Raw genomic sequence first — 144,179 nt, 5'->3', positions numbered from 1 at the left:
TGACTAGGGCTATAAATAATGTTCAGAATCTAGATGCGAGAGAAAGCCACATTCGTGAAAGTGACATCCCAGAAGAACATGTAAAAGGGTGTTTTTGACAAACAAGCCTTTTAAAAAATGAAGGGCCTCATTACAGGTCGGGTGGTCCGGAATTAACAGTGGCGGTAAACCCGCCGCCACTATTAATTCCAGACCGCCCGATCCCGACTCCTGTAGGAGGGAGGTGATGTTCCCGCCAGGTCTGACCTGGCGGGTTTAACACTGCCCGCCTGCAGGCGGACGTGGAAACACCAGCACCATCACAAGATGGTGCCTTTGTTTCCACTTCCCCATCCCCATTGAGTCCTATGGGATTCAATGGGAATGGGGATTTACCGAATTCTGCCTCCGGAATACCCGGGACACCAGGGTCGTAATGGAGGCAGAATGGTAATACGAGTCCAGCGTAACCAGGTGGTTTTACCGCCTCAGTTACCGCCGGACTCGTGATGAGGCCCGAAATGTTAATCTAAGGCCCTGTGCTTGCATAGAAATGTGATGGAGGCTTGCTTTAAACATATACATGATATTTATTTCTGAAAGACTTGCTTTTTGGTTAAGATAAGATAATTAATTAAATAAATAAATAACATTACTGTGAAGCTAGCAGAACAGGGTCACAGGCCCTGGCTTCAAAGGGCCCTGCCTTTCCTGGGAAAAGGATCATCTTTCCCCAAGTTTACCAGCCCCCTGGAAACTATGAATGGGCCAAGGGGAAGCATCTCTCACCCTCGTCAGACAAAGTGGCACAGCTCCAGCAGGAGACAATGGACTGCCAGGACATATAGGTGTGAATTCCTGGTGACAACTCCCCTCAACTCAAGCTGAAGGGCTTCAAAGGTGAATCCATGACAACACTGGGATAAACTGACCAGAGCCTGACATTTGGCTGTGGCCTGGAAAGGAATGCCCATATTTGGAACACAAAGCCAGCCCAGTTGATTTCAGAGACTATGCAGATTATGTCAATTATTTCAGTAACCAAAAGACATATTAATGTGAAATTATGACCATTTAAATGTCATGTTTGCGCCATTAAAATAAGACATACGTTTTTCTAGCACGTTGGAGACGCAAACACCAGAAAAATGTGAATTCTGGGGAAAACATACATTGTACAACTTTGAAAATTAATGAGAACATGGCCAGTGATAATATGTATACATATATAAAATTGTAGACTTTTAGGTGAACTATTTTCCATGGAAATGGTGAAAGATTACCAGAATGACTAAACAGCATCGCACCGTCTTGGGATTTGGATCAGCATGTGTCTTGTAAGATGTGTAGTCTGCTCATATAAGTTTCCCGATGATGACATTTGTAAATAAGAATGTTTTGTTCTATAGCTGATTTTGGCAAAAGTAACTTTGGTAGAACAAAGCACATTGTAAAAAACACCCACCATAAAACTGAGTCACCTCCTTCAGTCCAATCTGCTTCCAGGGAGGAGGTGACATATATAGGCTGACCTATTTGATGTTAAGAGTTGTGTTTAGGTTGACCCAGCCCAATAGTAAAATCCTGTGATGTCATGCTCCTTACATAAAGGGGAGGCATGGAGAGCTCTGGACTCTCTTCTGACTTTTTCAGCTCCTGCGCATCCAGAGATCCAGACATTCCAGATTCACCCCGCAAGATTCCAGATTCCACTGCCAGGCCAGAGCTAGCTGACCCTGTTCAGGCAGAACCACTGATCCAGAAAAACCCTACTAAAATCCCAATAATTTAGGGAGAAAGGGGGAAAAGCTGTGGTACCCTTTTGGGAGTATCCAGTGACCAGACCGGCTTTTGTCCCGCTGCCTGCTTGCCCAGCTGATCCACTTCACTGTCCAGTGACCAGACTATGCCCAGCCGTCCCCTTTTAGGAGAGCTGCCACTGTGTGCAGTGACCGGACCTTGCCTTGCTGTCCAGAAACCTGGTCCGCTGTCCAAGCTACCCAATTCAAGTGCTTGTTGTGAGTATTTCCCTCCCCCAGCAACCACAAACTGCATCCCTTGCTTTGTGACCTTGTATTAGGTCCAATCCCATAGAGATACTATAACTGCCCTAGCAAGAATCCTTAAAACAGTTGGAATCCTCTGTGTACCTTGTTTTTAAGAAAAACTGTAGTGATCTCCAAGTGTTAGCACAACTTTTTCCAACTCATTTCAGTCCTTGTGTAAGTCCTTAGTACTATTTTGAATACATTAATTAATTCCCACACAAAGAGGCACACGGCATGAGGGGGTTGAGGCTGCAGCTTAACCTTTTTACGGGCGGTGTTCCTCTTTTCTAGCCACTAAAATCTAGTCTCAGTAAAACTTGCCATTTCCTTCCCAAACCGATTTTCCCTGTGCAACTGCTTTCATTTTTAAACCGAGTTTCCTTTCCTGTTAAGAATCTCATCCTGTCATCCAATCAGAGTTACCCTTTCACTTTCATATTATACCTGTGATGTGCATTTGTCCCTTAGCATCAAAACCACATTCCAATTTTGGCTGTTCCACCAATTTTTCAAGCTGTTTTGTCATTTTAAACCTGTAAAAATAAGCAAATGCAATTTCTCCATGTGTGATTTGGCTGCAATGTGTTTTTCCTTCCAAAATCGATTTTCTGAATGTATGCCCATTGTTAGTACATTGCCTTGTAGTTTGCTCGTGTTCTTACATCTTTGATACTGCTATACTCATTTCTACCTCATTCATTCAACCGTACATGTAATATAAGTATTTAGCAATTCCAAACACTATTTTGCTTAATGTTCAAAGATTTTCAATCCGATTTTACCTCCCATTCAGAGGGGCAAGGTCGGATTTAAATTCTGTTTGTTGCCTAGCATCCCTGACTCCTTGCTACCCCTTTCTACCCACACAAATTTGGTTAACAGGGGTTTGAAGGAACGTTGCAGGGGGAAATACTAACTGTGGTGCAATCAGAAAACACCTCCCAATAGTAAGCTTGCCTGTATTCACTTGTGCATTATATATCTGATGTTAAAAGGTCAAACTAAGTGTGTTCTTGTCAGGACTTGATGGTCGTGTAGACGATGAAACCTTCGTCCCCAAGTACCGCACTAGCAATAGAATGAAACTGCTTGTGTCGTCCTTGAAGCCAGAGGTGATGAATGCCATCAACCAGAAGCCAGAACGCCAGATGGACCCCCTGACCGCTACAAAGCAAAAGGTTATGTGAATGCAAGGTCTAATGTGAACAGAGTGTAAAAGAGAATCAAGAAAAAGGCTTACCAAATGTGGATGACAGTGGACCCAAAAAGGAATGATGGGGAAATATGGCAACCGGCAAGGATGTAAACCTGGATGGCACTCTCAAGGGTGAAGTCACCTGTTGCTGAGGAAACAAAGTATAGAGATCAAGAGAGACCAGATACTAGAACAGTCCGAGGGCAAGCGGTAAGAAATCAGAATGGGAGGAATCCAATATCAATCCAATACACGATCCAAGGTCAGAAGGTAGCTGGCTGGTTAGTACAGGAGGACAATCCAAAGGCAGTACCAGGAGAGAGTAGCTGAGCTTGAGTCCGGTGAAACACAGAGTCCAAGCAAAGGTACCAAGGGGGAACCAAGTGGAATTCCAAAAACAGTCCGGGGTCAAAATAGCAATATCCAGAATAATCTGTAGAGAGCAGTACAGGACGTAACAAAGTCAGCTGTGAAGCGTTCGTTGCTGATCAGCGTGTTCCTTTTGACTGCAATAACAGGTCACATGATGCAGTCACGTGAATGCTGATCGCGTTCCATTGGTCATGTGCTTACCAGCGCGCGCTGCCGTGCGCGACGAGTCTCCTGTTTCTGGTCACATGGGAGACCGTGTGATGAGCACAATGGATATCGGGCTTTGCGGTGTCCGCGCTGCCCGAAACCAGCCGCAAGTCGCCACGGCAGTCGCCAGTGGGCGTAAAGGGAACGTCTCTGCAAACGTCCCGAATGCCAACCAGTGTCAACACCCCACCGGCAACCATATGAGGGCATAAGTGTTCGGGTCAGTTTGGTGTCTTGGGACTTTTGTTGCATGTACAAGGGGGACGGGATACGTGTGGGCGTGACAGAGCCCCCCCTTCAATGGCCCACAACCCCGTGGGCTGGACGGGTTATCCCTATGGAAGGAGGCCACCAATCGAGGAGGGTAGACTTCGGAGGAAAACACTCAGGATCGCTCCTCCGGACCATAACCTAGCCAATCCACAAGATACTGTAAGCGGCCTCTACGGATGCGGGAACCCAGAATAGCATTCACTTCATACTCGTCATGAGAGTCCACCGGGACAAGAGCAGTGGGGGAGACCATACAAGTCGGGACAGGGCATGGCTTTAGCAGGGAGGTATGAAAAACCGGGTGTAATTTCCAGGTAGCAGGGACACTGAGACGATAGGTCACAGGGTTCATGATGCTAGAAATGCGATAGGGACCTATAAAGCGGGGCAAGAGCTTTCAGCAACCAGGTATGCGTAAGTGACGTGTAGATAGCCAGACCCGGTCACCCACTTTATAACTAGGTGCGTCCGACCTCCTCTTGTCAGCAGCAGTCTTCATGGAGGCCTGGGCTTCCCTAAGATGGAGGAGGGTCTGGGAATGGACTGCGACGAGGTCTTGGGCACATTCATTAGCAGCAGGGTTACCAGTGAGGACAAAATCAGGAAAGGGTACAGTACGTGGATGCTGCCCGTAAAGAGACTAGAAAGGGGAAAACCCCGTGGAAGAGTGAAAGGTGTTGTTGTATGCGAATTCCGCAATGCGAAGTGACTTGAGCCAAGTGTATTGGTATTGAAGCGTCAGACAGTGCAAATATTGTCCCAATGCCTGATTCACTCTCTCTGTCTGGCCATCGCTCTCAGGGTGATAGGCCGAGGAAAAGCGGGCATCAATGCCCAGGAGTTTAGTGAGAGCCAACCAGAAACGAGATGTAAATTGCGAACCACGGTCTGACACAATGACATGGGGCAGTCCGAATAAGCAGAATACGGACTCAAAGAACATGCGGGCCAATGTTGGGGCAGTTGGTATTCCTTTACATGGTACGAACCGAGCCATTTTTGTGTATGAATCCACTATGACCCATATCGTGTTGTAACTTTGGATACATGGTAAATCTGTCACTAAATCCATGGAGACTGTATGCCAGGGTCTAGGAGGGATGGGCAATGGCTGTAATAACCCCAAAGTGCCCCTCTTCGTGCCCCTCTTGCATTGCGCACATATCGAACAGGTGTTCACAAAGGCTTCTACGTCTCGTCGCATTGATGGCCACGAGCACGAACACTTCAGTAAATGGAGAGTGCGTCGTTGACCTGTATGACCATTAATAAGGGCATTATGGGACCATTCTAGTGCTTGATTACGGATATTGCAGGTGGGCAGAAGCAGTTTTCCCTGGACAAAGGGTAACCCCTCCCGAAAAACTGGGTCCCATTCGTTTAGGGCTTGGGGATGGCGGGTCACCCATTGACGGATGGCTGTCAGCATGGGTCGTGACGGGGTACAAGCGCATACAATGTGTCCCTGCTATAGTAGAGTATCGGGGTAGGACGGGAGAGGAATCCCACCGGGTGAACGAGATAAGGCATCTGCCTTGCCGTGTACCTTCCATGGTCTATGTCTGACAATAAAGTCATAGGCTGAAAAAAAGAGGTGCCAGCGAACCTGTCTACTATTGATACATTTCAATGAAGCCAGATCCTGTAGATTTTTATGATCGGTATACACCGTGGTCTGGTGTTTAGCCCCCAGGAGATGATGCCGCCATACCTGAAAGGCATCCTTAATGGCAAGGAGTTCCTTCTCAGTGACCGTGTAATGTGTTTCGGTTTGTGTGAATTTCCTAGAATGATAAGCTACTGGATGCAGTAGGCCAGAGGTAGGGCAAGGCTGAGACAGAACTGCGCCCAAGGCGAACGAAGATGCATCCGCCTCTAAGACAAATGGCAGTTCTGGATCCAGATGTTGCAATACTGGGGCTGTGGTAAACAAAGTTTTCAGGGTCTCAAATAGAGATCAAGAGAGACCAGATACTAGAACAGTCCGAGGGCAAGCGGTAAGAAACTCCGAATGGGAGGAATCCAATATCAATCCAATACACGATCCAAGGTCAGAAGGTAGCTGGCTGGTTAGTACAGGAGGACAATCCAAAGGCAGTTCCAGGAGAGAGTAGCTGAGGTCGAGTCTGGTGAAACACAGAGTCCAAGCAAAGGTACCAAGGGGGATCCAAGTGGAATTAAAATAGCAATATCCAGAATAATCCGTAGAGTGCTGTACAGGACGTAACAAAGTCAGCTGTGAAGCGTTCGTTGCTGATCAGCGTGTTCCTTTTGACTGCAATAACAGGTCACATGATGCAGTCACGTGAACGCTGATCGCGTTCCATTGGTCATGTGCTTACCACAGCGCGCTGCCGTGCGCGACGAGTCTCCTGTTTCTGGTCACGTGGGAGACCGTGTGATGAGCACAATGGATATCGGGCTTTGCGGTGTCCACGGTGTCCGCGCTGCCCGAAACCAGCCGCAAGTCGCCACGGCAGTCGCCAGTGGGCGTAAAGGGAACGTCTCTGCAAACGTCCCGAATGCCAACCAGTGTCAACACCCCACCGGCAACCATATGAGGGCATAAGTGTTCGGGTCTTGGGACTTTTGCTGCATGTACAAGGGGGGCGGGATACGTGTGGGCGTGACAGTTCTATCATTTTACAGTGTAAATATCACCACACTGGTGATTGTTGCCCCATATTAAATTTGTGTAATTTTCATTGAAATTTAAAAAATAAATAAATATTGTATTATTACACACCAGCCTGGTTCATGGTCCATTTTGACCCGGGGTGTTTGTAAAAGTGGGTGTGAGACGGGTTGGGTGCCATCTCAAATTGAATTCATAATAAATAAAATAAAATTATTTTGATTGTGTGGTATCCCCATCCAGTAAAAAGGGTCCTGGTCTGGAGTGTACCGTGCCTTTGAAATCCTTAACAGATTGGGGGCTCATCCGGGATTTGAGATAGTGTTTCCACCTGTGATAGCTTAACACAGCAGGCTAACCTAGAAAAGGTAGTAATACTTTTTGTGGTTAGAAAACTGTGTTACACTGTAGAAGTGCCTTCCCAAAACACAGACCTAAGTATCAGGCCTGTGTGTAAAACTAAAGTAAAATCAACCCTGAACTAGACAAAAGGTAACAGTAGACAGGTTTACTCCTATACAAACAAATTAATAAAGAAAGAACACCCACCACAATGAACCACAGTAGAGGTAAACATGGCTAGTCAGCACCTTCTGCACAAATTATTTGTCAGAGGGGAATGGGCACGGAAAGATGAGGAGGTCTGGCTAGGAGAAATGATACAACAGGTCACCGCCATGAACAGGGATGTGTGGCAAGACGGTGGCCTATTACATCAAGCCTTGAGCGAGTTGTATATGACTCCAAACATTAAAGAGGAACAGATTAAAATGGTCCGATTCACAGCCTACCTATATCTCCAAAGGGGGATTATGGAGGAAAAATATGAAGAAGATAGAACCCTTGCACAAAATCAGTCAAAACGCTTAAACCAAACCCTGACGGAACTAAAACTAGTAGAAGAGAAATTGCAAAAGAGCCAGGATTCTAAGGTAGAATTTTAAAACAACATCAAACAGCTAAAAGATGACTTGGCTCTACAACAACAAAATAATTCAGACCAAGAGGCCCAATTTGATGCATTAAAAGTGGAGTGTCAGGAAAAGGTTGACTCTCTGGGGAGAGCCAACAGAAACTGAATCAACAACTAAAATATAATAAGGCCTGCCCCGAACAAATAGTCAAGTTACAAAATCAGATCAAAGAGTTGCAAGAAGAGAATAAGAAATAAATCAGTAAACACCTCCACCTCCAGACAGAATTTAACCAAGAACGCCAGACGTTAAATACAATCAAACAACAGCGGGATGACCTGGCTGAACAGAGGGGCACCCTGGATGGGGAAAATAGATACCCTACATCAGGAAGTGAGCAACCTAAAAACAGATTTACGCAAAAGAGAGTGAGATCTCCAGAAACTAAATGAACTACAAGTAGAATATGAAAAGTTATTGGTACACACCAGACGAGTGGAAGGTGCTCTAGAAAATAACACCTGAGCTAAAAATGCGCAAAATCGGGAGATGAATCTCCTGCAACAAAAATTGTCTCAGTATTCCCAGACCATAGAGGCAGCACAAAAAGACACCAGACGCTCTGTGAAGAGAACAGTGGACTCCAGAGTCAGGTAGCAGCTCAAGAAAAGGTCACAGAAGTAAGCCAATCCCTGATAGCAGAGCAAAATGATTTCCTTTGCCTAATGTCAGGAAATAGGGGCTGAAAAGGAGAAACTGGAGCTGTTAGAGAAAGAGTATGCTAGGCTGAATCCAAACTTGAGGGACCCCGAACAAGTAGAGAGGGGCAGGGCAACTCCTGATCACAGTGTGATGCCCTCTGTACTAAGGGCTTCTAACCCACTTACTAATTTGTATGCACAAGGCGCTGCTGACTTCATGTCCGCCGGTTCACAAGAACTGGGAGTCATGAGGCAGCCAGACTTAAATAGGACTAGCGTGATTGAGCAGGTAGGCCACCGCCCATCAGAGATTGATGGACGGGCATCCCTGCACAGATTCTGAAATGTTATGGCTAAAATATCTGATCAGGAAGACTCCAATGAGGAGAAACTCAGGGACCTAGACCTACAGAAGCATCACTTACAAAGGAACCATTTGGTTCACTTTGCTGAAAAACATCATGAAATGAGGCCCCGAAATAGCATTCTAAAAACCTCCATCCAAACAGGGCAGTGGGGGGGACCCTCCACTGACCCTGGAAGCAGAGAGGAGTCAGACGAACACTCTCCTGTTCGAAAGAGGGAGTACAAGGGGATTGACCCAGAGAGCCACAGGTACAACAGGGGAGAAGAAACTAGGCCCCACCATTCTGCGAGCAAATCACAAGCTCAAAGAATCAGGGAGCACCTAGAAGATAAAGAGGGGACCTCAAACAGTAGCAGCTCTTAGTCTGAGGGCGAGAGGCCAATAAACAAAAGAGAGCTCTGGTGAAAGACCCCATTAGGCAGATTAAGGCTATTAAGAATTTATAACTCTGTATCACAAAAATGCAAAATATTCTGTCTGGGATCATCTGGAACTTTATGAACAAATTATGGACCCTTTTTACATCAAAAATAGCCAGAACTGCATAGATTATGCCAAATGGATGTTCTCTCCGGAGTACTCCAGCTTCTTTTCGGGGCTGGAAGACCAGAACCATTCAAGGTGGTCCACCTATAAGGCGGCCATCTTGAAGCACCTTTTCGCCCACAGAAACCCCCAGGAGGCTCGCAACACGGCCTACAATCTGCAATGCGGAGAGGATCAAGCCCAAAGAGAATTTGTGCAGTAGCTAAAACATGCCTTTGCACAAACTACCAGGCGGGTGCGCACGTATAGTAGAGAATGCATAACTACCTATTTTCATGAGCTCCCAAAATATATAATGACCCAGTTGGTAAGGGATTTTCATGACAACAGGACCCTGGACTAGGTAGTGAGCAGGCTACCCGGATCTATGAGGTCCAAAAACCTGCAGCAAACAAAAACCAGACAAAACCCCCAAACCAACCCACACCCCGGCTCCTGCTAAGATGGCAGAGGTGAAGGTTGCCCCCATTTTGGATCTAGAAATGGGGGGGCCTAAAAACACATCTTCCCAAAACCAGCCAAATCAGAGGCAAAGAAGGCCTTCTGACCAATCAGCAGCAGGTTATAGGCAGGTAATCCCACCAATGGGACCTTGTCACGGTCCATACCCCCAAACATCAGGTACAGACCACCCTGCCCAAGGCGTTGGGTCCCATGGGGGCCTTGAAGGCCCCAAGGAATCTTGCAGGGGCTCCCTGGACCCGTTGGCGCCAGGCTCATACTGCCATCACCAACATGGCACGTTTCAGACCCAGAGAGGCACGTGCAAACCAATATGAGGCAGGGTGAAGGGATTATTTGCCGTGGGACTATTTGCTTGGGTGTGGTTGCCGGAACTACTTTACCCGAGAACTACTTTCAGAAGACTATATAAGCCACACCCTTCATACAGAACACGCTTCGTGTTATTCTGCACTCCTGCAGCGTAACGCTCACTGTGTCTGCAGCTCCAGGCCAGCCATCAGCCACGCCCGTCCAGTTGTCTCGAGTTACCTGCAAAGGAGGGTGAGAAAGAAGAGCAGAACAAGATACTTACCAGTCTCTTCATCGCGGCCGCTCGGGAGTCCACGCTTCTTCAGAACTGAAAAGGAAAGAACGTCAGATTAGCCTTGAAGACCACACGCTTTTCATTGCAGTTCAGCGCCGCACTAATACTTACCAGCGAACCATCGGAACGTCAACACTCGATCTCCGCTTCATCTTCCGATCGGCGCTCCGGGACTGCCGCATCTGTAAAACAGAAAGAAGACATCAGGTTAGCAGAGCAGTGGGAAGGCCTCATTCTGACTTATAATCCTGCACGAGGCATCTCTCACCTGAAGGCAGCAAACCTCACGGGCTAACAATTCTTCATCACGCAGCCTTTGTTCGGGAGATTCCGCACTTGCAGAATATAAAAACAGCAGGTTAGTTGTGCAGGAAAACAGTATCGGGTGGAAAGACATTTGCATAGCACTGGCGCAAATCTTACTTTGGGAAGCCAGCCACCAAGAACCTCGCTCCATCGTATGCACGAAGAGGGAATCTGTAAAGAAAGGTACAGAGTGAACGTTTGCAACTTGAACTCTTAGCTATCCATATCTTTGGAATAAGACTTACCATAGAGTCACAGTTGTCTGGAACTTTCAATAGGATCAGTAAACTAACTAGATCCTAGAACTATGACGCACCCCTGCGAACAGTGGCAGGACGGAGAGCCCTCTATTCGTAACTCAAAGGCAAGCCTGCTTTCCTATCGGAGGGGAGTACAAGACACCACTCACCACCAGATCATCCAGCTCCGTTCGGTGCCCCTGTGGAGATCAGGTGAGCGTAACAGACCCCTAACTCTCCTGATTACATCAGTCCCAGATATAAGGGCAACAGACCTATCTTGGGTTATGTATGGGCTCCCCCAACCCAAGGCGGGTCCAACCAGGTAGTACTGCCCCAGTAAACTTCCCTCCTAACTTCTCTCAGGAGGGCAGTAATCCCCCAAATCCTGGGTTAAGTTTATTTCCTGTTATCTATGAAACCCCAACCTGCAGGACAACCCTCCTATCTTTCCCTGCTTTCAGGAGTCCAGATCACCCAAACCGGGAGATGGGGAGGCCAAGGGTGGAGGATTACCAAGGGAATCCCCAATACCCAGGGTACTCCAGGAGAAGGGATAGCTATCCTTCCCGAGAACCACCTAGGTTTGAACAAAGACCCCCGTACCAGCTGGAGCGGTGTCCCAACTGGAGCACCAGGTCCAGAACATCACACAGGATCTGAGTCGCATGTTAGGTACTCAGCAGAACCCTCAGGTGAACATGGCAGCCCCGAACCCCTCAAATCCAGGGTCTGGCACCCCAGAACAATGACGAGGAGAGAACCCCGACAACCCACCGGTTCCAGAGGAGGAGGCACGGGAGGAAGGGCGGTACAAAGCCCTAGAGCATGGGTGCACAACAAACGCCTCGCGGGCGAGTTGCGGCCCGCCATGCTGTTTTGTCCGGCCCGCGAGGCACAAACACTTTCCTAATGGAGGACGGCCCGCAAGCAGCATCGGCCACCCTCCATTAGGAAAGTCTTTGTTGTCTTCTGGGCTGGAAAAAACACTGGCCATCACTGGCTCAGCACACACGCACCACGTCGCTCCTACGAGCCACGTAGTGCGTGTGTGCTGCACCAATGGAGGGCCAGCACTACGGCTGGCATGGCCAGTGAGGCTTGATGCCGGAAGGCATTTCAGCCTTGCTGGCCACGCCAGCCGTAGTACCACTCACCTCGCCAGCGTTCCAGCTTACCTGCCTTCCAGCACGTCCGGTAAGTGGTTTGTTTGTTTGTGTTTGTGTGTCGGGTCTGTTTTGCTGTATGTTTGTGTTGTATATGTTGAGATGGGGGGATGGCGGTTTGGGGGGGTTTCGGATGTGTATGAATGTTTGTTTTTGAGTGTTTGTGTTGTGTATGTTGAGACGGGGGGATGAGGGGTTGTCGGATGTGTATGAATGTTTGTTTTTGAGTGTGTTGTGTATGTTTAGATAGGGGTGTGGGGGGTGTCGGATGTGCATGAATGGTTGTTTTTAAATGTTTGTGTTGTGTATGTTGAGATGGGGAGTTTTGGGGGGGTGTTGGATGTGTATGAATGTTTGTTTTTGAGTGTTTGTGTTGTATATGTTGAGTTGGGGGGGTGGGGGCGTGGAGGGTGTCGGATGTGTATGAATGTTTGTTTTTGAGTGTTTGTGTTGTGTATGTTGAGTTGGGGGCGGGGGGTGTCGGATGTGTATGAATGTTTGTTTTTGAGTGTTTGTGTTGTGCATGTTGAGATGGGGGTTGGGGGGGCGTCGGATGTGCATGAATGTTTGTTTTTGAATGTTTGTGTTGTGTATGTTGAGATGGGGGTGGGGGGTATCGGATGTGTATGAATGTTTGTTGTTGAGTGTTTGTGTAGTGTATGTTTAGATGGGGGTGTGGGGGCGGTGTCGGATGTGTATGAATGTTTGTTTTTGAGTGTTTGTGTTGTGTATGTTGAGTTGGGGGTGGGGGGTGTCAGATGTGTATGAATGTTTGTTTTTGAGTGTTTGTGTTGTGTATGTTGAGTTGGGGGGCGGAGGGGTGTCGGATGTGTATGAATGTTTGTTTTTGAGTGTTTGTGTTGTGTATGTTGAGATCGGGGTGGGGGGTGTCGGATGTGTATGAATGTTTGTTTTTGAGTGTTTGTGTTGTGTATGTTGAGATGGGGGGGTGTCGGATGTGTATGAATGTTTGTTTTTGAGTGTTTGTGTTGTGTATGTTGAGATGGGGTGGGGGGTTGGGTCTGTATGGGTGCATGCTTGAGAATGTGTGTGCTGAGTTGGGGGATGTGGGGGTTCGGGTCTGTAAGGGTGCATGCTTGAGAGTGTGTGTGCTGAGTTGGGGGTGGGGGGTTTGGGTTTGTATGGGTGCATGCTTGAGAGTGTGTGTGCTGTGTTGGGGGCTGGGGGGTGTCGGATGTGTATGAATGTTTGTTTTTGAGTGTTTGTGGTGTGTATGTTGAGTTGGGGGTGGGGGTGTCGGATGTGTATGAATGTTTGTTTTTGAGTGTTTGTGTTGTGCATGTTGAGATGGGGGTGGGGGGCGTCGGATGTGCATGAATGTTTGTTTTTGAGTGTGTTGTGTATGTTTAGATGGGGGTGTGGGGGTGTCAGATGTGCATGAATGTTTGTTTTTGAATGTTTGTGTTGTGTATGTTGAGATGGGGGGTTGGAGGGGGTGTCGGATGTGTATGAATGTTTGTTTTTGAGTGTTTGTGTTGTGTATGTTGAGTTGGGGGGGTGGGGGGGTGTCGGATGTGTATGAATGTTTGTTTTTGAGTGTTTGTGTTGTGTATGTTGAGATGGGGGTGGGTGGGTGTCGGATGTGTATGAATGTTTATTTTTGAGTGTTTGTGTTGTGTATGTTGAGATGGGGGCGTGGGGGGGTGTCGGATGTGTATGAATGTTTGTTTTTGAGTGTATGTTGAGATGGGGCTGGGTGGGTGTCGGATGTGTATGAATGTTTATTTTTGAGTGTTCGTGTTGTGTATGTTGAGTTGGGGCGTGGGGAGGGTGTCGGATGTGTATGAATGTTTGTTTTTGAGTGTTTGTGTTGTGTATGTTGAGATGGGGGGGCGGGGGGTGTCGGATGTGTATAAATGTTTGTTTTTGAGTGTTTGTGTTGTGTATGTTGAGATGGGGGGTGTTGGATGTGTATGAATGTTTGGTTTTGAGTGTTTGTGTTGTGTATCTTGAGATGGGGGATGGGGGTGTCGGATGTGTATGAATGTTTGTTTTTGAGTGTTTGTGTTGTGTATGTTGAGATGGGGTGGGGGTTTGGGTCTCTATGGGTGCATGCTTGAGAATGTGTGTGCTGAGTTGGGGGGGTGGGGGGTTTGGGTCTGTATGGGTGCATGCTTGAGAGTGTGTGTACTGAGTTGGGAGGTGGGGGGGTTTGGGTCTGTATGGGTGCATGCTTGAGAATGTGTGTGCTGAGTTGGGGGTGTGGGGGGTTTGGGTCTGTATGGGTGCATGCTTGAGAGTGTGTGTGCTGAGTTGGGGTGGGGGGTTTGGGTCTGTATGGGTGCATGCTTGAGAGTGTGTTTGCTGAGTTGGGGGGTGGGGGGTTTGGGACTGTATGGGTGCATGCTTGAGAGTGTGTGTGCTGAGTTGGGGTGTGGGGTTTCGGGTCTGTTTGGGTGCATGCTTGAGAATGTGTGTGCTGAGTTGGGGGGTAGGGGGGTTCGGGTCTGTATGGGTGCATGCTTGAGAGTGTGTGTGCTGAAGTGGGGGGTGGGGGGTTCGGGTCTGCATGGGTGCATGCTTGAGAGTGTGTGTGCTGAGTTGGGGGGTGGTGGGGTTTGGGTCTGTGTGGGTGCATGCTTGAGAGTGTGATGCTGAGTTGGGGGGTGGGGGGTTCGGGTCTGTATGGGTGCATGCTTGAGAGTGTGTGTGCTGAGATGGGGGTGGGATTGTTCGGGTCTGTATGGATGCATGCTTGAGAGTGTGATTGGGGCATAGTGTTTGGTTGGGGGTGAGGGACATGGGGCATAATGTTTGGTTGGGGGTGAGGGGGCCATGGGGCATAGTGTTTGGTTGGGGGTGGGAGCCATGGTGCATAGTATTTGGTTGGGGGTGAGGGGGCCATGGGGCATAGTGTTTAGTTGGGGGTGGGAGCCATGGGGTATAGTGTTTGGTTGGGGGTGAGGGACATGGGGCATAGTGTTTGGCTGGGGGTGAGGGACATGGGGCATAGTGTTTGGTTGGGGGTGAGGGGGCCATGGGGCACAGTGTTTGGTTGGGGGTGGGGGACATGGGCATGGGGCATAGTGTTTGGTTGGGGTGAGGGGGCCATGGGGCATAGTGTTTGGTTGGGGGTGAGGAGGCCATGGGGCATAGTGTTTGGTTGGGGGTGAGGGGGCCATGGGGCATAGTGTTTGGTTGGGGGTGAGGGCCCCATGGGGCATAATGTTTGGTTGCGGATGAGGGGGCCATGGGGCAGAGTGTTTGGTTGGGGGTGAGGGGCCATGGGGAATAGTGTTTGGTTGGGGGTGGGAGCCATGGGGCATAGTGTTTGGTTGGGGGTGAGGGGGCCATGGGGCATAGTGTTTGGTTGGGGGTGAGGGGGCCATGGGGCATAGTGTTTGGTTGGGGGTGGGAGCCATGGGGCATAGTGTTTGGTTGGGGGTGAGGGACATAGGGCATAGTGTTTGGTTGGGGGTGAGGGGGCCATGGGGCACAGTGTTTGGTTGGGGGTGGGGGACATGGGCCTGGGGCATAGTGTTTGGTTGGGGTGAGGGGGCCATGGGGCATAGTGTTTGGTTGGGGGTGAGGAGGCCATGGGGCATAGTGTTTGGTTGGGGGTGGGAGCCATGGGGCATAGTGTTTGGTTGGGGGTGAGGGGGCCATGGGGCATAGTGTTGGTTGGGGGTGAGGGGGCCATGGGGCATAGTGTTTGGTTGAGGGTGAGGGGGCCATGGGGCATAGTGTTTGGTTGGGGTGGGAGCCATGGGCATAGTGTTTGGTTGGGCGTGGGGGACATGGGCATGGGGCATAGTGTTTGGTTGGGGGTGAGGGACATGGGGCATAGTGTTTGGTTGGGGGTGAGGGGGCCATGGGGCATAGTGTTTGGTTGGGGGTGGGAGCCATGGGGCATAGTGTTTGGTTGGGGTGAGGGGGCCATGGGGCATAGTGTTTGGTTGGGGGTGGGAGCCATGGGGCATAGTGTTGCACTCCAAGAATGAACCCAATAATAAAGCTAAAACAGGCACAGTTAGGAGATGTACATCCTTTGCTTTTTTGAGGAAACCTGACTCAATGAAGGCCATAATCCTCTTGGGCAACCCAAACAGCAAACTATAGCAGTCCAAAATAACAGAATGTCCAATCATAGGTCAATAAAATATATATAATTTAATTAAACAGACGATATACAATAACTAAATCGAAATTAATTATAACAATGGAAAATGTGTAGTACAAAATGTAAGTTTGAAATGCAATAAAAATCGTTACCCCTCAAAAACATATTCTTTTTCCATGTGTTTAATACAAATTGGGGGTTGAAAAAGCCTCCTGCCACGCCCCGCCTACCGCCCCGCCCACATTTACTTTTCGGCCCACTGTAGCCCTCATGTAAGGTACTTTCGGCCCTCTGTCAAAATTAGTTGTGCACCCCTGCCCTAAAGGAAGCTTCTTTCCTCACCTGTGAACAGCCCCTGGACACCCCAGAACCGGAACTAAAATCTCTTGCCCCTGAAAATCTGCAACCCAGGGAACAGAGGGTGGGTAGGAGAAACAAAGACATCAAAAAGATCCATTTTGGGGAGGAAGTCAGTGTTCTCTAGTTTGAAGGGGAAGAATCCTTGGAGGATTCTGGGAAGAAAATCTTTTCCTTCAGGGACAGGGGAATTCCTCCCAAAGAAAAATGGGTCCCAAGAGACCTGAATGAAGACTGGGTGGTGTGGGGACTGATTCAGAGTCACCTATCCCCGACCCCTAGAATTATCATCCTGAGAACAAAATATTAATGCAAGGATCCTCCCCACAAACTGGTTCTAGTGACTGCCACCAGGTAAAAGGCGACAGCATATGGCTAAGGGACAAAGAGGATTCAGAAATTCCACATATTTCAGGAAGCCAAATTTGTGTTACAGATTCCCAGACTCCGGCACAGAAAACTGCCCAAAATCCCACAGTGTTGGAGTCCAAAATAAAGAAATTGACCGTCCAGCTTGCCCAAAATGCCCATTACCTTTTCCCCTTGGAGGATAAAGAAGGTAGATCCTATGCCCCTGCAAGGGCAATATGCATTGTCGGCACTGGTGAACACCGGATTGCAAGCCACTCTTCTGTCAAAAAGGGCCTTTGAGCAGCTAAATTCTGGAAGGGGGAGGGACACCAGATCCCTCTCACCCCTCTTCCTGGACAACTCCAGAACTTCAACGGGAATTAAATTCCTGTCAAGGGGACTGCAGATCTGGAAATTAAAATTGGGCGACATAAGGTGACATACCCAGTCATTGGGTTGTCTCCCCTGATAGACTGTGTGAACAAGGTCCTCTGGACTCAGAATAACCGGCCAATAAAATTAAAGCAAAGTGTCAACCATGTTAGTTTAAATGGCACATGCCACATGGTTGAACAAATATATGATCAAATAGAGTATCATTTCCAGAATAATAAAATACCTGACATTACAGTAATTGCTGTAGGACAACAAACTGGTGAGGGGAACTCCTCTCCATTCCTGAAAATCAACCTTCCTTCCAGTTTCAAGTGGCATTCCACACTGGAAGGAAATACTTTGAAATGTTATACCAATTCCCAATCTGAAAATCCAAATCCTATAGTCAAAAGTGATGAAAAACCAGCTCAAAGTTTAGCTGGCATTCAGAAAATAAGAGAAGAGAACAGTTGTTCCTCCCTATTCAGTTAAATGAGGGGAAGGAGTCTGGTCTCGCCAGAGTGTGCCTGAACAACGGAAAGAGCTTCAACAGCGAAGCCATGTTCAGAAAGCTCCCAAAAGATCCAACCATTCCCACACTTAAATTGATTGGTAAGTGGGAAATGGGACTGGAAACTTCCAATTCCAAACATCTCCTGCCTAGCATGATTATGATCAAAATGTCTATAGGTGACAAAAGCATAGACCATAATTGTTGGGTCGTGCGAGATGTACCTGCTGCATTCTATTTAGGCAGTGACATTCTCAATCGGTTTGCAATTAATTTGGACCTAATAATTTATAAGGCCTGGTCCCAACTAGGGGGCAATCCTGTGGGCTTTGATGATTCTGAAAAAGCATTTCGGTGAGCCCAATTGCTGCCGTATGCAGTTGAAGTTCAAAGTGGAGAGGAGGGCGCCGTCCCAGGAAGGACCCCACAATTCCCACTGGACTTAAAAATTAAAAGAGGACAGAAACTGCAAAATCCTGACACCTTTGTACATCTCAATGCCCATCTCCAACAGCAGGGGTTGGGGTTAAACCGAACACCATTAGTCAATGTAGAACACAACACCATTCCAATATTGGTGGATAACAGCGACCTCAGGAGTATCACTCTAAGAGCAGGCACCATTATTGGAATGGCAGTTGTGGACGAGTATTTTCCCTGGATCTAGGAAATGAACTGATAGGACCAATCCCCCATGACTGCTATGATAATGACAGTGACAATGACATCCCGCCAGAAAGGATCTTCACCCGGCAAGGGAGGAATTTTCTGGTGTACTCTTCCTGCGCTTACACGGAGGAAGAGGTGACCTGTGACATCAGGCAGGATGAGGTGATATTCCAGGTTCACAATGACTGCCTCTCCTACCTGAAACGCTCTGTCCAGGTCAACACTTTAACCAGAGACCTCACCACCCAGCTGGAGGAGGCTACTGAGATTGCGAAACTCGAAGTCTTCCCGGGCTTCAGGCAAATGGTTGAAGAGTGGGTCAACCTCGCTGATGCCTGTGAGACTGAGGAATAAAAGCAAAAGTTGAAACAGGTGTTCTTAGATTTCCAAGATATCTTTGCTGTGGACTTGTACGACTGTGGTTGCACCGAGATACATACTACCACAATTCCCACAGACCCTGGGATGACTCCTGTGTTTTTGAAGCAATATCGAGTCCACAGCACCTTTAATAATTTGGTGCTGGGGATTTTAAAACAAAATGGCCAATGGAGACTTTGCGCAGACCTTAGGGAGCTGAACAAATGGCCTAGATCCAGGGGTCAAAGGTATACACTTCTATTGACCTGACAAATGGATACTGGACCGTGGCCATCAGTAGGGAGGACCAGTACAAGCTGGCCTTAATCTTCGGGGGGCAGCAGTACACATTGACCCAGACTCCCTTCGGATACATAAACTCTGGCAATGAATTCAACATCTTCCTACACAGGGCCATGCCCAAGTTGGGTGAAAGGGGTAACCTGGCCTATGTGGATGATGTTCTGGTTAAAAGCTCAACTGTGGAGGAACACATCGCAGAAATCTGCTATGGATTGACCCAGATGGGTGTTGACGACGCAAAACTGTCCTTCTAGAAGGCACAGTGGTGCAGGACCGTGTCAACTTCTTGGGACTTGAAATAGCCCCTCAGTGTCTCTGTCACCAGGTCGAAGAAAATGGAAGAAAGTGGAAGCACTACTAAAACTAAAAGACCCCACAACTCTGCGTGAGCTAAGAAGCCTCCTTGGACTGACTAATTACAGCAGTATGTTCATTGAGGATTACGCAGAGGTCACAAGACCCCAGGTCCATCTGTTGAACGGGGGGGTCAAGTGGGATTGGGGTCCAGTACAAGCCGAGGCAGTAAAACAACTCAAAAGAAGCCTTTCACAAGTGCCTTGTCTAGCTTACCCTGTCAAAAACAAGTTCTTCTTGGAGACGGGGTTCTTGAATACATGCTTGACAGCAGTATTATACCAAAAGCATGACAAGGTCAATAAAGTCATCTCCTATGCAAGTAAGACTTTATCCTCTGTGGAGGAGAAATTCAACGATTGTGAGAAGGCACTCCTGGCAACGGTGAGGGCATTGAAAGTTTACCGCCCGTTCATCCAGGGGAAGAACATCATAGTGGCGACTCCACACCAGCCTTTGCAATACCTCCAAAGTGACAGAATCCAAGCAGGAAATGTAAGTAATTCCAGAATTACCTCCTGGATTCTGTCCATGCAAGGCTTTCCTGTGGATGTCAGATATGGCCAAAAAAAGAAGAGTCCCTTCACGCAAGGTCTAACTGACTTGCATGATTGTGTCTCGAGGACAAAAGTCTCAAAACCCAGGAAAACATGAAGGCGTGCCTGAATTCCCCGTATAAAGCCTATGAAGAAGACAAGTGCGAGGGGATGCCCAGAGTTTATGTGGACAGGTGCTCCTACCATGTTGATAACATCAGGGAAAAGGAACTGGTGGGCGGCGTTGGGAATGCCTGTGTGAATGATGCCCACTGAAACCTCCGCTAGGTACAAAATCGGTCCCTGCAGTAGTCAGGTGGCAGAGTTAATGGCAGTTCATCAGGCCATCCTCACTGCCGTCCAACAACAACTCCATGAACTAGTCATAATCACCAATTCAGATTATGTCCGGAACAGGTTCGTGGAGCACCTTATCAATTGGAAAACCGTAGGCATGTGGTGTGCTAATAACAAACCACTTAAGCATGGCAAGCTAATACAAAATATTGATGATCTGGTCACCTCTAATAGGATGACTATATATTGGAAAAAGATAAAGGGTCATTCCAGAAGAGAGGGGCCAGACAAAACTGGAAACGACCTGGCTGATCAGTTGGCCAAAACCGGAGCCATCCAGGGGGATCTCCTCGAGATCGAGTCCTGTTGGGGGAAATCCAGGTCACTGATGTCACCAGGTCCCTGACAAATGCTCACAATGAACGCTCAACTGCCCAGTGGCGTAAGTGGACCCCAGATGCTGATTTAATTACGGCACAAAAAGGGGATCCGATTATTGGGAGATTCTATCAACACATTGAGGCCCTGAGAACTTTCCTCTGACGGAAACCGATTACACTGGGAAAGAGAATCTCGGGGTGTTGGTGAAGTGTCCAAAAATGTTCTGAATCCAAGATGGTTTGTTGGTAAGAAGATCCATCTCTGGTTGTGACCAGTGGGTGGTACCTACCTCATTCCGAAGGCTGATGCTAAGTCACGCCCATGACGCGGCCACAGCTGGTCATCAGGGGTTTCATACTACTCTAGAAATCTTGCGTGAGGTTGCATACTGGCCACACATGCGGCAGGACCTCGACCAATATTTGAAGGGGTGTTGTGTGTGCAAAATCTTGCCAAGTTCACTCACATACCAAGCTCCCCTACAGAAGAGGGGGATAACACTGCCATGGTCAGATTTACAAGTAGATTTCATCAGGTCCGTGATTCTCTCCTCTAGGGGAACAAGTACATGTTAACAGTAACATGCTTGTTTACCAAATGGGTGGAATGTCTCCCGGCCCCAAATTGCAAGGCAGAAACAGCAGCTGCCCTGATGATCAACCACATCTTCTCACATTTTGGCTTACCCCAAAGGATTGAGTCAGACAGAGGAAGTCACTTCACCAGCGAAGTGATGACAAAAATGTGGGAGATACTTGGGGTAAAAAGGAAACTTCATATTGCATACTGTCGTCCTCTAGTTGTGGAGTTGAGAGGTACAATAAAACAATTGTGAGCATTCTAAAAAAAGTTTGTGGCACATTCTGGGCCAAGTTGGGACATCCGATTACCGCTTGTCCTGATGGCCATCAGATCTACACCATATTCTGCGACCAAAATGTCTCCATTTGAGATAATGACTGGATGAAAAATTGTGCTACCTCAGCATCTGCTCAATAGAACACAAGAGCAGACACTAATAAACACCTCCACAACTCATGAATATGTTGATAATCTAAGAAAACACCTTCAGCATGCTTTTGCGTACTTTCAGGGCAATATGGAAAAATCAGCAGAGGGAATGAAAACTCAATATGATTTCAAAACAACCAAAAAGGAATACCAAGTAGGAGACAGGGTCTTCTAGTACAATTTTCAAAGGAACCAGACTAAGGAGAGAAAATGTCTCCCCCCCTGGTAGATACATTTTCACCTGTTGCCTACAGAATCTGCATCCCCAAAGGAGAGCTGTCAGAAGAGAAATGGGTCCACATTAATCAGTTAAAGAGTTGTCACACCAAGCACACTTTGCAGCTGATTGAGGAGCCCAAGGAAAGTCAAATAGAAGAGACTCCTGGAGAATAAGAAGCAAGAAAAAGAAAAAGCAGAAGGGCATAGGTAGGTCCATAGATATATCTATCTAACAGGGAGTACTTTTCTTCAGTGTTATTGAAAAATAAATATGCAATGTAAATGTGGTGTAAAAAGGTACTGTCTTTGTATTGTTAAGTAAATTGTTTGCTGATGTTGTTCAAGTACCCTGATGAATGTAAAATGTATGTTTAGTTTCACTCTTCAAACCTTCTGGGAAAACTGTCAGTGCAAGATTCTAAAACCTGTTTTTTATTTATCTCCTATTGGATTACTAATTTCATTCCCTCATAGACCTCATGAGGACCTCCCCAGGGACCCGGAAAGGGAACGAAGGAAAGGGAGTGTCGCTCCACACTCTCCAACAAAAGACGAAGGGAGGTTCGTGGCGTACCGCTCCTTAATGGAAGAAGAACCCCACTTTTCCCTACTTTCCCTCAACAAGATGTCTCAGGTAAGCAGAGGAGGATCTGTGGGGTACATTTATCAGCCCAGCAGAACTCCCCAACATCCCCAAACTGCGGTGTGCAGTCACCAAAATAATGGCTGTGCTGTCTTTACCAGGCACATATGGGGCGAGATGGAAAATGGAACACCCCGAGAATGGCTGCCAGTGTTTTCCTTATATGCACCAAAGCACAGAATTCAAAGGGAGCACTGCTGTGCTGCCAGCTCAAAACGTCCCACTGAAAAAGAAAATGTCCTGCATTTAAAATGACGGCGCACTGATACTCTTTTCATTTTTTCAACATTACCCAGTTTGGTTCCAGTAAGACACATTCATGTACACCCATATTCAGGGTGTACACCAGTAAATGGGGGCTTTCCTTACTGAAAGGCATGTTGTGTCAGGCAAAATCTGTGAAAGAGCAGAGAACTTCACTCCAAGCATACGGAAAACGAGCCCTCTCTCTCTTTGCTTATGACAGTTTCAATGAATCCTTGCCTTGCTCAGATTCCTGTTTAGTAGAAATTGACTAGGGCTATAAATAATGTCCAGAATCTAGAAGTGAGAGGAAGCCGCATTTGTGAAAGTGACATCCCAAAATAATTAACCCATGTGTAAAAGAGTGTTTTTGACAAAAAAGAAAATGCCTTTTAAAGGGTGAAATGTTAAACTAAGGCCCTGTGCTTGCATAGCAATGTGATGGGGGCTTGCTTTAAACACATACATAATATTAATTTCTGAAAGAGTTGCTTTTTGATTAAGGAAAGAAAAATAAATAAATAAATAAAATTACTGTGAAGCCAGCAGAACAGGTTCACAGGCCCTGGCTTCAAAGTGCCCTGCCTTTCCTGGGAACAGGATCATCTTCCCACAAGTGGACCAGCCCTGTGGAAACTATGAATGGGCCAAGGGGAAGCATCTCGCACTCTCGTCAGACGAAGCAGCACTGCTCCAGCAGTTGACAATGGACTGCCAGGACACATAGGTGTGAATTCCTGGTGATATCTCCCCTCAAATCAAGCTGAAGGGCTTCAAGGGTAAATCCATGACAACAATGGGCTAAACTGACTAGAGCCTGAAATTTGGCTGTGGCCTGGAAAGGAACGCCCATATTTGGAACACAAAGCCAGCCCAGTTGATTTCAGAAAACTATGCAGCTTATCTCAATTATTTCAGTAACCAAAAGACATATTAATGTGAAATTATGACCATTTAAATGTCATGTTTGCGCCATTAAAAAAAGACATTGTAGGTTTTTCTAACATGTTGGAGACCCAAACCCCAGGAAAATGTGAATTCTGGGGAAAACGTACATGGTACAACTTTGAAAATTAATGAGAACATGGCCAGTGATAATATGTATACATATATAAAATTGTAGAATTTTAGGTTAACTATTTTTCATAGAAATGGCGAAAGATTACCAGAATGACTAAACAGTATCGTACCGTCTTGGCATTTGGATCAGCATGTGTCTTGTAAGATGTGTAGTGTGCCCATATAAGTTTCCTGATGGTCACATTTGTAAATAAGAGTGCTTTGTTCCATAACTGATTTTGGCAAAAGTAACTTTGGTACAACAAAGCACATTGGAAAAAACACCTACCATAAAACTGAATTACATCCTTCACTCAAATCTGCTTCCAGGGAGGAGGCGACATACGTAGGCTGAACTATCCAATGCTAAAAGGTGTGTCTAACTTGAGCCAACCTGGTTGTAAAATCCTGTGATGTCATGCTCCTTATAAAAAGGGGAGGCATGGGGAGCTCTGGACTCTCCAGCTCCTGCACATTCAGAGATCCAGACATTCCAGATTCACCCTGTAAGATTCCAGATTCCACTGCCAGGCCAGAGCTAGCGGACCCTATTCAGGCAGAACCACTGATCCAGAAAAACCCTACTAAAATCCCAATAATTCAGGGAGGGAAAAGCTGTTGTACCCTTTTGGGAATATCCTGTGACTAGACCGGCTTTTGCCCCGCTACCTGTTTGCCCAGATGATCTACCTTGCTGTCCAGTAACCAGACTAAGCTCAGCCGTCCACTTCTAGGAGAGCCGCTGCTGTGTGCAGTGACCGGACCTTGCCTCGCTGTCCAAAACCCAGTCTGATGTCCAAGCTCCCCCATTCAAGTGCGTGTTGTGAGTATTTCCCTTCCCCAGCAACCACAAATTGCATCCCTTGCGTTGTTACCTTGTATTAGGTCCAATCCCATAGAGATATTTTAACTGTCCTGGCAAAAATCCTTAAAACTGTCAGAATCCACTGTCTACTGTGTTTTTAGGAAAATCTGTAGTAATCTCCAAGTGTCAGCTCCATTCTTTCCAACTCATTTCAGTCCTTGTGTAAGTACTTAGTATTATTTTGAATACATAAATTCATTCCCTCACAAAGAGGCACACTGCATGAGGGTGTTGAGACTGCAGCTTAACCTTTTTACGGGCGACGTTCCTCTTTTCCAGCCACTAAAATCTAGTCTCAGTAAAACTTGTCATTTCCTTTCCAAACCGATTTTCCCTGTGCAACTGCTTTCAATTTTAAACCGAGTTTCCTTTCCCGTTAAGAATCTCATCCTGTCATCCATTCAATTTCGCACCAGCTGCACACATACCAGATGCGCACTCGCACCTATTGGACCCTCTCTCCTCCCTCTACTGACTAGAACTTCGGTTCCCAAGGGCGTTCAACCTACCAGCGCCTTCAGACCATACCAATGGTATATAAGGCGCTATATAAGTGCAAAATAACATAACATAACATAACAAATGTACCCTTTTACTTTCATATTATACGTGTGATGTGCATTTGGCCCTTAGCATGAAAACCCCATTCCGATTTTGTCTGTTCCACCCATTTTTCAAGCTGTTTTGTCATTTTAAACCTGTGAAAATAAGCAAATGCAATTTCTCTAAATGTAATTTGGTTACACTGGGTTTTTCCTTCCAAAGTCGATTTTTTGAACTGTATGCCCATTGTTAGTACATTGCCTTGTAGTTTGCTAGTGTTCTTCAGCTTTGATATTGCTATACTCATTTCTACCTCATTCATTCAACCGCACATGTAAAATAAGTATTTAGCAATTCCGAGGGCTTTTTTTCTCAATTTTCAAAGATTTTCAATCCAATTTTGCAGCCCATTCAGAGGGGGAAGATCGGATTTGCATTCTGTTTGTTGCCTAGTATCCCTAACTCCTTGCTACTCCTTTCTAACCACACAAAATTCGGTTAACAGGGGTTTGAGGGAGCATTGCAGGGGGAAATACTATCTGTGGTGCTATCAGAAAACACCTCCCAAAAGTAAGCTTGCCTGTATTCACTTGTGCATTATATATCTGATGTTAAAAGGTCAAACTAAGTGTTTTCTATCATTTTACAGTGTAACTATCACCACACTGGTGATTGCTGCCCCATATTAAATGTGTGTGATTTTCATTGAAATTTAAAAATAAATATTGTATCATTACACACCAGCCTGGTTCATGGTCCATTGTGACCCAGGGTGTTTGTAAAGGTGGATGTGAGATGGTTTGGGTGCCTTCTCAAATTGAATTCATAATAAATAAAATAAAATTATTTTGATTGTGCGCTGCATCCCCGGCCAGTGGAAAGGGTCCTGGTCTCATGTGTACTGTGCCTTTGAAATCCTTAACACGTTCCTGTCTCCACATGTCCAGGTTTAGGACTTTGGTACCCAGCTCACGGACCAAGAGGTTGGCCATGGAAACTGCTCTCTCAGGCTTTCTACTCACGGTTGTTCCTGGTCCCCATACCTTCCAGGAAGTATCGCCTCATTATGGGTCTTGGGGCTCTGAACTGCTTCGTTCGGACGGAACACTTCAACATGGAGACTTTGCAGAAAGTTATCCCGATGTTTTACAGGGGGATTGGATGGCGTCTCTGGATCTCCAGGATGAATGCTACCACGTGGCTCTCCGACCCTGTCACATGAGGTTTTACCAGTGCGATTCCAGCATTTTAGGTTCTGAGTGCTCCCGTCGCTTTGCGATCAGCTCTCAGAGTGTTCTCCATACTGGTGGCTCCCCTGGTGGCGCATTTGCTCCTGAATGGCGTTCAAATTTTTTCTTACCTGAACGATTGGTTGAACAAGGCGTCCCTCTGGCACACAATCATGACTGATCTCCAATTGGTGTGCTAGGCCTTGCAGGACTGGGGGTTTTCTGGTGTACTAGCAGATATCTCAGCTGGCACCTTCTCAGGATTTGGTTTTCATCGGGACTCCGTTTTGCACCAAATTGGGGGTGTTCCTGTCCCAGGAAAGGGTCTATCGCTTGCTGACTGTTCTGGACAGGATTGTCTGGAGGCAGTATCTCTTGGCTCACCTTTTGCTCGAGTTGCAGGGGCACATGACGTTCTTGCGTGTTTCTGGTTCCTTGGGCCCGTCTTCATTTACGTCCTCTGGTGCCTTATCTTCTCTCCCAGTGGCTCCCGACATCTCAAGCTTACAGGACTTTGGTTCTGGTGTCCCCATTGCTGTGGGGCTCCCTGCTGTGGTGGTTGGGGGTGTTGAATCTCCGGGCAGGTGTGTCCCTGGTCCTTCCTCCTGTGACCACTCTTACTTTCAACTCCAGAAGGGGATGGGGGTGACATTGGGGGTCCTTTCTGCTCAGGGACTGTGGGATCTGGAGGCGAGCCATCGATCATCCTTTTGGAGGATGTTGTGTGCCGTTCTCCGGGATCTGGTATACTTCGAGGTGTTTCTGGAAGGCCGGGCGGTTTTGGTCCGGACGGAGAATACGACGACAGTGCAATATGTCAGCCGCCAGGGGGGTTCCAGCCACTCCTTGAATACCCTGGCTGCTCGGATTGATTCTTGGGGGGCCAAGGGGTGTTGGGGGGTGGACACCCTCTTGGTGAAGTGGCCTTGGGGTCTCCTTTGTGCTTTCTGACTTTTCCCCTTCGTCCCCGGGTGGTTCCACACATCAGAGTGTCCAGGGCGACTGTGTTGTTGGTAGCTCTGTTCTGGCCCTGCCAGAGTTGGTTCCCCTCTCTGTTGGAGCTTCAGTCCCGGGGCCCTTGGCTGGTACCGACGTGGCTGTGTCCCCTTCATGGGGGTTTGAGGTTGGGAGTCTGACGGATTCAATGGGCGGTATGCTGTTGCTCGGTCTAGGTTTATGTCTCAAGGGTTTTTCAGGTCCTGTGGTCGAGTTTATTGTGAATGTTCGTTGCCCTTCTACTCTGAAGGCATATGGCAGGCATTGGGTCCTTTTCCAGGACTGGTGTTGGCTGTCTGGGATTCCTCCCCTGAGTTCTGGTCTCCCTGACATCTCCAGTTCCTCCGAGAAGGTTTTGGCAAAGGCCTGGGGGTCTCCACGCTTCGTTCTCTATGGGCTTCCATTAAATTCCTTTTGGGGGGACTCCGATGGCTGCCTGGATGGGGAGGGTTTTGGTGGGGAAGTTGTTCTGGGGTTTCTCTTCTTCCCGTCCCTCCGCTTATAGAGGGCTTCCCCCTTGGGACTTCCCTCTTGTCGTAAGATTGATTGAAGGGCCTCCTTTGATCCCATTTCTGAGTTAAACATCAGACGTCTTACGCTGAAAACTGCTTTTCTTAGTGCTATCACTTCTGCCCAAAGGCTGGAGGAGATTGGGGCTCTATTGTGTCACCCCACCCTTTTCCTGAGGGTGCTGCCGTACTCGGTGACGTTGAGGTTCCTAATGTTGTGTCTCGGTTTTCACACCTCTCAGCATCTGGTTCTCCCTGCCTTTTTCAGGATCCGCAAATGTCAGAGGAGTTGGCTTGGCATGCCATTGATGTACGGTGGGCGGTTTTGGAGTATTTGGCGAGAACTGCCTTTTTGTGCTTCTCTGATAGTCTACTGGTTGTTTTTGGCCCTACTGGGGCAGGTTGCAAGGCCTCTGTGGCAGTGGTCGCAGTGTACCAAAAGAAGTAGTGGAACTATGTTCCCTGCTCGTCTGCCCCGCTCCCCACAAACCCCATTGCCACGTCCCCTCCCATTCACAATACAACCCCAAAACACATGTGCCTCCTATTTAAGGCAACGTTCAGTGCAGTGAACTGAAAGTGCAAGTTTCAACTGCTTCCTACACTTTTATTTTAAAACGAAACCATTCCGGAACGGTTTCTTTTTAAAATAAAAGTATAGGAACGGTAAAACTTAATTAAAAGAAGTAGAGGAGCACCGCTCCCACCCACTTCGACCACTGCTCGTGGTCTCTGTTGGCCGATGGATCCAGGTTGTTGTCTTCATGGCCTATGTGGCGGTGGGGCTGCATGTGCCTGTGCATATAAAGGAGAGTTCACCAGGGGTCTGTCGGATTCCTGGGCTGCTGCAAGGAGGGTTTTCTCTACAGGAGATGTATAGGGCTGTTCAAAGCATTTTTATCAACCACTATCAGTTGAATGTCTCCCACTCGGAGGATGGTTCCTTCAGAGTTGGGGTTTTTGTCTGTGGTGTTGTGTTCTTGGAGTTATTAATGGTGTGTGTTTTCTGCAGTTTATGGCTCTGTATCTCATTGGGACCTTTTCCGTGTAGCTGCTATGGTATGCTTCATGAGGTAAGTACCGGGACGAGGAAGAGTGGACGTGGAGGTAATACTCTGATGATTTACAGGCAATCTTCATTACTCCTAGTCATATTCTTCCTCGTCACAGTACGGACGACCCTCCTCTCCCTCTCTGCGGGGAAGGTCCCATGCTCCGGCTTGGTAATATGAAACTGAGTGATCTGGTGGTGGGGGGAGGAGTTATAGGGATTTAAAGAAATAAAAGAAGGTCCTGTGTCGGAGGCAGGGGGCCTCATGAGGTAAGTACTGTGACGAGGAAGAGTAGGACTAGGTGTAATGAAGATTGCTGGTAAGTAATCAGAGCATCAAGCAGCATTAAGCACCTTGGCTTTATGCTGGGTGATGACTTTGCTCAAAAACAAAAGGAGAGCTGGGCAGTCCAGCCCCCCTCCTGTTTCTGAGTACAGAGCCATCAGCAGCAGGCAACCTTACATTCAAAGAGCCTGTGGTTAAAGCTAAAGAAGTGCAGGCTCCTTGAATGAAAGGACTGCCTGCTGGGTGTGAGCTGGGGCTTTGATGTGCCCAGTCCCTTCTTTTGTTTAAAGGGAGGGGCTGGGCGCATCAAAGGCAAAGCTCTCAACTCACCCACATTTGGCAGGTGTCACCAGTCTTGTAAAGAGCTGACTCACCCACCAAGCCTCCTGCGCGCCCATTCATTTGAATGGGCTCTCACCCGCCAAAAACAAAATAAAGGTAATAATGTCAGAGACCCCAACACTACTCCGTTTACCAGCTCCCCCCTCTTAGGGCCACGCCCCCGAAGGACAGCCCCCCTCGATTTTTAATCCCACTTAAAGTACTGTAAACAACCACGTCACTTCACGCATGCTCAATGTGCGTGAGGTGACGTGGTTCTAGCACTAAAACGTGACCTTAGGACATGTGCACAAAAGTAATGCACCCGCTAAATGTTTATAATGTCATGCATTCACTCTGTCTATAAACTGCTGTGCTCGTTAAAGCTGTCAAATTCTGTATGTATTGTTAAGTAAATTGCACTTGTCCGGAGATTAAAAGTGTTTCACCTGTTGGGGTTATAAAGAACTCCATATATGTGGGTTGAGTAAATGGTAGCAAGCTGTAAACTTGTGTGCTTAACGTGTTGTGGGGTGTTTTGCGTACACCCGGGCATGTATAATGTTGTGCAGGCTGCGCACGTGCTCTGGCGGCATTGTTATCGTTAGGCATGTCTGACTAGGGACATTGCATTCTTGGAGGAGGGGCGGCGTTAGATCTGCGTCTATTGACATCCTGTGTGGGATCTGTGTTGCGCGGTGGCTGAAAGGAGGGGACAGTGGGTTTCCGGGCCGCCGTGTGGTTGGTTTAAACTGGTATGGGCCTGGTCTCTGAGCAGAGCAAGGAAAGAACGCGAGATTATGGAGCGGGTCGAGAGAACGAGCGCGTGCGCAGAAGCGTCCGGGTGGATTTCAGCTACACGCAGCCAGTGTCATCAGACGATTTGGTCAGGAGGCAGGGTTGGTGGCGCTGGGAGGAAGGACCGCGTTTTAGAGTGGGGAGGAGATTGGCGGATTCGAGGGTGGGATGGGGAGGTCCAGGCGCTGGCTATGAGTGAGGCTGCAGGGCAGCACTGGAACAGGGGGCTGGCCAGGAGGCGGGCTAAAGGAGGAGTCATGCTTTTGTATAAAAACCCACACACAAGCCTTGCGGAGCTGTGAAAGTAAGTCCTCATCCATGAGCTGAGTCCGGCTGTGACCATCCAGCAGAGTCTGCTGCAGAGCCCGTCACGGTGAGAGGAGGGATCGGGAGGCACGACCAGGTTGTGTGTGTGGTGTGCCAAGGGGGGAATTGTATTATTAGAGAGGACAGACTAGTCTTCTGCAAAGATCTGTCACTTTAAGATGGTCGGAAGTAAACCAGGTTAAGACAATGGAACAGAGCAAGAAGCAAGTGGTGCATGGGATGTCCTGGATTTGTTAACCTCTTTTCCCACGGGTAGTTATATTACGAGACTAGCGTTGCATCACCATCGCCACTGGCGTGGGGGAACCGCATGGGCTACGTGCGTCATTTGTTGTGCAGGACGTGTAAACCCACCGGCCGTATTTCTATAAAGAGACAGACAAAGGAGCTTGCATGCGGCCATCGGGATCGAGTCCGCAAGAATGCACGAAGCTGCACTTGAGGGCTGTGCTGGGCTAGTGCAAGAAACTGCAGGCGCACAGTGCACTGCCATGGCGGGTGACCGCGTCGCAGAACTGGGCTGCGTGCTAAATCATCTGCGTTACGTTACCTGTGTGGAACTCGAGCTATAGGACACCGTGCAAGAGTTGTTCAGAGAGGACTGGGATACGGGGTTATCTGCCTGGACCTGGAGCGATGGATGCCTGTATCGGCTCCTGTTAGTCTGTGTGACGGGGACTACCGCCCGATTCCGGGGTTGCCTCGGTCTACTGCAGACTGGAAAGTGCCATCTCACTGCAGGCCTGAACTTTCCAGAACGGCTCACGGAAGAGCTCTGCACAATGGAGACTCCTTGCGGATCATGTTAAATGAGCCACTATAGCAGTCACTTGGTGGAAGGCGATGTAAAGATAATACTGCGTAAAGGTGTTGGGTTAGAGTTGAGGCGGGGGGGGGGGGGGTGGTTTTGCTAAACTTTGTGTATAATTCGCTATGTTAGTGGAGGAATAAGTGTGCTTGTGCACCCTCTGTCGGTGCCCACCGTGGAATCCTTGCTCGTCTTTATGGTACGCCCAGCAGCCTCCATAATTGCGCTTTGTTTTGATTTTCTCCTGTGCGATCATTTTGCAGTGTTTCCTTTTGGTACTGATGCACGTGACTATGTAAGCTTGTTCAAGCTGCATTATTGTGATTTGTGTTGAGCCTTCTGAATTAAGTTATGGTGTGTGTTCCATATGCTGACCTTACAGTTGTGTCAACGTTAACTTAACAGCCCGAATGTTCGAACTTTGGCTTCAAGCAGTCAATCTCTAGGCTACTAGTTAATGGCGGTCAAGTATCATGTGCGATTATATTAAATTGGTCACTTGATAATTATGGATAAAAGTATCACACGATTTTTGTGTGAGGAAAGTATTCGAAGTTTGAAATGTTCGCATCCATACGTTACGTGTGCACTGTATTCTTTAGAATGTAAAACAAAAAAGAAACTACGATTTTTTTTTTCTTCCCATTTCCTATTTATAATGGACTGAAGCCCCGTAATTGCAATTTACAGACTAGCATTTGAAGGCAAAGGGATATAATAGCATTGTGTGAATGACATGGGCTCATTTACATTGAACAATATGTATGTTAAATAAGAATTCTAGAAATACAATTCACCCATATTCTTACTTTCGCCACAGGGTCTCTTTCCAGCCAGTTTGGACTAGCTCGCTCCACTTTTTCCACCATTTCCCACCACCCATCCTAATTTTTGGGGTTCCAGACTTCTTCTCCCACACTCACTTTTTGAGAAATCCAAAATACCCGTCACCATGGTGCAAAAAAAGACGACAGAACTCAAAGGATTCCACCGCTCCTTCAAGGTAGGACTAAAACGTCTGCTTTTTTTTTTTCTTTTCTTATTGGCATGAGTAAATCTCTAAATTGGGGGCGGAACTTTTTGTGCTTTTGGTTTTTTTAAACGGTGTACTGTCATTTGGACACGTTGTGCAATTCTTTTGTGCCGCCCTTGTGTTTGAAAAGTTCATGAATCAACTTATGTATCTGGACAAATTTATGTGAAGACAGCTAGTCTAGGTTTGAACGTTTTCATGTTGAAGGATATTTGTCAAAATGATTAGTTTTATAGACGGAAAGGAAAATGGCACACCCATAAGTTATGGTCCATACGCTGGGGGACATTATTCTAGGTCTTTGAGGATATTGCACATAGTGGTAAACGCAATGCATGTTTTGGAATTTTGCCGGTGAAATTCAAAGAGTAACTAAAGTCAATAGTGCACTGGATTGGGGGAAATGAAATGTGTATTTAAATAAGATTGTCTCCATAAACTAAGCATTTGAGTTTCACACTTGATTAAACTGGAAATTGTTTAACTCGTTTCTCTTAAAGAAAAAGAAAGTTGTTTGATTTGTTTTACTTTCTCTCTGGTGTGTTAAAGTTTAATATTGCAGTGAAATTAAGATCCATACAGAGAGGGAGTGTCTTATTCTATTTTGACCAGAAATTGCATTGTTTCCCGATTTGACCGTGTTAAGAATGCAGACGATGATCTGTGTGTCGATATCGGATATGAGAGACCACCAGTCTGAGGTTGCAGTGGTCGGTGTGTATGGAAAGAAGTGGTGGAACTATGTTCTTTACCAGCCTGCTCCCCCACCCCATCGCCACGCCCCCTCACACCCACAATCCTGCTGTTAAGGAAATATTCAGCGCACTAAAGTGCAAGTTTGAAATTTTTCCTACACTTTTATTTTAAAAGTAAACCATTCCGGAGCCGTTACTCTTGAAAATAAAAGTATTGGAAGTAAAACTTCAGAGGAGCACTGCTCCTGCCCACTTCGACCACTGTTTAGTCTATGGGGCTGGCAAGTGATGCTATTTTGTCCTATGAGCATGGCGGTGGCGCCCATTGGCGTCTATCTTCCCTGCTACATTTGTGTTTTGGGGCCGTAATGGAAGTCCGCCCACCCCACGTGCAGCATCAACCAATCTGCTCACAGCGCCAGGGATAGGTTATTTCCCAGGTGACCTCCACATGATAACACCCTGTTACTGGGTAGAAGGGGGAGGGCCCAGACAGGGTGATATGATTTTGAAATGTAAAGTAGGTCACAAGGCAGTCTCAAGCAAACTGTGGCTGGCATTGCAATGAGACGGCAGCCCAGATGCTGCCAGTGCTAGTCAAAAGGCATACTCCATCGGTCTTATTTAGTTGCAAGGTTCTATCTTGGGAGAATAATCGCATTTAATGTTGTCTCTTCTCTGACAGTAAAGTGTCACTCTGTTTGTGTCTTAATAAAACAAGTGTGGCTCATTTGGTTTATGTCACGCTGTGGAAATCCCTTAGGCTTTCTTTATGGAACGCGTCATCATGTGGGAAGGGGTGTGCATAGTTGGGCCCATCAAGGTGAGCGCGCACCTGGGGTCGCACAACCTCATTTATCTGTAAGGAGAGGACACTTTAGTTCCGTGGAGCATAGCTACCACCTTTAAGCCCGAGTGTCATACCCAGGAGCAGGTCCTCCCCATATAAATTGCGGGGAGATGCCAAACACAAGTCCACTTGTGTTCTGTTTTAGTAGTGTCCCATGGCTCTCATTAGTCACTGTGGTGTATCTGGGGAAACTCTGCCGAAATTGTGATGGTTTTTGGCAGGGTCGTGTACTTCATGATCATGATGGCAAGCACCGAGTGAGGGTTAAGAACCCCGACTTAACTTTCGCAAGCAGGCATTCCAATAAAGGAATCCCATACCTTTTTTGGGTGCTTAACTCCGTGCGAGTAAGCCTGAAACGGAACAAGGCTTGGTGTGCTTTTACAACTTTTGTCCCCTCTACTTCGTTTGCCCCACAGAGCTAATCAATAATGTAAGAGAATATTCGCCACTGCAAACGTGGGGGGCAGGAGGGTGGGGTGGGGGCAACTGTAGAGCCCACCATTCCTGCACAGCAGGCTTTTCTATAGAGCAGAGAACACGCCCCCCTCCACCACGCCAGTTACCCAGCATCAGCAGATCGTGGCAAACAGACTGCAACCGTAAGGCCTCTGCCAAGTTGTGGCGTTGGCATCTGCTCCCAACCATACTTCCTGGATCTAACAGTGTGGGAGCCGAACAAAGGTTGTTTCAATTGAGATCTAAACATTCGCACAAAAGGTGACTTAATGGTGCCAATCGCACACACGGTGCATAACCAATACATACTGCGAAAGATACGTCCAGCGCCTCAATCCTCGGCGATTCTTTGGGTGGGGGTGGGCGCCAAGGGGTTACAGCCGCCTGTTGTGAACGCACGTGATTCTAGTCTGCATAGAGCGTAGGCAAACAACTTTATCCTGGGGCCCGTTGGGCCCAGCCCTAGTTGGCTCTGTACGTGAGCCCCCAAAAAGGGGAGCCTACCTTCTACGTCCCCCCACATTTCTGCCGTCTGAATCCATAACCATTAGCTTCTCCAATAATGTACAAGATATTGTTGCTACTAATATGCCGTCCTGCACTGGAAAAAATTATGTCTGCCAGTCCCTTCCTGGTGACCAGGCAGAACCATTGGCTACAACCGAGGTACATTTGCCGCATTTCTACATCGGTGCTGGTTTATGATTCAATAGACATGCGTTCGTTTTTTTCTGATAACGTGAATTGTATTTATGCAATAATTACATTTAAACCATTATTTTTTTCAAATATTTGCTATGCTATGGAGGTATGGAGTACTATCATACATCAGACTCCAGGCAAATGCCATCCATGCTATGGTCCTATTTATGGTCCCCTTCCCCTCAGATTCTAGTAGCGTGCAACACATCTGTGGCTACCCACGCTGCAGCAAGCAAATGGCCTTCAAATACAACAATCTGACAGGAGGCCAGTAGTTGGGGTAGCAGATGTAGACCCATCAGAAGCAGTGTAGCTTAAAGTATTGGAACATTCTGGCACTTCTATAAGGCTCCCTTCCATCTGTTTGTTTAGCGGCATCACATGTGACATAACCCAAACGCACTTTGTCACTAGTTTGCTGTTGGGCTCACAGAGAAGCCAAGCTATGTATAAATGGGGTCTATTATTTCTTTTCTTATACCACCTCGCCGCCGTAGTTGTCCATAGTCTGCGGTCAGAGAGAACGAGACCCACCCCGATCCAACTATGTCAAATTTACAGCGTGTATTCGTTCAAGCACCTGTGACTTATTGACATTAAATGCATACCATGGACGGTTCATAGAAAAATGTGGGCTCTTCGTGGTGGAATGGAGCAAACACACACCTTGTTGTGCCCACGGCTAAACTGCCTTGGATGGCCAGTGGGTTATTTCCCCCAACACCCCAACCTTCATGGTGGCAAACAATGCAAGGTTTTAAAACACAATCAGTTAGTAGGCGGTTGTGAAAAAGGGGAAGTAGCGCAGAACCACGGGGAATTAAACTACATTACATCATTTTGCCATGCTCTGAAGGGATTGTGGACTCTCCAGTACCGATGTAAATCGGACCAAGATGTTTAAGGAATCCCAGAACACGTTTAAAGACTGGGGTGCCTGGGAAATGGGACACCACTTTCTCATTGTTGGGCTGTGCCTTGTGCCTCATTTCAAGGTTATGTAGCCGTTCTAGGTTCGCGTTGGATTTGTTTTGTTGTTCCTTGCAGTGGTTTCCAGTGTGAATGAGACAACTGTAAACGAGCCAAGGCCCTCATGGCCAGCTCATTAACAGTTGGTGGAACTGAGCAGCAGCACAACTTGCTCTTTGCATGTACACAAGCTCTTGTCATTAAGTGACCCTTGACCACAGTGCCACTGTTGAGATAACATTCACACAACTCTGCCATTACACACTTCACTTGATCCTCTCCAGTGGCCCAATGTAGTCAATCCCTCAACCTAGGCGTGGCTTTTTAGACAATAACACCAAGTCGGGTTCTTGTACATACTGCCGCTTTTTTCATCGTCTAATTATAGGCCTTAATGTCTTTGGATGCAACTGTTTGGCAGAAAAGCCTTGCCACGTAATATTGAGGGCCCTAGTTGGATGATGGACACAGCAAAGTCATTAATACCTATTTTTTGTGCCTGTTGGCATCTTAAGAAAAGATATATTCCCGTGAGCGCTGGAGACTCCTTAGAAAATGCCACTGGCACCAGTTCCTCCAGTTGCATTGGTTTACCCGATTTAAATATGCCCAACTACTCCAGAAATTTGGTCCAAGCTCTATTGAATAAGATTCAACAGGCAATCTTCATTACTCCTAGTCCTATTCTTCCTCGTCGCAGTACGGACTACCCAGTTGCTGCTGCAAAAAGATGGGCTAGCTAAAATCAACTGCCCCGAACAAAAGACTGACCCGTAAGGGGGGGCAGCCATTAGCATGGTCTAAGGCGGGGGGGGGGTGTTGGAGTGATGGAACTGGAGACTGCCATTTCAAGCAGGTTTGGGGCAGCAGGCTGTGCCAAAAGACATAGCTTCCCTGTGAAAATCATGGCCCCCAGCTTGGTTAGGGTGCAAAGCCTTATGCCAACCCTGGTACAGAGTAAATGTGTACAGGACAGGTAGTCTAGGTTTAATCCATTTTTGGCGTGGCATTAACTAATCTATTGTGCAGAGAATGTGTGAAGCCCAGAAAAGCGGTGCAACAGGAATTGGAGTCACATTCCCACTGCTTTGGGGGCCTTGCACCAAAGAAGCAAGTTAGGCCAATATTGCAATCACTCGGAAACGAGACATAAAATGAGAACGGCACTGCTTGCAGCTCACATCTTTGGCAGGTGGGGGGGGGGGGGGGTTGTTGACCGGTGTAGAAAATAGAGATTGCCTGAGGAGTAGGACCTGGTTTTATTGGTAGTTCATATCAAAATAAAGATTTATTGCTCGAATAAATTGTGGGGCTAGCTCTGGTGTCCCGTTTGACTTCTGCTGATAGATGGTGTTGACTATTTAGAAGGAACTAATACAGATGTAAATCTGTGCGCCCATTTTTTTTTCGCACTACAAGAAAGTCTAGGCCCCTTTCTTGCTGGGGGGCAATACTGTATGTATGGTTAGCTGTTTCTTTCCTGTTAGGCCGACTGCTATTTGGATCATGAGACAATTGGAATATCAAGCTTACGTTATCACAGACCTGCTCGAGTGAGGGCATGGTCTTGCATCACTTTTCTCCCCATTCTCAAAGTTTTTGTTCCCATAAGCCGTTCCCATTCCACAACCAAAATGGTTTAATGGGTTATGCCTCAATTTTTAAACACAGAATGCTGCAGGGCATGAGCACAGCTATTCTCTTATCTGGCCGCCGAGATACAACCCCTTAGTTTAGGGCCATTCCTGTTATGCTGGACACAATCTGGGAACAAAATAGCTGGGAGCTATCCGGCTCTTGTTATGATAGCCTTGAAGTTCCTGGCTAGCTTGATGCCATCTGCAACCCAGAGCTACTTGTTCCCTCCCAAGGCCAATCGGTGTTCTACAAATTTAACATGTGGGACTTCCAGCCAAAAGACCCGTGGCAGCGGATTTGGTCAGGCCAGTAATGGCCTGGTCGGCCAGTTTCTGGCCGATCCAGCCCGTCACTCTGGGTCTTATTGCTATTAGCTCCCCGGGGGTTGGCTAAACCCGTAGTGTTATCATCCTTTTAACAACAACAAAAAACACCACCCACAGCATGCGTGCCGATCGCAGCTGGTTATGCAAATGGGAGACCGAAGGCAGAGCCCAGGGAGTGCATATAACGGAGGCAGTTGCCGGTGAGGTGATTTAAAGCATAATGGGCATTATCTAATGGTTAGTTGTACAGTGCATACCTTATGGGAGTCAGATCTGCAGCACAGTATGTACTAGCTCCTGAATTCCTCCCCACTCCATGCCGCCTACCCAGAAGAATCGTGCATGTATTAGGTGAAGGCCGATACTACAAGTGGTTTCATTAAAAAATGTGTAGTACCAGCTCATCAAATCTTGTTCAATCCATATAAGCACAGATGTCTGCTTATGTCCAGAAACATTGTTTATGGTTTTTGAAGCACCACATGCTGCCTCTTGTTACTTGAGGAGGCCGGTGGGAGCACTATACAGCCAGGCACTATCCCGGTAACGTTCAGGACGGGAGTAAAGATGGAGATGGTAGTAGTCTTGCGCCAGCATAATCCCATGAAACCATGCTGCCCTTTGGCTGGCCTCATAACATCGCTACACAAAACGCAGAAATGCGGAAGGTGCTTGGTGAGAGTTTATACATTGGCTGTTTACTTCGAGCCCCGTATGGGGTCGGTCTTGAGTGACACATTTAAAAAAAAAAAAAAAAAAAATTTCATGCCCAGAACGTATGGGGCGACGGGCACAGCAGAGTTGGAAGAAAGACGTTGCAGGCGTCCCAGTTATTGTATGTGGAAGTGTGTGGTTTGCGTGCCTGTGGTGGGAGTTTGAGGGGGAAGGTTAAGGCGGTGAAACCTCTCCTGACCCATTTTTACAAATTTTGAAACTTTGCTTCCACCCCTCAGGAGCATTGAGCTCACGGGAGTACAAGTTGGGTCCGGAGCACGAGCACTGACAGATATTGCCACATACTGCACTTGGATAATTTGGATGCTTTGCTTCACTCTTTCACAACCAATGTTGCAGGCAAATCTGAACGCCAAACAACTTTGCTAGGAGGACCGCCAACTCTATGGGAAGTACTCTGCTTGCATACCTGTGTGGGGTTGACTACTGTGGTAGTTGTTCCTACAGACCGCACACACACACACTACCTGCCCATAGCACGCCATAAACTGGATATTGTGCCATTTGCTGCAATAATCTATTGAGCTGGAAATCCTAGCTGAGCAGACTTTGCATCAAAGTCTGGTAAACATTGCAGTGAGACAAACCAACCAATGATGTATAAATTCAGCAAGGCTGACTGGAGCTTGTAAATGGAACTGAGCACTATCATACCTCCTTTTGACCCATGAATACCAATGGAGGCATTGACAAGTCTGTCAACACTTCACGGCTGCAGCCCAACAAGCTATTGCATGCTGTGCTCGAAAGCAGACATTTAAACGCATCTCCCTTTACAGTACATGGAATGGGATCAAGCAGTCCTTTGAGGGAGGGCAGAAACAACTTCATGCAAGTGGCAGGTATTCTACATGTCCCCTCAGAGCTAAAGCATGCTCATTAGCCTTCTTCGACAGCAAATCGGGATGCACCGTGGGTGAAAAAAACGGGAGGCCACAGCAGCCAATCGGAAGGAGTTTGTGTGGAGAATGACTCCTCACATGATTGGGAGGAGGGAGCAAAACCCGTCCAGAGGGCCAGAACCACCTTGGATACAGAAGAGACGGCATAGGTGCTTGCAGACACACCCAGTCTTGGTTTACGCCAAGCCAGCAAACTGACCGAGCAGGTGGAGCAAGAGTTCACCGGCGATGTTACAGCACACCCACCATGTACATGGACGGAGTTGTTACGACTTGCAGCAAAACTGGTTAACTTCCAAAGCATCAGGGCATGACAAAAAACAAACCTGGCCATCAAGAGGCTCACACCTTCAGCAACGCAAAAATTCAACATCCTCTCTTAGCTAAATCATGAAGGGAATCCCAAATCATGTTTTCAAAGGTGAAAAAAACTGAGACTAAGCAAACTACCAACAATTAGCCTGCTCTCTGGATTCTCTAAACTCCAAGAAAAAGTACGATACTGGCCAGCAACATTGGCTCAGGCAGAAACCTTCTAAAAGGAAGAGCTTGTAATCTAGAAAGGAGCGCTCTACCATCAGCCGCAGACCTAACTGTGACCTACTCCTTGTTCTCCCCCCCCCCCCTCCCCATTTTAGTGGATGGGTCCCCACCATACCCCAGCCCCCCCTACCTTTTGCCACCCCCTAAATTCCTTACCACTTACCTATTTTACCACAGCAGGGTAATTTCAGCAGTCATTTACTGCAATGAAATGGTGTACGGCTGAGAGTGATTGACACTAGCCATGGATTCAACAACCACAACTCAACTGGAGTAGTCTGTTTGGACATGACCAAAGCCTTTGATGGCACAAAGGAGTGTTGCATCAACCTCATAGCAAGCTTCTTGCCAGCTCACATTAATCCATTCCAAATTCAACCTCTTAAAACCACAGACCGGGTTCAAAAGCAGGAGGTAAAAGCTGCTCTGGTGTCTTTGACCTAACCCAGTAAGTTACCTAGCAAGTTTCAACTTTACCTTGCAGTGCCAGTTGGCCTGGGCGGTCCAAAGAAGCTGCTGGTTGTCAAGTTAACTACCCTCTTCTATGCTAAAAGTAGGAGCAAAGTAGCTCCCAGCTGCTGGCAATTTCAAAACCTGAACGAATGTCCAGGAACTGATTTTGATATTCTAAGCAGGCGTTTGTCATCGGTCTTTAATTGGAAGGAACGTATATAATAACCTCCAAGCGTCACTTGTTAATCTTTCTTCATGGTACTGCAGCAGGCAAATGGCACAGACACCATGTTCACCAGAAAAAACTTAATGGGACAGTTGTAAACCAGCCTCACCGGACAGACCATCAAATGGGGGACACGCACCTCCTACCTTGGTGCAACCCTAGACCTTAAGCTCAGTTCGAGAAAGCACATTGAGGAGACCCAACAGAAGGCATCATCTATGCAAACATCACTACACACCCAAGGACATAACTATCCAGAGCAAAATACATGTTTTTAAAGCTGTCTTTGGACTAACTCTAACATGCCTTACCACCAGTGCTTTAAAATGGGCCCGTCCTACCCGGCCCTCAGTAGCTGCACTTCTTACTTTTGAGCGCCTGCACTTATCAACGCCTGAAAGAGAGTACCAGTACTCCATCTACTATGGGGCGAGGTGAAAAGGACATTTCCTTTCACTATATCGCATCTTAAAGGACTAAGCTTCTGCAGCCTTTGTTGGGGGGGGGGGAGCAGCGCCCTCTCCCTCTTGTCTCTCCACCACCCGCAGTGCCCATAATGTCTCCTTCAGGGTCCGTAGCTTGGTGGGTACCTGCCCCTTTTTTGGGGGGTGGGGGGGGTCCATCACTGCTTACCAGTGTGAGACAGCTTCCTGGCATGGAACATGAAGTCTCTTCAAAAACTGCGTAACAAGATGATAATGCTCCACACTCATCAGAATAGCAGACCTTCACAGGGAGGTGTGAATAGAGAAGCTGGATCCTAATGTAAATCCATTGCTTAGTGTTCACATCACTCCATGAGAGCGCTACCCAAGGCTCACCATTGAGCCTGTAAAAGCAACTCCACTGTGGCACCTGCTGGCCGCACTTACTGTTTTTCATTGTCTGATCCTATGTCGTGCACTTGCTCCTCACCCCCTTCCCTCTCCCTGCACTTGCATGGTTTTAATGTCACTGGGCCCAGTAAGATCGCTGTCTTGTTCCCCTCCCTAGCCGCGCCTTGAAACACGTGTATAGGCGCGATATAAATATCATCATCATCCGATCAAAGTAAAACGTCAAGAAGCTCACTAACATTTTACTACATATTCAACCAGAAATTTTGGAATGAGGCCATAGGCCCCGGTATCCAAAGTTACCACTAACTGGTTAAATCTTGTTAGCCAGAATTCTGCTGGTGGATCTTTATTGGCCTGCTCGCACTTGATAGACCAACTTGTAAAAGAGGTGAGATATAATTGCCCTTTTTGGTGTGTTTGTGGGCGTGGGTAGATCTTCATGTGTTGCAACCCCTTGGTAACTAAGCCTTCTACTAGGGTGCGTTGCTTACTTTCGGCTTAGTACACGTAGCATAGGCTACTGCTGGATCCCACTTCACTTGAGCAAGTATCACTCATTCATCACTCTACGCTAACAAGTATTTCGTTTTTTTATTAAATGGTAGTTCCCAATGTCACATTAAACCGCGCAAATTTCAGAAAAGTTGGATGCAAACCCATAGAATACTGGTTACCAATAATTCACAGGAGCATTTAGCAACACCTGCTGGTTCTGCTCAAAGGAAAGAAACGGGCCTGGTTAAACAACCCATGCGAGCATTGCCACTATAAAAGACATTGTCGTGATACTTGCGGTTCCGTTTTGGGGCCCAATATGCTCTTTGCCCCCAAAAATTCCATCTCGGACACCCCCACACACATGCATGCACAATTTTTCTTAAACTTATCTTTAATCTGCCAGTTCCTCTGTGTCCGACATGGAGCAAAAGGAAGAAAAGCAAGTAACCGTTTTCCGCCGCTTGTTGCTGCCTGTGGACCACCAGAATCGGAATTTTAAATTGACCCTTTGTGTCTTTTAATTACGTATTTTAATTCTGTATGTAATTGCTTTTAACATTTGAAACGTTAACTTTGTTGGGGAGACACCAGGCTAGAATTGACTTTGTTGTCCACGTGAAACCTGGTTGGTATCTTGGTAACACAAGACGCGAGTTAAAACAGAAAGGCATTTCCTCTCTGCACACGTCGTTATATGTAAAGAACTATAATCCCAAGAAGGATTGTAGTCCTAGGCATCCATTTCCCTCAAACCCGGCGCTGGCACGCACAGTGATCCAGTCTTTGCAAGGAGAGTCCCTTGCGTAAGCTTAAAGAATTCTTTATCTCGCATTAGTAATTCTGGAGAAGCCTGATGCGACGGATTATGCTACCCTGAATCCCATTTGCGCACCAAATGACCCCTATTTTAATCAAGACTTAAAGGGGAGGAAAACCCCAGCCAACTGGAAGTAAGATTAGTAGAAACCCCACGGTTGAAGTTCACAAACTCGTAGCTAGTAAACAAGATAGCAGAGGGAATCTGATCACGACAAACGGTAGCTCCAGACAGGTAAATGGGGAAGAAAACCCGACCACACTAGTAATACAGTAATGCTGAAAGTGGGTCTGTTAAATATGCGGTCTCTAAACAAACATGCATACAACACAACGTTCACGACCTTATTAAAGAGAGGGCTCTAGCCCTACCGTGCATTACTGAAACCTGGCTGAAAGATCCTATTGGTCCAGAGTGTGAAAATGCTGTACAAGAGGGGTACATAATGTACAATAAAAATAGAGAGTGGAGGAGTAGCTGTCATAGCCAGATAAGCTTTGACATTATTTAAGGGTAACTTATGTACAGGGTGTGAGACAATTCAACTAAAATTAACATATACTCCAAATGACTTGTCTCAACATTATCGTTATATACCACCTTCCCTAGTTTCTAACTTCGCTCATAAATTCGCCTCCCAAGTGATCAACCTCCTATCTACCAATACTTTCACCTTGTTAGTGGGAGATTTTAACAGATGGAGAGGGAATTCGGGAGACAGGCGCCATTTCTGGAAAATTCCATGAAGAATAAGGGATTTCCTGTAATCCATAATGAACCCACAAGGCAACCAGCTAGATTGGGTCTTCGCTAATAATATGAAATTCCAAAGTGTTCAGAGCCATGCATATGGCCAGATCACTATCTGGTTACCCTTGAGATGCAACTTAATACATTAATCAAACAGATCGAAAATCCCCATAGCAAGGTTTGGAGCAGAAATTTCAAACACTTAGGCCCTGAGATACTAAGACCATGCTTACAGAAGACCATGCTTACAGAAGATTTCAGAGGCTTTTCACGTCAAAGAGGACTGTGAGAGAGCATGTTGCAGAAGTATAATAAACATATGCAGGTCTTGGTGGATGAAATTGCTCTTTTGAAAATGAGATTGGTGAGAAAAAATAACAACCACCATAAGTGTTACAATGGAGATGTAAATAAACTTAAACAAGATAAAAGAGCCAAAGCAAGAAAATGGTGTCAGAACCCTACACAGGAAAATTAAAGATGGTCTCAGCTACAGGAAAGAAGCTGAAAAAAACTATTATAATAAAGAAATGGAGGCAGCCTAGGAATACTTCAGCAATATTTTCGAGATACTCGGGGGGGATCGAAAAACCCAAGACGCTCTTACCTCCATGTACCCACCAGGGAAAACTGTGATAAGGTTCAAGAAGGTTTTGCTGCTAAGATCCTGAAAGCTAGAAATAACATTATCACGGCTAGAGCAGGTGGAGATATATTGCTTCTCCCACGAGACACTCTTAAATCGGAAGAGAGTTTTAGTTTCACCTCTATCTTAGAGGAAGACTTATGCCAGGTTATGTCCAAAATGAAGCCAACGTCATGTGCAGAGAATATTCTACCCATAATCATTCTTGACCATACAGAACATTTCTCTCCAGTCCTGACTAGGATGGTTAACGCATCTTTTAGAGAGGGCGTTGTGCCAAAGGAGATTAAGAATGTAACAATAACACCGTTGGTTAAAAAAGCAGGTCTGGATCCTAAAGATCCCAGTAACCTACGTCCCATCACTAACTCAAATTTCATCCTGAAAATCCTCGACAGACCAACATGCTGGATTTGGTAGACAAAGGTAAAACTGGGAGTCTCATGCTGCTCGACTTCAGCGCTGCTTTTGACCTGGTGGATCATCAGCTTCTTCAAGCAGCACTAGACAAAATAGCAGGATGTTCTCCAAAGGCCCTGGCATGGCTTGCATCATTTCTGAAGGACCGGGGTGACAACTTTTCCGAGGCGGCTCCCATCATTTTTAGAGTTCCTCAGGGAGCAAGTTTGTCCCCTTGCGTTCAATCTCTACATGAGAAGCCTCTGTGAGCTCTTAGAGCATATCAGCGTATTCTTTACGAATTACGCCGATGATGCAAAGCTCATCTTCGAACTCGCAGGCGACCATACCATCAATAGTGCAAAAAATAGCACAGGTTTACCATATATTAGAAATCTGGATGCAACATCATTGGATGTGTTTAAATAATACAAAGACCAAACTGATGATTTTTGGTTCACGACGGGCCAGATCTAAGCTTGGGCGGAATATAAAGCTTTTACCATCAAAGAGGCTAATATCCCATGAATGCCCCAAGTTAAAACCCTTGGGATGATGGTTGAAGCATCAGTGGGCTCTGAAACGGAGGTTAACTACATGCATAAAAACAATGCCTACTATCTGCGCCTTCTGAGAACCATTAGACCATATATCAATGAGGAAAACGCAGCCACCATTGCGAGAGTAATCATACTGTCACGCCTAGACTATGGCAACGCCCTATTGCTTGGAGCCACCAAGAGGGAAGTGGAAAGGTGCTAAGTAATGGAAAACAACGCAGTTTGCGTAGTTAAGGGCATCCAAGAGAGAACATACATCAACAGGGAGAAGAGCCTTACACTGGCTCAGAGTGGAAGATCGAGTCCAATTCAAAGCCATGACGACTGTCCACAGGAGTTTATTTGGAGAGGCTCTGCGATACTTCAAAAAACAATTTTCTCATTCTGCTCCTCGGGGATGCCTAAAATCAGCTGACACAGGCTTACAGAACATACCTCGGGTAAACCGCGCTCTAGGACGAGGGAGATACTTTCCGGTCAAGGTAGCGCAAGCCGTTGGCTCTCATGCAAGAGGCAAATTGAAGTCTCTGAAAACCTTCCAGTTACAATAAAACGCGGCAGCCTTTTATCAGGCTGGATCCAACTGGTAATTTGAGATCAAATGTGAATTTGTCTTTTCCGGCTTTCTGCGCCCTGATGCCCACAGGCTTTCGGCATGTTAGAAGTATGCACATAACAGGACAAGAGTGCCACTCCTTCGCCACTGGAGTCTTCCCATCCCCCCCTGAAGCACTCCCTTGTGCATCCTCTTTTTAAGAAACCCACTGCTGACCCCTCCTGCCTGGCCAACTATCGCCCAATCTCCATCATTCCCTTCCCGGGCAAGCTCCTGGGGAAACTGGTTATCTCCCAGCTTAATCTCCAAACTGAATCTGTTGGTTGTCTCCATGACCATCAGTCTGGCATCAGAACTGCCAGAAGCACAGAAACTGTTCTCCTGAACATCCGTTGAAGACCTGCTCTCCAACTATGACTCTAACACCCCTTGCATCCTCATCCTGCTTGATCTCTCTTCTGCCTTTGACACTGTCAACCATGCCATCCTGCTTAACCGTCTCCGTGATAACCTGGGTATCACTGGTCAGGCTCTGGCGTGGCTGACTTCTTTCCTCTGCTACCGACCCTCTCAGGTCCAACTTGAGTCCTTCATCTCCACTATCTTTTTCTCTACCTGTGGTGTCCCCCTGGGGTCTAACCTCTCTCCCTGGCTGTTCAACCAATTCCTGGCCCACCGCATCGCTGCTCTATGCCCCAACTTTCAGTGTTATGCGGATGACACCCAGCTCATGTTCAGGCTACCCTCGGCCTCCTCCACTTCCCTCTTTTCTGACTGTCTTGTCTGTTATCCAGGAGTGGTGTGCCGTCAGTGACCTCTGCCTTAATGCCAGTAAGACTGAGATTCTCCTCATCGGCACACCCGCTCCCTCCTTTCCTGTTGCCCTCTGGCCGGCCTCTCTTGGCCCTCTTCCTGCTTCCACCTGTGAGGCTAAAAACCTTGGTCATCTTCAACTCTACACTCTCCTTCTCTCCTCACATCTCTGACGTCCCTAAGAAGTCACATTGCCAATTGCACCTCCTCGGAGGTACTCTTCCTTTTCTCTCCTTCCCCCAGAAGCTCACTGTCTGCAGAGCTCTGGTTCTCTCTAGGTTGGACTATTGCAACAGCCTCTTTCTAAATCTGCCAGCTTCTACTCTACGCCCCCTGCAACTTATCTAGAACAGGACTGCGAGACTTGTCCGTGGCCTCAAGCCCAGGGATCGTATCTCTCCAGGACTGAAATATCTGCACTGGCTCCCAGTGGCTGCGAGGATAAAGTTCAAAACCCTCTGCATCGTCCACAAAGCCTTCTGGGGCCTCAATACCTTCAACTCTCTTCCTAAATACCTTCCTTCTCGAGCTCTTTGCTCATTCGCCTCCAACTCCCTTGGGGTCAGTCGCTTCTCCAACCAACGATTTGGTGGTAGATTTTTCTTCGACTGGAGCCTCCATCTGAAACAGCCTCCCTTAAACTTGAGGAGAATCATCTTCGGTTCCGGAAGCACTTCAAAACCTTTCTCTTTGCTTCTGATTTTTCTCCTCCTCTCCCTTGCTGACTTCCTACCTGACACTGATATTGCACTGGTTGCCTGGCCGCCCTCTGATCTGAGGCCCAAGTCCCCTCCCCCGCAAGTCTCAGTCCTGGCAACCCTGCGCTTGGGGACTGTTTCTGTATCCCTACAGTCCCACTACCAGCACTTGACACCTGATGTCTGCCCTTACCCTTGCACTTGCCACCTGCTGGCCGTACTTTTATTTTCTTATCCCATGTACTGCACTGTCCTCCGCCCTCCCCTTCCCATGCATCTGAATGATACTTAGCTGAGTAGGATTGTCTTCCCTCTGTTCCCCTCCCTTGCCTAGTTGCGTCGTGAAACACTTGTCTATACGTGCGTAATGCCATATCGTATCACATTGGGTTTATAGTCATAATGTCGAAAAAAAAATGTCGACAAACAAAAATGACGAAAAAAAATGTCAAACAGTAATGTCGACATCCCATACATATAATCGAAATAAAAATGTCGACAAAAAAATGATCAATTAACGTAGGCAGTAACACGAAATAAACATGACAATTATTGGGGGGGGGGGTTCCCCCCCCCCCCCCCAGCCCCCCAACCTCACCCTACATCACGAACCATCCCAGCACCCCCTCCCCTCGTTCGCAATCACCCACTTCTCTATTACACTAGATAAAGGTAGGTTACGAAATGGTTAACACACTAGATGACATTCCTGAGTAAAGCACCTTGTTTTGGTAGCAGGAAACCAGTAACGGGTGTGGAAAACCGTCATTCACTGACAGAACATCTCGTGAGAGGGTACTTCAGGCAATATATTACACTTCATTCATAGTCAAGACTGGAGAAAAGGTAAGACACACGACCATTATAATAAAAATGTACTATAAAACACATAGTATAACATATCGTTTCAGGTGATAAAATGGAAAACAAAGTGGAATTTATAAGCAGTCAAAAAGGAGGAAAGCAGTTAATTTGGAATGGTTACATATTCTATAAGGAACTTCAAAGAAAAGAGGATTTACTGGCGCTGCGCGGAATATGCAAAAAATAAATGTACAGCGCGCGCAGTAACAGTCGGAACAGAGGTACAGGGTAAACAAGAACACAATCATATGCCTGATCAGACGAATATAATAATCAAGAAAACCTTGACGGAACTAAAAAGAAAGGCGATTGAACATGAGGGGGAAGCTAGCGGATCTGTACTCGGAGAAGTTTGTGGCCAGTTACCGACACATAACGGCTCAGTTGCCGGCTGAAAAAATTAATGCAGCGCACTATTAACCGAACCAAACATGCTAATGAAAACCTACCACCTCCACCAATATCCTTTGAAAATATAACCATTCCGGACATTTTTAAAGTTACTGCAAGAGGAGACAATTTTTACTGTGGCTCAATTGAAATACTGACAAAATCTTAGTGTTCGCTACCGCAAATAACTTTCAGCATCTGAGTCGAAGCAAAAATTGGCAGAGTGACGCAACTTTTAAGGTATGCCCTCACCCGTTTTTTCAGTTTTACACCGTACATGGGACAATCAATGACAAAATAATACCGCTAATATACTTTTTGATGCCAAAAAAAACAGAGGAAACATACAAAATCATATACAATAACACAAGATACGAAACCAGAGACCATAATCATGGATTACGAAACAGCTCAAATCAAGGGATTTTCTAGTGTGTACAGAGAAACTAAAATAAAAGGATGTTTTTTTTCATTTCACACAAAGTGTTTGGAGAAAGATACAAAAATTAGGTTTGGGATCAAAATATACAGAGGACAGTTGCTTTCAAATTAACGTTAAGAAATTTTTTGCTTTGGCTTTTGTACCGGAAAATCATGTCATTACTTTTTACGAACATTTAATTGAAAGTCAGTACTATAAAAATCATGAGGATGAGTGTACAAATTTACTGGACTACTTCGAGAACACCTGGATAGGCCAATTAACTAGGAGTGGAAACAGACGCAGACCGAAATAGCCAATAGAATTTTGGAACTGCTACCAGGCTACCATGGAAAACAAACCAAGAACAAATAACGCGTTAGAAGGCTGGCATAGCCGCATAAATAAAAATTTCAACACACAGCATCCTAATTTGTGGCATTTTTTAAAGGACTTAAAATTAGAGGAACAGCATCAGGAATTGCGCATTTCACAAACAATTTCATTGGCAAATCAAGCACCAAAAAGAAAAAAGTACAGAGATTATGACAATAAATTAATGCAAATAGTACACGAATTCAGCATGGAGAAGAAGGAAAGTTACTTATATTCTCTAGCATTTAACTTGAAATGTTAAGAAAAACACTTACAGTTCATGTTCATCGAGATTCCGTGTTGAAAAGGGTGAAAACTCCAAGAAAATCCCATAAATCCAGGTGTAAAGCAAAATTGAAGTGAACATGAAAAAGTGCCGATTCCAGGCGAAAATCCACACCATCAAAAAAAAAATGTCCGAAGTACAAGAAAAGAATCCGTAATCCACATAAATCCACTGTCCAAATACCTGTTCCAGGTGAAAGCCATACTCCGGAAAAAACAAATAGTGATCCGTATGCGAAATCTCCAGCTCCGAAAAAAAACATAATCCAAAAAAAAAAGGAAACATCCAGGTGGGCACAGTCCGAGGCATCCAAGTAGACCCAGTCCATCCGTTGAAAAAAGCCAGAAAAAATAGTGAAAAACAAAAAAACAATCCAAAAATTCCGAGGACCGAACGAATGGAGACGCGACCGCGGGAGAAACTTATCGAGGGTGAGCTTTAAAAATGGCGCTTACGTTAACGTTGAAGTACGTGCCGTGCGTACGAAACCAAAACAAAAATGTTATTATTGATAGACATGCATTTTTAGCACGCTAGCACCATCAACTGGGTATCTAAAGTATTACATGTTCAACTGAAATATAAACTAACATTACATGTATTTATTTAAAAACATGCATCCCAAAGTTATATTTAAAAATATTACTTATATTTAAAAAGTTTACTATTTACTATGTTATTATTATACAGATTTAATAAAACATGAAACTGACTTACCTTATGAGATGATTGCTTTATTAATTATTGCATATATTGAATGCATGTAATTATTTTAGTTATGTCGAAAAATTAATGTAAAAAAAAACTAATGTCGACATTACAACTTTTCGACATTAATTTGTCGACATTTTGACTGTCGACATTATTGGTGTCGACATTATGACTGCCCACCTCACATTGTGCCTATGTGGAATGGTATCCTGTGTTTCATATACCCTAGGAAGCACAGTAAAGTAGAGCACTCCTTGCCTGATTTACTAAAAGGGAGAGCAAAGCCTGACCTCGGTGGTGGCGGCCAGAACAGACTTCACTGATATCACTTAGTGGGATGGATTACAGACTATTTGCTTTAGACAGTCAAAAACCAATAACACTAATTTGATGGGACATGCGAACTTTGGAGGCTTGCATGCCTAATAAAGTGCAACCACAAGTAGAGTAGCTATGCACCTCACCGTAGGCCAGAGCACGTGCCAGCCTTTCCATCTCGTCTTGCTCTGCGCTTCTTCAATCGTAAAGAATGTCGCCAATGAAGGTGAGGATATGGAAGGAAGGTGGAGACCGATGGGGGGACGTAGAGGAGGTGGTGGGTGCAAGATGGAAAGAAGGGGGGAAGAACATTAACGTGGAAATGCTTGGACCAGCTTGGGATGTCTAAGTGGTGAAGAGAATGGACTCTTAAAAAGGTACCCTGGTTGGACATTAAACTGCTGTAACCTAAGCAAAATGAGCATTGCCTAACATTCTTTACCGGTAAGACGCATTGATCTGAAATGCTTAACTACAGAAAGCGTGCTAAATAAAATCTGATCGGATTAGATACCATCCACTTAGCTTACCATCCTCGATCCCTGCAGAAACACATTCGACCCTAGAGTGGCCATCTGAGTTTTGTATTCTATGCTTTATGTATTACCCTGTGTTAGTCCAGGATAACGTGCCTGTTTGAGAGTAGTAGTTCCTTCTGTGCACACCACTGTGGCTGTGTAGACCTATCTATGGTGTTTGCACTGGTGGGTTAACGCTGATTATCTGGTGTCACCCCCATCTTATTATTCTCCCTCCCTTGCAGGGACAGAATCCTTTTGAATTGGTTGTCTACAATGACCCTGAATCTGGCCATCTGGACTCCGTATTCAATTTCGACTGCCCAAGCCGACCAGGTAAGATTTTTAGTATACTGTCCTCTAGACTTCACGAACTGCACCTTCTTCTGCCAGTCTCCTCCCATCTTAATTTCCCTGTGTATGGCACACCTACCTTTTGGCAAAGCCCAAGTGTGGCCCTACACTTCCTCTCAGCATAATGAAGTGTTATGTAAACAGAACCTCTCCCAGCCCCCCCCCCCCCCCCCCAACACCTCCCCCGGCCAGTCTGTCCCAGGGACCCATTGATGCAGATCTCATTCTATTGGGCAGGAACCGAACGAGCAGCTCTGTGCAAGGGGGGGGGGGGGGGGTGGCGGCGGCTTAAGGTGATGGCACATCTCCTGCCCGGATGTGCGAGGTGATTTCCCCATTGTAACCAGGATGTGCCCCACATAGCCTCTCCATCTATTGTGTCGCTCTCCGCACCTTAGTCAGCGGGGACATTGCAGTTCACTGTATACCTGTAATGTCTATGATCCCAACTAGACGCCCCCTCCCTAACCACTTTTAAATTTCTTTGTTGTAAAGCAACCTAAAAAGGGAACTACTCTGCTCACTGCTCGTGTACGTCCTGATCGAAGAACTTCTAGTTAGAAACCGAAACACAATCATTACTGTAGTGTTGTCTATATGGCTAGATCCTGCCTGTGCAAGAATCCTTGTGTATTTGCACTGCTTGTGTGCCAGTGCCATAATGACACACTTAACTCTGTGATAGGACCCTAGGTTGACATGGTTGTCTGTACCGGGTTTCTAGTGTGAGTGTCTTGGATCCCACACTCCCAACACGTCACCTCCAAAGAGCCATACAGCCGTTCTTTGGTACAACGGGCATGCTCGCACACTTGACAAGTTACATACGTGTTCTTTGTAGCATGTTATAATCCTAACGTTAGACGATGCAGACTCCAAGAACTGATTAATGTACGTGAGGGCGCATGGCTATTTTTGAGTATAAGGGTGAGGGTGGGTCAGTTGTGGGCCTTTCTCAGAATCTATTCCTGTCTGAGTGTGCCTTGCCAGGTCTCCTGATCCAGCCTGACCAGGACACGGGCACTTCAGCAAACATAATTACTTGCATGTGCACGGGGCAGCAGATGTCTGTTATTTCTGGAAGCGCGTGTCCGCCACCAAGCACCCCCCCCCTCTCCCACCACCCCTTGCGAATCACATAAGTGTACACTTCCTCGATCTTCCTTAGCCCAACACAGTCCTTTGAACGGTGTTCTTCGATTCCCCTCCACGCAGAGTCCAGGGGATTGTACCATAACGTGTTTAGAATGTCAGCGCCGTATAACGGATTATGCCACCCCCATTGCTCTTACCAGCTCCTCTACTCCATTGCCACCAGTTTCCCACTCAGCCACTTTTATTCAGTCACACTCTTGATGAAGGCTATCCTCAACCCAGGCTTTTCCTACCAAAACATGACACCATCCCATCTCTATCAGCCATAAGCTACAACACTCTGGCCTGTAACTCAACTCTTTGGTCTGCACTGCCCTTCCATCACCCACGTCCCACCACTAGCCTCAGGATAGTCCGCCCCCCCCCCCCCCCCCGCGGATCATTGTCTTCTCCCAAGCACAAAACCCTCAGGACTGTCCACTCTCGACTCGCACATGCCCCCCTTTTTCATGGCTGACGTCCGGATGGCCTCCCATCAACACACAGATCACAGGTCCATCCGTCCCAGTCTCTGTTTATCAATGAGCTAGCAAGACTGTCTCCCCTCTGCCCATCGGGCATGCGTCTGAGCTGCGTTTCCCAGGCGTAGTCGGAGACACCATCACTTATTCCACCACCCCATCACAAATACAATCGCTACCACAGAGGATTAAGAGATGAACTTATCTCTGCTATCTCTTCTCCCACTTTTGTCCTCTGGATTCAGGTGTGAGCTGTTGTTGGGGTTGTCGCATGCAATTTCCAGGGTTCTGTGTGAAGCTTAGGTTAACATTGGCCGCTTGTACCTAGTTTTAACTCGAAACGGTGCTGTTCCTGTTGTATCTGACAAATGCTTGTTTCTCTGTTTTGTTTACTTTGTGATCGTGTCAGAATCTACTCTTCCACCTCTGTGTGCAGGAGGAAATATTGCTTTACCATATTTCGTTTCGGTGTGTGTGTTTGTGTACTTGGTATTTACGTTTTTCTGCATACTTGTGTGACTGCCGTTTATACCAGTTAGTTCATGTTTCATGGGTACGTTTCAGATGGTTGGTGTTTATGCAGGAAGCATCTGTTCTTTGTATGCGTTACGTCTGACTGAATGAATGGCATGTGTTAAAGGCAGGATTGCACTACCCTTTGGGTTAGTCTGTGTGCAAGGCGAGCATGGGTATGTATGTTGTACCAACTGCGTGAACTCGACAATCCGACTCCTTCCTGCGATAATGTACGCTTCTCTCCTCCCCTACCCACCACCCCCGATCCCCCTGGTTGCTCTATAGACATGCCCACCAGTCAACCAATCGACATCCCTGATTCGAAAAAGAGGACCAAGAAGAAGAAACGGTGCCGGGCCACAGACAGCTTCTCCGGGCGGTTTGAAGGTGAGTTACTATATGTAAACATCTGTGTCTCTATTGTCCCAGCATTATGTTTTATACACACTTGGCTCTCGCCCCACTCTCCCACCAAGGGTGTCCATGAAACTCCGAAGTGTGCTTGCCTTTTCGTGCTGTTGTGGCAAATGGAGGTTTTAAGGCAGAGTAAGCGTGATACTCTGTTCCCAGTTTGTACTGAGGTGGATGTCAGTCGTAAAACTGACTTAGATGGGGCTGGCAGGGATGCAAAGGTTTGCCAGTCCTCCGCAGTAAGTTGGACCACTGTTCCAAAAGTCCTTGTGAAATATGCATAGGTTGCTGAAGTGAGCCCAAGTTCCAGTGGTAACTGGTGCAGAGCCTACAAATAGTGTATGCACGTTTTTTTAATGTTAAGGCTGAATCTTGCCGCTTTGTAGTTTTCAGATTTTGTGCTTTGGTGGGCTGAAAACTATTTCGTTGTAAGAAGTTCTATTCTGTTTGTCACGGTGGTGGAACCTTCTTACACATGTTCACTTGATGGTGGAAACGCTTGACCACTGCATTGATCGGTGGGGGAGGGCATATCCGCATTAAAGAATGCCCAGATACCTGGCTTTTGCAACTGCTTGAAGCCGATCATGCATGGACTATGGCTACTTCAGACAAGAGTGGGTGATAAGTCCATAATTTATGGATAGTCACTTTCTTTCATCCAGCAATGAATATAATATGCTCGCTGTATTCTTGGATTTGCCGACCCTTGTCCCGTTTTGAATTGGATCTGGCTGTCTTCAGTGTTCATCTGGAAGTGAAGGTTGTGAGATTCGATCATTTTGACTAAATGGGGCACATGTTAACGTTGGAGCAGCCAGATCTATAAGATCTGCTTAATCGTAACTTCGGACGGTGCTCCTTTTGAACATCTGGTTCGTTTCCTGATGTGGCCCATTCTGCTGCTTGTGATATGATGACCTCATATAGAGGAAGTTTTTTTATATAGCTTTGACAAAGTGACCGTTACTCCGTTTCCATGGCAACCCGCATCGTAGCTGCAAGACCGATACGGAAACCTGACTATATAGTGAAGATCAGGGTGACTGAACTTTAGTACACTCGTACAATTGACCCTACATAAAGGAAAAACATTGCTCTTAGTCGAAGTGTGAGCAATTTGGCGATTTGCCCGACTATTTTAATGCATAAAATATCATTTTCAAAATTGTTTTTCAAAGCGGGACACAATATCTGTAAAGAATACATAACTGTCCTGTTTAACTGGATTGGAATGCAGATGGGCACGTTTCATCCCTTACAGAATTTAGGGATTTTGATGAACAGATACATGTGAATATAGAACAAAACGGTACACAATTGACCGTGTTGACACTACAAGACTGGGGACAAAGGAGTAGTCCACACTACTGTGTTTCGGCCAATTCATCAGCTGATCCATAAAGTTTGCAAGTTGTTGGCCTTCATCAGGACGGGGAACAAGTAGAACTGAAGGCGTCCTACTGTTCTCTGTTGGAAAATGACAAGAGCTGTTTGGTTTAGAGTGTATTCTGGTTTGGTTTTTATTAAAATTAGTTATAAGATGCACCTAAATGGTAATTCATTGAATCAATAAAGTGACCTACTACTCCCTGGTCTTACCGTGTGATCAGATTGCCACGGTGTGAATTGGTCAAAACCTCCTGTGAGCATCTAGGAGAATGTTGATAAACTCTGGTATTTGTCTACCCGTATCCCTATGGGTGACGAGAGAGAAAACCCAGTGTTGATGGTAGGGCTACCTTCCTCCATAACGGTTCTGTATGCTCTCTGGAGTACATATAGTAATTAATATAAGAGTCTTACCATGAGGACCGAGTGGTGGGTACAGATTTTGTAGTCCTCCTGGTGGACGTATGGATACTAAATCCCAGTCTGAATTATTCAGCCGGTATATCCCATTACTGTGGAAGGAAACAAATGAGTTTTAAGTCATACTTTGCTATGCTGCTGAATCACGCATGTCTAAATGCTTACATGTTCATAACATGGTGATCAGTAGACTATTACCCTCTACCGATGCTACTTTGACAGAGCCGACCCCTCCGCGTCTGCATGTTAGTCAGGGTTTGTTTGCATTTTAGTAGATGATCTCTGGTTTAAACTTAGGTAAAATGTCAAGATGCTTCACTTGGCCGTAATGAGGCTCAAGGCGCAGCCGGTCTCTTAGACGTTAACATAATTAGTGGTTGGCATTGGAATACTTCATCCCAGCACATGATGACTTGTTTACTTGTTTTTATTGGACTGTCCGGTCCCTCTGGTTCTAATAACAGGTGGTGCAAAAGGGCATTTAATGTTTCCTGATTCCTCCAGTGAGACCCAGCCCAGCGGAATGGTCTTTTCACTGCTCGAGGCCGAGAGTTATGGTTAATGTGCCTGGGAGCTCTCTCCCGCACTGTACTGCCTTTCTTTTCACTCAGCATGGCTTTTTGTCAAGCGGAAAGTGGGGAAACCAGTAGACATTGGCATGCAATAAAGAGGGAATGTTGCTGAAAGATGACCTCATTGGTGTCAACTGGGTGATCATTTTAGAGGGTGATCCCAGCCCGTTGCGTGTATTGAGCCTCCCCTCAGCCCCAAGGGGGATGGCCGCCCCACCACCACCACCTCCAAATCGGTGGAGAGTGGACCAGAAAACAGCCAAGATCAAAGGCTTGTTCGGAGAGCCTTCCTGCTTAGAGCTTTCTGAATACATTAAACAAGTAACCATATCCTATCTGTTAATGGTGGTTCCATTTATATGACTAAACTTAAGGTAGCGATGGAGTGAAACCATTTGTCATGCTGGAATCCCTCAATGATACTCTAGGGGATGGGGGAGGGGTGTGTGTAATTTTGAGGCTTGTTAGCATTTTAGATGTATCTGACATCCACTGGTTGGTTGTTGTCTATGGCCCAGCCCCGGTGCCATCTCAAACTCATCTACTCCATTTGAATACTTCATCTTGACTATACCCAGATTCTTCTTCCTTGTCCTCTCCTCTGCATCCGAAAACGAATGGACCGTAGCTGCCTCATGCCGAACTCATCCGAAAGAGAAGTAACCTGCTTTTTCTGACTTTCTCGCTGCAAAACCGATCTCCAGTGTTGCCACAATGGGTCCTTTTTTTTATTTTTTTTACAGCAACCTCGTACTCCCAAGAATTAACATGAAGTGCAGCCAGGCTTGCACTACAAAGATCAGCTCTCACCTCGGCTATCACTCAACCAAATCTCTCGAATCCACTCTTGTGCTCGGTCATTTTGACTACTGCTCTGGCCTGCTACTGCTCTACTCTTTCACCCCTTGAAAACAAAATACTCCACAATGCCACCATCACCGTAACCTTCAATGCTCCTCTTCCACTTCTCCACAGTCTGTTGGCTGTCTTTCTGTGTGCTGTGCTTTAGGTTCTATCATCTGCTTGTGGCCAATCACCCATATATCCCCTACTAATCTACACGTACTTTCCACTCGAGCAACATTATACATCTGTTTCTCGTCCACCCTTTGCATTCAAATCACCAGTTAAATACAATCTGATCTCCTCTCACTCCTCTGGCCAATCTTACACCGTCCACCCTTAATTTGACACTATTTTTCCCCCCTCACTCCCCATTAATGGACTTCACCATCATGTCCATTTGCTTCCTGGTGTATGTCCCAACTTGTGCTCTGCGCAAAAACAGAATGCTCACCCATTTGTATCTAAGGCAGCTGGTCGCCGGACTAATTTATGCATCACTTTTACACATGCTGCAGACTTTTCCTAGGACCATAAATAATGTTGGGCATGTTTGTGGTGTGTGGATTTCATGCTTTGCTTTGATGAAATTTCCTTTTTCCTCCCTTCTGCGCGTAGATATGTACCAACTCCAAGAGGAAGTGCTTGGGGAAGGCGCCTATGCCAGAGTTCAGTCCTGCATAAACGTCATCACCAATAAGGAGTATGCCGTAAAGGTAGGATTAGTCTAAGTGCACTTTTGCTCAAATCTCCCCTAAACTAGTGCTTTGGGAGAAGACCATCATGCTTCTATGTAATGCTCTTTCCCCTGTCTCTGAACCTTCCTTTTTGCATTGTACTTTCTTAACTGGCACCCTTCACTAATGAGCCAACAAGGATTCCTAATTTTGGCTGTGGTTGCGGTACGTGGTGTCAATGATAAAAAAATAAAATAAGCAGAAGAGCAGGAGTTAAATCTGAGGGAACAAAGCACTCTATTAGTCACATATATAGCAAACAAACTTAAAATGGTTCTAGATGTGTCCAAGCCAAATACACTCTTGGGCGCTAAAAAGCTCCTAGCACTTTCGATCCTTATAGTTTATGACCACGACATGCCAAGGGATCTGTGAACTATATACCACAAAACTCTAATCCATTATTGGTTCGTGGGATTGAAGGGGGAACCCATATAGGGCTACATTGGTGAGAGTGATTTTTATATGCAAGCTATATTTAAGCCCACACAACATTGACATTTGGCACATGAATGGCTTTCCTGCACCATTTTACAATGACTGTTCTTGGATATGTTGTGAAATATACAGTATAAGCCTTGTTATCCAGCACTTCATCATCCGGAAAGCTGTATTACCAGCATTTATTAAGGCCATTAATATGGGCATTCTACATGCTAAAAACGTTGGCTGGCAAAGGTTCCATTTAAAAATTAGATGACAGTGCATTCTGGCTGGAAGGAGGTTGATTAATAAAGCAGTGCATGCCATATAAAGACTATTAGCTACGTAAGCAAGGTCTTATCACATCCCTACATACCATCCCCATTCCACCATACTTCTGCAATGTCCCGTCATGGGAACGGGACCAGAGCTGGTTGCTAAGAAAAATAAAATTGGTGCTGGTGTGAATGCAAAGGTTCAACCCCGCCCATCCATGCCCTGCCCCCACTGGTTACACCTGACAGATTGTTAAAACTTGCTCCTATCCGTGTGCATGGGTTTATTTTTTTTTTCCCCTTGCGCCAGTGTGCTGAAAAAACTACTGCTTGGGATAGGTGTATTGGCTAAACTGCCTACTTAGCCCCACATTACAACTAAACCAACAGAAATCCCACTGAAAAGATCAAACAAACATAGCCTGGCAGATATACGGCTTTGCCTCTTTTGGTAGTGCAGGCCGAGAGCAGCCTGTGTCTTCAGAAGGTGTGAGCTGGTAATGGTAGCGACCCAGACATGGTAGCCAAAATAAATACAAAATGGCCATGGTCCAATGAAAAAAAATCAATATAACAAAAAAATGCTACAAACCCACCCATGTAAAAGAAATAGTGAATGCAGAACTTGGTGTGAAATGACAGACACTCTGGGTTGATCCGGGCAAGAGGCCTGGCAACAAAGTCAATAGTATCTCTCTGGAAAAAAGGTAGTGAAGTGGGGTTTAAAGTCACTATGGGCCCCAAAAGTGTTCATGGTAGGCCGGGGGAGGGGGGAACCTCTTCAAAGTATTTATTTCTTGTCTATGGAGGGGATCCAACTGCATTGGGCCAGGCTTCTTGAGGCTGTGATTCAACAATGGGTTGGTGAGCTGGTGAACTGGGACCAACACATGGTACGGTCCAAGCAGCAACAGTATGGATCACAAAGCAGGTTTGGACAAGAGTTGCTGTAGCTTACTTCAGTTTGATGTGGGAAATCTGGCCCAGAGCGGTTTCTTCACTGTTGCTGGGAGGCCCAATGCAGTTTCACCAGAGAAGGAAAAATGACTCTGTTCTGCACTTCCATTCCAGTAAGTTATCTGGCACCTCCAAGGGGTCCTTCACCAGTGAGCAGGATCCTGGTTCCAGTGCACAGTAAACCATGTGTATGACACTGCTTTAAAACCAAGATGCCTCTGCTGGCTACTTGGTCCAACAGCAATGTCGCCATTATTTCCTGGGATGATGGGGGTGCAGTGCTCCCCCTCTGCATTGGAGGCTTGTGTTTGCCTCTATGGCAGAGGCTTTGGAAAGAAATGGTATGCCCAACAGAGTTGTTTCCTTAAATCCAAGAATGCAGGTGTACCCCATTATTTGTCATAGGCGATTGGGCCAGAGCAAGCCTGCTGCAAGGGGTACAGTCACGCTGTTGTAACAAATGCCTTTTGCCTTATGACATAATACGCAGTGTGCTTTGTCCTGTAGGAAATGAGGAGGAGGGAGTGGACGGAAGTGTAGAGTCCCAACAGAAAGCCAGATGGTCCGCATTGTGGTGTCAGTGTGGCTGTCGGCTGCCTTGGAGGCACCTCAGGAGATCACCTGGGGAGGGTGCTGTGCCCCGGGGAAAGGTGTTGCTGTTAACCAACACGGGTTGGTTGGGGTGGGGGCTGCTCAAAGAGACTGCATTGTAGGCATTGTTCTTCAAGGCAACCTTGCAGACTGTCAGGCCAGACACTAATAAGCATCAGTCCGGTCATAGCTGGGCCCTGCTCACTGAGCTGACACTAGTGTGTTTATTAAGTTGCTGTGGCTGCATAATTGTGTGCTCTTAGTAGTCCCCGTGCCAGAAGCTGGCAAGGCTTGTATTTCGAGATTTGTATGCCAGACTAATGCATACATTTATTTAGGTTTGGAAACACTGGTGCAGAAGATCTGCCTGTAGATATTTTGTATTTATGAAGCGCCTTAATCCAAGGTGCTTTACAGTTTAACAACAATGATGCATCAAACATGGAACAGTAGAAGCAACAATATACATTAATCAAACCAAAAAAAACAGTATGTAGAACAATTTGCATATGAGAAGAGGAGGGGGATGCGGAAGCAAGGATGTGGGAGAGAGATTAGGGAGTAAAGTAAATAGTAGGAAGAGAGGTCATAGGAAGAAAAGGGGGAAGATGAAGAAAACTAAGATGGGGTACTAGGTAGAGAAAGTGGGGGGGGGGAATAGGGTGTCGGGAGGGGAATGAAGGAGTGATTTCCAGGAGGAACGGAAAGAATAGGTATGGACTTTAATTCTAGGATGGAGTAGTTCTGAAAGGGGATGGGGTTGGATTACCGCATAATTTTAACAAAATAGCTTTGCCCACCCTCACCAGATGGCCACAGCCACCTTTTTATCTTGTATTCTTCCCACCATCCTCTATGTTAATGCCACAGCAGTCAGAATGTTCTCGTTTGGCCTCCTGCGACAGGGTTGTTTCTGCATCGTACCTCAATGCGCTGCATCTGGAGCATCTAGGCCCAGGTGTGTTGTCGATATCTGTAGGCAATATAATAATGGCAGTTTTGGGGGACCTGAGCTAGGTGTCTGAATTGAGGTGCTTTGGAAAAGCTGCAGACATTTTGAAAGACTTTGGCTGTGCAGTGGCTCATGCTTGCAAAGCATTTGTAGAACTTGTTTTCTGATGGGCCCAGTGCAGTTAACTCAATCGGTGCTGGAAATCGAAAACGCTGTTCTAAGGCAGACCCTTTGAAGCTCAATTTGTCTTGGTTATTCGAAACTGCATGAATAAACTAACTGCCGTAGGAGTTCCAATAGTTTGCTTAACAAAATACACTTTGGGGTTGCTCTCTTCCACTCAGGTCTGCAATTTGTTTTTCTCTGAAGCTTTCATGCTGCACCGTAAGAGTAGGAGCAGTGCAGACTGGTCAAGGCACAGACTCGGCGCTTCATCAGAAAACTCAGTGCAGTGAAAGCCAGTGCTCCAAGGCAGGGTTGCAGAGCAAGATTGACGTCCATTGCCGAGCTGTTTGTCTGGAGCGCCCATTACTAAGTTCCCTGTGTTGGCTTAAGGAAGTGCCTTTTGTTTAACGGCTGCTTCGGTGCCGTGTTGGTGGGAAGTGTGGGTTTGACGTGTCTTGGAAATAACTTCCAGCGCATTGTCTATATTGTTTATCTGATGTTGGTTACATTCATGTTTTATAGTCCAAAAAATACTGGTATTAGAAAACATTTCCTGGGGAATCCTCTCCTTGGGGGGGGGGGGGGGAGGAGGAGGGGGTAATGGGGAGGAGGATGCGGAGCCAAGCGACTTGTCCTCAGGCCTGGGCACGCAACACGTTATCTAGTCATAGAACCAAAGTGGGAAAATAAGAATGCCCACAATTTTAAATTTGAAACCGGCCTGGTAGGAACCTACTAACCGCCTACCCCCACTGATGCAAAAAAAAGTCTGCACATTTCAAGTCGTATGTCTTGTCTTCATTCGGACAGTTGCTAAACATTATGTGAGGCTTTGGCTGTTTCTGCATTCATTCTCCCGTGCTGAGTGCAGGCTGGGAGAGCTTGGCTTGAGAACATAGTTGGGAGTTTCTAGGCTAGCCTCAGGATGCAGCTACGCTCTTCTTTCTAACCTGACCTCAATGTGGTCACCGACAAATTAAGAACGGAGCGGCCATGGTGTGAATTCAGTGGTTGCCTGCAACTGGTGTAAGGGCGTTTCACTGAGAGGAGAGGAGCTGCGTTTAAAAAAAATAAATACATAAATAAATAAAAACAAATATTCAAGTTGGGTAAACTATGCCTTCTCCCTGAGTAAATGGATCCAGCCCAACTTCCGAGGGGAGAACAATGAAGAGGGTGCACCAGAGACCACCGTCCCCTCTGCACTCCTCCGGTCTCCTAGGCTGCTTTAGCAGCAGCCATGCTCAGCTATTTACTGGTAAGGTGAGGATGGGGAAGCTGGGTATACTCGGATAACACGAGGATCAGGAAAGGGAAGTCGTGGCTTTTGAGGGGCGGGGGGGAATGGGGGGAGATTGAAGACCTGATGCTTTATTGGCTTACACAGGTTTTGCCACGGTTTATTTTTCATCAACACATTTATATAGTGCCCTTTGCATGGATAGTTTACTGTCTGAGTAGCATCAGGCACATATTCTACTGTCTAGGTTTAATGAGCAGGATGTTGTTCGCCACTTTCAGAAAGTTTCATGGCTGTTTCTCCTCGCTCCCTTGTGCGCACAACAGCCAAGCCATTTACCCACCGTCCTTAACGTCTCTGTGCTTTATATAGCGCAGGCCGTCTCCCCTCGCATCTCCCTCTCCTCTGCCTCGAGAATTGGAAAAACTGAGCCCAGTCTAGCCTTCCCACCCCTTGCATTAAATGGAACCCTGCAAGTGCGAATCTTGAGACTCCCTCTCAAATACGATAAGTAGTATGTGCGTCTGCTGTATTGCTAGCTTTTATCCAATAAGCTGGCAAGCTATTTGTGTGGGGTTAAAGGTCCCCACAGTGGAGCTTTGGAGAGTACAATATGCAACCATTCCTGCTATAAGCTCTCTTTACTCATGCCCCGAATAAGCCTCAGCTTTCCCTTTTTGTTACTGAGCCTCCTCCATCAAAAACCAGGATGGTTATTTTGCTTTTCTGCAGGGAAAGTAGATGGTTTTGGAGACGGGCTAGATCAGTGGGATGTTTCCAAGTGTGCAGTTGCAGTGGTGAAGTTTGGACTGCACAATAGAAGGAGCTGTAGGGCAAGTTAAGTCAGAAGACCAGCTCTGCATGGTTGCAAAAGATGAGAATTTCTTAGAATCTGAAAAATAAATTGCAACCGTAGTAATGTGATAGATTAAAATGTACCAATTGGCAACCATTTCCACTGAATATTTTCTTGATGGCCACGGGGCGACTCGGAGCGGAGTTGAAAACGTGGAACAAGATTGGTACAGTTGGAACGGGATTGGTACAGTTGTCCGCAGATTGGCAGGATCTGACCCATTATTGCTCTTTTTACAGATCATCGAGAAGCAGCCTGGACACAGTCGGAATCGGGTATTCAGAGAGGTGGAGATGCTTTACCAGTGCCAGGGACACAGGTATGAAATCACCTCCCGCTTAACCCCGTCCAATGCTTGCCCCCAATGTAAAGACCAATTGCATTGTGTTTTTAGCTGTAGCTATACATCCAAGGAATGATGTGCAGGGCAGTTTGTTGAAAACCTACTTTTTTTTTTTGTTTTATTTCCCTTCTAGGAATGTTCTCGAGCTGATAGAGTTCTTCGAGGAGGAATACAAGTTCTACTTAGTATTTGAAAAAATGTGTGGAGGTTAGTTCCTAGACCCTCTCTCGAATGCATTCATGTAATGTTTAATGTATTGGAAAAGATGCGTGCAGTAGAAGCATCCAAATGAACATTGCCCCATAAATACTGACGGGTAGCAACCATATTTCACCTTGTTCCCTCTATACCAAGCACCACCACACTTATTCCTACTATGTTGCACAAACATTCTGGTCCCTCAACTAATTATTCATCCCCCCACCCCCTGTTTTGAAGAAACGCAGAATCAAAACGCAGAAAACTCTTTTTCTGCAGCGCATTATTGTTTTCTTTGTTTCTCAAAGCAGCTCTAACACCATTTCTACACTAGAACTTCACCCTACGACTTGTACAGCTTGTAAAGCGATCCGTTGCTGCCTGAACTTGGTCTGCACTCAACGCTAATAATAGTAATCTACCCTTGTGCAATCACTACAAATATATAGAAAGGAAATCACATGAAGGCAAATTTGATGTTGAAATTCGAGACTCTTAAGAGGCTTATTAGGCAGGTATGTAAAATGTATGATAGAGGCACAGAGGGGATTGCACGCAGTAAATATTGTGAAGAATAAAGAGGACAACTGTATGAAGTGCCACAGGTATGCCCTAACAACGCGGAATGGCTGAGGTTATAACAGGTGACAAAAAATGTTAGGGGGTTATTAAACGGGCCTAGAGGTGTGGAAGTAAGAAACGGGCATGGTTTGAAGTCTGAAATATGGAGCGCCTTGGAACAAGCAGCGCCACCCCCCCCCCCCCCCCCGCCCCAGTTCTCTATTTTCACAGTGACATTACTGGATACCCATTTTAGTGTGGTTGGTCACTGATAATGGCAGTGATCCGACTATGCGACATTGTCGGGTTATAAGAGGCATCCCGTGATGAGCTTGTTGTCTTGACAGAACAAGTTTATAACTTACTCTTGTCAGATTGTGGTTCATTATTAGCAAAGAATTAAGCAATGGAGGTGGATGCCAATTGCCAAATGTGGTTTGATCTATTGAGTTCCTGCTCAGTTGACTCCATTGTGTGATGGATCAATGTTGATCTTACTGTGATGGTGCAATAATTGATAGTTGGGAGCTGCATACATCTACAGGGCTGTGATATATTGCTATTTTGGATAAACCTGAATTATTGTTTAATGCATCTAAAATAAGTGAAAGTTATGTTGAACTGTTAACGCACTGAAATTTAAATAAAATAATAGTAACCAGTCTTCCTGGAACTGATGCACAACTCTTCTGTCTGGTAGCAGAACACCCACCGTCTACCACTCCTTCTGGCCCATATTGTACCCACCCCATCCGCCACAATATCACTTGCCACCCAACTCGCTCGTACTTAAATACAGAACGCGCTTCAAAGGACCGCTCCATCCCGTTTTAAAAGGGTATCTTATACACAGTTTCAGCTCCACTTGGTTCTACTGTACTCTTGCAAACACAAGACCCTGAACAGTATGGCCCCATTCGGGGTGGAGTAGTTGTCAATTGTCCAGAATTGATCCGAGTGTCTGACTTTATTTTTTTTTTTTGGGTCAAAATTGGCTTGCATTTGTCGGATATTAAGTTCGTCTTCCCCCACCCCTTGTCTGCCCTGAAGACCCTAGTGACTGACCTAGCAAAGTACTCGCCACCACCTCTTAACCGTAGGGAAGAATTTGAAGCGCCAAAAGTTTACATCAAGTTACTGAATTTCTTTTCTTGCCAACTGTCTAGGATCAATTCTGACTCATATCCATCGGAGGCGACATTTTAATGAGAAGGAGGCTAGCGTGGTGGTGCAGGACATTGCCAGTGCCCTCGATTTCTTACACAATAAAGGTACTACTACTATGTGTAGAAATATGATGGTCACCCTCTCCCTTGGTGCCAACAATTTGTCATTTGATTTTTGTGTTGCTCTCCCTTCGGGCAAACGCATGTCATTTCAGTGATCGATTGACCTCCCATGATTTTTGCTGTAGCTTTACAACATATACGAATTTTAGATTGGGTAAAGCGTTCTGCCATTTAATAATTCCTTTTATATTGTCATTGCAGGAATAGCCCACCGAGATTTGAAGCCTGAAAACATTCTCTGTGAAAGTCCAGAGCAGGTGAGTAAAGTTGAAGTCACTTAACATATTAGAACAGAAGACTTCTGTGCTACTGGGCGTGATTTTCACATGAGTGGGGCCACCCCAAAATTCTCGTCACCTGTTCATGCTCCTTTATGGTACGTTATGTTCTCTGCTCGTTTGAGAGCAAAACTCATTCAAAACCGTTGAACACAGTTTTCGGACGCCCCGTAGGTATAGGACAATCGGCACATAGTGGCCATGGTGGCATAGCTCTAATACTGGCTTTGCACAATTCTGTTATTGTTGTCAGGTCACTTAACCTGGCTTGAGCCCCATTTTCTATATCTTCTAAATTGGGTGAGGTCTTGCAAACTTAATTGACCCTGGGTATGTTCCCTTTCGCAGTCGAAGCAGTTCATAGATGGGGCCGCAATCCTTCTCCACCACATTTCTCCCGCCCCCACCATGCTTAACTGTAATGCAGTTGCTCCTCTATAAGAAGGGGAGGGGGTGGCAATACATTTTTTATAGGTCTAATTAAGGTTTGTGTTTTATTTTTTGCCTATCCAGATGTCCCCAGTCAAGATCTGTGATTTTGATTTAGGAAGCGGGATAAAACTCAACAGCGATTGTTCCCCCATCTCAACTCCAGAGCTGCTGACTCCGGTAAGCTGGGTGGGTTGCTGTATTTGAGTGGTGATGGGGGAGGGGGAGGATACTTTTTGTTTAACTTACCTTTGGGATCTGGGGAGAGGGGCAGGAGTGAAGGATTGGGTGGAAAGTAGGGGCTGTTAACTGCATTGCAACCACCCTGCAAAACAAGTGTTTCAGAAAAATTATTCCCCCAATCGAAACTGTTTATAGTGCGGTTGGAAAAAAACAAGGCCTCATCCTGAACGAAGGGACAAGGCTGTTTATCAGGGCATCTTTTTCAGTATTGTGGTCTATGCTAAAGAATGCGACCAGGAGGTTGGGGGTATAGGAAGCAAGAAGTTGTGCGTCTATTACAGCATTGCCTGAAGGGGCGGGTTATAGTTGAGTTTGAGTTCAGGTTATTGGCCTATGGCTGAGAGTCTATTGTGGCTCGGAAGGCCAGAGTAGTTGAGGATGGTATAAAGAAGTCCAGAACTTAAGTGTAAAGTTGGTTTCTGCTTCCGAACAGAAACTGTTCTAGATTTGGTACAAAGCGCCTAGGTATATTTTATGGCCAATTTGCCCTAGGTCATAAACGTAGGTAGTTGGTATATTTTTGGGCTCGTTTGCTGCAGTAACCTGGCTAGTTTCATGCTTTGTCACCATTAAACACTTATAGGGCTGTTTTGCAGTGTTTAACATACATATCATCCACTTCTACTCCCTAAAATGGCCAAATACGCCCCGAAATGAAATTTAGAGAGTAAAAATGCCCCCAACAGAATTAAGCAATATGACCCGAGCGGCGGGGGCATTACCGACTCGGGTAATGCCCCGGGGCCAAAAGTTATAGGCCCGAGCGAAGCGAGGGCCTTAACGAAGGCCCAGGGGCATTACCCGAGTCGGTAATGCCCCCGCCACTCGGGTCATATTGCTTTTAGTACCCCGGCCCGCATTATATGCGTGACCGGGGCACTAAAAGCATTTTTTTTCTGTCCCGAAAAGCCACAGCGTTTCGGGACAGAAAAAAAAAAAAAAAAAAAAGGACCAAGAATACGGCCGCCGGGAAAGGGAAAACGGGAGTCCGTTTTCTCTTTACATGGCGGCCTTCGGGAGCGGACGTGCTGGGAACACTTCCCAGCGCATCTGCTACCGAAAAAAAAGAAGCAGAAGCTAAGTGGGGCTGGGAGGGGGGGGGAGAAAAAAAGTACCTTCTTCCCTGCCAGGGGACGATGGAAGCCTCGAGCTGTGTGGAGGCACAGAGTCTCCACACTGCTGGAGGCTGCCATCGTCCCCCACCAGGGACGCAGGGGCAAGAAGGCAAGTGGGGTGGGGTGGGGTAGGGAGGAGGGAGGGAAGGGAAGAAAAAAAAAAGAAAAGCTTACCCGAGTCCCCAGCGGGGGGCGGAGGCAGCCTCTGAGCCGTGGGGAGGCTCGGAGCGGGGATGGCCCCGCTTCGAGCCTCCTCATTGGCTGAGGGGCTGCCACGCCCCCCGCCGAGGACAAGGCGGCTGGAATCCGGCCGAGAATCGAAGGATTCTCGGCAGGGTAAGAACCCGACGAGAGCCAATCAGAATTCGTGTTGCATTCTGCTTGACTCACGCCGGGTACTAAAATGGCAAACAAACCCATTGGAGCTTGTCGCACTGCTTTCATCCACACTGCTAAATGGATAGGTTTGGACATGCCCGTAGAACCACAGGAACTGACTATTATTCTCCAGCATGGGGTCTGGCATGGATTCACATGCTCCTGAATATTCCCCCTGTCGTCGGCCCGGGAATCCTTTGTAAAAGAAGTGTTTCACTTTCACTTACAAACTGTATTTTTCCTCTAAAATCGCTGCCCTCAGGCTCATACTGCCCCCATCCCCTCCTCTGGCAGCCATCTTCAGATTTTTACTGCACGTTCAAGTTTTGGGAAGTCCTTGAGTTTTCACACTTTTTTTTTTTTGCGAACTTCCTATTTTTGTCAAAAGAGCCCATGTGCTTTTTTCGTCTTCGACCAACAAGTGGGGATCCATTGTCTGCATTTCAGCGCTCCCTCAAGAGGCAAGAATTGTCGAGTTAGTTTCTAGACGGCCATTGGGCCACCTCCGGCCATGGCGGACGACGAGAAGGAGAGGAGTTCCCTTTTCAAGCTCTGCTCCAGCTGCGGACTGTGGAACATGTTTTTGGAGGACAAACAACTTCAATGCCTCTGCCTTCACACAGACCACAAAGGGGATAGCGAGATCTGCCTAGAGGTCTCAAAGGCATTCTTCCTTTTCTTACTTCCACCCAGAAGCTCACTGTCTCCATAGCCCTGGTTGTCTCTACGCTGGACTAACTCAACAGCCTGTTCCACAATCTGCCTTCCTCTACTCTACGCAACTAATCCAGGACAGGACGGAGACGTATCCTTGGCCTCAAGCCCAGGGACTGTATCTCTCAAGGCCTGAAATCTCTCCACTGGCTCCTGGTGGCTGCATGGATCAAGTTCAAGGCCCTCTGCATCATCCACAAGGCTTTCTGGGGCTGGGGCCTGCACTACATCCAACTTTTCCAAAAAAAATGTCCTTCTCGAGCCCTTCACTCAGCCACCTCAAACTCTGACTGTCAGATGCTTTTCCTGACAGAGTGAAGGGTACATGGCTCTTCTCTGCAGATCCCTCCTTCTGGAATGGCCTCCCTGCCCCTCAAACTTGAGCTGGACCACCTGAAGTTCCAGAAGGCTTTATTTGAGTTGTGCAAGATATTCCTATGATCTTCAGGGTGTTGGGCACAGGACATCGTTCTAAACAACTGTGTGAAATAACCGGCTAACGAGTAGAACACCCTTCACACACACCCAACAATTCCTCTCAGTGTAACTCCTTGCCTACCCTCGAAGTCCATTTAAGTGCAACTCATCTGCAACCAAAAATCCTCTAAATGCAAGTTAAGGTTACCTTACACGATTAGACTAAATGCATGTAGGTATCTGATATGGCTGATGGGCTAACAGCAAGGCTAGTTGTTATATCCTAATCTCTGGTTGATTTACATATGGTATGAGAGCTGTGGGTCTGTGAGTGGAGCTTGGAATGTTTGTGAGGCATGGAAGGTGGTGAGTGAGAGGGTTCCAGGATTGACGGTTTTGGACTAGCAGGGAGGGGGCCAAGGGTAGAGGCAGCATACTATTGATCTCCTTATCTCATCTTTCCTACTGAAGCTGTAACCAATAAAGAAGCTTTACTTTTGCATACCTGGCTCTCTGGTGGCTCCTGAGTCTCCTGCTTGTGTGATTGAACCACCCGAAGATACATCACTAGTCTACTATAGACAATTAGGCTAAATGCTAGAAATGGCTGATGGCCTAAAAGCAAGATGAGGCTACCATACACAATTAGGCACTGTGATGTAATGCAAAGCAGACAGCAACTCTCATTGGTGCTATTTATTTCCTTTCCTTCTCTCATACGGGTATTTTGAGAGAGTAAAATAGGAGTGTACCAGACATCCACTTTGGAGGTAAAACCTATTGGAAAATAATAAATGCGGTTAGTTTAGTGTTACCACTTGTGAAATGGAAGTGAGGCGGTTCAAACCGAATCCCTGCAACACAGGGTCAGCAGGCATTCAGGCCGCATCAGGCTAGCCACACCACAGAGTAGCAGTACAGGCAGTTTGAAACTGCATTCAGACCAGGCCTTCCGCAAGAGCGGGTGACCGAAGAACCCTTTACTTGCGCAGCAACAGCTGTGTTTTCACTTTAGAATTCTTCAGTAAAGAACTTGAATTGTACGCTAGTATGGCTATGACATAGAAACTGAACAGTTTGATACATCTAATCGTCCATCTAGGGAGTCGAATGAAACGTGTTACTCGCCGTATGTTTCTAAAAGCAAGCAAATTAATCTGTGAACCAGGACAAAGTTGGTTTATTTCAAATGTTGTTTTGCTTTAAGTGAACGTGTTATGCCGAAGTTTTTTCATGTGCCTTCTATGGGTTTATGAACGGAATGGGTCTGTGTCCCCCCGTCTATTATCCACCATCGCCCCCGTCCAGGCAATTGTGGGGCCCAAGTAACCTTCATTTTCCTGCCAGCCGCGTGCTGACAGCTGGGCTTCGGGCAGGCGCAGGCGATAAGAACTGGAAGACAGAAAAACAGAGGCAGAAATGAGCTTCGGGTAGCAACCGCCAAGCGGCCAATGGGCAGCTGCAGGCTGCCGTCCAATGAGAATCAAAACTGGGCATGTCTGGTTTGGCTCTGTGTGGGAAGCTCGCTTTTGTTTTCGAAGTACGTCACACAGCAAGCCAGTGGAGGAGGAGCGCGTTTTGAAAGCAACTGGAACGCTCGAGCAACTAGCTAACAGTTACAGAATACATCAAATGTTTACCTCGCCTCAACAGCCGCCCCTACCGATTGAATATAATGCTGCAAAGGAGCCGCGGATTTGGGCCCGATAAACGTGTGCCATATATTAAAAGGTGGTAAATGCTGCTGTGGTTGAAGTACACGAAAAGTAGTGGCACTCAAACCGCCAAACACTTGCACCGGCTGTTTAAGATGAACGTCCAGTGCAGTGGACTGAAGTGCAAGTTTCAACTTCTTCCTACACTTTTTTATTTTGAAACTAAACCATTCCGGAATGGTTTCTTTTGTAAAATAAAAGTATAGAAGCTGTAAAACGTAGAGGAGCACCCCTCCCGTTCACTTAGACCACTGGCTGCGGGTTTAAAAAGGCTAAGAGAAAAGGGCGCGAAAACGGTTGGCGTTGGTATGAACTATATTTCTTTATTTTTTAAATTTTTTTATCACCAATATGTTCAAACCTGCAATGCCCTGGCATAAACTAGGGTGGACAAAATGTTTTCGTAGGACAGTTAAGACGTGGAAGCACATCAAAAGCAGCCTGAGCTCAGTGTGCCAAGTAGTGTGCACTGTCATTCACCCCATCTCCATCCACTGTTTTGGTGATTGGTAAAACATTCGTGGCAAATGGCATTTTAACACAAAACGCGCCAAATACTTTACGACCTTTCTGCATACAGAGCACTGACCTGTTAGCTCTCTGAAATGAATAAGGGTTCTTCCCAGATGGACCAAGCTGGACACCACTGGGAAGTAACTTGTGTGTTTATTCCGTCCGGCTATATAAGCATACCATACCTGCCTACATTACAAAATGACAAACTACTTTACCGGTTTGCCACGCCCACACGTTCGCATGGCCACACGCTTAGCCCGCCAAAGTGCAACGTTATTCTGCGAGATAAACATTTCGTATGCGGCGTAATTTGTTTTTAGAACGCATTTGGGGCCAGATAAGAACGTCACCGAGTAGCTACATTACTCATACGTCAAGCTTTTTTTTTTTTTTTTTTTTTTTTTTTTTTTATTTTTAATTGTCCCATGAAGCTTTCTACTGGTCATGTCCCCATCAAGCTTAGGAGCCTCGTATTGGTCACCTCGTTGTTCGTTTTCGATCTTAGGCCTTCACAAATAAAACACACTGCTATACACGTGTCATCAGTAAACAGTTTTTGGACACAATTGATCCGTTTAAAAAAAAAAAAAAGAAAACCCAGAAAAAACGAGGAATGCAGAGCACCTGCAAAATGAGCTCATTTGGGATGTTTGTGTGCAATTCCCAATTGGCGTTAATACTAATGGCTTTGCACTTTTTTTTTTCATCATCAGTGTGACAAGAAGGGAGGCAGGATTGGGGAGAGCTTTTCGAAACTCGTCCGTGCTAGTATCGAAAGCAACCCCATCTGTACTAGCATAAGGAGCAGCCAGGAATCGTGTCCCCCTGCTCCTCACACCAAAACCCGGAACCTAGTTCTAAAAGGAAAACCAATGTAAATGATGCACTGCAGCCGTGCATTTCATCAACGGACGGTAAACCGATACTTCAGGCTCTCACTCGGAGAAGAGCGTAAAAACCCGTATACTGGCAAATGACACTGGCCCATCCACACACCAAGCCAGCTTCCACCAACTGCCCATGACAAAACACACTCCACCAGAATTCCAAGCACGTTCAACGCACCAGCTTCCAACGTAATGTGCATGTGCAGTACCATCACATTGCTACATTTTCTCTACAGGATTGATGCTGGGGATTTCCAATGTTGGCATGTGATTGTGTAGCAAAATAAACGAAACCACCTAATTTACATGTGTAGTGGCACTAGAAGTGACGTCACAAAGACGAAACAAGTGTGTTCATCCTTTTAAATGTGGGTGCACCATGGGAAGCAACCTAGCAATAAATTGCCATTAGTTAGCTAAGAATGGGCCGACCCCTCTATGAAGGATTTTTTTGGGGGGGGGGGGGGGGGATGGGGGGTTTCTTTCCGAAGAAAGGACAAATAGTGAATTTAAAAAAAAAATGTAAACCAAAAAACAGCATTGAAGAGCGAGGAATAACCCACTGGCATGTTTTGGTCTATGGCAACATTCATTTTCCCACTTTGCGTTGGGGAAAAAAAACTCCCTCTTGGGTGCTTCAGAATGTTGCATGTATGCTGTAGGCTAGTCCACCACCTGGTCTAGGTGGCCTTGGAGGCCGCAGTGTCCATATAGGCGGGTCGACCACTGGGTCTAGGAGCATACGGAAGGATGGTAGGGTGGGGGCACCTGGCTTAAGTGTAGATACCCAGGGATGTGTGGCTGTCTAGTAGGCTCATGCTGAGGGAGTGCAGGGTGCTTACCAGCTGTTATCTGCGACGGTGGGAGTGGTGTCCAGCTTCTTTCCAGGATTACCCTCGGGCACAGCACTGTACTGCTCTGTGCTCGCCTTGCACCTGGTTTCCACTCAAATCTTGTGACTAAAATGCCAAAGGGTAAAACATTGTGCGAGTACCCAGGGATTTTCTAGCAGTGGCTGACATGTGGCTTTCTTATGTGTATAACCAAACACATAGTTTAATATTCCAGGAATATGGTGAAAGATCAGATATGTCATTTATAACACGCCTGCACAGTAGTGGTTCTAGTCATGATGCAATGACACTTTGGCCAAAGGCAAACTTGGAACTCTTCTCACCCAGGAAGCGCCCTTGTAAATTCAAGGTTGCTCATACATTACGTTGGCTGGCCATATCCTATAGTTTAGTAGATACCAGTTAGCCTATTTATTGCACCTAGAAGATCTAGGGGTTACCTTGGTATTGCACTTAGATTTCTGATGGTAGCCTGTCCATAGCACTCAGAAGATTTATAGGGACAATCTATCACGCCTAGATGGTATGAGGACTGACTACTAATAGCGCTTGACTATGAGGTAACCTGTCTGTTGCGCTTGGATGTATTGGGATAATCGGTCTATTGGACTTGGAGGAGTTATGAGGGTAGCCTGTCTGTCATACGACTATCTGATCACACAGCTCCATCAAAGATAAAGCTCCATCGGAGCCCCAAGGTACGTATTCACTCACCACTTGGGTGGACATCTGCCGCGGCTATCCACCCACATGCATCTGATTGCAACGACATGACATTCCGACTAGGTAACACATAAATGAGTCTCTTGCACTTGTGCACTCTACTGACTACCTCAGCACCCATCCCACGTGCCGTACTTTCATGGGTAGCTTACTGGAGCTCGGAAAGCCCCCTTAATTTGTGCAAATGCACAAACTCATTCTAAATTTTCCCATACGTTGTACTTCGGTCCCCCGATGGCGTCCCCACCACAAGTGCATTGTGGTCATACTAATTGGATAAAGGTTCTATATAAATGACAAACTACTACTAATATGAAGCAACTGTATAGTCTAACCATGAGTTTGGCTGTTTTTATACCAGCGTGTATAATAGTGCATGGTGGGAACTGAATCTGTTCGAGACTGTAGATAAAGGCCCAGATTAAATGATGTGCCCAGGATCACACACTTTGGTTTAGTGGTGAAACTTGGGAGTTCGGCGTTTGAGCACATGAAAGCTTAAGTTTATATAAATATTTATTTGGGTTTCATGTGCTTAAATAGCACTTTGTTTTATTGTGATGCGTTAAAGTACATAAATGATATTATAGAGGGGTTAGTAGCAGTTGTGTTAACATGTTGAGCCAAAAAAGTATAAATAAGAGTATGGCTTTTAGCTGCATTTGCCACATCCAAACAAAGTAAATAGTGCATTTTACAATGTAGGCATTCCACGCAGCATGCTGCGTTATGCACCCCTCCCATTTCTTAATCGCCCAACATTCGCAACTCTTAAGGAACGACAGGATGTCCCTACCAATGGCATCCTCGCTGGTTTGTCTGCTGCAGTTATCCTCCAATTGCTCATATTGAAAAGCTTTGATTAAAAAGCGACAAGCTTAAGAGTATTTTCAGACTTTCAAGCCCCCTTTGCTGCCCTGGGTTTCCAATATCCCACACAAGTGTAAGCGAGTGGGAAGGATTTTTATCCTGCTGAAGCAAATTCAGGACTTTTCCACTTGCCGGATATGGGACATTCGGAACACTAAATTTGGACAGTCCTGCAAGAAACTGGAGTGTTGGCCACTAAAGCGGCAGCACAAGCCGCTGCCACTTCATCTCTTCCCTTTCAAAACCCATCGGGTCCCACAATTTCAGTCCCGACGGTTCTCTGTGAACCGGTGCCAGGTTTTATCCTTACTTTATTTGATCCGTGTATTTTCTTTGTGCTATCTAAGCGTATAGTTTAGTAGTCTCGTATTCTCACAAAATTACACCTTTTAGTTGCTTGTTTTGTATATAACATGGGCAGTCGTCCATGTTGGAGTCGACCTAGCGGGATAGAATTGCAATCACATCTCCGCCCCTCCCCGCCTCTAAATAAGGAGGCGGTGGAAGTCCACTGCTATTAAAATATTTCTAAATCCTTCCGTAGACGGCACGTATAGCTCAGATTTTCCATCTGTTGCTAACATTCCAGGATGGCTCTCTTATCACTTGCTTTTAATAATACTAATTCCCACTCCTCCAACTTTCCCTGGGCATGGTTTGTTTTCCACTGGTCTGCTGCACCGACTTTGCCTGGCTGCAAGGGTCGCTGCTGTCATTCTGTCTTAATTCTGAGGAAGCTGCGAGACTGCAAACGGGGCCCTGCTTGGCAAGAAGGTGGTGCCCCTTTCAACTGTCACTCTTTTCTGGACTTTACTTGTCTACCTGATACGTTTGTGAGACGACCTCGCCAAAATTGGGATTTCACCCCTTGCGACCTCCACCCCATGCTGCTATTCACTTTGATCAGCCCATGGAAAGTTGTCAGAAAACGGGTCAGTTGTGCCAATGCCCTCTTACTTGTGTTTGTTAATTGTCGTACGAATATGACAAAATTCCTGTTGGATCCATTATTTTAGCCATAGCACATCTTATGTTATTTTGTATATGAAGTCCACGAGTGTCGCAGGAGCCTGTGCCAGCCCTTCCACATCTCCTGAAAGCTGCTCGGTCATCTCCATCCATTACTGTGGGCCTCATTACGAGTCCGGCGGTAACCGCGGCGGTAAAACCGCCTGGTTACCGCCGGACTCGTATTACCATTCCGCATCCGTGATTCCCGGAATTACCTGGGCATTACAACCCCGGTTTTCCGGGAATCACGGAGGCGGAATGGTGTTAATCCCCATTCCCATCGAGTCCTATGGGACTCGATGGGAATGGGGATCATGGAAACACCGGCAGCATCTCGTAATGCTGCCGGTGTTTCCTCGTCTGCCTGCAGGCGGGCGGTGTTAAACCCGCCAGGTCAGACCTGGCGGGAACATCACCTCCCGCCTGCAGGGGTCGGACTCAGGCGGTCCGGAAACAACGGTGGCGGCGGGTTTACCGCCACCGTTATTTCCGGACCGCCTGGGTCGTAATGAGGCCCTGTGTCTTGCAGTACTACAACCCGGCTCCTGGTAGCCCCCTTTTCAAGCTTTGTTATATGGATATGTGGTGCAGTATTAAGCATAAGACACGATCACTTCATTTGACAGGCTGATAAATATTAAATGCATATGCACCTGCACGGTCTAATCTTTATTACTGTTCATCCTTGCTGCAAGTCTTCATTCTTAAGTTTCACTGTTTAGCTTGTTGCAGGGAGCTAGGCTACCACATAAACAGTTAAATGTGACTAATGCCCCAGCTACATCCCCTTGCCAAGAGAGCTCGGCACCACACCAGCACCATCAACTGTAAAAAACCTAGCGGTCCTGATGGATAACAACCTCACTCTAGAGCCACAAGTAAATGCTCTACTCAAGAAAAGTTTCTTCCTCCGAGCAGCAAAAAGGATCCTACCGTTCCTGTCGTTGGCCAACAAACCACTTGCCATCATCGCTCTGATCATGTCCAGAGTAGATTAGGCCAATAGTCTATACCTGGGCATGTCTGAACGACTTCTAAAAAAAGAAAAAAAAAACTATAACGCATACAAAATGCGGCAGCCAGACTCCTCCTCCAAGCTACCCAGAAGAGAACACATCACACACGCGCTAAAAATACTACACTGGCTACCATTAAAACGGCGAATAAAGTTCAAGTCATGTGCATCACATCACGCGCAGAGCAATACACAAACAAGGCACAGAATTCCTAAGTGATAAACTACACCTACACCTACATCAACCAACAAGAACACAGATCAAGCACCGACATCCGCCTGGAACTAAAACCCTATAACAGAAGAAAACTCGGGGGATCCTCTTTCTCTCACCAGGCACCGAAAACCTGGAATGACATACCTAAGAATATATGGAACACCACAAACCACCTAGCATTCAGGAAACTCATCAAATCATGACTCTTCACAGCATAACTACAACAGCGACGCACTAGAGTGCCCACCCCGTTAAACAGCAATGAAAATAACACCAACCTCGGTCACCCCCAAAATGGACATACACAGAACCCAAAGAACGGACCCCACGACAGACCATAAGATATTATAGGAAATAGCCACAAAAGGAGGTTACCATAGACTGATCACATACTCAGACCGAGACGAAAGCCCTTAAACGACTCATCCACTGACTCCTGGCCTACCATATCCAAAAAACCCCAGCAGACACATTTAGATAGAAAGTTTGTGAGAGGAGACCACAACCACAGCACCCAACGAGGGGAATAGACGCCAAACACACACTAATCAATCCATCAGCATTAGAACTCCTATAGAGCTCGCTAGAATAGAACGGCGAGGAGCAATTGGAACACTTACAGAGCGCGTTAGAACAGCACAGGGAGTGCCTCACAAAAAACCTAAAACCCTACCAGGCGTAACCCCTTCGCCCACCCTGTTGAGATTGGGAGGATTGGCGAGTGCCACACTGTGCTGCATGTTAAACTTCATATAACCCACTAACAAAGAACTCAGAATTTCTCCAGACTTATCGCACTCAAATCTCACACAACCACCTCTCGCACAACAACTCGCACGCACTTCACAACACATAAGCCACACCAACAGCACACGAGGACTGTCATCGATACGATACTCGCACCAAAGCTCAGCACCCGGTGTATACCGAGTTGAAGCTGCCAACAGAACACCACTTCTCTCACTATCCTACTCCTGCTTCACCTACTAACTAGGGGTGTACCGAACTTCGGCTTCTAGTAAGTATTCGGCCGAATTCCGGCTGAAAAAAAGCTATTCGGCTCCGGCTGAATAGTTTCTTGCTATTCGGCTCTTGCCGAATAATTTGACATTCTCATTTGAATACAATGCAACATGAACTCAGCAAGGCAAATATAGACGTCCGTTTTCAAAACTGAATTGAATTAGACCAGACAAATTGTTATCACACATTTTATATTGTAATCTGCTCTTTAGGGCATGTTTTGTTACAGATTCTTAGACATAAAAGGTGCTCATGTGTTATACTTAGCCTGCAACAATACAGGAAAATCTTTTCTCTTAACGAATGTTTATATGCAATGTGCACTTTTTTCAATTGGGAAAGACAAACTGAAAGAAATCTGCATAGATACTTTCAGTTCCTGTCATGTCACTTCCCATTGCATACATCATTGTCCCCGCTATTCTTTTTTTTTTAAGGACCTGAGTCCTGAGTTTAACATTATCTGATATTTTATCAGGAATGATAAGTTGCATATGTCTGTGTATTGGCGAGAAGGCGTGACTAAGATAAGTGAAAAGTGATCAGCATTTTTTTGAGTGGGGTGAATATTTGTGAGATGGAGTTTACGCATTTCAGATTTCCTCTTGACTTGTGTCCTGCATGAGCCGACATGAACCATTTTATACATTTCTATGTGAGCTGCAAAGAAGTTTCGAAACTCGACCGCATCGACTTTGCAACTGGAGAGAGAATGCAATGCATCTGATTCACAAAGGCAGTTGTGAAGCCTCCTACTTTAACTGGCACTGAATATGCGACAATCTTCTGTACATTTGGTCCCTTCATTTTGGTTAAATCTTTTTTTTTTTTTTTTTTTTTTTTTTTTTTTTTGGCCTTTATGCTTTAAATAAAGATGCTACATTAATTACAATGAAGAGAAATAAAGTTTAAAATGCATTTAAAATGGTGCTTTATTTGTTTTTTAATAAGCGTGTTTTTTGAAGTTTGGAACATGATTTATTAAATAAAGCAGTTGATAAACTATTCGGCCGAATACTAAATATGCTATTCGGTACAGCCCTACTACTAACCCATCCCACCTTCTCGTTTGCAGAGCACTTGGGGATCAACTCCGTTGGTGACGGTGCGCGGTACGAATACCTTTAACATTTAATGCCTGCCAATTTTCATAAACATTATTAAATCAATATACAGTTAACTCATTGCACAGATCCATGTCCCGAACTCCAAATTTACTGCAACACCCTTAGCCAGCTGCTGTGAAATGAAACCCATTTTCTGGTCACACTAACGGTTCTCGTTCCGTACTGTCACATGCTTATCACCATTCTGCACTCTGTTTTGGTGCTTTTAGTAATCATTTATTTGAATTGTATTCGAGGGAAGAAGCTGCAGCAGGCTATTCTTGCTCTGCTTTCCTTAATGGGTGTTTCTGACCAACGGCCACTGTTTCATACCTACATCATGCACCAGGGGGCCCCTTCCTACTTACTCTCCATTTGCTTGGAGGGAGGAGCTAGAAGTATCCATTCTGGGGTCTGTTAGTACTTTAATATGATTCTGACCTCCATACAAGTATGCTGGTGTGGTTATTTTTTTTAAAAAAGTGTTGGTAATTACCGCTGCTTATATTGCACTGGCATATTCAGACTTCGGCGGTAATAGTGTATGACTTGCAGCACTTGGCAGTTTTTTTTCCTGCCATTTATCTTCAGGAAATGGAGGAATAACCACTCCTGTCTTTTCGTCCTAACCCCACAAGAGCCCTTTGCGACTTCATACTGGGGGACTAACACCACCTCAAAAATATGCGAGTGTAACTCCAGTTTTGGGGCTGTAATTCAGCAGTGGAGGGCTCCATAAACCATTGAGGCATGATCCACCTTTGTTATCCAAATCGTGAAGCATTTAATGCCCCTTTGTAATTCAATTGAGGCATAATGTACTCCCTTTTGTTATCTAAATCGGCACGCTTTTGCATCACGGACTGGTTGATCCTGCGCCCTTTTCATGCTGTTCATGTTGGACTGGGTGTGGCAGGCTCATTGTATAGTTACTTACCATTTAAAAAATGACTAAAGCCAGTTTACATAGGGCTCGTTCCACTACCCATTCATAATATTTGCTGCAGGCTACACACCATAGCTTTTCATCATTAACTTGCTGTCTTCATGGGACAAGTACTACATATCCTCTTCTGTAATGGTAACCCCACTAAAGCAAACTGATGCATCTATTTCTTCATTTAAGGTTATTGATGGGATTGTGGTGCAGGACTTGAAATGGATCTTTATGGATTTGAAAACTTGGAAAGCGGCCATGTTTTGTTGATATCACAATCCACCATGTTTTGTGGATATCGCAATTTTGTCTGTCTACAATGACCACCGTCCAGCTGTGTATATTTTGCAGTATGAATGGCACAGGATTGTTGCTTTGCCAGCATGCCCCCGAGGGGCGGGCAGGGAGGGAGAATTTGGTTCCTGGCAAGTGCAACTAGCAGCTGACTCCCTGCTATGTTCCACTTGGGCACTGTGGTTTTGAAAACTATACACATTTTCCGGGTAGCTGTTGTAATGTAGTATTATGTGATATCACTGGCGTAGAATGTTGATGCATGAATGCAGCTCAGGAGAATGTTGAGTGGATCAGTGAGTGAATGTTCTGAGAGTGTCAGTTGGGGGCCTGAACTGGGTTGTGAGGATGGCCAGTGGATTCTCTCCTATATATATTTATAGGTCAATACCCTTCCTTGTCCTGTACTTCATGTCTTGTATATAACTGAAGAGTAACTGGATTGATGTTTATACTGTACATCTGTAAAATAAAGCTACCTGGAACAACTACTAACTCCACAGCAGGTCTGTGTGAGAGTGCCAGCTTTATTAACCACCAACAAGCCCACCGTTAGTCTTGTCTAAATGTATGCCACTTGCGCTCACTAACGTTAACGGGACTATCGTGGATTGATAGTTGAAGTTCCCCTATTTTTTTATTTATTTTTTAAACCAACTTCCACGCCTGAACCCTATCCATTGACTACAGGTAGCAGTCTTCTTGTCAACTTCAAGATCTCAACTTTCCTCCAGTTTCACCTCGTTTATGATCTGTTTCTGTCAGGAAAATACTTAAGATTTGGTCAATATCATCAGAAAAATGACAAAGCACTGGCATTTGATACTGCCCTCGTTCTTATTGACAGTTTATTTAATGATTTCTACTGTATCAAGTTGGAGCTGGCTTTGGAATATCTACATGAGTGGGACTTGCATTGATTGCGCTGCGCTGCTTCTGCTCACGTTTTCAAAGTATTTTCTTTTATATTTCGCACACATCAGTTTGTTTTGTGTTATCCCAGTACAACTACCCAAGGGTTGCGTCTGTTTGCAGCAGCCGGCCCTTTGTGAAATCGTGGCCTGGCCATACAAACGAAATATCCTGGCTAGGTACCAATTGATACAACGCTGTTTAAAAAAAATAATAACAATAATTTAAATACTGAACAAAAGCTGAGCCACTGCCTGACTCCAGAGAAAAGTGTGGACTGTGCACTCCACCAGACACGTCTGTACACCCGTGATTAGCGGCGCAGCTGCAGTTTACACTACCGGCTGTTATTCGTTTTATGTCCGCAAAGTAGCAGCCAATCCGCAAACACCCTCAAATACATTGTTTTATATATATATTTTTTTTCACCCCCTACTCCCCCCTTGTGGATTGGATGAGTTGGGTCATGTAATACGAATGCTTTGACGGAACAAAGCGTTTGTCAGGAGGTAGGAACGAGGAGAATCCATTGTGGGGTTTGTTTGTACTTCAACGTGATTTTTTTTTTTCTTTAACCTCAAGAGTACGTTGCTGTGTTACAAGAAAAGGTGGTGCTAATGGAATGACTGCTGCTTTAACTGCAGTCATATTAAGACTTTCGTAGCAATAGTGGATGAAATGCCTTCCGCACGTGGTGAATTTTATTATTCCCCGCCCACTCCATTTTGCTTTCGGGAAATGGAATTGCCACTGGTGGCTTTTCAGGCATACCCCAAAGGAGTTCTATGGGACTCCATAATGGGGACTAACGCATCTCAGTATGGGAGTGGTGGGGCGGTGGGGGGGATCGTTGACTGCATTCGGAGGCTGTAATCCAGCAGTAGCGTTACATGTTGGCAGATTTCTAGCATCTGCCACAAATGGTGTCCAGCCAAAGTATTGAAAATAAAGGATCGAATGCCCTTTTGTTCGAATACAAAAGGACCGAAAAAAAAGTGTCGAATGTTTTTTAAATGTACATATTTAAGTGTAGTATGCATAAAAAGTTTTTTATAAAAAAAAGAAAACGGGTGGTTGGGGGGACCCCAGCATTTTAAAAAAAAAAAAAAAAATCGATCCTTTTTTCAGGTCCTTTTGGAATCGAAAAAAGCATTCGAGCCTTTTGTTTTTCGATCTTTTGACCTACAACCCTGCCAAATTCGTGATGAGGCCACTTTGTCTAGAACACCCTTGGCTATTGGTGAAGGAAAGAAAGGCTTTTGTGGTAAAGGTGTCTGGACCATCTTTCGGTACGAAGACTCAACATGAATACCTGTTCGCATGGCATACAACACAAACTACTTTAAAAGGTGTTATTGCTACTCAGTTTATCAGCTGTCAATTTTACTGACCTAGTTGATGGATCGTTGACCTCTGCAGCACATAATCTGTCACATTCAACACCTCTGTGGACTCCATTGTGCTTTTCTTTTTTTACTCCATGACCTATGAGCGAGGTGGAGGTAGGAGCAGTACACCTTCAAGAGTACATAGTTCTACCTAGCAGGCCATGATGCATAGGTGTCTAATTGAATGCCCCCTGCTCCAATGGTAAAACTGAGCATGAATTTGAAAGGGTGTGTGTTGTGTGGTAATGTGCCATCTGCTCCGATGCAGAAACTGGACCTGCATTTGGAGGGTGTGTATTTTATGGTACTAATTGCCGTCTTGAGTGTGTATTCACTGGAGCAGGAATGGGTTTGGACAGAGTATGAGTATTGTTTATATAATACATGAAGGACTTGTCTATTATATTTAAACTTTCGGAGGGCATTTGAATTTTCCACGGCTCAACAGCTTTTTATTGTTTTCCTTTGTTCTGCTGGTTTTAAATCTATACTTAAAAAATAAACTGGTAGATTGAGGTGGGTGAAGAGTTAGCAACACAACTGAAGCAGGTGACTCCAAAAGGACTGACATGTGCCTGCCATGTAATTGACCCGCATGCCAAACAGCTTTTCATTGGAACTATCCTGTAGTCAAATTATGCTATGGTGATATCTCTCCTGTTGCCTGGAACATAACTTTCACTGACTTAATGCCAAACATGTATTTTTGCACCCTCAACATATGTGCCTTCCCCATAGGTATGTACATGTGATATCGAGGATGCTTTTAATGATGGCAAACGTGGCCGAGGCTGTTTAATATGTTGGCCCCATATGGAGGCAGAAAGCTCCAAGGACATTAGGGTGATAAAAATGCACCTGGCCAGACTTTACTTAGGGTAAAGCTGCTATTTCGCCTTCATGGACGAGTCCTGGTATAGTTCTTGGCTCATATCCATCCCTTTAAAAAATACGGGTGATTAACTGTATGGCCTTCTGCCTTTCTACCCATTTTCCTTCTTGGAAAGGAATGGGCTTTCCTGGAAGTTGAAGGCCTTGATCCTGAAATACTTGGCTGTGTTCTAGAGGAAAGAAGTAAAAACATAACCAAGTTCCAGCACAGAAGAAAACATGCACCAAATGTGACTGTGGGACCATTAAGAGCACACAGTGCGGGCCCCTTGCTGTTCGAAGTACAGACCCAGTCTCCAACCATGGGCAAATTCCTGTATACTTTGCGGTCCGTGAGAGCTGTGCAACATTTCAGGGTCGCACTTAAAAGATGGCAATAGTATATTTCGAAACAACAAGGCCAGTATCCATGCTAAATCCTCCCTCTCCCTACAAAACCAACATTCTTAACTGTGTAACGACCACATTTTATGGCCATAAACATTTAGAGGGAACTTGACCATTGTGGGAGCTCTGCAGGGTAGTAGGTTCAGCCTGCCCATATTTTGTTGTATTTTCTTAACTAGTGAAGGGGTTTCTGGCAAGTGGCTTTCCCTTTTTATTTATTTTTTATTATTTATTTATTTCTCCAGCATGGGGTCTGGCATGGATTCACATGCTCATGAATATTCCCCGTCGTCAGGCTGGGAATCCTCGGTAAAGAAAAAACCAGTATCAGTTTCGTTTCTGATCTGTCTTTCGTAGTAATAACCAATTACTGGTCTCTGCGTCATACTGACCACAGCCAATGACTGCCCTCTACCTAAGCACCGCCTCTGGCAGCCATCTTCAGATTTTTACCGCACGTTCATGTGTTGGGATCCTCGTGCTATTGCTCTCGAGCGTTAGTGCTATTTTTTTCGCTTTTTCACAAAAAAACTTCGATTCTTTCGGTCAAAAGAGCCTCAAGCTCCACCGATCCTACATCCGATCAACGGGGACCCGTGTCGGATTCGTCTGTCCCCCTCAAGGGTGAAGATTCGTCGAGCTACACTTCGGAGGACTTCCAGAAGCTTCTCAGGCCCGGTCTCGGAGATGGCCCAGGAGAAGGGAAGCTCGACGCCCGGAAAGCTGTTCAGGGTTTGCCCTGGATGCCAGCTGCAGAACGTCTTTAAGGAGGACGAACACTCTTTCTGCCTTTACTGCCTTCATGAGGACAAAACGCACGTGGAGAAGGACTGTGCGTTTTGCTGCAACATGTCGGAACGGACCATGAAGGACCGTCATCAACGTCTCGCCAACTGGCTGGAGGGTAAGAGCCCGTCTGGTGAGAAGAAGAAGAAATCCGAGCGGTCTTCTAAGACCTTTGAGGGCGCCCCGGCGACGGGGGCCCAACATAAGGCCAAGCACCGCGAGTCCGCTGGCACCGGGAGCGCCGAACGGTCGGGCTCTACGGGGGCCAGGCAGGGCGCACCCTCCCCGGCACCATCAACCACGAGCCAACGCTCTGGGTCGGGTAAGAGGAAGGCCGAGCACCCGGCGAAGCTCCTGGAGAGGCCCCGGTCGAGCTCTAAGGCAGAGGAGGAGCGTGGCAGTGCCCCCTCCCTCAAGGATAAGGCGGTGAGCGCACCTAAGGTGGTGAAGGCCTTGATCCATCCGACCAAGCCCTCTATCGAAACGGTCGCGGCGGCCCTGGCCCAGCCTGTGGAGGCTGCACCAGTGGTGGCGACCTCGGGGCCCAGAATCTCCCTGCCTCCTCGGAGGGAGTCTTCTTTTGTGCCCATCGATAGGACCTCCGTGAAACCCTCCGTGGGGAAGAAGAAGGGGGGGCGGGGCGTCGTCGTAGATTCGGCCTCAACCTCAGAAGAGGAGCTGATCGAGGTCTTAAGCCGCGGCCTAGGCGTGGAACAAGACCAGCCCGTCGGAATGGGCCCCGACGCAGGTGACGACGACATCGTCGAGGATACCGACGGGGCCCCTGCTCGCCCGTCGGATTCCCCTCTGCCAGCGCCGCGAGACAACTCGGCGGCCATTTTGTTGGCCATACAGTCCTTATGCACTGAGATAAGGACGAGGCTACCGTTACCGACGGAGGAACCTCTCCCGTCGGGGGATCCAGAACCGGGACCTTCTGGTGTTCCCCCTACCAAGAAAAGAAGGATCCATCCTCCACCTCCTTTTCAACCGTCGCGCCCCGTCCAGCCCTCCTCCCCGTCCACCCGAGGGGATGATACGGGGACTGACACGACGGGTACGGACGACGAGGCATACGACGAGGATTTTCCGTCGTCGCCTCCCACCAGGGCTTCTCCGCCCGACGAGATCGGATCTTTCCACTCCATGATCTCCAGGGCTTCCGAGCTTTTCCAACTCTGCCCTGAGGAGAAGAAAAAGGAAGGCTTCCTTTATCAGCGGCGCGAGGCCAAGAGGAAGACGGTCCTCGCAGTGCCTCTATTGGACGACATTTGTGATGAGGGCCTTTCCCTCCTCAAGAACCCTTCCACGACGCCAGCTAGAAGAGACCGGTACGAGAAGAAGTACCGGGTCCCGGACACGGCCCCCCTGTGCCTCCGGGCGCAGCCCACCCCGGACTCCGTCTCCGCGGCAGCCAGGAAGAAAGCGGGGGGGGGGTGCGGCTTCCACATCGACTTCCCCGCCGGACGGCGAGGGAAAGAAATTGGATACTATGGGACGTAGAGTCATCTCGTCGGCAGCGACGACGATTAAAGCGGCCAACGCCTTGGCTATCGTGGCCCGCTACGACAGGGAGCTCTGGTACAAGATGGCTCCCCTGCTGGATTTTCTGCCGGACGACAAGAGGGCGGAGGCCCTTGAGATCCTCCAGGAGGGTGAAGTGGCTTCGGACCACGCCATCACCGTGGCGACGGACATCGCCGACGCGGGGTTCCGCCAGCTGGGCAACGGCGTTTGCCTTCGACGTCGTGGATGGCTCAAAGCTACGGACTTTCGGCAGGACGTCCAGACCAGAGTCCTGGACATGCCCTTCGACGGGAACAACCTGTTTGGGAAGACGGTGGACGATTCCCTCCAGGCCATCAAGGCGGATACTGAGACGGCCCGGGCCCTTGGAGTCCTGCAGCAACGACGGACGCCCTTTCGGAGCGGCGGAGGCAAGGGCGCCTCCAAAGGTTCCGGCGGCGGTTTCTCTTCCTACCGTCAAGCGGCCCGCTCGTCGTCGCAAGAGGCCTACAGAGGACGAGGCAAGTCTAGCGGACCCCGCCGTCGTCGCCAAGGAGGTCAAGGCCGCGTCCAAGCAGGATTGAACCGGCCGTGGGGTCGGGCCCCCACCGAAGCACCCCGGTGGGAGGCCGGCTGGCGGGCTTCGTCAGCGTGTGGGAGTCCATCTCCACCGACCGTTGGGTGCTGGACGCCCTGGCCCGGGGCCACGCGCTCGAGTTTCAAAGAAGGTGCCCGCGCGTCCCCCCCCGTGGCCAGGAAAGAACTTCACGTCCCTCAACTTCTCCTGGAGGTAAAGGCGATGCTCAGAAAGGGCGCCATCGAACTCGTCCCAAAGAGGCTTCGGGGCTCCGGAGTCTACTCGCGATACTTCCTCGTCAAGAAGAAGACGGGAGGATGGCGCCCCATCCTAGACCTGCGACGGCTGAACAAGTTCATCAAGGCGCAGAAGTTCCGGATGGTCACCCTACAGCACGTCTTGGGTCAACTGGAGGAAGGAGACTTCCTATCGTCGTTGGATTTGGAGGATGCCTACTTCCACATTCCAATCCTAAAGGGGCACCGAAAATTCCTCAGGTTCGTGGTACAAGGGCGTCATTACCAGTTCAAAGCCCTTCCCTTCGGACTACGGTCGGCACCCAGGGTATTCACCAAGTGCCTCGCACCGGTGGCGGCGCAGTTGCGCCGCGAGGGGATCCACGTCTACCCCTACCTGGACGACTGGCTCATCCGCGCCAAGACGAAGGAGCTCGCCGTGGTCCACACAGCAAGGACCGTCCAACTCCTCACGGACCTGGGATTCTCCGTGAACTACGCCAAATCCCACCTGGTGCCCGCGCAAGTCGCACTGTTTCTGGGAGCGAGGCTCGACACAGTGTCCCTTCTGGCCTCCCCGTCGGAGGAGAGGACCAGGACCATCTTGGGCAAGGTGCAACGGATGTTGGTGGCCAAAGTGAGATCCATCAAGTCCCTCCTCGGGATGATGTCTTCCTGCATCTACCTCATTCCCATGTGCAGGCTCCGGATGCGCCCGTTGCAAGAATTCCTGGATGCTCGCTGGATCCAGACGACGGGCAGCTTCGAAGAAAGGATCAAGCTCGACGAGAGTTTCCGACGAGCGATACGGTGGTGGGGCACCCGCGCGCATCTGACGGCGGGCATGGACTTCCAGACCCCAGCCCACCAGGAGACTGTGACCACGGATGCCTCCCTGGAAGGGTGGGGAGCGCACACCGAAAATCTGCACGCGAGGGGACTCTGGCTCCCGACAGAGAAGTCCCTGCATATCAACGTCCTGGAGCTCCGTGCAGTGTTTTGGGCCCTCAGGTCCTTCCTTCCGTCCCTAGTGCTGTCCAAGGAGGCGCAGGACTTGTGGCATTGGGCCGTCGCCCAAGGGATTTTTCTGGTGCCGTTTCATCTGGCAGGGATAAAAAACACCATCGCCGACTCACTCAGCAGGGAGCTGCGCTCGTGCCACGAGTGGGAACTACGGCAGGATCTGGTGGATCGCCTCTTCCGACGGTGGGGCACGCCCCAGGTCGACCTGTTCGCGACGGCGACGAACACCAAGTGCCGGAGGTTCGCCAGCAGGTTTCCCCAGACGAGGAGCATGGGCGATGCTTTCTCGTTCCCCTGGGAGGGCCTGTTCCTCTACGCGTTCCCTCCCTTGCCTCTGCTAATCCGGCTCGTCAACCAGCTCAAGAGGTCACGGTGCAGGATGATCCTCGTCGCACCTGCGTGGCCGAGGCAGATATGGTTCCCGGACCTTCTGGACTTGTCAGCGTCCCCGCCGATCAAGCTGCCGGCGGACGCGGATCTACTCTCCAGGGAAGGAGGCGCCATCCTCCACCACGACCCGAAGTCGCTGAACTTGCAGGCCTGGCTCCTGCAGCGCTAGAGTTTGGAGGATACGACATACCGGCCGATTGCAGAGAGGTTCTTGCAAAGGCCAGGGCGTCCTCGACTCTTAAATGCTACGGACACAAATGGAAGAGGTTCTCTGTCTGGTGCCACGCACAGAAGATTAACCCTCTTCGGATTACGGCTCCCCAAGTACTGCCGTACCTGCTGACGCTGGCCAAAGCTGGACTGGCACACGCGTCCATCAAGATTCATCTTGCCGCGATCTCCCGATACACCAGAACCACGGGTCGGACGTCCTTGTGGTCTCATCGTCTGGTGAAAGAGTTCATGAAGGGACTATTCAGATCGTTCCCGCCGGTGAAGGCTCCGGCCCCGGCGTGGGAGCTCAACGTGGTGCTGACCAAGCTCATGGGACCTCCGTTCGAGCCTCTGCACTCGGCCCCGTTGAAGTTTCTATCGTGGAAAACAGCTTTTCTTGTGGCCATCACCTCCGCACGACGAGTGGGAGAGATCCAGGCCCTTTCCTGCAAGGCCCCGTACTTGACTTTCCACGACACCAGGGTAGTGCTCAGGACGCACCCCTCCTTCATGCCCAAGGTACCGTCGGACTTCCATCTCAACGAACCCTTGGTGTTACCTGTGTTCTTCCCGTCGCCTTCGTCGCCGGCTGAGAGGACTTTGCACTCGCTGGATGTAGCTAGAGCGCTGAAGTTCTACGTGGACCGCACGAAGGGTTTTCGGAAGACGTCACAACTCTTTGTGAACTTTGGACCTGTCAATCAGGGGAAGGCTCTCTCGAAGGCTTCCATCTCCAGATGGCTCTCCGGCTGCATCATGTACTGTCACCGGTTGGCAAACCGACCGCTGCCTGGCCGTCCGAGAGCCCATTCCACCAGAGCGATCGCAGCTACCACGGCGTTCCTATCTGGTGTGCCCCTGCTGGACATATGCAGGGCTGCTACGTGGAGGTCGACGCACACCTTCACGAAATTCTACTGCGTCGACCGGGATTCCAGGGAGGAGTCCAGGGTCGGCCAAGCAGTGCTGCGCAACCTGTTCGCCTGAGGTGAGCCTGGTGAGGAGGTAAGATGCTTAATGTTGAGTTTGTGTGATGCTTAATGTTGAGCCTTTACCACCTCCCGTGGTTGTGCATGTGTGTACTGCTATGTATTCTTTATTCATGAGCATGTGAATCCATGCCAGACCCCATGCTGGAGAAGGAACAAATTACTTACCTGTAACTGTTGTTCTCCAGCATGGGTCTGGCATGGATTCACATGCGAACCCTCCCGCCTACCCCTCTGCGGCTCTTCACTTGGTCATACTGCCACTTCACGTGCTTCCAAATCTGAAGATGGCTGCCAGAGGCGGTGCTTAGGTAGAGGGCAGTCATTGGCTGTGGTCAGTATGACGCAGAGACCAGTGATTGGTTATTACTACGAAAGACAGATCAGAAACGAAACTGATACTGGTTTTTTCTTTACCGAGGATTCCCAGCCTGACGACGGGGAATATTCATGAGCATGTGAATCCATGCCAGACCCATGCTGGAGAACAACAGTTACAGGTAAGTAACTTGTTCCTTATTGTGTCTTAGCCAATGTTTTTGACTTTTTACACATTTTCCAAACAAGTAAAAAATATTTAGGACAATTAACCGAATAAAAAAAGAGAATAAAATAGAGAAAGGAGGAAAAAGAAAGAAAACCAAGATAATACATTTACAATTATCAAATTTCATTTCTTAATGATCATCCAACTTGAAGTCTCTCAACTCTTACCACTTCTGCGGCCAAAGTTTCATTCCCAGACGATAATCTGAGCCAAAATTCCTGTGTCCAACCATCTAATATCATGGACAAATCTTCTCAGTCTAGTGACTTTAACCTCCCGAATGCCCAAACACTTGGATAACGGATGTTTTAACGTTTGACATTAGCATCACATTTAGCACAACAATCGTCTGATAGAGCTGTGTCTCTGGCTTATTGAATTTTTAGAGTGGGGAGTAGATGGTCTGAATCTTAGGAAAAGGTCCCTTGAACTCGGATATGGATATTTGGTCAAATATGTGTGCAGAGTCGTCCTTTTTTTTTTTGTTGCCCATGGTGGACAATGATTGTGACAACTTTGCCCTCCTCATCCTCTCTCCTGTTTCCAACCAATCCCAGTTTTTCATCTGCTCTTTTACTTTTGTCTTGTATCGGAAGATCTGATGTACATTCAGAGTTGTTCAAAAGCTCTAGGCATCTCACCTTTAATTTTTCAAGAAATGTGTTCGTATTGCACTGGAGTAGTAGGGACAGGATCTCATATAATGTTCCCTTTAAGGGAACCAAAAGGGACCTATACAAGGAGATCCATTTCCACTCCAACCACGATCTTAGAGAGGAGAGTCCCAGTTCATACCTCAGGGATACAATAGGAACACAATTCGAGAGGGATAGTGTCTTTTTCCAGAGCTTTCTCTTATCGAATCCCAATTCACATCCATCGCGAGCACATTTGTGTCCATGCCAAATAAAATGACAGGGACCACCTTTCCAAAATAGAATTTTACCAAAGGAAGTATAGAGAATTTACAAAATGTAGTTCTTACCCTTTTCATTTCAGCCCCCAACTTAATAGTTTTTAGACTAATAGTTTCTAATCTGTGAATTTTAGTTGGGTATGACTTGATTATAGATCCCAAATAGGTAAGCTTAGAAACAACCTCTATTGGTCGGTGATCCATTTCCCATGAATAGTTCTTAACTCTTTTGTTCGGGTGTTTGAAAATTAGGATTTATCCTGAGGTCGTTATTTCGAGCAGAACAGAAAGCAACCCCTGAAGTACGACCTGTGAGTAATCCAGTACCACCACCTCATCTGCGTAAACCAACCAGCTGATGTTAGTTGAGCCGATGCTCGGTGATACTAGACCGCGCTCCTTCAGGCTTTGACCAAGGTCAGCTGTAAAGAGGAAGAACAAAAGAGGCGAGATCAAGCAGCCCTGACGAACCCCTCTATCCACCCGTATAGGCTCTGATAGTTGACCCGTCCTTGACAGTAACTCTCATCCTGGTATTTTGATGCAGTTCAATCAGGATAGAGAGTAGATTGGACTGGACCCCCATTCATACAGTTTCTTTCACAAGAGACCCCTATTAACTGTATCAAAAGCTTGGGTGAGGTCAATCCATGCCCCAAAAAGAGGTAAACCACTTTTGTTTCCCAAGTCTCCATTTAAGCAACTAAGAACCAAACCGTTGAGGGAGGTGGATAGTCCTTTTTTATCTCCTTTTTTTAAAAAAAAATCTGGATTGTGATGCAATTTTTCTACGATTCTGGGAGTTCTTTTTACATGATTATTTTGTCAAATAGTAATTTAGGTACATGAGCACACAAAGATTGGTTCATTTTCAGGGTCCAATTACTCCCATTCGGGCCAGCCGCTCTAGAAGTGGAGGAGTTATTTATTAATAGCGCTATATCCACTCTGGTAAACGTTAGGGACCATTGGGCGATTTCCAAACTCTCATGGATAGGTACACAACAGATATGTATACCAGAGATAAATGGTCAACCCAAGTCTGTTCTTGTAATATGGCGTCTTGATTGCACATCAGCAATTCTTGTGTTGCCCCGATAATAGCCCAGACATTTTTAGAGTTTCTCTGATTTAATGACCTGAGCATAAGTTCTCCATCGTGCTGCAGGATGGATGACTTAAATGATTGTTTGCAATATCTATAACGATCTTTAATGAGGCTAAGAGCTGTCTCGGATTTTCTATCTGGTTTAGAGCTGCTTTTTGATGTCTTCTAATTTTGTTCCAGAATCTAGAGGTTAAAGGAATGTTTGTGGAGCAGCTTGCGTTTTTGGGTAATGGGTTTCTGAGGATCCAAGTCCAATAATAACAGGTGGCAACTTGAGGGATTGCAGGAGTCGGACATTTGATCCTCGGGGAACATTAACTGCCATGTTTTGTAGTTTGCTAGTCGCCCCCCCCCCCCATCAAATTTTCTAATACAGTTGCCAGCCTTATTCACAGACAATTTACATGTATATGTGGAAACCGCTGCAGAGAAGTTGACATCTATTGATAATTTGAGCATTGCATGATCAACCGCATTCCCTTCTACAATTAACGTCAGTTTTTAAAGATTTTCCTAGAAACAAAGAAATAGTCAATTGTAGAGGAAGTTGTTTCCCTGTGCCAAGTTGGGATACTTGGAATGTCTCGCCTAATATTTCCATTGAACATCCATAGGTCCCATAACTCATGAAATTTACCCAGGCTAGGCCATTTTGTATTTTGATTGCGTGATTTTCCTGAGACCTGGTCTTTAGTCGTCAGGCACTGTGAATTTAAGTCTCCTGCTATTAGCACTTCATCCATAGGGAACAGAGATAATAGATCAACCAGCAAATCGGACAACTTTAACAGAAAATCAAAAAGGCCCCACCCCAGATAGTTCCAATACAAATTTACCAAAATCCAGCTCGATCCAACATTCGGGCCCTTATACTCCACCCTTACTATAAGGATACCTTGTGTTTCATTTGATAGTAACCTGGATTCATAGAAAACATTGTTTTTACAAGCAGTCATCAGACCCCCAGAAGATCTACCTCTTTCCGACCCAGAAAACAATTGTTGAAACGTGGTAAATTCATCTATTCCAATTGGACAAGTGAGCCAAATTTCTGAAGTAAAATCAAATCAAAAGACCCAAAAATATTTCATCGGCTCCTGGGGTAAAACACAGCCTCTAGTATTCCACGACCGTCTAGGGTTTTTTTTTTCTTTCTTTCTAGAGGCTCTGCTGTTGAATGCCCATTTTAAGGAGGACTGGGGGTGGGGGGGGGTTGTCGATCTCTGGAACCATTTCCCAGACGTCCGTTGACGCTGGGCCAGTACCATTTGTAACTTTGGATTTGATTAAGAAGCCGATTTTCCTTTCAACTGAGGATGTATAATTAACTAAAACAGGGCATTATTTGGATACCTTGAACCCCCCCCCCTTTTTTTCCCCAGATTTCCCCCAGTATTGATTCCAGACCCAAATTTGACCTCCATACTAGTTCAGCTATGTTCGTGTCTGCAGAGAAAGGAAATGTAAACACTTCAATATCATCTGTGGAGAAATGCTGTAAGCCCGGGATTGATTTAATTTCTGAGAGGATCCTGGAGCGATTCAGAGGTTCCCCAATTTGAGACGTTGATGACAGTCTGGATATGTACACTTTTAGCTCTTAATATTGGGGGTTTGTATTGCAGACATCTGGCTTTTGCTCCATCTGTGGTTGAGTTGGAATGTTATTCTTTGGATCGAGGCCCTCCCCCAGATGTGGAGGGATTTGGAACAATTCTTTGATACCACCAGTTGGTTGGCTAAGGCCATGCTTGTGGACGCAGACCTGCCTCTATTGATGATGAGCTGATTCTTATAATTGGATAAGGGCTGATTTTCCCCCTTGTCCAACCGCTAGGATTTGGATAGTTTTAAGGAAAATCAGGGCTATCTTAATTGCAGAATTCATCACATTTTTGTTTTTTTCTTTGCTAACAGAGAAATTGGGGCAATTCACCTAGGTGGTTCAATTATGTCTTTTTGGCTGCCAACTCTGGTTTTCTTTAGTTCAGCCTCAGGAATCTCATTTGTCTTTTTCTTTGATACTCTTTTCTGTTTTTGTCCTTTTCCCTTTTTGGGGACTTTTTCTTCTCTTACCACCTCTCCTACCTTCACCCTTAAAGTCTTCACAAAACGATTTGTGTCAGCCAAGTGTTTCCTCTTCCCTTTTAGTCTTGCCGTTCACCGGAACTTGTACGTTTTTGTCTTCCTTGGCCATTTTTTTTCTTCTATTTCGTTTTGCCTGACAGTTTCTTTTTTCTCTCTTCTTCCACTACCTCAACGTTTGGTGGAACATTTCCTGGGAGGGGCGGGGGGGGGGTCAGGAACAATAGCTTTAGATGTTACGTCCAAATCTATGGCCTGCTCATTCGCAGAAATTCCTCCATCACTGATGCTGATAGGGGAGAGTCATCAGGTGATAACTCAGGGGCTATCATGGGATGTTTGCAATTATAACCCTCCTCATTGCCCTTTGGCAGGGACATTAAGCTCTCCACCAAAGGCCCGAAATCCATTTTCAACATACCACACTGGTCTGAAAGTCGATCCAATTTTGTTGCTTGATCTTTAAAAATTTCCCAGAGATCCCTTTGGACCTCTCCAAGACCTTCATCAACGGCTGATTTAATTGTCGTTATTTCTAGCAATATACTCAAATGTTGCTGGACCTCTAACTTGATGGATTCAAACACCTTCACCAATGAACTTAAAACAAAGTTCAAAGCAGTAATTGTTGGAGGGATTAAGGTTGAGTTTGATTCAGCTTGCATTTGTGGCTGCTTGCTTGCAGAAAAATCAACCACCCTGGCCGGTTCATGTAGTGAGGCCTCGCTCTCCAAGTCATGGTCTTGTTCTTCAGGTATTTTATTTAGTTTGTGTGGTGAGTTCGTAGGTATTAGCATTTCTCCAACAGATCTTCATCACATGGGTCTATCACAATTGTTGGCATTTGTGAAGTTTCATTTCTTAATTCATGGGTTGGAGGCTGTGCTAAGGAACAATCAGTTGTAGTTGCTGTGCCTACGGAGAAATTAGTTGGTATTGCATTTTTCATTGTAGTCGTCCTCAAGGTATAGTCCAGGTTAGTAGGGAGTGAATCTCGAATAAGCTGATTGACAGGCGTCAAGATTCCCAATTCCCGTCCTTGAAGGGCTTGGGGATCCACGGTTGAGTCCAGGGAACCAGAGGTTGTAGGTGTCTGGTTATCAGAGAAGACACTTGGCGGGGGATGAAAAACAACCCCACCTGTTTTATAGCGTTTCAAAAAAGTTCTACCTTGTGTGCCTTCTGTACTCTCATATCGTTCATTAGAAGCACCCTCGTTTGTCTTTTTTTTTTTTTTGTTTTGTTTTTTTACACGTGTCGTCTGGATTCCCTGTACTGCGTAAATTATACACTTATCGGTTACCTTTCAAAGCTTGGTAGACCGAAGCACCACCCTTGGGTCAAAGGCTCGGAGGCCTGCAGTCCCCAAATTGCTGTTTAGAACAAGGAAAACGGTTCTTTGCTAGTACTAGCCCTCTGGTCAAAAGCTTAAAACCCTGCAGTCCTCGGAGGGGGCAGGGGGTAGTATCTATTTTTTTTTTTTTTTTTTTTACAGATTTTCAAAAAGGCGTGAGAAATTATCATGCCGTAAACCAAGGAGAGCTGGCTTTAGCCGACCAAGGAGACGGAGAACCGGGAGGGAGGAGAAAAATGGTTTGGGCAGCGTCCAATGAAGCGACTGCAAGGGGCTTTATAGAGGGCTTTATTGAGTCAATAGTCTAGGAGTTGTAACGTTACCGCTTAGCCCCCAAGGGGCGGAGTGTAGGAGACCTGAACGTATGAACGTTATTATGTGCAATGTTTTCCAACTCCGCCTCCAGAAACAAAAGAAACAGCAGAAAGACTCCGGGGACAGCTGCACAGACTGCTTCACTCGTCCTCACTGCACGCAAGTGGCTTAACTCAGTCGAGGGGTACTTTTGAACTGAGACATTTAAAAGAGAGGCTAGGTTTAAGTATCCAAGATCGTATGCTGTACCATGTCACCACACCTAGGTGACCATAAACTAGGGTATTGCCCAGAATTGTGTAGGCTATATGCCCTGGATATGAACTGCCACTTTATTTAATGCAGCCAATAACGGATGTATTGCTTATGCAGTTTTAGGTAGATTAATGCATCACTAATCAAACCTTCCAAAAACGGAAGCAGTAAGTGCTTCCGATCTGCAACAGGGATAATACAGCTCTTCTGATTGTGTAATAGTGTTCTGGTGTTGGTTGTATGCATTCAGTATTTTGCGTGGGAGTATTTGTATTAAACATTAGGAATGTAGTGACTCGGGATACATTACAGATAATGGAGGCAGTCCTTGGGTAGTGTGCCTTTACATTGGGGGTGGATGATTGGCTGCAAGAGACCAGTTGATGTAGGGGTTGCACAGGCACAAATAAAATTTACATTAAGGGGCACGTACCTGAGCAAGCAAACATTATACTTAGTTACATTTCAAACGTACGTGGGGGGGACAATATCCAGAGGGCTAAAGCAGAAACACCACTTTTTCCGCTTGTTGGCTCCCTGTACGGTTTGCTGTGTTTTGGACTTTGTTTTTTACTCACTGCCAAGCTTAATAAAGCCTCACTCTATTTATGTGCTCTGCCTTGAGTTTCTAAGGCAATTGTACCCCAAAGACGTCTTATGTCCCAGAGAAGACACCCCTTCTCTGTTAGACATGCGGCAAGACTGGTTGCTGCTTTTTGCCCGTGCACATGGTAAAATAGTTGTACCTGGCTTGTCCCTCTTTTACCATCCTTCTTTCACCAAAATGAAGGCCATCTTTGCCTTGAAGACCTGTACTGACAGGGGTTGGGGGGAGTCACATGACTACCCCATGTACCTCTTTCTGTTTGTAACAGCAAGTGGCATTGAGAAAATTGAGTATAGACTCGACCACAAAGTCTGTATCCTAGGACTGGGGAGAGTGGGTATAGTCATCCTAAACCCAGTTCTGCCTGGCATATGTAGATGCATGTTGTAGATAGCGTGGGTTAACTTCCTGTGTATGAGAGCCCTTCTTGAATGCATCGGTATGCTTTGAGGGAATGTCCTGTTATTGGCGGAACCACCCCTTTGTTTGATTCTTATTGTGTGCTGTTTACACTTGATGCCCACAAGTGAAACAAAATCCGACCCTTTTACCCACTCACCTTGTCTACTGCTGGAACTTGCTACTCTAGTAAGGGCCGAAGCTGTGCACAAGCATCCTTTGATGCTCCATTCCCCTTATCCAGTGGGAACTGAATCGCAGCTCCTGCGTGAAGGATGCTGAAGCTTCTGACTGTGCCTGCATTGCTGGATCCAGAAGTCGGAGCCCGTTCAAAGTCGAGACTCTGAATTCTCTCAATGCAGAACCGACCTGAGTTTCTTCATCTCCGGACATCAGGAAAGAACCCTGGTTTCATCACCCCTGTCTTGGAAGCTTCATGGGACCTTTGATGACTTAAATGCATGTCACACTTTTCCTGTACTTTATTTTATGACTTTCTGCTTTACAGAGTAGAGTGACTTTGCAAGCTTCTCCAATATTCCTTCTTCCTTGGGATCCCTCCAAGCCGACCCCATCCACAGAAGCCAAATCTTGTGCCTGATGACCACGTTGGGTAGAGAGAATTGACACTTGGCGACTAAAAATGGTGTGGACATTTGAGGGAGGGAATTATGCTTGTATGCCTGTTTAGAAGCTTGCAATATGAAATTGTTACCTCCGCCCTCCTCGGCGACTGCAGCTGACTCGCTGTTCTGCTTCGACGCTGGAATCGCTAAATCATGAATAGTACTTATTCCTAAGGGTCTTGTTGTACCTACCACTTGTGTTGTCACTGGACCCGAAAGTGGTGCCTTACAACATGCACAGTGACTGCTTCTAGAAATGGCAAGACTGTTTTTGCAAACCCACGGTATTGCTCTGCTGACTCTCCGGCATTGCTGGTGAGTCTCTTCATTTATTAATCCCTGGGACTCGGTATTTCTCTGCCAACGATCTCTTGTGATACTCACTCCAGTAACTGGTTTTTGGGGACACTTGCAGGAGGGAACTCTCCCACCGAAGACTGCCCCGGTTTGTACTACTGGTCTGCCTAGATAGATTTGTGTATTTTTTTATTTTTATTATTTTTATTATTTATTATAATTTTTTGTTTATATTTTTTAATTATATACGTTACTGCATTTTCGTTTCTAGGGAAGGACCTCATTTTATTCTGATATGAGAGAGAGATTTCAGAATAAAATGAGGTCTTCCCTAGAAACGAAAATGCAGTAACACGTATATAATTAAAAAATTAAAAAAACTATATGATATATTGTTTTTGTGTGTGTGGATGTTCTCTTCCTGGGTATAAATGACAGTGTATACTGTTTGCAGACCACTCCACCTGTTCGGACTGGGTTGCTCTGCCGTGACTACTTAAGTGAGCCCCCCCCCCTCTAAAATCCCGACCACGTGGCTTAAGGAATATCACATTAACACACCCCTTGTCTGGCTAGCAGGTGGATCTTAAGTCTGGTCTTTAATGTTTAATCTGGGCAGTCCATGGCAGGGGGGCAAGTAGAGGGAAGGAGCAGGAGGAGGGGGGAAAAAGGGGGACGTAAAAGTTGAGGAGTGAAGGATCACATAGTTTGAGCTTGAAGCAAACATAGAGCTAAAGGGGTTAGTTGGGGGTTGATCTCTCTTGTATTGAAAAGGTTCAGTCTGGAATCAGTGGCAAATGCTGTGGTGAATTGTTGGAGTACTATGTTGATGTCAAAAGATGTCCCACAAGGAAGGTTGTGAGCTGTGGTGAGCGACTAAATTAGTTGGGAGGGGGGGGGGGTGATGGGAGAGTGAGTTTAGCATTGGAGGAAGATTACTTAAGTTAAGCATCAGGCAGCGTAGACTCATCCAGAGGTAAATTGGCTATGAGGCAGGCAGTAATGCATTCAGTGAAGCAGAGAAGGGAGAAACGGATGTTAGTCATCCGCAAATGGTTGGTGATAGTGAAGAAGGGGATTCCACTGAAAGAGAAGTGTGCGAGTGAGATGGAGAAGGCGCAGTCGAAGAGTTAAGGCTAGCCAAATGAATGTGGTGTCCTTGCGGCATAGTCAATAGAATATCCATTGCTGTTAGAGGAAGCTGTGAAGATATCAAGTAGTGTAAGTATAGGAGAGTGGTGAGTTGTTTCAGTAATAATGTTTTCGATTAACCTGACAGTTACTGGGTAGCTGACAATGTGGTTAAAGACACACTTTTGAGGATTTTGGAGTGGTGGGCAAGGAGGGCCAGGTCCATCGAAGGAGGAATTGTTTGGGTGAGTAGTAGGTTTCTTAATCGCAGTGGCTATTTTATAGCATCTGGTGAAGATGCTGATGGAGAGGTAGAGATTGAAGATATAAGAGAAGGCGATTGGTGCGAGCTGAGCAGTGGTTGGGTCAGAGTTCGATGGGTGGTGCAAGAGAAGTGGGAGAGTAAGGAAAGGGCGAGGATTACACAAGGTGGGCAGGGTGGGAGAGGTCTGGAGGTGGGCAGTGTGCCTCACACATTTCAGTGATTTTGGAGGAAACTTGAGAGGTCGTGTCATCTGCAGAGCAAGAAGGCTAAGGAGCAGTTCTTAAGGGAGCATAGCTTGGAGGACCAAGGAGAGGTTTTTTGGGGTATGTGCAGTGGGAGGTCATTATAATTGGAGGACTTGGTGTGGCTGAGGGTAGTAATGAGGCCAAGTTCTTACATGCACAAGAAGAGTAGACTACGTTAGTGGTCAATGGAGAGAGTAGAAGAGTTAAGGGAAGAGCGTAAAAATATGCGATTCTATACGTGTTGGTACAATGGTAATGCATGTTGACAGGTGGTGGTCTGAATGGAGTCCAGTTTTAACTGGTTTGCCTTAGCAACGTTGGAGCAGTTGAAAGCACCAATTGTGCTCTCGAGAGTGTCATCTGGGCTAGATGCGAAGTAGGTTGAAATCTGAGCAGAGGAGTTTGAGTGCCAGGTGAAAGGTAAATGAGGAAGTTTGGTGGGAGCGAGGAATTGCATACCAATATTTTTGCAGGAAGTGGGAGGCAAAGACCGAGGTGATGGTGTGTCCTTGCTGACCATCAGGCCAATATCGCCCTTTTTTGTTTTTAGTAAGTCAAGAAGAGTGAGAAAAAGTGGGGTAAGTCCGTGTGGAGAGCAGTCGGAATGGCTTTATTGTTGGCAGGGCATCCAGTTATTGGTGGTGGCCCCCAGAAGCATTTGTGTTGGTAAATTAGTCTTAAGTGGTCCGTAATAATTGTAGCAGGATTACGTGTTCAGACTACGGTCAATAAGGAGGGGTGAGCTTGGTGAAGGGAGTAGCTGAGGTAAAATAGTCAGAATAGATGAGGCTAAAGTGGATGGTGTGCAGGGGATGGGAGCAGCCATGTTACAGTTTAGGAGACACTTGGAGGATGGGGTTGGAAGAGTGCCCAAGTCATGAACACCGCATGAGGTTGGCGGATGCCACGTCAGTGAAGGAGCAAGACAGGATAAATAAAATGGGCAAATCTGTTGTTGGGTGAGGTAAATGGGAGTGTTTAAGAGGAGGTAGCAATGGGAAAGGGCTAGGGGTAGCAGAGAGAGGTGATGTAATGGTGAGTCAGAGGGCTTTGTGCATTTGTAGTGGTTGAGGCTAGATGAAGGTAGGTTGGAGGCTGGATTAGATGCCCTAGGACTTCACAGGGTCAAACAAAAAATGCCCTTATCATAGGTGCCTTTTGCTAAAGGATTTGATGGAAGAGTTGTTGTTTGTGGGGACGAGAGGTCATGAGATGCGGCCTCATGGAAGAAGGCCAAGTGGCTCTGCCTGATCTTCAGTGGCCGCAACCTGGCTGCTTCAGTTGTGTGGGTCATTGGTGAGTGGGGGTGAATGGTTGGCAAACTGCAGGAGAGGCTCAAGGGAGTTGCTGCACTTTAAAGCTGCCTTTTCTTGAATTGATGTTGAGCAGGCAGTGTGTGCTTCCTGTAACTTGCTGAAAGGAGTTTGGGACACGCTATGCAGCCACAGGGATGGGGGCTTGGGAGGCGTTAGCTTGGTTGTTGGATATTTGTAGATCGTTAACATTGCGTGAGCTCCAGTCTATCCATACCCACTTTTCAAGTTGCGCTTTTCAGGGACGATGCCATGTTTAGATTTTATTCTACATTGTACTTCCATGTGGTAATTAAGTATTGGTCTTGTACTGGCTAGTAATGCTACAGTCTACACACTAGCTGGTGAAGTTCAGATTGTCTCCAGTAATCAATGCTTCCCCCATAGCTCACCCATCAGTTATGTTCCCTCTCTGCAGTGTGGTTCTGCTGAGTACATGGCCCCTGAGGTTGTGGAAGCGTTTAGTGAGGAGGCGTCCATCTACGACAAGCGCTGTGACCTATGGAGTTTGGGTGTCATTCTGTACATCATGCTGAGCGGCTACCCTCCCTTTGTCGGAAACTGTGGTAGTGACTGTGGCTGGGACCGTGGAGAGGCGTGTCACACGTGCCAGGTAAGGCTCGTGAGAAAGAAAAGTGTGGCAATGTCTGCAGACCTAAACATAGGGAAGCGAGACCTCCAGTTAGATTGGTATAGGGGAGTGGTCTTTGACACCATTGGATGCATTCAAAGTTTTCTTCATTCTTTTTAGATTTGGAATTCCAATTGGCCAGTTAGTTAACCGATCAAACATACTTCTGGGCAATTCAAATTCCGAGTTCTTACTAATTTGCTATCCAGCTGAAATGTGTGGTTTTTGTCTCAAAGGTCGCTTGAATTGCTCAGGCATTTGGGGTTTCGGATAAACAGTTCCACTTGGCCAATAATGATTGAGAATGATCAATTTTGAATGTAAATTTATAATTTAGAAATGTCAGATATTCAGGGTCGCCGGTGCAAGGTGCCGGTTCTCAGTCCCCTGGGGGTTCCTTTACATCCGATCTGTTTCAGTTGAATGTTATTTGCATGGAAACATGGCAGTATCTGTGTTTCAGTGATCCCATGTTCTGGTTATAGGGTATAGGTGGGCCTTTAGTCAGTCATTTGTTATACCAGTCATCAAATGGTACAATCAAAATAGATGTGACATCGAAGCTGATACCAGACTGGGGCTTTGGGACCTGTATCTTCATCATAGAAGTTAGAAGTGTAAACAGCACAATAATAACATTAAGTCGCCAAAGAGCCCAAGAGATGATGGGCCTTGACATGGAAGCCTACTCATTTATGTATCTGCTCCGGAAGATTAAAATAGCTGGTTTTGAGTGAAGAACCGGGACCATACCCACAAGTTCAGAGTACCTTTTTAGTCGTTGAGCAAACTTTCCATTTTATTTTTATTTTTTTCCCATGAACGTGGTCTGTTTGGGGCACATGCCAAGAAGCAAGAATTTCTTATATATGCTTGACAAGGGATGGAAGGGGCAAGATGACAGAGTGGCTACTTTAATAACACAGAGAATATATATATTTCTGAGGCTTGTGGAATCTGCTTAGATCACAAGCTGTGCATAGGCTGACATCTAGTGGAAGCTGCAGAGTATTAGTTTGTTTTTCGAAACTCGAAAATGGGCGTCGAAACAGGGCGTGCCAGTAATGCTATCCCTAGTGTGACGTCCACTGTACCCACGATCCCTCGCGCGTCTAGGACCCTCAGATTGTTTTTTTTTTCCGCCATACTGGTCGGAAGCATCCCGTGGAGTTCCCTGGCCTTATCCATAATTTTACAAAAAATCATATTTCCCCGTTTTCTACATCCCAACGTCGAGTCGAAGTTCGACACTCAACGCCAGCCCGGAGAAGAAAACAACCGTTGAGAGCTGCACGACGGACTTGGGCCTAGGAAGGTCTCTGGCCTCGGCCCCTACAAGTAGGGAGAGTGGGGGGGTGGTACATACTCAACACTCTATATATAGATACATTTTCATATATATTCCTACACACACTAGCCCGCTGCCACAGGGTGCGTATGGAGGGTACTGTAACGCTCACCTGATTCCCGTAGAGGCGCCGGTCTTGACTGGGTGTATACCGTATCTTCAAAGGTGATGTGTAACACACGGCTGGCTCTTTGGGCTGGACCTCTGTGCACTGTATGTCTGCTCGAAGGGTAAGATGTCTGCAGATAGAAAATATGGGATTAAGGAACTGGGTTATTGAATGTCTCTCTCTTCTCCTGTAGAACCCCAAAGGTTAACGCTCTCACCTTAGGTAAGTGAACGCCGTGCTCTCCATCTGCCTCGGGGCAGGGTGCTGTAACCAGTTTCTTCACTGGATAAGGGGAGCAGGCCTCTTGACTTCAGAGGACTGCTGTCTGTCGTTTACTGCACGAACAGTAAGTTTCGAGTAATTCTAATGTCTTTAAAGTCTTTAGTAATGATGTTTCTTGTTTTGCAGGGTTCCGGGCTGAAGTGAGTTGAAGATGGAGCCCGTGTGATGAATAGAAGCGCCTGGAAGCACGCAAGTAAGCGCTTGTTGCCTGCTTCACGATGCGCTCTAACTGTCTTTTTATTTTGCAGGTACAAGTTCGGAGTGGAGTAATGGCACGTGAGTATTAAAGTTCCCCAATGTCTTTAAACGCACCTTGTTTTGTCTTTCAGATGCGGGATGCAGCGCCGAAGGCCTCCGGAGCGTGCGAAGAGTTGGTAAGCTTTTGTCTTTCAGATGCCGGAATGCAGTGTGAAGACCTCCAGAACGGACGAAGAGTAGGTAAGCCTTTGTCTTTCAGATGCCGGAATGCAGCGCGAGGCGTTGGTGACAGCCGATGGACCAGGTAAGTGAAGAGCTGTCACTGAAGACTGTAATGCTAACCTGTTCTTTCTTGTCTTTATAGGTGTTGCTGAAGACTGGATTCAGGATGGTAAGCCTTTTTCCTTAGGCCCAGGATCAGATGCAGAAGACACGATGAGCGTTCTGCTGCAGAGGATGCAGAATAACGCAAAGCAAGATTCATCCATCGGGTGTGGTTTAAATAGCCTCCTGTAGTGCTTAGGTGTCTCCTCCACAGCCACGCCTAGGTAAGAAAAGAGTTCCTGCTTTCCAGAAGCGTTCCAGTGTTCTGAATCTAGGGAGTGGCTCCTGCCCCACCCAACAGGAAAAGTAGTTCCAAACAGAAGAGGATCAGAGGCTCAACTGGCAGGCAAGTAAGCAGCATGGTCTGCTGCAGGTAAGTCCACCCAAGCATTATGAGCCCGGCGCTTCCAGCGCTGGGGCTGGGCATATTTATGAGCCTGGTGCCACTGGCGCCAGGACTGGGTCCAAAAGGTCCCAATTGGGACTGGTTGGCACTCGGAACCTGGGTTATGGATCTGCTTCCAAGGGAGTTGGGAAAACCCTGACCTTTTGGAAGCAGAGATCATGACAGGTACCCCTTTCCAATTTTGCTTAAGTGCAACCGCAAGTCCCCTTGGGTTGACAGACATGCTACCTGAAACCTTTGCTTGCCAAGGGACCACCCCGAGGTGAATTGCAGAGCGTGTAGTCGGTTTAAACCGAGGACTCTAAAGGACCGTTCGATCAAACGTTGGGCCCACCACGGCAGGCAACGAGAGGCCATAGAAGCGGAGGGTGCCTTCAGTGATGCCATCCTATCGGACGGCGAGGGCAACGTGGCGTCGAGAGACGGCCAAGCGCAACTCCCCAACCTCGGAAGGTTGTCCGGCAGGGCAGCTATGGGGAACACCCCCGGCGACAGAAGCGCTACCCACAACATATCCACTAAGCACTCTAAGTCCAACTGACACTTGGCGCGCGTGTCGAGATCTCGGAGAGAGGCATGCAGAGAACGGTCCACAGAATCTGCGTCCTCTGGGCGTTCTCGATCAAGATCGCCGGATGACACCAGGCAACCATCCACTGTTGCCAAGAGTGCCTTGCTCTCTAAAGTAACGGAGGTTAGATCGTCGGGAGACGAAGACGACCACCATCCCCAGGCCGCACTCCAGGAGTCTGCATCAGCAGACCGTGTAACGGCTGCTCCCGTACCCTGACTTCGACTCGCTAAGAAAAGGGACACTACCCCAGAATCTCGACGCCAGACATCGAAGAGCTCCAAAAAGGTGAAAACACTGGGGAAGCACTCTTCCAGTCACAGGGAGGGGGGGGGGTAAACGGCAGAAAAAGCATTCTCAGCCTTCATCTGCACCACAGACACACAAGGACAAGTCGCAATCTTCTGAAAAAAGATCTAAGACCCCTGCACACGGCCAGAGGTCCAGTCAGGATATAGCAGGGAAGCTCTCGCAGGAGAGGGTAATCCCCATCTCTAAAGAATGGTCAAGTGAGGATATAGACAAGTTATGTCTAGAATGTCATCCCTAGCAGACTTCTATGCCAAAAATCCACACTTCCTCGCCTATACCCCTGACGGGGCAACCCCCTCAGGGTCCAAGGACCCGCAACTCCCTGGTAAAAAACCTCGAGTTGAAGCGCCAACACAAGGTAGGTCTTCTGACCTTTTCCATGTCCAGCCATACTCTCAATATGGCGAGGATCCATCTTTTAACGAGGATCCAGAATTGGCCACGTTGGACGTCCATACTGGAATGGATTACTATGGGGATGACGAGGCCCACGATGACGACCCAGAAGTCTACAGAGTAGACTCCCCAGTAGACAAAGAACCTCCGGTTACCGACTCTCCTGTCGACAACCAACCTCTCTTAAATGAGGTTTTATCTAGAGCGGCTGAACACGTCCGCATAGATACGCGGGGAGCACTGGAGGAGAGGGACTTTGCTGAGGAACTAGTGGGAAAAAAGAGACCTGTTGCCCAGGCCATCCCTATTCTCAAATCTATACAGAGGGGAATAGAACCTTCCCTTCTCAATCCCAACCTCACCAGGGCGGTAAACCCCAGGATTGGAAAAAACTGTTCAGGGCAGCCCAATCGGACCCACTCTACATAAGGGGGCAACTGAAGCCGGACTCCTTGGTAGTGACTAATACCCGAAAGCGGGCGGGAACACCCTTATTGTCTGAAGCTCCCCCCCGACAAGGATAGCAAGAAGATCTATGGTTTGGGAAGGAAGGTAGCCTCCACTTCCGCCTACCAGGCAAGGATTGCCAACTCCCCCACCCTACTGGTGAGTTACAACTGCCATCAGTGGGAAGAAGTTGCAGCGCTCATTGACTCCGCCCCGGAACCTTTAAAAAGCCAGTTGGCGCAGGTTGCATCGGAGGGAAGAGCCGTGTCCGGTTGCATCCTTAAGGCAACCTTTGATGCCGCGGATAACGCCGGCAGACTGATAGCAGAGAGCACTGTTCTCGAAAGACATGCTTGGTTAAGACAATCTGGGTTTAAACCCGAGACACAATCCTCTTTAATAGACAAACAGGTGGAGCACGATCTACTGTTTGGTAAGGCGGTAGAGGACGCATTTAAACAAATCCCTGGGCCAGTTAATTAACAAACCCCCCCCCCCCCCCCCCCAATCAAAGAGGGAATGGCAATTTTCGTCGCCCACGTGGCCAAAACTCGCAGAGGCTCCATCTATTCCCAGGGGCAGGGTACACCATGGAATAACAACCACCAGCAGTCTGCCCAAGGTTATGGCAGGGGTAACAAGAGGGGACGTGGCAAGGGTAGAGGCAGCCCCAATAGAGGCTGCGGCACGCCTCCCACAAAACAGTGACGTTCCGTTCAGGGTCCCTTCTCGCGCATCCCCAGTAGGGGGACGCATTACCAACTTCACCCAAGCTTGGAAAGGTATCACATCCGACAGCTGGGTGTTGTCCACAGTGTCCGCAGGATACTGCATAGAACTGTTAGAGCGTTCCCGAAACACCCTCCACGTCAACAAGTACATTCATTAGACCACCAGACGCTCCTTGAAGAGATCCCCAATCCTCTAGCAAAGGACGCGATAGAACTCGTCCCGGGACACCAGGTAAACAAGGGTATTTATTCAACTTACTTTCTTGTGCCAAAAAAAGATTTGACAATGCGCCCAGTATTGGATTTACGGCCTGCAAACAAGTATGTCAAGCCCCAAAAGTTTTGCATGACTACTCTCCAAGAGGTAATCCCCCCCCCCCCCCCCTAAAAAAAAAAGGATTACATGGCAACATTCGACATGAAAGATGCCTATTTTCATATTTCCATGTTCCGAGCGCACAGAAGATTCTTGTGCTTCAAGTTGGACAGTCAGCACTACCAGTTCAAGGTACTGCCCTTCGGTATAGCCTCAGCTCCAAGGGTATTCACCAAGGTAGTGGCGGCGGCGGCGGCACACCTACGCAGGAGGCAATCCCAGTGTACCCTTACCTGGACGACTGGCTCATCACGGGCGACACCCCAGTAATTTGCAGATCAAATATTCAAAGAACTATCGACCTCTTCTTCAAATTGGGTTTCTCCATAAATGAGAAAAAGTCAAGTCTGGTGCCAAGCACCTCCAAACAGTTCCTAGGAGCTGTCCTAAACACACAAGAAGGGTTGGCCTTTCCATCAGAGGAAAGAACTCGGAATCTAATGCTGCAAATTCTCCAGCATGGGGTCTGGCATGGATTCACATGCTCATGAATATTCCCCGTCGTCAGGCTGGGAATCCTCGGTAAAGAAAAAACCAGTATCAGTTTCGTTTCTGATCTGTCTTTCGTAGTAATAACCAATCACTGGTCTCTGCGTCATACTGACCACAGCCAATGACTGCCCTCTACCTAAGCACCGCCTCTGGCAGCCATCTTCAGATTTTTACCGCACGTTCATGTGTTGGGATCCTCGTGCTATTGCTCTCGAGCGTTAGTGCTATTTTTTCGCGCTTTTTCACAAAAACTTCGATTCTTTCGGTCAAAAGAGCCTCAAGCTCCACCGATCCTACATCCGATCAACGGGGACCCGTGTCGGATTCATCTGTGCCCCTCAAGGGTGAAGATTTCGTCGAGCTACGCTTCGGAGGACTCCAGAAGCTTCTCAGGCCCGGTCTCGGAGATGGCCCAGGAGAAGGGAAGCTCGACGCCCGGAAAGCTGTTCAGGGCCTGCCCTGGATGCCAGCTGCAGAACGTCTTCAAGGAGGACGAACACTCTTTCTGCCTTTACTGCCTTCATGGGGACAAGACGCACGTGGAGAAGGACTGTGCGTTTTGCGGCAACATGTCGGAACGGACCATGAAGGACCGCCATCAACGTCTCGCCAGCTGGCTGGAGGGTAAGAGCCCGTCTGGCGAGAAGAAGAAGAAATCTGAGCGGTCTTCTAAGACCTTTGAGGGCGCCCCGGCGACGGGGGTCCAACATAAGGCCAAGCACCGCGAGTCCGCTGGCACCGGGAGCGCCGAACGGTCGGGCTCTACGGGCGCCAGGCAGGGCGCACCCTCCCCGGCACCATCAACCACGAGCCAACGCTCTGGGTCGGGTAAGAGGAAGGCCGAGCACCCGGCGAAGCTCCTGGAGAGACCCCGGTCGAGCTCTAAGGCAGAGGAGGAGCGTGGCAGTGCCCCCTCCCTCAAGGATAAGGCGGTGAGCGCACCTAAGGTGGTGAAGGCCTTGATCCATTCGACCAAGCCCTCTATCGAAACGGTCGCGGCGGCCCTGGCCCAGCCTGTGGAGGCTGCACCAGTGGTGGCGGCCTCGGGGCCCAGAATCTCCCTGCCTCCTCGGAGGGAGTCTTCTTTCGTGCCCATCGATAGGACCCCCGTGAAACCCTCCGTGGGGAAGAAGGGGGGGCAGGGCGTCGGCGTAGATTCGGCCTCAACCTCAGAAGAGGAACTGATCGAGGTCTTAAGCCACGGCCTAGGCGTGGAACAAGACCAGCCCGTCGGAATGGGCCCCGACGCAGGTGACGACGACGACATCGTCGAGGATACCGACGGGGCCCCTGCTCGCCCGTCGGATTCCCCTCTGCCAGCGCCGCAAGACAACTCAGCGGCCATTTTGTTGGCTATACAGTCCTTATGCTCCGAGATAAGGACGAGACTACCGTTACCGACGGAGGAACCTCTCCCGTCGGGGGATCCAGAACCGGGACCTTCTGGTGTTCCCCCTACCAAGAAAAGAAGGATTCATCCACCGCCTCCTTTTCAACCGTCGCGCCCCGTCCAGCCCTCCTCCCCGTCCACCCGAGGGGATGATACGGGGACTGACACGGCAGCGACGGGTACGGACGACGAGGCATACGACGAGGATTTTCCGTCGTCGCCTCCCACCAGGGCTTCTCCGCCCGACGAGATTGGATCGTTCCACTCAATGATCGCCAGGGCATCCAAGCTTTTCCAACTCTGCCCTGAGGAGAAGAAAAAGGAAGGCTTCCTTTACCAACGGCGCGAGACCAAGAGGAAGACGGTCCTCGCAGTGCCTCTGTTGGACGACATTTGGGATGAGGGCCTTTCCCTCCTCAAGAACCCTTCCACGACGCCAGCGAAAAGAGACCGGTACGAGAAAAAGTACCGGGTCCCGGACTCGGCCCCCCTATGCCTCCGGGCGCAGCCTACCCCGGACTCCGTCGTCTCCGCGGCAGCCAGGAAGAAAGCGGGGGGGGGGTGCGGCCTCCACGTCGACTTCCCCGCCGGACGGCGAGGGAAAGAAATTGGATGCCATGGGGCGCAGAGTCATCTCGTCGGCGGCGACGACGATTAAAGCGGCCAACGCCTTGGCTATCGTGGCCCGCTACGACAGGGAACTCTGGTACAAGATAGCTCCCCTGCTGGATTTTCTGCCGGACGACAAGAGGGCGGAGGCCCTTGAGATCCTGCAGGAAGGTGAGGTGGCCTCGGACCACGCCATCACCGTGGCGACGGACATCGCCGACACTGGGTTCCGCCAGATGGGCAACGGCGTTTGCCTTCGACGTCGCGGATGGCTCAAGGCTACGGACTTTCGGCAGGACGTCCAGACCAGGGTCCTGGACATGCCCTTCGACGGGAACAACCTGTTTGGGAAGACAGTGGACGATTCCCTTCAGGCCATCAAGGCGGATACTGAGACGGCCCGGGCCCTTGGAGTACTGCAGCAACGGCGGACGCCCTTTCGGAGCGGCGGAGGCAAGGGCGCCTCCAAAGGTTCCGGCGGCGGTTTCGCTTCCTACCGTCAAGCGGCCCGCTCGTCGTCGCAAGAGGCCTACAGAGGACGAGGCAAGTCTGGCGGACCCCGCCGTCGTCGCCAAGGAGGCCAAGGCGGCAAGGCCGCGTCCAAGCAGGATTGAACCGGCCGTGGGGTCGGGCCCCCACCGAAGCACCCCGGTGGGAGGCCGGCTGGCGGGCTTCGTCAGCGTGTGGGAGTCCATCTCCACCGACCGTTGGGTGCTGGACGCCCTGGCCCGGGGCCACGCGCTCGAGTTTCAAAGAAGGTGCCCGCGCGTCCCCCCCGTGGCCAGGAAAGAACTTCACGTCCCTCAACTTCTCCTGGAGGTAAAGGCGATGCTCAGAAAGGGCGCCATCGAACTCGTCCCAAAGAGGCTTCGGGGCTCCGGAGTCTACTCGCGTTACTTCCTCGTGAAGAAGAAGACGGGAGGATGGCGCCCCATCCTGGACCTGCGACGCCTGAACAAGTTCATCAAGGCGCAGAAGTTCCGGATGGTCACCCTCCAGCACGTCCTGGGTCAGCTGGAGGAAGGAGACTTCCTATCGTCGTTGGATTTGGAGGATGCCTACTTCCACATTCCCATCCTAAAGGGGCACCGAAAATTCCTCAGATTCGTGGTCCAAGGGCGTCATTACCAGTTCAAAGCCCTTCCCTTCGGACTGCGGTCGGCACCCAGGGTTTTCACCAAGTGCCTCGCACCGGTGGCGGCGCAGCTGCGCCGCGAGGGGATTCACGTCTACCCCTACCTGGACGACTGGCTCATCCGCGCCAAGACGAGGGAGCTCGCCGTGGTCCACACGGCAAGGACCGTCCAACTCCTCACGGACCTGGGATTCTCCGTGAACTACGCCAAATCCCACCTGGTGCCCGCGCAAGTCGCACTGTTTCTGGGAGCGAGGCGCGACAGTGTCCCTTCTGGCCTCCCCGTCGGAGGAGAGGACCAGGACCATCCTGGGCAAGGTGCAACGGATGTTGGTGGCCGACGCGGCCAAGGTGAGGTCCATCAAGTCCCTCCTCGGGATGATGTCTTCCTGCATCTACCTCATTCCCATGTGCAGGCTCCGGATGCGCCCGTTGCAAGAGTTCCTGGATGCGCGCTGGATCCAGACGACGGGCAGCTTCGAGGAAAGGATCAAGCTCGACGAGAGTTTCCGACGAGCGATACGGTGGTGGGGCACCCGCGCGCATCTGACGGCGGGCATGGACTTCCAGACCCCAGCCCACCAGGTGACTGTGACCACGGATGCCTCCCTAGAAGGGTGGGGAGCGCACACCGAAAACCTGCACGCAAGGGGACTCTGGCTCCCGACGGAGAAGTCCCTGCATATCAACGTCCTGGAGCTCCGTGCAGTGTTTTGGGCCCTCAGGTCCTTCCTTCCGTCCCTCAAGGGCAAGGTGGTGAGGATCTTCACCGACAACACCACCACCATGTTTTACATCAGGAAACGGGGCGGAACCAGGTCCCCAGCGCTGTCCAAGGAGGCGCAGGACCTGTGGCATTGGGCCGTCGCCCAAGGGATTCTTCTGGTGCCGTTTCATCTGGCAGGGATAAAAAACACCATCGCCGACTCACTCAGCAGGGAGCTGCGCTCGTGCCACGAGTGGGAACTACGGCAGGATCTGGTGGATCGCCTCTTCCGACGGTGGGGCACACCCCAGATCGACCTGTTCGCGACGGCGACGAACACCAAGTGCCGGAGGTTCGCCAGCAGGTTTCCCCAGACGAGGAGCATGGGCGATGCTTTCTCGTTCCCCCTGGGAGGGCCTGTTCCTCTACGCGTTCCCTCCCTTGCCTCTGCTAATCCGGCTCGTCAACCAGCTCAAGAGGTCACGGTGCAGGATGATCCTCGTCGCACCTGCGTGGCCGAGGCAGATATGGTTCCCGGACCTTCTGGACTTGTCGGCGTCCCCGCCAATCAAGCTGCCGGCGGACGCGGATCTACTCTCCAGGGAAGGAGGCGCCATCCTCCACCACGACCCGAAGTCGCTGAACTTGCAGGCCTGGCTCCTGCAGCGCTAGAGTTTGGAGGATACGACATACCGGCCGATTGCAGAGAGGTTCTTGCAAAGGCCAGGGCGTCCTCGACTCTTAAATGCTACGGACACAAATGGAAGAGGTTTTCTGTCTGGTGCCACGCACAGAAGATTAACCCTCTACGGATTACGGCTCCCCAAGTGCTGCCGTACCTGCTGACGCTGGCCAAAGCTGGTCTGGCACACGCGTCCATCAAGATTCATCTTGCTGCGATCTCCCGATACACCAGAACCACGGGCCGGACGTCCTTGTGGTCTCATCGTCTGGTGAAAGAGTTCATGAAGGGACTGTTCAGATCGTTCCCGCCGGTGAAGGCTCCGGCCCCGGCGTGGGAGCTCAACGTGGTGCTGACCAAACTTATGGGACCTCCGTTCGAGCCTCTGCACTCGGCCCCGTTGAAGTTTCTATCGTGGAAAACAGCTTTTCTCGTGGCCATCACCTCCGCACGACGAGTGGGAGAGATACAGGCCCTTTCCTGCAAGGCCCCGTACTTGACTTTCCACGACACGAGGGTAGTGCTCAGGACGCACCCCTCCTTCATGCCCAAGGTACCGTCGGACTTTCATCTCAACGAACCCTTGTGTTACCTGTGTTCTTCCCGTCGCCTTCGTCGCCGGCTGAGAGGACTTTGCACTCGCTGGATGTAGCTAGAGCGCTGAAGTTCTACGTGGACCGCACGAAAGGTTTTCGGAAGACGTCACAACTCTTTGTGAACTTTGGACCTGTCAATCAGGGGAAGGCTCTCTCGAAGGCTTCCATCTCCAGATGGCTCTCCGGCTGTATCATGTACTGTCACCGGTTGGCAAACCGACCGCTGCCTGGCCGTCCGAGAGCCCATTCCACCAGAGCGATCGCAGCTACCACGGCGTTCCTATCTGGTGTGCCCCTGCTGGACATATGCAGGGCTGCTACGTGGAGGTCGACGCACACCTTCACGAAATTCTACTGCGTCGACCGGGATTCCAGGGAGGAGTCCAGGGTCGGCCAAGCAGTGCTGCGCAACCTGTTCGCCTGAGGTGAGCCTGGTGAGGAGGTAAGATGCTTAATGTTGAGTTGATGTGATGCTTAATGTTGAGCCTTTGCCACCTCCCGTGGTTGTGCATGTGTACTGCTATGTATTCTTTATTCATGAGCATGTGAATCCATGCCAGACCCCATGCTGGAGAAGGAACAAGTTACTTACCTGTAACTGTTGTTCTCCAGCATGGGTCTGGCATGGATTCACATGCGAACCCTCCCGCCTACCCCTCTGCGGCTCTTCACTTGGTCATACTGCCACTTCACGTGCTTCCAAATCTGAAGATGGCTGCCAGAGGCGGTGCTTAGGTAGAGGGCAGTCATTGGCTGTGGTCAGTATGACGCAGAGACCAGTGATTGGTTATTACTACGAAAGACAGATCAGAAACGAAACTGATACTGGTTTTTTCTTTACCGAGGATTCCCAGCTTGACGACGGGGAATATTCATGAGCATGTGAATCCATGCCAGACCCATGCTGGAGAACAACAGTTACAGGTAAGTAACTTGTTCCTTCCACTATATCGGGCCGGTCGCCAGATAACGGTGCACAAAGCGATGCGTTTGCTGGGCATGATGGTGTCATGTATTAACCTGATTCCCCCCCACACGGGCCTGCGCCTGCGACCCATGCAAGAATGGTTGGCGAAACAGTGGTCTCGGGCAAGTGGTCAGTGGAACGAGCTAGTGGTCGTTTCGCCAACACTTGTACAAAGTCTTCACTGGTGGACAAGAGAAAACCTGTCAAAGGGGGAAACACTTTTACGATCCCGAGATACAGGCTGTAGTCACAACAGACGCATCCCTGTCAGGGTGGGGAGCACACCTTCTCCATCACAAAGCTCAGGGTCTCTGGTCACACTCAGTGGCCAAGAATCATATCAATCTGCTAGAACTTCTGGCAGTATTCAGAGCTCTTCAAGCGTTCAAGCCCTACCTGTTAAACCTGTCAGTGCAGATCCTGACAGACAGCACAACAGCAATGTTTTACCTGAACAAGCAAGGAGGGACTCCTTCGCCAAATCTGTCCAAGCTTACCCAGAACATTTGGAGATGGGCACTCAGACGGAACCTCTACCTGGCATCCCAACATGTCCCAGGGGATCTCAATTCTCTGGCGGACGCTTTGAGCAGGGATCCCCTCCCACAATAACACGAATGGTGTCTACACAGAAATCGTAGAAGATCTCTTCTCTCAGTGGGGTTTCCCCACGATAGACCTATTCGCCACAAGCGAAAACAGACAGTGCCCAGGATTCGCATCCAGGTTCCCCCAACCAGACTCCAAGGAGAACGCCCTGTGGATGTTTCTGGTCAGGGATGTTTGCGTATGCTTTTCCACCAAACCCCCACCCATCCCCCCCCCCCCCCAATCAGGAAGGTGGTCAACAAGATACACAGGGAATCGATGACACTCGTCCTTGTTGCTCCCATGTGGGCGAGGCAACCGTGGTTCCCACACTTACGCAGACTAGCGGTGTGCGAACCCATCAAGCTCCCATGCTGGTACAACCTACTATCCCAGCACCAAGGTCAGACAGTACATCCTCAACCCAACTCGATGAACCTGGCAGCATGGCTCCTGAGGTCATAGAGTTTGAACATCTCAATTTACCTCAGAGATGTATGGACATCCTAAAAGAATCTAGGAAGCCAAACACAAGGTATTGCTACTTTGACAAATGGAAGAGATTCGTTATCTGGTGCCAGAATAAGCAAATCAGCCCAGTTGATTGCACTCCTTCCACTATAGTCACCTACATGCTCCACCTGCTGGACGCAGGGTTGGTATTTAATTCATTTAAGGTACACCTGGCAGCTCTGTCGGTATACACCACCTCGCATAACAAGGTATCGTGGTGGAAAGTACCAGTGGTTAAAGCCTTCATGGAAGGAGTAAAGCGACTCCACCCTCCAATTTCTAACCCACCACCAGGGTGGGACCTTAATGTGGTGCTTGCTAAACTCATGGGCCCTCCCTTCGAGCCCATGCATAAGAGCAGTCAAACACCTGACATATAAAACTACCTTCTTGGTAGCCATTACGTCTTTAAGAAGGGTCCGTGAAATTCAGGCTCTGTCAGTGCAGGACCCTTTCTTTACTGTCCATAAAGATAAACTGGTTTTACGAACACACCCTAGGTTCTCACCTAAGTTTATTTCCAAATTCCACGTGAACCAGTCCATCGAGCTTCCGGCTTTCTTCCAAGACCCACAAAGCTCGGCTGAGGTGAAATTACACACCCTAGATGTGCTTAGGGTGGTCCTATACTATGTAAACAAAACCAGACCGCTGAGGAAAACAGACCAACTGTTTGTCTCCGTAGCTACAGGCAAAGAGGGAGATTGCGTCTCTTAAGGTGCCATCTCTGAGTGGATTATAAACTGTATCCAGCTGTGCTACTCCCTTTCTGAAAAAACTCTGCCTTTCACGCCAAGAGCCCTCTCTACAAGAGGCATTGGGGCCACTCAGGCTTTTATTGCAAATGTACCCCTTGACACCATTTGCAAAGCAGCTACCTGGAGCTCTATTCACGCTTTTACTCAGCACTACTGCAGTGACACACATTCCAAGACAGATACTCAAGTGGGGCAAGCGGTTCTAAGACATTTGCTCATGATCCCTCTCACAGCCCACCTCCTTGTAACACTGCTCGCTAATCTATGCACAGCATGTGATCTAAGCAGATTCCACAAGCCTCAGAAGGGATACATTACTCACCGTAATCGTATTTCTGATGCTTGTATCTGCTTAGATTCACATGCAACCCGCCCTTCCTCCCCTCTGAGAGAAGGCGCATGGATGCTTGTAGTCTTATCTTTCTATCTGCTTGGATAATCTGTACTCTCTCTACTTCTCATGCCAGAAAAAATACAATCGGAGGTTCCTAGACGCGTGAGGGATCATGGGTACAGTGGACGTCACACTAGGGATAGTATTACTGGCACGCCCTGTGTCGACGCCCATTTTTTGTTTCGAAAAACAAACTGTAATACTCCGTAGCTTCCACTAGATGTCGGCCTATGCACAGCATGTGAATCTAAATAGATACAAGCATCAGAAATACAATTACGGTGAGTAATGTATCATATATATATATATATATATATATGACAAGATTGACGTTTAAAGTACATGTAGATTGATTGATATGATGGGAATCTACATAGTTCGGCTAGTATATGCCAGGTTGAATGGATAGATGGAGAGTAACAATAGATCAGATAGTGGTTTATAAAGGTGCCCAGTGGGCTTTATGCAGGAAATATCGTCCAATTTGAGCAGAGTTCACATTGAAAAGGCTCCATGAGCAACGTGCATCTTGATTCTAGATTTTCACTTGGAATTAAAATGTTGCAACAAGAGAAAGGTAATAGCCAGCTAACGCAAGTCGTCTTCTGTTTTCAGAACATGCTTTTTGAGAGTATTCAAGAAGGAAAGTATGAATTTCCTGACAAGGACTGGGCCCACATTTCCTTCAGCGCCAAAGATCTAATTTCCAAGCTGCTTCTCAGAGATGCCAAGAAACGTCTCAGTGCTGCCCAGGTGCTGCAGCATCCATGGGTGCAGGGGGTGAGTCACTTCTTGTCTTATCACTTCCGGTCCAACCTAGCAATTGCAGCTCTTTAGGATTTCCATGTTATTTGTTTTAGGAAAGCTGCATTTTGTGGATTTATGAATATGTTGTGGCTTTGTACAACTTGTCCCTTTGGGGGGAAAAACAAAGTCCTGTGTGACGTGATGAAGTATTTCATTCAAACGGCAGTGCCACTGTAAGGAGGCAAATAAGTTGATAAATATTCTGTATTGGAACCTTCTTTTTCATCTCAAACCAAAAACCTACCACACATATATCCCTATAATTGCCCTTTTATATAGCGCCTTTTACTATTACCATAGTCTCAACACGCTTGGTGGGAACCCCCTTGGGGGCCGCAGTCCACAATATGGGTAATTCTCAGAGGTTTAGAATGCGGGTGTCCATTATGGCCAGGATAAGGAATAAGGTGGGCTGGCTGGGCTCCTGTAAGCAACCCCATAGATGAGGCATGTGGACGGGTGCTGAGTGAGGTCTGAGTGTGCATGCAAGAGACTTGTTATGTGCCCAGCTAGACAGAATTTGTCCTAGGTCGTTGCATTTCAGTGCATGAGTGCAGGTAGCCATGCCCGTGGACGATAAAGTTGTGCATTTATATGTACCCTGAGGGTCGGATGGAGCTTTGTTGTTGTTGGTTCTGTGGTCTGAGAGAGGGAATCCTCTAGTCCCACTATCCGAATTGCTGTAATAGGTCTTTGGTTGTCTTATCTTCTAGAAGCAATATCAGGGTTTCCAGCTTATTTGCTTTCCATGCTCATAACTAAAGGTGCATTAGACGGTCTAAATCCAAGGTCTTTTAGGTGTACTGAGAGAGGCGAGTCCGGAGCATAAGGTATTTTTTTTTTCCACTTAATTTTTATTAAACATGTCCTCAAACAATACATCCATCAGTCTACAGAAGACAATGGTCAAAGGCAACACACGATCAGGGAGACAACAAAACCTACCCACTCCCTCCCCAACCCAAACCCCCCAATCCCCCACCAAAAACTACCTGGTTTACACAGAACGAGACGTACACAGGGAATAGAGTTGAGACGCAAAATACACTTTTCCACACAACCACAGTGTCTTGGGGCCCCAATGGGACATGCAAGGGCTGGTGAACTGCCAGCAAACTAACCACATTCCTCAGCTGCAACCCTCCCAAAAAACAATAGTCCATTCCTGTAAGAAAGAAGACATGTTGTCATTAACTATGGCAGACAGTTTCTCATATGTGAAAATTGCCAATAACTTAGTGAGCCACTCCGCCCTGGTGGGAGCATGGGGACTTTTCAAATTTTGCGCCACTGCCATTCTCCCCGCTCGCAGCATAGCACTCACTACCTTAGCGAAGGGAACAGACTCCCTGTCGGGCAAAGGGGTGCCCAGCAGGACCTCCAAGGGGTGAAGAGAAGGGCACGACCCCAGAATGCTCTTGATCCAACTAAGCAATTCCACCCAGAAGACCTGAATGACCGGACAATCCCACCGCATGTGGAACCAAGTACCGCGGAGAGAGCAATCTCTGGGACACATAGGGGATACCCCAGGAAACATTTTAGATAAGGTGACGGGAGGACGGTGCCATGAGTGGAGAATCTTAAAATTGTGCTCCATAGCAGCTGTATAAAAGCCCCTCCTAAAGATGGCTCTGAAGACTCCCTGCCATGTGGGATCATCAATGGGTATGCCCAGCCTCTCCTCCCAGGCACGCTTGAATGGTTGTCTACCCTCTAAGTTCGCTGTAACCAACACATTATATATCTTGGAGAGTGATCCCTTCCTGGACTTGGCCTCCCCAAATTTTTTTTGGAAGGGGGTTAGAGGACGGGTAAAAGAAGCCCGACATCCAGCCTGAGTAAGGATACCCTTAAGCCGGAGGTAATCAAAGATGGAAAGCGGTTTCTCACGCAACACCTCCGACAACTGGCCAAACTCAATAAACTCGCCAAGATGGAAGAGTTGCGCCGCCCTTTCTACTCCATGGTCAGACCAGGATTGGGTTTCTCGGAACCCTCTGGAACCTATGTTGAGTGGGGGGGCCAGAAGAAGAAAGGGGAGAAGGCCAAGAAGAGAGGAGCTTGTTGTCTCTATTGGGCTTCCAAGCCGCCCACATAACAGGCGGGATTGGGTGCGATTTAGCCACTGCGGGAAGGGATCGTGGATGAGACCAAAGTAAACCCTGACTTTGAAAGGATGGACCTGAACATCCTCCACATACGTCCAGTACGTCCTAAGATGTTTCAGCATCACCTGCAATTGGGCCGCCTTATAGTACAGCTTAAAATCAGGGAGACCCAACCCACCGTGAGACTTTGGGAGGGTCAGGGTGGAATATTTCACTCGTGCCCTCTTACCGCTCCAGACAAAGTGCAGCAGACGGGAACAAAGAGATTCGAAAAAAAGAGTCCGGGGCACTGCAAGGCAAAGACGAAAAAAGATGGAGGAGACTGGGAAGCACATTCTTTTTAATTGAGACCATGCACCCAAACCAAGAGAGTGAGAGGAGCCCACCTAGCCAGGTCCTTAAAGATCCCAGCCAGGAGGGGGAGGATAATTCAGCTCATACAATTTTTATTTAGGTCTCTAGGGATGTAAGTGCCAAGGTACCTAGTTGCCTCTCTCTCCACTCTCATCCCAAGCACCTCTGATTTTCCACAGATCTCACAATCCAAACTGTCCATTGGCATAATATAGGACTTGGAAACGTTAATTTTAAGCCCCGAGAACGCCCCAAAAAGGCGGATCAAGCCAAGTAAGCGCGGGAGGGATTCATGAAGCCTGGTCAGGTATGCTAAGATATCATCTGCGAAAAGGGAGAGTTTGAACTCGCAGTCCCCACATAGCACCCCAGAGACACGACTATCGTTTCTGACCGCAATGGCAAAGGACTCCATTGCAAGAGCGTACAAAATAGGGGAGAGAGGGCACCCCTGACGAGTACCTCTGGAGAGCGAGAAATCGGCCGAGATACGGCCATTGACCAGTACCCGCGCCAGAGGACCATTATACAAGGCCGCGATCCACCCACAGAATTTGTCACCCAAGCCCATCTTGCGAAGGACCTTCACCTGGTAAGGCCATTCGACACGGTCGAAGGCCTTTTCGGAATCCAACGAAAGGAGGTAAGCCGCAGAGTTTCGCACAGACACCTCATGAAGGAGACACAGGGTTTTCCTTACATTATCGGAACCTTGGCGCCCGGGGATAAAGCCTACTTGATCACCATGGACCAGCGAGGGGAGAAGTTTAGATAACCTATTCGCCAACAGTTTAGCCAATATTTTAACATCAACGTTAAGGAGAGAGATGGGTCTGTAAGACTGACAAAGCGAGGGATCCTTCCCCTCCTTTGGAAGCACCACAATAAGGGCAGACATCATGGTATCGGACAGGGAGCCAGAGTCTAGGGCCGCATTATACACCTTGGACCGGAAGGGGGCCAACGTGGAACGGAAAGTCTTATAGAATTGGACAGAGAAACCATCATCTCCCGCAGCCGTGCCACTCTTCAAGGATGCAATAGTATCAATTATTTCCTGAGACGAGATAGGGAGCTCTAAAGACTCCGAGGAGTCCCGAGCGAGATCGGGGACGGGGAGGGAGTCCAGGAATTGGTCCACCTCTTTGCCATCCCCACAATATTTGGAAGCATAGAGAGCCTCATAATACTGCCTGAACTGCTCTGCTATTTGGCCATCCTGCAAAATGTTCTCTCCCGCTCGACCCGATTAACCCTCCTACTATTACGCAACTCTCACAGCCTCCAGGCCAAAACCTTATCTGCTTTTTTCCCCTTTCTCCATGTACCGTTGTTTTAAGAACGCAAGCTTTCTCTCCGTCTGACCTACAAGAAGGGCAGATAGTTTGCTCTGAGGCTCTGAAGCACATGACACTGACCTGGGGAAATATGAGTTTTCAACTTGCCCCCCGGCTGAATGGCCGCGATTTGCTCCCTCAAGTTGGACTTCTCCCTCGCCCTCTCCCTCTTTCTCCTAGCTCCCATTTCAATCAACGTACCTCTAATCGTGGCCTTAAATGCATCCCACACAATTCTGGGGTCCACCTCACCCATGTCGTTATGGTTAAAAAATTCCTCGATGGAAGATAGAAGGGATTGCCTCAGTTCTTTATCTGCTAAAAGCAGGTCATTACATATCCACCTCGACTTACTTGGGGCAGGGAGAAGGTTTCCTAGATTGACTCGGACTAAGTCGTGATTGGACCATGGGAGAGTCACAACAGCAAAATCGGACACGCAATCTCTGATCGCGGAGTCCACTAACAAATAATCAATCCTAGAGAAAGCTTGATGCACCGTAGAGCAAAACGTAAAGAGGGATTCGCGGTCACGCCAAACAGGGTGTGCATCCACGAGACCCAGCTCACCATTTAACCCGGTTGAATGAATCCGCCATCTTCAGCTGGGATCTGAGGTCGGGGCACGGATTGGGGGATCTCCTGTCGTTCTCCGGACACAAAACCATATTAAAGTTTCACCCCCTCCCCCAACAATTAGCGCGCCTTCAGCAAATCCTCTGGTCCTCTCCTGCATCCCCTCCCAAAAAGCATCTTGCTCTTCATTCGGGGCGTAAACACCCACAAAAGTGAAAAGTCGGACCTTCAGCTATCCCTTAACCATTATATATCGCCCTTCAGGGTCAGCTATGTGGGCTTTGGGGGAGAAGTGGGCCTCCTGGGAGATCAAAAGGACGACCCAGTGGGATTCCTGTAGGAAAAGGAAATGGTTTCAGTCTAGCAAATTCCCTCAACAACAGAGCTTTTAGTTGGAGAGTTCAGCCCCCGCACTTTTAAGGACCCCACCGACATCAGCAGTAAAGACTCATCCATAAGAAAAGCCAAAAGGATCTTCCGCCCCCACCGGGGAGGCGATTGAGAGTGTCCAACTCCTAGACCGCAGCGCACACATGAAGCCCAAATAAGAGCAAATGTGATCCCTTAAACCAGGTAGACCCAAGTGCAAAAAAACAACCCACCCCAACTCCCAAAAGAAATACACATTTTGAACCACAACCCACAGCACCCTTCCCCAACAAAACTAACCCCATCCACCCCACCTACCCTTGAGCACCTGGACCGGACATGACATCCACATGCCGCACCGTCAGGCCGCCAAGGATCGCCTCCACTTGGGCGGAATGCAACAAAAGAAACCAGAAATTCTGGGGCCCCCCCTACTTCAGTGACATAACCCAACAGGTCAAACCCCATAACCCCTCCATCCCCCCACCCCCACCACCAACAGAGAATAGTCCAGCAGACCCAACCTAGGAAGGTCTCAACAATCTTCCAAAAGGTCAAATAGCCAACCATAGGATCCCCGGGCGCTCAGGATTGCCCTAGAAGCAGAACCCTCCTCCTCAAGGATCCATCACCGGCTGCTCCAAGGAGGGCAGCGCCACCTTTCTGTACTTCGGTGCACCCGGACGCAGTGCCGACCCGATGCGTCCGAAGGACCCCTCTATCCAACTCAAACGTAAGTGAGAACGGGTGCCCCCACCAATAGCGCACTCCCTTAGTCTGGAGCCACCTTGTCAGAGGGCTGCACAATCTCTGGCGGGCGAGGGTGAGTGCCGAAAGGTCCTGATAGATCGATATTTTAGCACCCTCCCATTCGATAGGGCCCTTTTGTCGTGCCAGCTCCAGAATTTTGGACTTCTCTGCATAGTAGTGAAATTTAACCAGAACGGATCTCGGGCTTCCCGCACGACATCCCGCTCTGTGGGCTCTATCAAATGTGGCTCGCTGGTATTCTCCCCATCAAAGAGCTTATTTATGATAGACTTGACTCTCCTCGCAATGTCCATCTGGGTCTCCCCTCCCGCTCCGGGATACCCAGAAACCTGAGGTTGGACCGCCTTTCCCTATTCTCCAAGTTATCGAGCTTAAGAGTGACCTTCTCCTCTCGCCTCTCTAATTCTGCCATGCGCATGTCGAATTGCGTTTCGAATAGGTCTGCCGACGTCCGATTGGCCTCCAGGGCTTGGACCCGGTCCTCGACAGTGTCCACCTTTTTATCTAGGGAGTCAAGCTGCCTGCTAATATCGGCCCTGAAGCCGTGGATCTCCTCCAACAGGGCCGCCATGTTCTGGCTCATGGACTGAGCCTCCGATGTCTCTGATGGGTCTGCCGCCTGCATACTGGTCCCGCCTGGCACCTGGACAGGGGCACGTCAGAACATTTGCAAAGATTGCACCCCGTCCATCCAGGAACCAAAAGGGTGTGAACCACAAGAGACGCTTCAGAGGCAGGCACCAGGAGATCCCCACACCGACCACCAAGACATTCCAGCTCTCAAGACAATGCTCGGCTCCCTGCGCTCTAGAGCAATATCAAGCGGGCCTCAGCTGCGAGATAGACCAAGGAGATCCGGCAGTAGATGCCTGAACAAGAGCCACCAACAAAGTCCACCGTCCCGGCACACTCCAGAGCGACCACATCCACTCCCTGGACTGCCTCCGAGAGCCCCCTGCACGGTGGAACACGGCCACAGAATCCCAGGAGCCCCAAATCCAGCGTGCGAGACTTCCAGACAGTGGCACCCCAATGCCTGGCGATCACCCTAGATGCGGGACAAGAGACTGGCCAATAGTGTCCCCAACGGGCCTCCTCCGCACTACTGGTGCCACAGATCACAATGGGGCTGCAAAAGACATAAACCTCCCGGGTCACCTCGAACCTTGAGGGACACCAGCCCCAGCCCCAACAGTCTAATGATGCAGCAATCAGTCTGACCCTCAGAGTCTGCGGAAGGTCCGCTCGAGGCAGCTGAGGCACAACGGGAGCAGGCGGGCTGCTGGCCCCCGCCAAGATCCGTCACGGCCCAGGACCAGTCTAATGTGGGGGGAATAACAGGCTCCGCAGGAACAGGGTGGCACCAACCCCACAGGTAACACGTACCCGAGGAGCCACACCAGCAGGACAGCTCCATGGGGCGAGCCGGCGGGCCCCTCCAAACAAACAGGATTTGCCTCCAAAAGTCCCGCAATCGGGGCTGTCCGGCCCTCCAGGACCATCCCAGGTGCCTCACTCACAGCCCCCACGGGGACAAAGGCCGACGTGTCCAAGCTCTCTGCGGCAGGGGAGGAGGCTGCGGCACAGTCTTCTGAGCCTCTGACAGGCAGCCAGCGACCGCGCAGATCTCGCTGCCGGGCTAGCCGCAGCTCCGCTCGCCAAAAGCCGGTGAACGAACACCGGCCCGGAGGAGCCCAGCAGTGCCGCAGGCACGGTCCCCAGACACCCCCCGACTTTAGCTCACTCAGGGGGGGGTCAGACCTCCACTCCCATGGGGGTGGGGGGCCCAAACATACAAATTTCGCGCCCACGTGTGGAGATCAGCCGAGACCCATCAGCATATCTCTGCGCCCCCTGGCGACTCCCGCATAAGGTATTTTAATTCCGGGTTCGACTAATGGAAGGACCTCTTAAGGATTGGAGTCCGATGGTAGTTTATAGACTGGACTGTTGATGTGCACTGTGTATTTAGAGGGATGCTGGTGTCGTTAGGTGGGGGACGCGGTGATTGCAGCCGACCTCCACCTAATGAAGCATGGCCATGTTCCCATTGGTTGAAGTGCATGAAAAGTAGTGGAACTATATTCCCTGCTGACCTGCCCGGGTCCCCACAAACCCAATCGCCACGTCCCTCCCACTCACAATACAAACCTGCAAAGAAATGCGCCTGTTTAAGGGAACGTTCAGTTGCACTGAAGTGCACATTTCTACTGCTGCCTACACTTATTTTAAAACGAAACCATTCCGGGACAGTTTATTTTATTTTAAAAAGTATAAGAACAGTAAAACCTTATTTTTAAAAAAGTAAGCACCACAGCTACCAACTGCTCCTGCACACTTGGACCACTGCATGTTCCTCATTGAGGAATTGCATTAGCAACAGCCTGGCATGTCCTTAGTCATGGATGACTGAGATTGTATGTATAGTGGGCTGTGATTGCCAGTTTGCGAGGCATGCTGCCGCAATAATGTCAGGAGCCGCCATTGGTGTCTCGTGTCCCTGTGTGGAGTTTTGTACTGACGTTGCTCAGGGGGAATGGAGATGGCCTGGCTGATCTGTTATGCACCTTGCAGAGCGACGGGTTTCGGTAGGAACGGGGCAGTAGCTGGAAGAGTAAAGATGTTGTGATGAAAATGTGGGAGGGACTCCATTCAACTAGACATTTCAAGATGCCACTGGAAATTGCCATGTTTTTAGGTCCTTCCTCAAGGAGAGTTGGTGTTTTTTTGCGGCGGATGTGTAGTGGAAGGGAGTTCCAGATGTAAGGGGCTTGGATGGAGAAGGTGGATCCTCCCATTCTGGTGAGGGGATGGGGATTACAAAAAGGTGTGCCAACCCTGATCTGAGAGATCTGGTCGGATGGTAGCAAATTTTCTGATGCTTGTTAATCTGCTTAGAATCACATGCTGTGCATATGGTCCGACATCCAGTGGTAACCTCAGAGTATTGGATCTTGTCTTTCGGGGCCCGAAAGAGGACGTCGGCATAGGCGTGTCTGAAACACTATCCCTATCGTGACGTGTGTAGTACCCAAAATCCCTCACGCGCCGAGGTCCCTCGAATTGTTTTTTTCCGCCCAGATAACTTGTCGCCCTATAGCGGAGCTCTTCATGAGACATTGTTTATCTTACCGAATTGTCGGTTTTATTCCCTGTTAAGTCACTTCACCCATCAAGAACATCTTCGACGAAGACTACGGGGGAATCGTCTACGGCTGTGGGTTCCGGCGCCTAAGATCCGGTGTTCGGACTTCCACGTGGTCGGGCCTTTTGGCCGGCCTACACAGTAGGGAGAGTGGGCTCGGGGTTTGCCATACTTTTATGTCTTTCCTCTTTTCCACTGCTTTCCTTTTTGGTCTGGTCACCCTTCCCTTCTGCTATGGAAAGGACTCCATTTAGATTCTGCCCTGTGTGTAGGGTCAGATATCCCTGGAAAGACCAGCACACGTCGTGTAACGCTTGTCTCCCCCTAGAGCACGACGAAAAGCGGTGTTCGGCGTGTAAACTCCTTAAACCCTTAAGGAGCGCCGGTTGAAGCGGTGGGCCGCGTACGGAATGTCACGCGTGGAGCCTCCCTCCCTCCCCTGCCGCGACACCAGCCAAAAGTAACGGGGGTACATCGGATGACCAAACGTCCAACGCGGACTTTATAGACCTTGAGGCGGACTATTCTAGGGCCTCTAGGGCCGCCACGCCCGTCCCCGATCTTTCCAGGCTCGACTCCAGTCTTGCTACACGGACCACACCCGGTGACAGGGGCGTACAATCGCACCACACAAAGCACACAACCCAAGCGCCCTCCTCGACGACTTTGTCGAAGAAGGCGAAAGCGCCAATGGGTCCACCAGAAACTTCGGCGGTGCCCACGGATCGGTCTGATCCGAAGCCTTCCCCGCATCCGTAGCAGCGCATGACGACTGGGCATAGCAAACATAACAAGGGCGCTACTCCCCAAATTACATGCGCCGAAGTTTCCGTACAAGAAACTTCGACGGTTTGCAAGGCCCGTACAGGCCCGAAGGCTACGAGTAGGCCTCTACCCGAGAAGCTATCCGCAGGCCCTTCAGTAGCCGCGGAAGAAGTTTGCACTGCCAACACATCTTCAGAAGCTTTGTCTCCCGAAGATTCAGTGTCTATCCGTAAGAGTATCAATAGGATTGCTACGGCGGTGGGCCTAGTACCGGTTCCGCCCAAAGTTATGGGCCAATCCGCCGAAAAGGTTTCCACGGATTTGGAAGACGATCCTGAAGAATCTTACGAAGAAAGCCAGGTACCCCTCTCAAGCACCCTAAGGAGATCCTCTCAACGCCTTAGGGCGGAGACCACGGTCCCTACTCAGTTAGGCCCATTTGGATCATCCAAGTGGACCACGGAACAATTTGAGGGGTAGATGGATCGGCTGGAGCAATTTTTCAGAGCTTCTGATCAACCTCTGCCAAAAAAGGTTTGGGTAGACCCTAACCCTCTAATACATGAAAATATCGAACACCAGATGGACACGTATAGGGACATCTATACAGAAGAAGAGGAGGCCTCTTTTCTTGACAACTATGGGGAAGATCAAGGAGCAACAGACAACTGGGAGGACACCCAGCAGGACGATCATAACTTCGATATCGTTTTGTCTTGACTCTTCCCCCATCCAATCCGATTCGACAAGCTTCCCCATGGATGATCAAATGGCTTTCAACAACATGTTGAAGAAAGCAGCGGAATTTTTTTAAATTGCCACGCTGGAAGCTTTGCCCGAACAAGATTTCGCTGAGGACATTATTAATGAAAAACCTCTGGCAAGCCAGTCTATCCCTCTTTTGAGCTCTGTTAAAAGACGGCTGGCTCCTTCCTTACTCACACCCGCTCAGACTAGGGCTGTGAACCCGAGGGTCGAAAAACCTTTCCGACCCTCTATATATCAAAGGACACGCAATCCCAGACTCGCTGGTAGTGACTCAACACTCGCAAAGGAGCAGGGGTTCCCCTTGCCACGGGAGAGTCGCCCCCAGACAAGGAGTCTAAAAGGCTGTATGCCTTAGGCAAACGGGTTATGTCAGCAGTGGCCTATACCGTCCGGATTGCCAATAACACAACGTTTCTAGCAAGCTACATCGACGCCCAATGGAACCTACTCCAGGAAGGCCTTCAAGAGGTTCCGGAACCAACCAAAGCCAAGCTTCTCGCCATTGTCTCGGAGGGTAAACTTGCCAATCAGCATGTGGTAAAGAATACCCTGGACACCGCAGAGACAGCAGGCAGGTCTCTCGCACAGGGTACTCTCCTAAAGAGGCACGCGTGGCTGCGCACGTCGGGCTTCAGGCCTGAGACCCAGGCATCCATTATCAACAAACCCATCGAAGAGGCCAACCTCTTCGGGAAGGTGGTAGATGATGCGTTGGAGACAGCCAAGAAGGAGCACGAGACTATTAAGTCGCTGCACCAAATTTCCCAGAAACCCTCTTCACAGAGGGGCAGTAATTCTCGGCGGTCCTTTCGAGGACAAACCTGTGCCGCTCAAAACAATTTCAGCACGGCAACTTCAACTCAAGTCAACCTGCTGCAAGCCCCACTTACTACCCCCAGAGGAGTCAGAAGCACGGAAAGGATAGAGGCAGAGCCTCTGATTCCAGAGGAGCGTCAACTTCGGGTCAGAAATGACCACCAAGTCCAGGTCCCCTCTCATGTCTCCCCGGACGGAGGGCGATTAACATCTTTCCTCAAGGCATGGGAGGGGATAACTTCAGACCAGTGGGTCTTAAAGACGGTCGCCCACGGTTACTGCATGGAATTCGCCCGACCTCCACAGTTCAGACCGCCGAAACATCAACGCCTTTCACCGGAACATCTGCAGATCCTGATCCAAGAGGTCGAAGCGCTGCTGGGAAAGGACGCCATAGAAGCCGTCCCGATTCTTCAGGTAAACAAGGGTATCTATTCAGTGTATTTCCTTGTACCCAAAAAGGATCTCACCATGCGTCCTGTTCTAGACCTGCGCCCAGCGAACAAGTTCATAAAGCCCCAGAAGTTTTGCATGGTAACACTGCAAGAGGTGATCCCATTGCTAAAACGGGGGGGACTTCATGACAACATTGGATATGAAAGATGCATACTTTCATATTTCAATGCTGCCAGCGCACAGAAAATTCCGAAGGCTTGTGATTCAGGACAAACACTATCAGTTCAAGGTACTCCCCTTCGGCATAGCCTCGGCGCCAAGGTCCTGGCAGTGGCAACGGCACACCTGCACAGACTTTCAGTTCCAGTTTACCCTTACCTCGACGATTGGCTCATCACGGGGTACTCGTTCGACGTTTGTTTTTCGAACACCCAAAAAACAGTAGACCTACTGTTCAGCCTGGGATTTTCTATCAACGAAAAGAAATCCAGCTTAGTCCCCAGCCAAGTAAAATAGTTCCTGGGGGCTCTAATTCGTACGGAAGACGGTCTAGTCTTCCCTTCCAGCGAGAGGGTTCAGAACATGCTCTCTCAGGTTCCTCAGTATGTAGCCAGTCGAGAGGTGACGGTACGCAAAGCTATGCGTTTGCTAGGGATGATGGCGTCATGCATATACTTGGTTCCCGACGTGCGGCTGCGCATGCGTCCCATGCAAGAGTGGCTCAACAGCCAGTGGTGTCAGGCCAGCGAACAATGGGAAGATCTGTTAGTTGTCTCGCCAGCCCTCGTTCTCTCTCTGCAGTGGTGGTCGAGGAAGAACCTCTTGAAGGGGAAATCCTTCACCACCCCTGCAGTGGAAGCCACTCTCACGACAGACGCATCTCACGAGGTTGAGGGGGGGGGGGACCCCCCCCTCAACTGCTTCAACAGACAGAGCACTGAGTGTGGTCCCCTCTGGCAGCGTCCAACCATATAAACCTACTGGAGCAACTAGCAGTGTTCAAAGCATTGAAAGCCTTTCAGGAGCAACTGCAAGGGAAGACAGTGCTGGTCTTAACCGACAGCACAACAGCAATGTATTACCTGAACAAACAGGGGGGCACTCGCTATCCAAGCTGTCCCAAAACATCTGGATATGGGCTCTCAAACACAAGATGTTCCTGATATCCCAACATGTTCCAGGGGAACTCAATCTTCTGGCGGACGTACTCAGCAGAGATTTTCCTGTGCCAGGAGAGTACGAATGGCGACTGCACGAAGACTGTATCCAACGTCTTCGCAGAATGGGGGTTTCCTGAGATCGACCTGTTCACTACTCCGGAGAACGCCCAATGCCAAGATTACGCCTCCAGGTACCCCCAGAACCGATCCAAGGGGAACAGTCTCTGGATAACTTGGTCGGGGAAATTTGTCTAAGCTTTACCACCCCCTGCCCCCCCCCCCCCCACACCCCGACTCCCCTTCTGAACAAGATAGTACACGAGATGCACCAGGAACCAGTCACCATGATTCTGGTGGCTCCCATGTGGGCCTGCCAACCTTGGTTCGCGCACCTGATGTCCCTCTCCCTACCAGTCAAGCTGCCCTACCCGTACAACATGTTGTCTCAGGACAGGGGGGAGACTCTGCACCCATGCCCACAAACTCTGAACTTAGCAGCCTGGCTCCTGAGGTCATAGAGTTTGGACATCTGCAACTCCCTCAAAGATGCATGGACATACTGAGGGAGGCAAGAAAGCCTAACACACGTTATTGCTATGCCAGCAAATCAAAACCTTTTGTCATCTGGTGCAGTTCCAAAGGCGTCAATCCCACCGATTGCTCGCCTTCACACATTGTTTTCTATCCAACCCATCTGTTGGACTCTGGGTTAGTCTTCAATTCCTTAAAGGTTCACCTAGCGGAGTTGTCAGCCTACACAACGTCACAGCAGAAGGTGTCGTGGTGGAAAATACCTGTGATTTAAAGCCTTTATGGAAGGGGTTAAAAGAATTTATCCCCCCATCACTCGCCCAGCCCCTGGGTGGGATCTAAATGTGGTTTTAACTAGGCTCATGGGACCCCCTTTTGAGCCTATGCATAAAGCTAGTCTGAAAGACCTGGCTTACAAGACAGCCTTTCTAGTAGCTATCACTTCTATCAGAAGAGTTGGCGAACTACAGGCCCTCTCAGTTTTGGACCCCTTTGTTACAGTCCACAAAGATAAGGTAGTTCTGAGCACACATCCCAGATTTGCGCCGAAATGTATTTCGAAGTTCCATGTGAACCAGTCAATCGAACTACCCACGTTCTTCCAGAGATCTACTAACATGGCCGAAAGAAGCCTTCACACGCTTGATGTGCACAGGGCCATGTTCTACATGGATGGAACTAAACCACTGAGGAAGACTAAACCAGTCTTTGTTTCAGTGGCAGCTGGTAGAGAAGGGAACCCTGTCTCTAAATCGGCAATATCAAGGTGGATTGTCAAATGCATCACACTGTTACACTTTTGCAAAGAGAGAACTGCCCTTCGAGCCTAGAGCACATTCTACTCGAGGCACTGGGGCATCCATAGCATTCATTGCAAATGTTCCCCTAGAGTCCATTTGCAAAGCGGCAACCTGGAGTTCTGTACACACCTTTACAAAACACTATTGCCTAGACACTCATTCTAGGTCTGATTCTCAGGTGGGACAAGCAGTACTAAGACATCTTTTTTTCTGCTGTTCCTTCTCACAACCCACCTCCAACTCCGGGTACTGCTCGCTAGTCTATGCACAGCATGTGAGTCGAGTCTAAGCAGATTAACAAGCATCAGAAGACATGCATTACTTACTGTAAAAGCATTTCTGACGATTGTATCTGCTTAGATTCACATGCGCCCTACCTGCCTCCCCGCTCTGGGTGGAAGGAACATAGACTTCTTACTATTTTCTCTCTTCATGTACTCACTCACTATAGCCTTGGGCTCCCTCATGGCAGAAAAAATACAGTCGGAAGGACCTCGGCGCGTGAGGGATTTTGGGTACTACACACGTCACGATAGGGATAGTGTTTCAGTCACGCCTATGCCGATGTCCCCTTTCGGTCCCCGAAAGACAAGATGCAATAATCCGCGGTTACCACTAGATATCAGACCCTATGCACAGCATGTGAATCTAAGCAGATACAATCATCAGAAATGCTTTTACGGTAAGTAATGCATGTCATCTTGTCCAGGAGGAACTGGAGGGCGTGGTGTGTGATGCACATGGCTTTAATGGTGGTCTGTCGGCTGATGGGGAGCTAGTCTAGTACTCTGAGGGCACGGAATGATATTTTCTGTAAGTTAGAGGGCAAGGAGGATTCTGGCTGTAAGTTTGGGATATGTCGATAGTTTTCTAACCTGATGTGCTGGGACGCCTAGATAGAAGAGTTGGCATAGTTTTAAGTGGGAGAGGATAATGGCAAGTGTTGCAGAGTGTCTGAGGGTTGGATAGTTAAAGGAAGATTCGCCTTGGGATGCGTAAGTAGAAGTTGCAAGTTCTGGATACACAGTTGATGTGTTGGGTGAGAGATATCTCATTGTGCATCCCCCGATTAGTTTGTATTTATTTTTTTGGAAGGTGGAAGCTGCAGTTCGGTCTCTTAGGGCGTTAGGCCAGGGTATCGGTTGTGGGATGGTAGCGGTTTTGCTGCATAATAGTATTTCAGTTTTGCCAGGGTTGAGGAGAAGGTGGTAGGCTGTCATCCAGTGATCGATTGCAGAGAGGCAGGAGGAGCAGTCTGGTTGGTGGGCCGGGGCAGAGAGGAGGGTGACGGTGAGATGGTGTTTTGGGGGCTACTGTCATCTGCATAGTTACAGCATGAGGGGTTGTGGGAGTGGATGAGTGCGGACAGTGTGCTGAGGTAGAAATTGAAGAGAAGAGGTGACGGGGGGGGGGGGGGTTCCCAGAAGGACCCCTATCTGGACTGGGTGAGGGGCAGAGAATAAGGGCAGAAGGAGCATGATTTACGATCAATTAGAAAAGAAAGTTGAGATCCTTGGAGCGGAGTCCCTGATGCCTAGGTTGTGGAGCCTAGCCTGTCCATGAGAATTGCGTGGTCAATGGTGTCAAAACAGTGGCGGATAGATCGATCAGGATGAATGCAGTGCATCCTTACGAGTCAGCTGTTCTTTTTAGATCGTCCCATATGGACACGAACGGATTCGGTGCCTCGAAGAGATCTGAAACCAGATTGAGCTGGGTCGAAGAGCTTGTTGGCTTCTGTGAATATGCTAAGGTGCTTGTAAGCTGTTTGGTCTAGGAGTTTAACAATGAAGCAGGTGTTGGAGATAAGTTTGTAGTTTTAAGGTAGGAGGGGCGGTCAAGGGAAGGTATATTTTAGAAGGGGCTTGACTTATTGAGGTTTTGAAGGCTTCCTGGAAGATACAGACTAGAGAGATTTATTAATAGCGGCAGAGCAACGTTGCTAGTACATGCTGTAGTTATGATTTTTTTAAAGAAATGTAGCGGGACAGGGATCTTGTGGGCAGGCCGTGGGCCGGCTTAGTGCTCCCAGTTTGGGGAAATCGGAGTGGGAAATGGGTGTGACGAGGAGAGAACTGGCTGAGTGGGCCAGGGGGGGATGGGCCAGGAGAAGGATGGGATTGGGCGAGTGGGGTTGACCAAAGCTAGTTTGGAGATGAGGCAGTGTCTCTCCATAGCATGTTAAAGTGGTCAGATAGTGTACCACAGAAAGCTTGCTTGGGTGTGTAGTGAAGAGTTGAGCAGCTCTGGGGCTTGCATTCAGTGATGTTTTTGTGGTGTTCTCTGCCCGTGTTATTGGAGTTAGAAATTTGGTTTCCTGTTTTTTTGCTTTTCTTGTCTGTCACGTAGGCCCTATTAATCTTGCACAAGCAATGTTTTGAGGTGTGTAGTTTGTCTTCGACGTTAGTGATGCTTTATGGTTTTGAGGGATGGTGTGCAACTTCTGGATGGGGCCTGAGTTCCGAGAGGTGCACCTAGCCGGCATGAAGGGCGTCTTATCGTTGGTGTGCCAAGGATCGAATGGTCGATGGAGGGATTGCCTCACTGCGGTGGGAGGTCTGGAAGGGAGTATAGAAGGGAATTGGCCAGGTCAGGGTTTATGACGACTTAAAGCCAGAGAGGAACTGCGGAGCAAGGGTTGTTGGCGGGAGAGAAGAAATAGCGTAGTGATCCGTCCAGATTAGTTGATGAGGCAGGAGTATGGAGAGTAGATCCGATGTGCTGTATAGGATGTTGAAGGTGTGCCCTGCGAGGGAGATGAGTCAAGCTGAGAGCTTCCAAATTCTCATTTAGAGAATGGGTTGTCTAGTGGGTGGGGCCGTCCAACCAGGTGTTGAAATCTAATATAGTGAGGGATGGATGCAGGATTAAGGTGGCTTATCGGGAGTCTGCAAATTCCTGTTCTAGCCTGGAGGCCTAGAAATGAGTAGGAAGCTGCAGGTGGGTGGAGGAGAGGGATCGTTACTAGTATGTGTGCATTCGGAGTTGCATGGTAGATTCTCAGTCGATATGACTGAGGTGTTTTCAAAATATGGCTAGTGCCCCTGCTCAGCTGGACCTATTGAATATGATCAGTGAGTAATCCGGGTTGGGGGCAGGGGCGCTTATGTGCAATGGGGCCGTAGTCGTCGGTGAGCCATGTAAGTGATCAATAGGATGTCAGGTTTTCATTCGAGAAGGTCAAATGGTGTACTCGGATCTGGCATTGATGAGTATGCAGGAAAGCCTGAGAGATATCAAGAGTGATGATCAGCTGTGGTGCTTGTGGTGGGTGGTACATCAGTGTTTCCTGGGTGTGGGCTGCTGGTAGGGGATGGGGGTTTTAGTTGGTGGGTGTACAGTCAGAACGGGGTTGGGAGGGATAAAGGGGGGGGGGAGAAGAGAGAAATCCTGGTTGCAGCGGAGAGGAATAGTGGTCTGAAGTCCTCTGGTGCATGGGGCTTGTGCGTTTAGGGGGAGGGGTGTGTGTAAGTGAGAGAGAATGTTGAGCGAGGTGTGTGTGTGTGTGTGTGTGTGAGAGGAGAGGAGAGGAGAGAGACAGAGACAGAGAGACCCTTCTAGAGAAGGCAGAAAGAATGCCAAACTCCAATATGGCCGAAGAATGAGTAAAAATCTAGTGGCATTGTAGGCACTGGCCATGTTTTAATAGCCATACGTAGCAAAAACGATAAATAAAATGTAACTGCTGCCACCAGCTTGTCTTTAGGCATATATAAAAGTAGCCAAAAAGCTAGGGGGATACAAAAGTATCCCCATTACACTGCAAGGTGCTGTGTGTAATAAAGAAATATATTAGTAGTTTCCAGTACTACTGATGTGAAAGAATCCGTTTCCCCATTGCATGTGAGCAAAAGGAAAGTGAAGTCTAAGGCTTTACTGCCCTTCAAAAAGGCGAACGGGATCAAAAACTGACGAAAGTAATTTGGTTCCATATGAAACGATGGAGGGGAAATTTGAACAAGAAATGGATAAGTAGATCACAGGCTTGCTGCAGAGACGAAGTTGCTGTGGTATACATTATGTGAGGGCACTGCAACCTGCAGCTTGCCAAATGTTTGGTAATGGGACTCCATGGCCCTCTGTGTTGAAAATGTTGAAGATCTTTTCTCTTACTACCAAAAGCAAACTCCAGAAGCATGCATGCATGAACTTCCATAGGCATGTTGCAGCACAGCCACAGGGGCATGTAGGGGGGACAAGAAAGGCAGAGATGTGTGCTGTGGGCAATGGGGATCTAAGGCACAAGGCTTTCGAGGGCATGTAGCCAATGACTCGCTTCAATGGTGCCACCAACATGCGCCACCAGAGGGGGTGGGGGCTTGTCCTTGGCCTAAGGGGCTTGGAGATGACGATGGGCAACTTCTAATGTTCTCAGCCTGAGCCAGCTTCAGTCCCTCAATTCTGTAACGGGCTTCCCAAATACTTAATTGAGGCTCCACTTTTTCATGCATGAGCATTGTTTGGTTTCTGAGTATCTTGAAATTCCTTGTCAGATGCAGCACCACCACTATCATTGGGTCATGTCTTGGGGATGTTTGACTCAGCTGAGCTTTTGATCTTACAGCAGGTCTTCTCTTTGTTTTAGTGTGCTCCAGACAACACACTCCCAACTCCCATCATTTTACAGAGGTAGGTGCACTACTTTTACCATGCTTCCCTGTTCCCTTGTTGTTGTGTTTTACTGCATCTTGTAATCACGACCTGTAGCTGTAAATTAATTTTTAAATACGTTCAGGTGATCCTTGACTCTTTGGTCGTTCCTCAGATGGGCTGACTATAGAAATGAGGGAACATGTTTAGTGCTTTTCTCGTTGACACTAGTGTTCCCATTAGACGCAGGGCTATACAGAGACTTGTAAAATGATGCTTTGCACCAAGATTGCCTGGCTCCGATTATTTAAAGTAAGAGCGTAAAGTAACGATTCCTGAGTATGTCGACCTCTATTCCATTTCGTGCATCCATACTCCATGTATTGGAAAGACCTATTGGTCTGCAGCGACAATTGGAAAGTGCAGGAGTTCATAGGGTTGAGTGCGGCAAAGGAGAGCAGTCTATTACCCCCAACAGTTGTTGGGTGGGAAAATATAGACCTGAGAACATTGACCATTGGGACGTGGTTTATAATGTTTAGAAGGCTCCCAAGTCCCTTTTTATGGTATGCAAATTAATGAAGCCTAATCTTAAGTGGCATGATGTAGTCGGAAGGCCAGAGAGGATCTGTAGTCAATTCCGGTCAACTTTTTCAAAGCATAGCATTTGTGTGCTGCATTGCATCCATGGTGTCATGCAGGGGGGGGGAAGAATATGTCCAGGCGATAGAATATTTTAGTTAAAGGTGGAGAATATTGGCAACTTCAATATCTAGTTCTTTTTAACTGCTCTATCTTAAGTGCTGAAAATGGGTGAAGTAGGTTCCTAGGTAAATGGTAAGAGGTGAGTCGGAGAACAATTTCATGTAGATAGATTACATTAATTATGTGTTGACATTGTGTACATTTTCAGTGTGCCGTTTCTTACATGAAAATTGTTCTGTACTGTTTTTCTCGCCCCCTCCCATCTAGGAACAGCAGTGCCAAAGAGCTCACTTCCTTTGCAGCTGAAGCCATGGCTGTTAACCGTCAGCTGACGCAGCACCAGGAGGATGAGGAGGAGGAGGAAGAGAATCGACCAATTGTCATCAAAGCTACCTCATGTTCCATGCGGCTGTCTCCGCCGTCCGAGTCCAAACTGGCCAAAAGACGGCAGAAGACCTTGTCTGGGGCTAGCAGCCCTTCTCCTAGCACCCTGGTCATGGGTGACCGCATGTGAAATTTGCACTTTCTTTCCCGTTTCCCCAGTCCGTATTGTATGTCCGTATATATGTTAAGGGTCTGGCCCTTCTTTCTGTAACTCCTGCTGGTGCCGAATACTGGGTCAATATTTACTTTTAATGGCTGGTTTCCAAATGTTATTGATCCATGCACCTCGGCAAGCTCGTTTATGTACCACCCTTTTTAAAAGAAGGCTTTTATTTTATGATACCGAGAAAAAAATTGAACTTGGGAAGGGGGGGAAAAGCATTCTTTATCTCATGGACATGAAGGGGCAGTGAGAAACTGAACTTCATTGGATTGTTTTGTATTCAAAAAGACTATTTTTGTAAAAAAGAAAAAAAAGAAATGAACGATTGCTTAGATATTTCTCCTCCCGTCAAACTGTGAAAGACTTTTGGTCATATTTTCAATACTGGGTGTGTGAGCGGTTGGGAATCGATAGTGGGTTTGGAGATTAAAGGGGAATATAGCAATTTTTTGTTTCACCAGAATCGTCACTGGTGGTTGATGGAAATTCGGGGTGCAAAGAGTTCTATTTTTATGCTCCTCTTGCAGCTTAAAAAGCATTCCGAAAACCAAAAAAAAGCATTCTATAACCTTTATAAGACAAGATTGTTTGAAGGGTATTTTAAGGACCCGGTTTTATTAATGTCTCCTCTCTAGACCATTTGACATTACCATTTCATTCCAGGTTATTAGGGGGCATCCAGGGAATTGTTGAAGGATGCAAGGCCTCCATGTACCTGGTAATGCGTGGGAGAGGCTTTGTTCTTGTTTTACACAGCAAATGGTTGGCATTTTGTGCTTTACATTTGCAGTATACTTCACCAGTATATGTTGTGCTGAAATTACGTACATCTCTAGGGGAAGTCTTAGAAATGCTGCATTTTGTAGGTGGCAGAAATAATCTGTAGCGTGCAATTTCAGGTAAATGGCAGACTTCTTGACCCTTTCAGTTGAAATGTTTCTCGTATTACGTCTTTAGTGTTCTGGCATTGTAATGGCTATGGTCATTATGCCTGGCGTTTGGCATTTTCTCGCAGGCAGGTGGAAGGACATATTTGCCAAAAAAGGAGCATTTTCAAGAATTCGAGACAATTGTGCTGTTTATTTTTTATTGTACATTTTTCGTTTTTGGAGGAGGTGCACATGGTAATTGGACGTGTGAAGTAATTGACCTGCAACCGCCATATCTGTGGCCCTACTTGGTTTTACATCTACTCCATGATTTTGTCAGATTACATGAGTGTTTCGGCAGTAGATTGTGATGTGAGGTAAAGATCCATGTCACTTTATAATGCAGTTTAGTGTAGGTTTGGTTAATATTGCAGTTTCATTGTCATTCCTCTAAATGTCGTTGCTGCTCTTCTTTTTTTTTTTTTCTTTTAGTGGAAGACCCCATGCTTCCCCTATTGCAATCCCCCAAAGTACTATTTGCAATCCCCCAAAGTACTATTTGCAGCCCAAGTGCCGCACTGCTATTGGCACCAGACAGGGACTCGTCAACGGAGAGAAGAGCCTGCTTTCTTCCCAACCTTCTCTAGTTGGCAGGATGTTTATCTCGTCTGGTTTATGGGCATCGCCTTGTGGTTTTCCAGTTAGGGCTAGGGTGCATATATCCTCCCTCTCCTCGCAAGCTATGTGTTACACTGCCAGTGAATATTATCATCCTTAATGGATCTTGGATACGGCAGCCAGTCCCCTATTCAGGTGTCCCTTTCTGCTTTTAGCAGAACATCTCTGCACATTTTACAACTCAACTTCCATCCTCGCCTACAGCTCAAGGAAGGAGTTGTGGAGGTAGCCATTCTGAAGCACCAGCTTCTGGTTTCACATTTTTGAAGCTCCTGATTATGATGCAGCCTGTGCATGCTGAGAATGTATATTCAGCAGTAACTTTCATCACTGTAATGATTTGCCACAAGAAACTACAATATATTTTGAGATAAGATATGTAAGTTTTTCCCCTTTTTAAATGGGTTCTTGATTAGTCCCTGTGATCAGACGAGGAACTGCTGAATGTTTTAAGTGGCTACAATGGAATTTCTTTCTTAACCTTTTCAGAAACCCACTTTGACTATTGAGTAGCTGCAATACGTTCATATTCAATATGAAATACTTCTTGCCCAAGTGCCCTGAATCTTTTTTTTTCTCCCAGAGAAGAAATGTATCTTTGATAATACATGAAGAAAAATTCTCCTATTTTTATTTTTTCCCTTGGACCTAAGCAAATTGTGGTGAAGCTAATTTGGGGACAGAGAGTATGGTTTGGATTAGCAGGATGGGTTATTCCTAGGTGCACCAACTTGTGTCAAAGTCCATAATGTGGATAATGGTGCCTGAAAGAAAATGTGACTTTTGTTTTAGGGAGAAAAGTTAGTTGATCTTTGGGCATATGTAAGGGGAGTGGAGGTTGTCATCCAAACCATGCCAAGCAAATATTGCATCTCTGATCTACTTTGGGTTGTCGCGTGAAACCCAAGATGGTGGAAGAAATAGTTTCTGCTTGGAAGAAGTAGCACCTCGAGACATCTAGCTTTGCTCAGTGTGCTGCTGGGTTTATTTTATTTAAAGGCCTATCCCAGGCCTCCCCAGTACAACAAAAAACAAATGGCCTTGTGAACGTCCGAATTCGTGAAGGGACATAAACTCACATCTAGGATGACCAATGATCATTTAAGCCTTTAAAAGGTTTTATCATCCTTTCCCCATCCATGAATGAAGTGTCATGGGGCACACTTATATTTTAGTATTTTGTACACCATAGAAGTGTTTCTTGTTTTTGTATTACCTGTTTATTTGCCTTTTCGAGAATGTTAACTTTGGCATATTGGAAGCTTGCCATACAAGAGTGACCAGAGGGCCAAACTCCCTGGGTAAATAACTAGGTGGAAAGAAAGTAAAACGACTGACCATTTCTTTTTCCGAATTTATCTGGATTTGGTGATCATTGGAACGTGTATGTACTGGCTTGTGATTTTATTTTATTTGTTTTGATTTTTTTTTTATTTAAAAAAAATCATTTGCGTTATTGATAATGAAAATGACAGTTTGGAGAGTAATGCTACTCCCACTGCTCCACTAGCAGAGTGCGGGAGATGGAATGCCCTTGGAAGCCTGCATTTCGAAAAGCAAACCTTTTGAGTAGTTGCTTAGCTTCAGGTAAAATAAGAGAACAAAGCAGGCTTAGAATGAGAGACATTTGGGTTATGCTCACTTTTCATGCAATAGATCTGTTTGCAGACGTGCCTTTGAGTTGGTGGCTAATTTATTCCTTGTTTATGTGAAACCGTTAGAGAAAATAAATTATCAATCCAAACTGTAGGTGGCACAATGATCAATCCAACCTCTAGGTGGCACGATACTACAGAGCATGTGACTTTACTAACTTGAGTCACGTTGCAAAATGTTGTATAGCTAAAATGACCAACGTTGAGTCTTAGCCCTCTGTTTCCCTAACTCCTGGTTTTGTCTGCAGGAGTAGCTCTTGTTTTCTTTCTTTATCAACAAGATATTTGACATGGTTCCTGCACATGTGTTAACAGCTGTGCTTGTTGAAGGGTGGCTACAGCACTCGGTCGTTTTTGGGAATTCACCTCTGGAACTTCTAAAATGGTTGAGGAGTTTATATTCTCTGTTAATATGCAAAACCTGAAAAGATAGCCTTTATTTACCCCCGCCCCACACCGTGAGTGATGTACTGTCAAACTTCTTTGTAGGTGGTTGTTGTACGAATTCGGCGGGTAGGATACCTTCTTCAATTGGTAAATATTAACTAGTAAACAATTTTGTCAGAAGATCTGTCTGGATTTTAGTCGCTGCATTGACACGCTCCAATAACTTTAGGAATATTTTGCAGGTGCCCATCTGGGGGGGAAAAAGGGCGCCAGAGTATCTAAAATTGCATAGCAAGGAGATCATATTTGCAGAGAGGTTGGGCAAGGCATACTATGCAATAGGTTAGGTCTTAATCCAGGAAATGGACAACATGAGCACGCTCATGACTGTTCACCTTTCAAGCACTTCATTATCAATCTGCAAACCACGACTGCCTCATATGCTTCTGAAGAAGCAGTAGTAATATTTGGTCTCTGATGACACGCCAGGCGGTCATCTTTGTATGATTTGTTATTCTTCTGTGAAGGGTTCTTACGTTTTCAGTAAAAAAGAAAACAATTTTTAAGTGGCCATGTTTTTCTTTGCGCTTTAATTTTTTTTTTTTATAATACTTCCAAATCGAAAATTGGGTTCGTTCAGATTTCCTGCTAGGGGAAAGGAGCACAGTGCTGTCCCTCACTAAACCTACAAACCTCACACGACTGTGTTGTGTACATTTTTGGTAATGGTTGAGGATTTCTTGGGATAAGCATAGATGACTCTCAGCCATGGATGTTTGGTTTCGTATGTGTGTCTTTGTGAAGCACTGACGTTCTTGTCTGTTTACAAGAGCGCACACTAAGGAACTTCCTGAACAGTTTTTCACAATGGTATATTTGTACCATTTCTATTTCGCTGTGATAAATAGTTTACTTTGTTGAACGAGGGTTAGGAAGCAGTGGATAATTGTGATACACAGCTACCTTTTGAAAAACAAATTTGTGAAGGGCTCTAGATGGATGAAGCAGCGGTGAATTGATGGGACATACAATTCGCCTGTCTGCACTAGACTTGGGTACGTCCTCCGTAGACTAGTTACCAGGACTGTTGACTGCCAGCAAAGTGATCTGTAATTTCAGATTAACAGTAACCCTCTGACATTCAGTGCCCCACAGGATAAACTTGAGCTGGCTATTGATTGTTGAATAGCTGGTGTCTGTGAAGCCATTGCTTACCTGAGAGTAGATAACTAAAAGTTGGAAGGTACCCAGTAGGTCATTGTTTTGAACCATGGTGCATTGAGCATTTCTACGACACAGACCCATTTCCAACATAGTTGGATGGACTGCCTAAGCTGTGTAGGCCTTTTTGAGGCGTTGTCATGCCAGCACATCCAGTAATGACGTGGTTGTGAATCACTTGCCTTTCACTGACTTGTTGGGTATGTAGTTTCGTTTTTTGTTCTTCGATTGGGGCTGAGGGTGCAAACTCTAGATGGGTTTGTCTGGATTGTTTCCAGGAAACATTTTGTAATTTCGTTTTATTAAGCAGATTTCTAATCCTTAAATGTATGAGCAGTAGATGCAAAATGATCAATTGCTTCTTTCACAAAGTGTACCTTTTTGGTTCTTAAACGGTGGCTCAGGATCAATTGTGATCAACTTTGCTCACTGTGGACCTCCTGCTCATTGTTTAATCAATATAAACACCTGGTGACATGCTGCTTGCAGTGCTGCCGTTGACCATCACTGGTGTTTGCGGGCCTCCTTTTAAATTGAATATTTGCTCTCTACGTGCTGCTGATATTTTCTTTGCATGGGCGTTTGCCTTTCTATTTCAAAGCATATTTAATGTTTTCCCCAATTCACTCTCACTGAGCAGAGCGATTTATTACTTGTAACATGAAAAGCCTCCTGGGGTGTCTGCCCATCGCTAAGCTGTGACTGGTAATTTGACCACTTTGCTTGGGAAATTCCAAAGAATCCTCCTACACCTTATTGTTGAGTGGTTTGCCCTATCAAACGCTTGAAGCCGTTTCACTTGAGAGCTAAGGCATAACCAGTGCATCTCAGTGTTTAGTGTTGTGGATGCTGGGTTTGGTTTAGCAGGATAACTTTAATTTAAAAAGGGGGAATTTCAAGTCTTCTGTTGATACAAGGACCATTTTAGGCCCTGGAGAGATGTCTTGAAAAAAGCTTGAAATGCATCAGTCTAATTTATTGAAGGACTTCTGGGTATTCATTTTCAGTAAATGGCAGCAGTGTTTTAGACATGCAGGCCCCCCAGAGATTAAAAACCATGCGATAAACATAGCTACAGTGGCCCATCATATTGTGTGCCAGGAAGATCTTCAAACCAAACATTCTTGCCTTAAGAAGGCTGCCCAGCTCCTGTTTGAGGTTTTTTTTCTTTGAGTTTAGTATATCTTGTGGATGGACATTTAGAAATGTTCTCGCTAGATAACGGCAGAGGGGAACTCCAGTTATTTATTTGAGCCTTTACATGGTGCCCGAGTTTTGATTGTCTGACAGCTGGGTGCTTAACACAGTCTCATAAATATTAACCTGTTTTATTGGTCACGTTTTATTCAAATGGTGACCGATTATGTCTGCAAGAAGTGTCATCTGGTTGCCTGGTAGTTTTTGGGGAAATTGGGTGAGGAGTCCATTGAGGTCTTTGCGTGAAAATGTTGAGGGTGGATGAATTGTGACTTTGGTGGTTTTCACCTTTCATAGATGGGACATTTTCCTTGTGGGTGCAGCGATCCTGACTGATAATTATGCCTGCAATGTTGCCAGTTGTCTCAGTCCCAGTAGGGTTTTATCGTGTGTTAGCTGGTGCTTTTTCTATTTGCTAAACTAATGCAATTTTGAAAAAAATGTTTAGTCTGGTTGGGTGATGGGGGACGGGTGTGCAGGAGGGGAGATAACTGGTCACATAACAATGGCATCATGGTCTGCCTTTGTATTCAGCACCACTGTATTTGTGTTATTTGTTTGCTCTGCATGTGGAACTCTGAGACCAGCTAGTGGCGGAGAATGTGCCTCGGACGTGTGATGTTTCCATGGTTGCGGAGCATTAATGCACTCGCACGAGTAATGTACGTGGATAAGGTTGTGCTGTGTGGACTAGTATAGAAAGAATCCTGAAAAGATGGGAAACACTAAAAATAATTGCATACTGTTTATATTTCTTAAATACTGTATTAATTTGAAGTGTCTCTTCTTTGCATTAGTAAGTGCAGATCAAACCTTCTTTCCTCATTTTTACTAATAGATGCACATTGACTCTTTGGAGAAGTTGCTGTTAAATCACATACCAGTTCCCTCTCAGGTGATATGCTAGCTCTTTGTTTAGTATCTATTACTGTTAAATCTGAATTTCCGAAATAAATACCTGGTAGCCACAAGCCGCAGAA

At 47.5% G+C, this 144,179-nt stretch overlaps 1 protein-coding gene across 1 annotated transcript; it reads left to right on the top strand.

The window, feature by feature from the left end:
- Nucleotides 1-30,592: 30,592 nt before the first annotated feature.
- On the top strand, nt 30,593-137,545 carry MKNK2 (MAPK interacting serine/threonine kinase 2). Its single transcript, XM_069649507.1, has 14 exons — nt 30,593-30,717; nt 32,300-32,482; nt 51,715-51,805; nt 54,241-54,342; nt 58,212-58,309; nt 64,029-64,108; nt 64,266-64,339; nt 66,058-66,162; nt 66,382-66,437; nt 66,972-67,067; nt 102,102-102,296; nt 117,260-117,424; nt 135,936-135,979; nt 136,913-137,545. The coding sequence occupies exons 2-14, from the start codon at nt 32,432-32,434 to the stop codon at nt 137,157-137,159; spliced, it is 1,404 nt and encodes a 467-aa protein (XP_069505608.1). The 5' UTR covers nt 30,593-30,717; nt 32,300-32,431; the 3' UTR covers nt 137,160-137,545.
- The last annotated feature ends 6,634 nt before the right edge of the window (nt 137,546-144,179 follow it).

Source organism: Ambystoma mexicanum, chromosome 1p, assembly GCF_040938575.1.
Source record: "Ambystoma mexicanum isolate Mex_15411 chromosome 1p, UKY_AmexF1_1, whole genome shotgun sequence".
Lineage (NCBI taxonomy): Eukaryota > Metazoa > Chordata > Amphibia > Caudata > Ambystomatidae > Ambystoma > Ambystoma mexicanum.
This window is presented reverse-complemented; position numbering and strand designations above follow the sequence as displayed.

Excerpts from the sequence above, each read along its gene's own strand:
- MKNK2 (XM_069649507.1), top strand. The coding sequence starts at position 32,432 with ATGGTGCAAAAAAAGACGACAGAACTCAAAGGATTCCACCGCTCCTTC. Across the intron at positions 58,310-64,028 it reads ATAAGGAGTATGCCGTAAAG|ATCATCGAGAAGCAGCCTGG; the intron begins GTAGGATTAGTC and ends CTCTTTTTACAG. Across the intron at positions 117,425-135,935 it reads AGCATCCATGGGTGCAGGGG|TGTGCTCCAGACAACACACT; the intron begins GTGAGTCACTTC and ends TCTTTGTTTTAG.